The sequence below is a fragment of the Pongo pygmaeus genome, chromosome 19, assembly GCF_028885625.2.
Source record: "Pongo pygmaeus isolate AG05252 chromosome 19, NHGRI_mPonPyg2-v2.0_pri, whole genome shotgun sequence".
NCBI lineage: Eukaryota > Metazoa > Chordata > Mammalia > Primates > Hominidae > Pongo > Pongo pygmaeus.
Genome location: NC_072392.2, coordinates 94,244,973 through 94,380,078, shown reverse-complemented (window position 1 = coordinate 94,380,078; position 135,106 = coordinate 94,244,973). Strand labels below are relative to the sequence as shown.

Below are 135,106 nucleotides of genomic sequence, written 5' to 3'. Positions count from 1 at the left end.
TTGCCCCTCAGTGGGGTGGCTTTTTCGTAAAAAGATGTTCATTTACCTCTTTTTTTTTTTTTTCTTTTTTTGAGTCGTCTCGCTCTGTCGCCCATACTGGAGTGCAGTGGCGCGATCTCAGCTCACTGCAACCTGTGCGCCCCGCCCCACCGGGTTCAAGCGATTCTCTTGCCTCAGCCTCCCGAGTAGCTGGGACTACAGGCGCCCACCGCCATGCCCGGCTAATTTTTGTAGTTTTAGTGGAGATGGGGTTTCACCATGTTGGCCAGGCTGATCTCAAACTCCTGACCTCAAGTGATCCACCCACCTCAGCCTCCCAAAGTTCTGGGATTACAGGGGTGAGCCACCTCACCCAGCCCATTTACCTCGTATTTATTTCCGGGTTCAATGTAATCCCAACCAAAATATGTTTTGCACCATTTGACAGAACGTTGAAGACCTGACTCCCCATACCACTAAATACTTCAGTATGTATTTCCTTAAAACAAGGGCACTTCTGGGTTTTTTTGTTTGCTTGTTTGTTTTGTTTTGTTGCTGTTTTTGTTGTTGTTTTGAGATAGAGTCTCACTCTGTGCCCAGGCTGGAGTACAGTGGCGTGATCTCAGCTCACTGCAAGCTCTGCCTCCCGGGTTCACGCCATTCTCTTGCCTCAGGCTCCCGAGTAGCTGGGACTACAGGCGCCCGCCACCACGCCTGGCTAAGTTTTTGTATTTTTAGTAGAGACGGGGTTTCACCGTGTTATCCAGGATGGCCTCGATATCCTGACCTCGTGATTCACCCGCCTCGGCCTCCCAAAGTGCTGGGATTACAGGCGTGAGCCACTGCGCCCGACCTCTACAGATAATTTTTAAAATTAGCCAGGCATGGTGGTGTGCATCTGTGGTCCCAGCTACTCTCTACACAGGAGGCTGAGGCAGGAGAATCGCCTGAGCTGAGCCCAGGAGGTCAAGGCTTCAGTGAGCTCTGATTGCACCGCTACATTCTTGCATGGGTGGCAGAGTGACACCCTGTCTCAAAACAAAACAAAACAAAACAGGAAATTAACATTGGCCTGATAATCCCATGTAATCCACGGACCCCATTCAAACTTTGCAGATTGCCCCGTCACGCTCCTCCCTGTGCCAGCATCCCAATCCGAGATCACCGTTCATTCACTGTCCTATCTCTTTGGAGCCGTGTGGCTTTGAGCTCATAACTCAAGTTCCCTGGCAGGTTCCTCATCTCCTTTCATTCTAAACTGCAATCTTCACTTTTGGGGTAACCAGCCCCTACTGCACGTGACAGCCCCCGCCTGAACCACCTCTTCTTGTTTTGAGACAGTCTTGCTTTGTCTCTCAGGCTGGAGTGCAGTGGCACAAACCCGGCTCACTGCAACCTCCACCTCCCGGGTTCAAGCGATTCTCCTGCCTCAGCCTCCTGAGTAGCTGGGATAACAGGCGTGCACCACCATGCCTGAATAATTTTGTATTTTTAGTAGAAACGGGGTTTCACCATGTTAGCGAGGCTGGATCCCCAAGTGATCCGCCCGCCTCGGGCTCCCAAAGTGCTGGGATTACAGGAGTGAGCCACCACGCCCAGCTCCACCTCATTTTAAGTGTTGGGGGAAGCCTGTTCCCAAAGCACGGAGCCATCCTTCTGTCCCAGAATTTACAGCCTCTTCCCCATGCTGTCTTCCTGTGGTGTCCCCCAGCTAGGAATGTGATGGAGAGAGCGGGCAGGGCCGGCATGCGGGAGGACAGGCCAGGAGCTCAGACCTTGGACGGCTCCCCCTCCCTGCCCAGGGCACGTCCTGTTACATAGGACAGGCCACCTGGGGCCCAGTGACTCTCAGGTCTGGAAGGTCCCCAGGGATCCCCCTCAACCCTGCACTTTATGCTCCACTGGGACAAACTGGCCAGGCCCCCTGCAGAGCTGAGCTCCACCTGGGGCAGGAGTCAGGAATGGCTCTCCACCTCCTCCCCCGCCCCAGGACCCAGACTTGCTGGAAGAGGGTGAGCTGGAGGACAGGAAGGAAGGCGGGGCGGCGGAGGGTCAGGTGCAGCTCCCTCCTGGGCTGAGGCCCAAAGGTAAATAGGTGTAGGTGCGCTCCCGGCAGGGGGCAGTGGGCTGGTCCCTTAGGGCAGGCCTGGGCCTGTCGGGGGTGGGGATGTGGGAAGGGGCCGCCGAGCCGGCCTTGTTAACAATGGGGTAGGGGAGGAGCCCGGGCCCTGCTGACACATTCTTGTTTGATGAGGAGGAAAACACAGGTGACGGGGTGTGGGGAATGGGGGGGATGGGGGGCACCTCGGGCAGGGGAGGGGGCTTTAATGAGCCCCCGCATGCCAAAGGCTTGCTGACTGGTGTGAGCTGAGGAGAAGCTGAAGCACAGAAGGCCCTTAGGAGCTGCATTCTTCCCGGGGCACCTGTGTCTGCCCTACTCTATGGCCCCAGGTGAGCAGGTCAGAGCTTCCGGGCATGCTGGGGCTTGAACCTTCCCTGTCTGCGTCAGAAGTTGGCAGGGGCCAACTGGAAGGACATTGTCCCCCGGAAGCCAGCCAGCCTGAGCTGGCAGGGCAAGGAGAGGTGGGGGGACCGTAATGGAGGGGGCTGTCGGGGCTGAGGGTCTCCCTGCTGGCCCCTGATAGCCTCCCAGTACAGTCCTGAGCTGACTCCCACCAGCCCCTCATCTGCCCTTGGGCCGCACCACCCTGTTCTGAGGACAGAGAGGTCTGAGCCCCAGGACCCGCGCTCCCAGGAAAGTAGGAGTTCCAGGAATTGGAGAGGGTGTGCGCACCTCCATGAAGCCCACCCCGCCCACAGCCCCCAGGGCCCTTTGAAGCCAGAACCGCAGCGGGATTGCGGTGGGCAGGCCTCCCAATGCTGCTGTTTGCCCAGGGAATTAAGTTGAGGCGGGGCAGCTGCCCACAGCTCTCCCCTTGCCCAGCCACCCACAGGCTCCGTCTACAGCCCCGCACCCCTACCAGCTGCCCTGCCTCTCTTCCTGCCTAACCCTGGGCACCAAGCCCTGTCCCCATCCCCACTGAGCAACAGAGTGCCTTCAATTTCCTTCGAGTGAACTGTGTCCATGAGTTGGGCAGGGGACAAGGAGGGGTGGACTGGGATACAGACCCTACCTACTAAGCCCACAGGTCTGCAGACCCCTGTGGGAAGATGACCTGTCTTGCTGATTCCTACCTTTGAAGCATCACAGCCCCCAACGTGTTAAGTATTTTTTGAGTAAATGAATGAATAAATGTGCTGGCTGGCAGATCAACACAAGATAGAAAAGCAGCCGAGAAGCCAGAGAGTCAACACCCAGGGGTTCTCCAGTCCCTGGACTGGGAACATTCCCAAGGCCTCTGGAGGCAGTGGTTTGACCCAAGGGTGTGCAGAGGTAGAAGGCTTTCCAGCCCAGAGAGAACTTTGAGGAAAGCCCCATTGCCGCCCCGTTCTGGAATTGAGCGAGGGGGCAGGCTGTTGATCCTGTGGATTTGGGGGCCTCTCGTCTGGAAGTGAGAACAGAGGGAGGGGAGCGGAGAGTGAGGACCATCACTAGGAAACCAGGGGACCAGGGAGGAGGAGGCAAAGCCGAGAGGGAGCGGGAGGACGCCTTGGAACTCGGGCAGGGGGAGCCACTGCACTCACACACCTGTTCCCCACCCCCTGAAGGGAGCGCCCACAGTGCTGAGTGCCGCATGGCAGCCTGAGTGGGGGGCAGCGGAAGCCCGCACTGGCCCTGGAGGTCCCGGCGGCCTCCCATGGGGCTGTTTCTTTAGTGCAGTTGGTGGGGTGCAGAGAGAGTGAGAGCAAGCAGCAAACTCCAGCTCCAAGTGGGGAGAAAAAAGGAGAGGGTGTGGACAGGGGTGAGGGCAGACCCAAGCAGAGCTTTAAGATGGGAGGCCTGAAGGTGTTTGAAGGAAAGAAGGGGTACGGGTGACCCCGAGGGGTTGGCAGTGCTGAGAGAGCTCCTGGTGGGAGCAGAAGGAAGAGGGTCTCAGAGGAGGCAGGAAGGGTGAGCGCCGGCCCCTTTCTTGGAGAGGGAAGAGGAAGAGGATGGGGAAGGGGTGGGGCCTGCGCCAGGGTGAACCGGAGGGTGTGGGGAGCCCTGGCTAATGTGCGGAGCTACAGGGTGTAAGGGGCGGAAGGGTGGAGGAGCAGGTCTGGAGTAACTTGGAAGGGCACTCGGGAGCAAGGGGAGCAGAGAGGAGGGACAGGAGCCCCTGGAGGTCAGGGTAGCTGACCTGCACCCAGCTCAAAGGATGCAACTGGAGGCCAGAGATTCTCAGCTGCGGGAGAAGAAGGCCAGGGTCCCAGGTGCTTCTGGACACTGGTCAGTCACTCACCTGGTGACCTGGTTCCTTACACCTTCGAGCTGAGTCAGGGAGGGGCAACAAAGAAGGAATGAGACCCCATCTTGGGGAGCCTTTCTAACCCACCGAGCTGGGAAGCCCACAGCCTTACCCACGGGACTCACAGGCTCTGAGGCTAAAATGTTTGGGCATTGCAGCTTCAAGGCAGGAATCCTGTTCTCAGAGCTTTGCTCATGAGGTATGATTCCTTTTCCAAGCTGAGTCTCCTAGAACCCTCCTTCATTACCAGAAGCCTCTCAGGTACCCCTCAAACATGCTATGGGCACCTCAAACTCTCCGTATGCCTGGCTGGATTCCCCTTCTCCCTGTGTGGGCCTTCCTCACACTGCACCCCCACTCGGGACTGGCACCCCCAGCCAGCTGTCTCCCAGCCCACTGCCCTCTCTCCAGTATGTTCTCTACCTAACAGCCACTGGGCCTTTCTTTTTTCTTTTTCTATTCTTTTTTTTTTTTTTTTTTTTAATGGAGTCTTGCTCTGTCGCCCAGGCTGGAGTGCAGTGGCGTGATTTCGGCTCACTGCAACCTCCGCCTGCTGGGTTCAAGCGATTCTCTTGCCTCAGTCTCCTGAGTAGCTGGGATTACAGGTGTCCACCACCATGCCCGGCTAATGTTTTGTATTTTTAGTAGAGATGGGGTTTCGCCATGTTGGCCAGGCTGGTCTTGAACTCCTGACCTCAGGTGATCCACCCACCTCGGCCTCCCAAAGTGCTGGGATTACAAGCGTGAGCCACCGCACCCTGTCTCTTTTTCTGTTTCTTTTTTTTTTTTCTTTGAAACAGAGTCACTCTTGCCCAGGCTGGAGTGCAGTGACACAATCACAGATCACTGCAGCCTCGACTTCCTGGGTTCAAGTGATCCTCCCAGCTCAGCCTCCCGAGTAGCTGGGACTAGAGGTACATGTCACCACGCCTGGCTGTTTTTTTAATTTTTTGTGGAGATGGGGTCTCACCAGGTTGCCCAGGCTGGTTTCAAACTCCTGGGCTCAAGTGATCCTCCCGCCTCAGCTTCTGAAAGTGCTCAGATTACAGGTGTGAGCTACCACACCTGGCTTTTTTTTTTTTTTTTTAAGGAAAAATTTTTACATCATAACAGTACATGCACCTGGAATAAATATCAATCTTTTTTTTTTCTTTTTTGAGATGGAGTCTCGCTCTGTCGCCCAGGCTGGAGTGCAGTGGCGCGATCTCGGCTCACTGCAAGCTCCGCCTCCCGGGTTCGCACCATTCTCCTGTCTCAGCCTCCCGAGTAGCTGGGACTACAGGCGCTCGCCACCACGCCCAGCTAATTTTTTTATATTTTTAGTAGAGACGGGGTTTCACCGTGTTAGCCAGGATGGTCTCGATCTCCTGACCTCATGATCCGCCCTCCTTGGCCTCCCAAAGTGCTGGGATTACAGGCGTGAGCCACCACGCCCGGCCATAAATATCAATCTTAAAAAGACTTAGTATGTTAAAAAGTTTTAAAAAAACACAAAAGGTCACTAGCTCTTCCTTCGGGTCCTGCTCCTCTGGTAACCATAACCAACCACTTTCAGTTCTTTCACTGGTTCAAATAATCCCTGCTGTTTTCTCGTTTTTGCTTTTTTTTGTTTTTTTTTTTTTTTGTGACAGAGTCTCACTGTGTCGCCCAGACTGGAGTGCAGTGACATGGTCTTGGCTCACTGCAAACTTCACCTCCTGGATTCAAGCGATTCTCCTGCCTCAGCATCCCAAGTAGCTGGGATTACAGGTGTGCACCACCACACCTGGCTAAATTTTGTATTTTTGGTAGAGACGGGGTTTCACCACGTTGACCAGGCTGGTCTCGAACTCCTGACGACAAGTGATCTGCCCATCCCGGCCTCCCAAGGTGCTGGGATTACAGGCATGCGCCACCATGCCCAGCCTTATGCTTCTAATTAATACTACCAGCGCTGGATCTTCAATTTATTTGAATGTTATCCAATGGCTTCCTGCCATAGAAGGTAAGGATATGGTTCCATTCCCTCCTTTATCCTCCTATTTGGTCAGATTTTTGGTTAAACAGCCAGACACCATGTGATTGCCATGGCGTGGTGCATATTGCTCACTGCAAAGCCCAGCAGTGCACTCTGAGTATATGTCCTTTCATAAAGGATGCAGGAGTTAATGATTGCCTCATTTCTTGTCATTTTTTAGATTTTTTGTGCTCTTATAGCTAATTATTCACAAATGTTCCAAAAAGTCTTACAAATCCTTATCAGTGCCATTCTCTATGAATACTTTTTTAAAAATCCATAAATAGGCCGGGCGTGGTGGCTTACACCTGTAATCTCAGCACTTTGGGAGGCCGAGGCAGGTGGATCACCTGAGGTCAGGAGTTCAAGACCAGCCTGGCCAACACAGCGAAACCCTGTCTCTACTAAAAAATGCAAAAATCAGACGGGCATGGTGACGGGCACCTGTAATCCCAGCTACTCGGGAGGCTGAGGCAGGAGAATCACTTGAACCTGGGAGGTGGAGGTTTCAGCGAGCCGAGATTGCAACACGGCACTCCAGCCTGGGCGACAGGAGCAAGACTCCATCTCAAAAGAAAAATAAAGGCTGGGCACGGTGGCTTATGCCTGTAATCCGAGCACTTTGGGAGGCCAAGGTGGGTAGATCACTTGAGGTCAGGATTCCTTCCTTCCTTCCTTCCTCTTTTTTTTTTCTTTTGAGAAGGAGTCTCGCTCTGTCACCCACGCTGGAGTGCAATGGTGTGATCTTGGCTCACTGCAACCTCCACCTCCTGGGTTCAAGCGATTCTCTTGCCTCAGCCTCCCGAGAAGCTGCGACTACAGGCGCCCACCACCATGCCCAGCTAATTTTTAGTATTTTTAGTAGAGACAGGGTTTCACCGTGTTAGCCAGGATGGTCTTGATCTCCTGACCTCGTGATCTGCCCAGCTCGGCCTCCCAAAGTGCTGGGATTATAGGCGTGAGCTACTGCGCCCAGCCTCTTTTTTCTTTCTTTCTTGTTTTTCTTTCTTTCTTGTTTTTCTTTCTTTCTTTCACTTTGGAGCTACCTATCATAAGCTCTCACTTTCAAGTTGAAGGTTTTCCTCAAATGTCTAGTCATACTGGCTGTAAATTCATTTTTTAAATTGAAGTACTAAAAAGCTAACTACAAGGTCAGCAAGTAGAGGCAGTTGGTCAACTATTGGGCTTTACTGTAGGACAACCTAGCCTTTTTGCAGGAGGGCTCTAATGGTCAATACCAGCAGACCTTTCCTCCAAGGTCATGTTATTAGCTCAGAGAAAAATCTTCTAGTTTACCCCTACAGGGTTTGAGCCTGGTGTGATGGCTGCTGAGCCAGGAAGGGGTTTGGGGTTTTGTTTTTCAGGATGCAGACTTCTTTCACTTAATATCCTTGTTTTCACCCCAGTGTCTGATCCCTACCACCTACAAGTGCCTAGTGTCCCCTGGTTCAGGACCCGGTTCAATTGCTCCAGAAAATAAACCTCCAATCTCAGTGGGGTTGGAGCTGGGGAGGAACATTGTAGGGAGTGGGAAGACAGGGGGCTAGAGATCTGCTCAGTGCAAACACTTCAGCTTTGTGTTCTGACCTTTTGCAGAATCTGGGGGGAAAAATCATTCAACTTCCTTTTGGTATCCCCTTCTATATACCTGCACAGGAGCTGGCCCCTCCGCTCTCTCTGACACTTCATCTTCATGTGTTCTCAGCCTAGATTTGCTGAAAAATCTCTCATCAGATACTATCTCCCCTTCTGGTTTTTTTTTCCTTGTGGATTTATGTTTTTTTGTTTTTTATTTTTGAGATGGAGTCTCGCTCTGTCTCACCCAGGCTGGAGTGAGGAGGCGCGATCTCAGCTCACTGCAGCCTCTGCCTCCTGAGTTCAAGCGATTCTCCTGCCTCAGCCTCTCATGTAGCTAGACTACAGGCATGCGCCACCACATCTGGCTAATTTTTGTATTTTGGGTAGAGATGGGGTTTCGTCATGTTGGTCAGGCTGGTCTTGAACTCCGGACGTCGTGATCCACCCGCCTCGGCCTCCCAAAGTGCTGGAATCACAGGCGTGAGCCACCGCGCCCGGCCTATTTTGTTCTTATTGAGGTAAAATTCATGTACAATTAAATGAGCTGATCTTAAGTGTACTGTTCAAACCATTTTGACAAATATATATCAAAACACAGAAAATTTCCTCATGCCCCTTTCCAGGGGATCCCTGCCATCAACCCATCCCTAAGCAACCACTCATTTGATTTCTATTGCCATCAGTCAGTTTTGCCTGTTCTAGAATTTCCTATGAATGGCACCAGACAGTTTGTACTTTGTGTTCAGCTTCTTTCACTCAGCATGTTAGTTTTGGAATTTAACTATGTTGTTGCATGCATCAATAGTTTGTTCCTTTTCATGGCTGAGTAGTATTTCATCAGCTGATGGTAGCTGTTTGTTTATCCAGTCTCCTCTTGACGGATATCTGGGTTGTTTCCAATTTTGATCTATTGTGAATAAAGCTGCTATGAACAGTCTTGTACAAGGCTTTTTGTCATACAGCTTTGTTTAAAAAAAAAAATCCCTTTACTTTTCATTTGGATGGGGTTTCGGAAGTGAAGACATACATGTGTATAACATACCTGCCATGTCCAACAGGACTCCCCTGAGTTGATTCTTTTTTTTATTTTTTATTTTTGAGATGGAGTCTTGTTCTGTCGCCCAGGCTGGAGTGCAGTGGTGCAATCTCGACTCACTGCAACCTCCGCTTCCCAGGTTCAAGTGATTCTCCTGCCTCAGCCTCCCCAGTAGCTAGGGACTACAGGTGCCTGCCATCATGCCCAGCTAATTTTTGTATTTTTAGTAGAGACGAGACAGGGTTTCACCATGTTGCCTGGGTTGGTCTCGAACTCCTGATCTCAAGTGGTCTGCCCACCTCAGCCTCCCGAAGTGCTGGGATTAGAGGCACGAGCCACTGCACCCAGCCCCTGAGTTGATTCTTCAAAGAGATGGCCCAGGTATCCAGCAGGAGTGCAGGGAGGAAAAGAGTTTCAGGCAGAAGGAGGGGAGTGAGCAAAGGCATGGAGGTGGGACCCCCACCAGTGTGCCCAGGGGGCTGCTAGCCTCTCAGTGCTAGGGAAGATGAGGGGCCAGGGTGACCCTTTTCAAGTGCAGCTCTGGCCACATCACTCCTCAGCTAACAGTGCAATGAGTTCCCTCGCCTACAGGAGGAGCTTCAGGCCCCCTAAGCTCCATCAAGATCTGACTCCTGCTCATCCCTCATCTTCTCCCCTCCCCTCCCCTCCCCTCTGTGACCAGTCACACTAATGCACCACTCAGAATCACTATTTCCACTCTTCCTGTCCCAATCCCTGCCTTCTGCCTTGAGTGACCACCCTCCTGCTCTCCCGCTTCACCTGGGTAATGCCCTTCAGGACTTAGTTCCAGAGTCCCCAGTCCTGGTCTCCACCTGGGTTAGGTGTGGGCTCTGGGCCCCCACAGCATCCTCAACACACCCCACCTGCCGGAGCCCGGGACAGCAGGCGCATCGTATTGATGACCATACAATGGCCAGCGAGGTTGTCAGTCCCCTTCCCAAGTGGTTCTCTTGGCCCTCTCCGTGTCTAAGCAACCGTAGGAGATGTGAAGAGGTGGGAAGGAGGAAAATAAACCAGCCCGCAGGGTGCATGTCACCATGTCATTCCAAGCCCAGGTCTGAAAACTCAGGTGCGAGCCTTTTCTCTCAGTGCAGCTGGTGACACCTGCAGAGGGAGGCTCCTCCCTGCATCGCCATCCTGGCAGAACTTGTGCCAGCCTTTTTGGCCCTTCTGTTTGAGCAGGCAGTTGGTAACACACATCGGGATCCCCAGGCTGGTACCTGAACCAACATCAGCTCTGGCAATGCCACCTCTCTCACAGGAGAGTGGGCCTGGCTGGAGCAGAGTCGGGGCTGGGGGTCCCTGGACACTCGCTCTGCCCCTACCTGGCCAGAGTTCCAGAAAGCCCACATGCCATGGTTCACCCTTGACCCTGAGCCCTTTTAGCTGGTGGGTTTAGAACTCAGTTTGGGGGATGATGTCCACCACAATCCCTTTCCCTGCTTCACCCCTGCAGTCTGGTGAATGCCTCCAGGGCAGAGGACAAGTGCGGGGGGCCTCTGTTCCTGCCTGCCCAGTACTCGTGCCCCTCGCCTGCTGCCAGCACAGACTGCCCACCGTGGGTGGGGCTCCTGGGCAGAGGACAAGTGTGAGGGCCTCTGTTCCTGCCTGCCCAGGACCCGTGCCCCTCGCCTGCTGCCAGCACAGACTGCCCACTGTGGGGCTCCTGGCTGCTGGCTGGGGTTCAAGTTTGTTGGGGGAAGCACCTAGGCTGGGCCCAGAGCTCTGGGAGACACCACATCAGCTGGCTGGGCCTCTGGCAGACCCCAGCTCCAAGTCTGGTCCTGGGGAGCTGCAGGCCCAGATTCCTTGAGGGGTGCAGGTGGGAGGTGGGGTTTGTCTGTTTGCCCTTTTGTGGGAGGCAGGAGCAGCTGGTGTAGCCCTCAATGACAGCAGCAAGCACCTGTCATCTGCAGGAGGCCTCAGGAGCCTTCTAGTGTCACCTATAGCTGAAGAAAATGAGGCACAGAGAGGACACAGCTCTGAGGACGGTGGCACAGGTGAGGCTGGCTTCTCGTGGGCACTGCGTGCTGGGGGACCTGTGTGGATGTCTGCCACCTCTCCACTCACCACAGCAGCATCTATGTCTCGCCTGCTGGACTGGGAGCTCCGGGAGGGCAGTGTACAGTTCTCTGTGGCACCTGGCTGGAGTCAGGTATGGCACACGCTTGGTGCTCAGCAGAGCACAGTGGCATGGATAGGGGGTGGCAGGATGCACCCTAATTCTCACAATGACTTACTGGCAGAGCCAGATCCAAAAGCCAGAGTTTTCAGCTGGGCAGATAGTGGGGAACTATCAGAAAGGCAGCTCAGGAGGCTGGGCGTGGTGGCTCACGCCTGTAATCCCAGCACTTTGGGAGGCTGGGTGGGGGGGGATCACCTGAGGTCAGAAGTTCGAGATCAGCCTGACGAACACCGTGAACTCCCATCTCTACTAAAAATAAAAAAATTAACCGCGCATGGTAGTGCACACCTGTAGTCCCAGCTACTTGGGAGGCTGAGGTAGGAGAATCGCTTGAACCCAAGAGGTGGAGGTTGCAGTGAGTGCAGTGGCGCAATCTCAGCTCACTGCACTCCAGCCTGGGCTACAAGAGTGAAACCCCGAAAAAGAAAAAGAAGGAAGGAAGGAGGGAGGGAGAGAGGGAAAGAAAGTGAGAAAGAAAAGGGAGAGAGAGAAGAGAGAGAGAAAGAGAGAAGGAAGGAAGGAAGGAAAGAAGGAAGGAAGGAAGGAAAGAGAGAGAGAGAGAAAGAAAGGAAGGAAGGAAGGAAAGAGAGAGAGAGAGAAAGGAAGGAAGGCAAGCAAAGCAAGGCAACTCAGGCCTGTCCCGCCTGTCCCTCTGCCCTCAGGGGCCCAGGCCTCACCTCCAGCCCAGTCTCCTCCCCGGCCTTATTAAAAAGCCCTTATTGAAGAGGGAAGTGTGTGTGGTGTCTGGCCAGGTAATACACGCTGAGATATCTCTGCTCATTCATTCATTCATTTCAGGCAGACAGGAGGACCCTTCCGTGAGTGTGAACGACAGGCAAACCCACAGAGCAAGAGCACACTGGGGACTCCCTTCAGGGTCATCTCACTCAATCCCCTGCCTCAGGGCAGCTATCCAGTCAGGGAAAGAGGCCTCCTGGTTTCCCACCACAGGGGCAGGATCCATCGGTCCTCAGTTTGGGGTGGCGGGGGGAACGGTGGAAACCTGGCTCTCGGTCTGCTCCCGGGCAGGGCTTCCCTGTGCCCTCCCGCCCCCAGCCAGCAGCCTGTGTCTTCTAAGTTACTGCCCAAGGCACTGCACCCTCCTCATCTGCGGCCCCCAGGCCACTCCTGCCAGGCAGCCCACCCCTCCGAGGCTCCTCTCCAAACACAGTGCAACCTCAGCTGACGCCGGGGCCCCAGGGCCGCTCTGCCTCCACTCCCGCCACACTCAGTTGTCCTCTCCGACACCCCCGGCCCCCTCCCTACTTCCCAGCTTTCCTTCCATAAGGCCCGTCCCTGTCCTGAGGCCCCCTTCTCCCATCCTTCAAAATCCAGTCCATACGCCTGTGCCTCGGCCTCCTTGAAACGCCCCATAGCTGTGGCTGTTCCCCCAACCCAGGCCGCAGCCCTGTGCCTCTCCTGTGGCCTGGATGACCCAGGCCTGCAGCGCACCCCAAATTCCCAAATGTTTCCAAGAGCACCATCTTCTTATCCGGGCTCTCCTCTCTCTTCCCGCTTCCTGCCTCGCTGAGTTCGTGAACAAATGAACGAACCTGCCCGACGCAGGAAAGATCCCGCCTGGCGGGGGCCTGTGAGGGGCCCTTCCCTGGGGACAGCGCCACCCGCCTCCGTCCCGCTCCCCACCGCAGCCCGGCACGGAGAAAGCGCTGAGTCACGTTCCGGGCACGCGGCCCCAGGGAAGCCAGGCCTCAGGGGCGCGCCTGGGCCCGTGGGGGCTCCTGGGCCTGCTGGGGGAACGCCTGGGCCCGCGATGGGGGGCGCCAGCACTGGCACCCGCTGCCCAGCGCAGCCCCCGCAGCGTCCCCGGTTGCCTGGAGCCACGGGCCGGGCAGCAGCGGGTGCCAGAGGCTGACGCCACCGCGGCTTGCCAGCCGAACCCCCCTTCCGGACTGGTTCAGAGGAATGGGGGGTGGGGGCACCAGACGCCCCCAGCAGGCTGTCCCGACCCCTGGTTTCCTGCCCAACCCCCAGATCGGGTTCCCGGGGCCCTCTGGATGCCCCCTCGTTGTTTGCCTCCCCTCCATCTCCACGTTCCCTCCCTCTTCAGCGCCCCCTCCTGCCCCCGTTCTGTCCCCACCCATGCCCCTGGCCCCTGGGCCTCTCCCTTCCTCTGCACCCTGGACCTTCTCGGAGGTTCCAGCTGCCCGAGGGTGGTGGAGGCCAAGGGTGGTGTGGGGCGCCCCCTCGCGGCCCGGCCCGGGCTCTCCTCACCTCCCCGCCTGCTTAAGCCCTCCCCAAGCGCTGGGGGTTCAACCCCCGAGCACGGCGGGAGGAGGGCGCCTCCCTGCGGCACAGCCACGTCCACGAAGCCCCTCCCGGGGTTCTAGAAAGCGGAGGCCTCCGGTAATAGGGGCTAAGGCTGGGCCAGGGGTACAGGGGACAGGCCCTCCCAGCTCCTCCCTCCCCTGCCGAGCCAGGAGGGGTGAGGGAGAGGGGGAGAGGTGTGTGTGTGTGTGTGTGTGTGTGTGTGTGTGTGTGTGTGCGCGCGCGTGTCGCGCAGATAAGGGGCCATGGCCTAGGACAGCCAGGCAATGAGTGGCAAGCGCCTGATGGGTTGCTTTTCCTTCATTTTACAAGCCAGGAAGTCTTCCTGCGGTGGGGTTTGCAGAATCAGCAGAATCCCTCCTGGGGCCACCACGTTCCCGGCACCGTTCTGAGCCTTTGTAATGCTAATCTCCTGTAGTGAGTGCCTGGGGAGGGTTGGGGGGCTGTAATATTGTTGTCCTTGCGGAAGGAAAGACCGAGGTGCAGAGAGATGTCTAGAAGGTGCCAGAAGGTGACTATCCAGCCCTGGTATCACTGCCTGGTGATTTCGTTTCTTTGATCTTCATGAATGGCCTCACTGGGTGAGTCCAGGGGCCAGGAGGCTCAAGATGCTGTCAATGACTCAGGACTGTTTGGGGGCAGATAAGAGGAGGTGAGGGGTTCCACGGGTTCTGCATAAATTGATCAGAACTCAGAACACATTTCTATGCAGTGATCATTAGCTGCAGAAGCCGATTTTGTTCCTAACATATTCCAACTACTGCTGGAAAGGCCAGGGAAGAACTGGAGTGGGTACCGGCTAACATTTCTTGAGCACCTGCTAGGTACCAGGCCATGTCACTTAATTTACCTCAAATCCAAGGGGCCTTTGTGGTGTGTTATTCAGAAGCCACAGGGCTAATTAGGGGCAGGGCTGGGATCAGACAGGCTTGTCTGGCCTCACACCTGGGTTCTTTTTCCTCCAGTCTGCCATTCAGCTGTGATTTGGACAGAAATCAGCTGCCATGTGCAACATTCTCCCATGGGAACATGTGTCCGCAGTACCTATCTCAGGGCCCAAATCCTTCCTGCCCCACAGCCTTCTCCTGGGACCTGCCTTGGGTAAGATGAGAAATTGGGATGGGAGGTGTGGGGGCGGGGCAAGGTGTGCAGGTCTCTGGCCACAAGAGAAGCAGGAAGGGATAAAGATTCCTCCCAATGCATCTCCTGGCCTGGGTGTTTCTGCTGCCCACGAGTATGTTGCTGTGATTCTCAGGTCAGAGAGGCTCTCAGTTGCCTCAAAAGCTGCACCCTCGGCTGGGCATGGTGGCTCGCGCTTGTAATTCCGGCACTTTGGGAGGCCAAGGCAGGTAGATCACCTGAGGTCAGGAGTTCGAGACTAGCCTGACCAATATGGTGAAACCCTGTCTCCACTAAAAATACAAAAAAATTAGTCGGGCGTGGTGGCAGGTGCCTGTAGTCCCAGCTTCTCAGGAGGCTGAGACAGGAGAATTGCTTGAACCCAGCAGGCGGAGGTTGCAGTGAGCCAAGATCGTGCCACTGCACTCCAGCCTGGGCGACACAGTGAGACTCTGTCTCAAAAAAAAAAAAAAAAAAAAAAAAAAAAAAAAAAAAATGCTGCACCCCGACCTCCTTCACTTTGCCTTCCCTGGGACGTGAATGCCATCCCTTTGATCCTCCTTCCGCGCCCCTGCTCCTCCTCCTGGAGTTAGCCTTCATGCACTTGTTTATTTGTTCATCATAGATTTACTGGGTACCCTGAACACCCTCTGGGTCGGGCCAAGGCTAGGTGCTGGGGAGGCGCCCTTTAGAGGGCCCGCTGAGCCTTCTGGTCACGCATGACGATTCCATCAGCCCTGGCCCAGCACCCCTCTTGTTTGTGTCACTCAGCTGTGAAGACCTGTTGCCCGTGCTTGTCTTTGATCTGCCCCCAGCGGGGCTCCTGCTGGCTTAGCCTTTCCTCCCTCCAGCTCTGCCTGTGAGGTCCAGGGATCCTTCCGGGCAGTGGACCCTGCTCTGCTGGGCACCTCGCAGGCTCCGCAGGAAGTTCTGGCTTCCAGCACCCCCTCACCTTGCTCACACTTTGCCTCCACCCCTCAAGCAGGCATGATTCCTCAGTGATGCCCCAGACTCTATAAGGACCTGAATTCAAACCAGTTTGCTTAGGGGACATTCAATTTGTAGTTGTGAAAATGAATTTAAAGTTCACCTGAAAAAAAGAACAAAAGTAGACTATCCAGAAAGTTTTTTTGGGAGGGGGGAAAATAAAAAACCATCAAAGATATATCCCCCACCAAATATTAAATGAATAATTAAGTTAAAAAGCTTTTTTGCTTTAACTGGTTTGGTACTGTTGCTGAAATAAGCAAAAACACTTCAATGGAACAGAATACACCCAAGAAATAGATCCAGATATCTACATGGAAGAAACGGTATCCAGACTGTGAAAAAACTCAGATGGCTCAGTAATATAAACTTAAAAAAAAAAAAATTACGAGAAAAGAACACAGGTGTTTTATTTATCCCAAGCTAAGCTTTTTTTTTTTTTTTTTCCCTCAGACAGAGTCTCACTCTGTCTTCCCAGTTGGAGTGCAGTGGAATGATCTCGGTTCAAGCGATTCTCCTGCTTCAGCTTCCTGAGTAGCTGGGATTATAGGTGGGTGGCACCATGCCCAGCTAATTTTTGTATTTTTAGTAGAGACGGGGTTTCACCATGTTGGCCAGGCTGGTCTCAAACTCCTGACCTCAAGTGATCCACCCACCTCGGTCTCTCAAAGTGCTGGGATTACAGGTGTGAACCACTGCGCCCTTCCTGGGATAAGCTTTTCTAAGCAAGACACAAAACCAAAAGCTATAAAACGGAAAGTCTGAACGGCCAGGCGCAGTGGCTCACGCCTGTAATCCCAACACTTTGGGAGGCAGAGGCGGGCAGATCACCTGGGGTCAGGAGTTCAAGACCAGCCTGGCCAACATGGCGAAACCCCGTCTCTACTAAAAGTACAAAAATTAGCCGGGATGGTGGCGGGCATCTGTAATCCCAGCTACTCAGGAGGCTGAGGGAGGAGAAGCTTGAACGCAGGAGGTGGAGGTTGCAGCGAGCTGAGATCAGGCCACTGCACTCCAGCCTGGGCGACAACAGCAAGACTCCATCTCAAATAATAATAATTATAATAAAATTTAAAAATAGGAGGCCAGGCATGGTGGCTCATGCCTGTAATCCCGCACTTTGGGAGGCCGAGGCGGGCAGATGATGAGGTCAGGAAATCGAGACCATCCTGGCTAACACGGTGAAACCCTGTCTCTACTAAAAAATAGAAAAAATTAGCCGGGCGTGGTGGCAGGCACCTGTAGTCCCAGCTACTTGGGAGGCTGAGGCAGGAGAGTGGCGTGAACCCGGGAGGTGGAGCTTGCAGTGAGCCGAGATCGCGCCAGTGCACTCTAGCCTGGGACACAGAGTGAGACTCTGTCTCAAAAAATAAAAATAAAAATAAAAAAATAAAAAATAGTATACAAAGAATTCTGAAAATTTAGTAAGAAAATATGAACATCATTATATAAAACAGACAAAGGGCTGGGCATGGTGGCTCACGCCTATAATCCCAGCACTTTGGGAGGCTGAGGTGAAAGGATCTTTTGAGCCCAGGAGTTCTATACCAGCCTGGGCAACATGGTGAAACCCTGTCTCTATAAAAAAATACAAAAATTAGCCGGGCATGGTGGCACATGCCTGTAGTCCCAGATACTTGGGAGGCTGAGGTGGGAGGATGGTTTAAGCCTGGGAGGCGGAGGTTGCAGTGAGCCAAGATCGCACCACTGCACTCCTGCCTGGGCAACAGAGCTAGGCCCTGTCTCAAAAACAAGCAAACGAAAAAGGGCAAAGTGCATTAAACAGGCAGTTTTAACCTGAGATGTCATTTAAAAAAAAATTTTTTTTTTTTGAGACAGAATCTCACTCTGTCGCTCAGGCTGGAGTGCAGTGGCATGATTTTAGCTCACTGCAACCTCCTACCTGCTGGGTTCAAGCGATTCTCCACCTCAGCCTCCCGAGTAGCTGGAACTACAGGTGCAGGCCACCAGGCTCAGCTAATTTTTGTATTTTTAGTAGAGATGGAGTTTCACCATGCTGGCTGGGTTGGTCTCAAATCCCTGACCTCGTGATCCACTTGCCTCAGTTTCCCAAAGTGCTTGGATTACAGGCGTGAGCCACCACGCCTGGCCTAAAAATTTTTTTAATAGACTTTTTTTATTTCTTTGAGATAGGGCTTCACTCTGTCACCCAAGCTGGAGTGCAGTGGCACAGTCATAGCTCACTGCCACCTCCAACCCCTGGGCTCAAGCCATCCTCCTGCCTCATTCTCCTGAGTAGCTGGGACTACAGGCATATGCTACCATGCCTGGCTACTTTTTTATTTTTTGTAGAGATGGGGTCTCGCTATGTTGCCCAGGCTGGTCTCGAACTCCTGGCCTCAAGTGATCCTCCCACCTTGGCCTCCCAAAACTCTGAGATTACAGGTGTGAGTCATTGTGCCCAACAGACATTTTTTAGAGCAGCTTCAGGTTTACAGAAAAAAAAAATCATGCAGAAAGGATAGAGTTGTCATATATCTCCTCCTGCTCCCCGTCCCTCAGTTTCCACTATTATTAAGATCTAGCAAGGCTGGAAGTGGTGGCTTATGCCTGTAATCCCAGTGCTTTAGGAGGCTGAGGTGAGATGATTAATTGAGCCCAGGAGTTTGTGACCAGACTGGGCAATATAGCAAGACCCCATCGCTACAAAACAATTTAAAAATTAGCTGAGTGTGATGGCACACACTCGAGGTTGCAGTGAGCTATGATTGGGCCACTGAACTCCAGCCTGGGTGACAGAGCTAGACCCTGTCTCTAAATAAATAAATAACTTGAATTAGTGTGGTACATTTACCGCAACTGATGGACAAATTGATTGATACATTATTATTAACTAAAGCCCATAGTTTACTTTTTATTTCTAAAATTTTTTTTAAATTTTTGTGGGTACGTAGTAGGTATATATATTTATGAGTTACATGAGATATCTTGATACAGGCATAATCACATTAGGGTAAATGGAGTATCCATCACCTCAAGCACTTATCCTTTCTTTGTGTTACAAACAATCCAATTATACTCTTTTTTTCTTTTCTTCTTTTTTTTTTTTTTTTTTGAGACAGCATCTCGCTGTGTTGCCCAGGCTGGAGTGCAGTGGTGCCATCTCAGATGCTCACTGCGGCCTCCGCCTCCCAGGTTCAAGTGATTCTCCTGCCTCAGCCTCCCGAGTAGCTGGGACTACAGGCGCCTGCCACCATGCCTGGCTAATTTTTGTATTTTTTAGTAGAGACATGGTTTTGCCATGCTGGCCAGGCTGGTCTCGAACTCCTAGCCTCAAGTGATCCGCCTGCCTCAGCCTTTCAAAGTGCTGGGATTACAGGCGTGAGCCACCGCACCCAGCCCAATTATACTCTTTTAGTTATTTTAATTTTATTTATTTTATTTTTTGAGATGGAGTCTCGCTTTGTCACCCAGGCTGGAGTGCAGTGGAATGATCTCGGCTCACTGAAACCTCTGCCTCAGCCTCCTGAGTAGCTGGGATTACAGGTGCCCACCACCACGCCTGGCTAATTTTTGTATTTTTAGTAGAGACAGGGTTTCACCATGTTGGCCACGCTGGTCTCAAACTCCTGACTTCAGCTGATCTACCCTCCTCGGCCTCCCAAAGTGTTGGGATTACAGGTGTGAGCCACCATGCCCGGCCCATAGGTTTTTTTTTTTTTTTTTTTTTTTGAGATGGAGTTTCACTCTTTGCCCAGGCTGGAGTGCAGTGGCGCGATCTCGGCTCACTGCAAGCTCCACCTCCTGGGTTCACGCCATTCTCCTGCCTCAGCCTCCCAAGTAGCTGGGACTACAGGCGCCCGCCACCACGCCCAGCTAATTGTTTGTATTTTTAGTGGAGACGGGGTTTCACCGTGTTAGCCAGGATGGTCTCGATCTCCTGACCTCGTGATCCACCCGCCTCGGCCTCCCAAAGTGCTGGGATTACAGGCGTGAGCCACCGTGCCCGGCTGCCCATAGTTATTTTTAATGTACAATAAATTATTGTTGATTGCAGTCACCCTGTTGTGCTATCAAATACTAGATCTTATTCATTCTAGCTAACTATATTTTTGTGCACATTAACCATCCCCCCTTCTCCCTCTTTCCCCACCATTACTTTTCCCAGCCTCTGCTATCTCCATAAGTTCCATTCTTTTAAGTTTTAGCTCCCACAAATAAGTGAGAACACGTGAAGTTTTTCTTTCTGTGCCTGGCTTATTTCACATAACACAATGACCTCCCACTCCATCCAAGTTATTGCAAATGACAGGGTCTCATTCTTTTTTATGCATGACTAGTACTCCCAGGTGTATATGAACCACATTTTCTTTATCCATTTGTTTGTTGATGGACACTTAGTGTATTAGTCCATTTCATACCACTGTGAAGAAATACCCAAGACTGGGTAATTTATAAAGAAAAAGAGGTTTAATGGACTCAGTTTCACGTGGCTAGGGAGGCCTCACAATCATAGAGGAAGGCGAAGGAGGAGAAAAGGCACATCTTACATGGTGGCAGGCAAGGAAAGTGTGTACGGGGGAACTGCCCTTTATGAAACCATCAGATCTCATGAGACTTACTCACTATCATGAGAAGAGCACAGGAAAAACCTACCCCTAAAATAATTAGCCAGGCATGAAGGTGGGCACCTGCAATGCTGCTATTCAGGAGGCTGAGGCAGAGAATTACTTGAACCCAAGAGGCGGAGGTTGCAGTGAGCCGAGATCACGCCACTGAACTCCAGCCTGGGTGACAGAGTGAGATTCTGTCTCAAAAACAAAACAAAACAAAACAAAAACAGAAAAACCCGCCCCTGTGATTCAATTACCTCCCACTGGGTCCCTCCCATGACATATGGGGATTATGGGAGCTATAATTCATGATGAGATTTGAGTGGGGACGCAGGTTGCTTCCAATTCTTAGCTATTGTGAATAGTGCTGCAATAAACACGGGAGTATAGATATCTTTTCAATATACTGATTTCCTTTCTTTTGGGTATATACCTAGCAGTGGGATTGCTGGATCACCTGGTGGCTCTATTTTTAGTTTTTTGAGGAACCTCCATACTGTTCCATACGAGTTATACTAATTCACATTGCCACCAACAGTGTACGAGGGTTCCCTTTTCTCCACATCCTCGCCAGCGTTTGTTATACCCTGTCTTTTGGATAAAAGCCATTTTAACTGGGGTGACAAAATACCTCATTATAATTTTGATTTGCATCTCTGATGATCAATGACGTTGAGCACCTTTTCATATATCTGTTTGCCATTTGTATGTCTCGTTTTAAGAAATGTCTATTCAGATCTTTTGCCCATTTTTGATTGGATTATTAGATTTTTTTTCCCATAGAATTGTTTGAGCTCCTTAAATATTCCTGTTACTAAATCCCCTGTCAGATAGCTAATTGACAAATATTTCTCCCATTCTGTGAGTTGTCTCTTCACTTTGTTGATTGTTTCTTTAAAGTCCATAGTTTAAAATGGGGTTCATGTTTTGTGTTACATAGTTCTGTGTGTTTTGCCAATTGCATAATGTCAATATTCACAATTATAGTATCATATAGTGTGGTCCATTGCCCTAAAAATCCTCTGTGCTCCACCAGCTCATCCCTCCCTTCCTCCCTCTGTCTCCCTCCCCCAACCCCGCAAACCCTTGGCAATCATTGATCACATCAATGTCTCTATAGTTTTGCCTTTTCCAGAATGTCACATGGTTGAAATCATAAAGTATGTAGCCTTTTCGGATTGGCTTCTTCACTGATTAATATTCATTTGAGATTCCTTCATGGCTGTTTGTGGCTTGCTAGCTCATTTCCTATCTCTGAATAATATGTCTTTTTTTTTTCTTTTTTTTTTTGAGATGGAGTCTTGTTCTGTTACTCAGGCTGGAGTGCAATAGTGCAACCTCTATTCACTGCAACTTCTGTCTCCCAGGTTCAAGTGATTCTCCTGCCTCAGCCTCCCGAGTAGCTGGGATTACAGGCACGCACCACCACACCCAGATAATATTTGCATTTTTAGTAGAGATGGGGTTTCACCATGTTGGCCAGGCTGGTCTCAAACTCCTGACCTCAGGTGATCAACCCACCTCAGCCTCCCAAACTGCTGGGATTACAGGCGTGAGCCACCACCACACCTGGCTGCTTAATAGTATATCTTTTTTTTTTTTTTTTTGAGCCGGAGTCTTGCTTGTCACCTAGGTTGGAGTGCAGTGGCGCGACCTTGGCTCACTGCATCCTCTGCCTCCCAGGTTCAAGCAATTCTCCTGCCTCAGCCTCCCGACTAGCTGGGATTACAGGCGCCCACCACCACACCCAGCTAATTTTTGTGTTTTTAGTAGAGACGGGGTTTCACCATGTTGGCCAGGCTGGTCTCGAACTCCTGACCTTGTGATCCGCCCGCCTTGGCCTCCCAAAGTGCTGGGATTACAGGTGTGAGCCACCGCGCCTGGCCTAATAGTATATCTTATGTGAATGTACCTTAGTTTGCTTATCCCTTCACCTAGTAAAGGATGTCAATTGCTTCCAATTTTTGGCAGTGATGAATAAGGCTGCTATAAACATTCTTGTGTAGGTTTTTGTGTGGATGTAAATTTTCAACTCATTTGGATAAATAGCAAGCAACACGATTCCCGGATCATATGGTAAGAGTACGTTTAGCTTTCTAAAAACTGCCACGCTGTCTTCCAAAGTGGCTATAGCATTTTGCATTCCTACCAGTAATGAGCGAGAACTCCTGTTGCTCCACACTCTCGCCAGCATTTGTTCTCAGTGTTTTGGATTTTAGCCATTGTGATAGTCGTGTAGTGACATCTCATTGTTGTTTAAATTTGCAGTTCTCAGCTGAGCATGGTGGCTTGTTTTTGTAATCCCATCATTTTGCGAGGCCGAGGTGGACTTGAGACCAGGAGTTTGTGATCAGTATAGACAACAAAGCAAGACCCCGTCTCCATAAAAAAATTTTAAATTAACCAGGCGCGGTGGTGAGTTCTTGTAGTCCCAGCTACTTGGGAGGCTGGGGCACCCATAATCATGCAACTGCACTTCAGCCTGAGCCACAGAGCAAGATCTTGAATTAAAAAAAAAAAAAAAGGCCGGGCTCAGTGGCTCACACCTGTAATCCCAGCACTTTGGGAGGCCGAGGCAGGTGGATCACCTGAGGTCAGGAGTTCAAGACTAGCCTGACCAATGTGGCAAAACCCCATCTCTACTAAAAAAAACACAAAAATGAGCCGGGCATGGTGGTGGGCACCTGTAATCCCAATTACTTGGGAGGCTGAGGTGGGAGGCCAAGGCTGCAGTGAGCCATGATTGTACCACTGCACTCCAGCCTGGGTGACAGAGTGAGACCCTGTCTCAAAAAAAAAAACACAAAAAACCTGCAATTCCCTACTGACATCTGATGCTGAGCATCTTTTCATATGCTTGTTTGTCATCTGCATATCTTCTCTGGTGAGGTGTCTGTTCAGATCTTTTGTCTCTGTTTTAATCAGGTGTTTATTTTCCTATCATTGAATTTTTTCTTTCTCTTTTTAAAAATTTTTTGTAGAGGCTGGGCGCGGTGGCTCACACCTGTAATCCCAGAACTTTGGGAGGCCGAGGCGGGCAGATCACGAAGTCAGGAGATTGAGACCATCCTGGCTAACATGGTGAAATCCCGTCCTTACTAAAAATACAAAAAAAATAGCCGGGTGTGGTGGCGGGCGCCTGTTGTCCCAGCTACTCAGGAGGCTGAGGCAGGAGAATGGCATGAACCCAGGAGGTGGAGCTTGCAGTCAGCCGAGATCCCGCCAACGCTCTCCAGCCTGGGCGACAGAGTGAGACTCCGTCTCAAAAAAAAAAAAAAAAAAAAAAAAAATTTGTAGAGATGAGGGTCGGTCTCACTTTGCTGCCCAGGCTGGTCTCAAACTCTTGAGCTTAAGCAACACTCCTGCCTCAGCCTCATAAAGTGCTGGGATTACAGGTGTGAATCACCTCGCTGGGCTAATTTTTGTATTTTTTGTAGAGACAGGATCTCACTTTGTTGCCCAGCTGGTCTCGAACTCCTGAGCTCAAGCGATCTGCCTGCCTTGGCCTCCCAAAGTGCTGGGATTATAGGCATGAGCCACCATGCCCGGCTTATAGTGAACCTTAAAGTCAAGTATTGTCCGTCCATCCTTCAGCTTTGTTCTTCTCGTTTAATTTTGTGTTCCAGCATCCCACAGATTTCTTTTTCCTTTTTTTTTTTTTTTGAGACGGAGTTTCACCCTTGTTGCTCAGGCTGGAGTGCAATGGCACAATCTCGGCTCACCGCAACCTCTGCCTCCTGGGTTCAAGCGATTCTCCTGCCTCAGCCTCCCGAGTAGCTGGGATTACAGGCATGTGCCACCATGCCCGGCTACTTTTTGTATTTTTAGTACAGACGGGGTTTTAGTACAGATGGGGTTTCTTCATGTTGGTCAGGCTGGTCTCCTGACCATGCCCGGCTACTTTTTGTATTTTTAGTACAGACGGGGTTTTAGTACAGATGGGGTTTCCTCATGTTGGTCAGGCTGGTCTCGAACTCAGGTGATCTCCCCACCTCAATTCCCAAAGTGCTGGGATTACAGGCGTGAGCCACTGTGACCGGCCCCCACCCCCCCTTTTTTTTTTTTTTCAGTTGAGACAGAGTCTCACTCTGTCACCCAGGCTGGAGTGTAGTGATGCAATCTCGACTCACTGCTGCCTTCGCCTCCCAGGTTCAAACAATTCTCCCACCTCAGCCTCCCGAGTAGCTGGAATTACAGGTGTGAGCCACCACGCTCGACTAATTTTGTATTTTTAGTAGAGACAGGGTTTCACCATGTTGGCCAGGCTGGTCTCGAACTCCTGGTCTCAAGTGATCTGCCCACATCAGCCTCCCAAAGTGCTGGGATTATAGGCGTGAGCTACCGCGCCCGGCCTTATTTTATTTTTTTTAGACAAGGTCTTGCTCTGTTGCCCCAGGCTGCAGTGCAATGGCCCAATCACAGCACACTGCAGCCTCAACCTTCCAAGCTCAGGCAATCCTCCTGTCTCAGCCTCCTGAGTAGCTGAGACCACAGGCGTGTGCTACCATGCTGGGCTATTTTTTTTAATTATTTGTAGAGACAAAGTCTCCCTGTGTTGCTCAGGCTGCATCCCACAAATTTTGATAAGCTATATTTTCATTTTCTTTTAGTCCAAAATTAAACATGAAATGTAATTTTTCACCTATCAGATTGGCAAAAATGTCAGTTTGATAATACTGTGGGTTAAGGTATAGGGAAATAGGGCATATGTACATTGGTATTGGAAATATAGGCTAGTTCAACCATTTTGGAGGGCAATTTGTATATATCTATAAAAATTATCGGCCGGGTGCAGTGGCTCATGCCTGTAATCCCAACACTTTGGGAGGCCGAGGCAGACGGATCACCTGAGGTCGGGAGTTCGAGACCAGCCTGACCAACATGGAAAAACCCCATCTCTACTAAAAATACAAAATTAGCCGGGCGTGGTGGCTCATGCCTGTAATCCCAGCTACTCAGTAGGCTGAGGCAGGAGAATCGCTTGAACCCGGGAGGCAGAGGTTGTGGTGAGCGAAGATCTCGCCATTGCACTCCAGACTGGGCAACAACAGCGAAACTCCATCTTAAAAAAAAAAAAAAAAAAAAAATTATCTAGCCAGGCATGGGGGTGAGCACCTGTAATCCCAGGTACAGGAGGCTGAAGTGGGAAGATCACTTGAGCCCAGGAGATGAGACTAGCCTGGGCAGCATAGAGAGATTTTATCCTTAAAAGACTAATAATAATTAATTAAAAATAAATTTTAGGGCCAGGCGCGGTGGCTCACACCTGTAATCCCAGCACTTTGGGAGGCCGAGGCCGGTGGATCACCTGAGGTCAGGAGTTTGTGACCAGCCTAGCCAACCTAGTGAAGCCCCATCTCTACTAAAAATACAAAAAATTAGCTGGGCGTGGTGACGGGTGCCTGTAATCCCAGCTACTCGGGAGGCTGAGGCAGGAGAATCACTTGAACCTGGAGGCAGAGGTTGCAGTGAGCCGAGATCGTGCCATTGTACTCCAGCCTGGGTGACAAAGTGAAACCCCGTCTCAAAAAGAAAAAATTTTTAAATAAATAAAATTAAATAATAAATTATAAAGATATATACGTTTTGATTTAGCAATTCAACTCTTGGAATGCATCCGGCATATAGATGTCTATACAAGTTGGTCATGTACAGGACACATATATATGTATATTTTCTACCCCAAGGGGCAGAATTTTCAATAGTAAGAAACCTGGAAACAACTTAAGTGTCCATTAATAGATAACTGGTCCAATCTATTATATCCATTCCGTGAAATACTATACAAAGAATGGAGCCGCCCGCCTTGGCCTCCCAAAGTGCTGGGATTACAAGTGTGAGCCACCATGCCTGGACAGCATTTGATTTTATTATTGATTTTTTTTAGATGGAGTCTCACTCTGTCACCCAGGCTGGAGTGCAGTGGCGCGATCACGGCTCACTGCAACCTCCACCTCCCGGGTTCAAGCGATTCTCCTGTCCCGACTTCTCAAAGTGCTGGGATTACAGACATGAGCCACTGTGCCCAGCCAGAAGCAGATTTTTTTTTTTTTTTTTGAGACAGAGTCTTGCTCTGTCACCCAGGCTGGAGTACAGTGGCGTAATCTTGGCTCACTGCAACCTCTATCTTCCTTGTTCAAGCAATTCTCTGCCTCAGCCTCCCAAGTAGCTGGGATTACAGGTGCCCACCACCATGCCTGGCTAATTTTTGTATTTTTAGTAGAGACAGGGTTTCACCATATTGGCCAGGCTGGTCTTGAGCTTCTGACCTCGTGATCCACCCGCCTCAGCCTCCCAAAGTGCTGGGATTACAGGCGTGAGCCACCGCACCTGACTCAGAAGCATTTTAATAGAAAGGTGATTTATTTTTAGAAACTAGAAAAAAAGAATCCTCCATCTGTTCTACTTACCCTTTAGTATTTTGTGGTGTTTTCCTGAAGTCATTTTTTGCAATGCATCTGTTATATGTTAAATGGTTGTAATCTCGATATATACTATTATGACCTGCTTTTGTGGTTATGTCATAGCATATACATTTGCAATATGGTTACACGGTCAGGAAACATTAATTTGGAGGAGTTACATACATCTGATTCCTCAGACAGAGCATGAAGTCTAAAATTAGCAAGTTATATTTGTGGGGTAGGGAGGCCCTTCCTTCCTTCTGTCCTTTCCTACCTTCCTTCCTTCTTTCCTCCTTTCCTCCCTCTGGAAAGATCATCTCTGCGAGTGGGAAGTGGGGGTCCTGACTATGGCTGGCACCTTGGTGTTCTGCACAAGTTTGTGGATGTGAGACCTAAGATTTCTGAGACTGCAACTAAAGCACCACTTGTTCCTCTTGCTAAAGTAGCTTGTGTTGAGTATAGTAAGGAAATTATAGTTTTAGCTGAATCAATACCTATTTGTTGTCAACCCAAGGTTGATAATAGGTTGAGAATAATTTAAATTCATTTCTTCATTCTGTCTACTCTTAGTAAATACAGTTGTCTTGAATACAACATGCTTTTCACAATGAATTTTTTTGAAAATCAGATTGGCAGCTTTGCATAACAAACACCACTCCTGAGCTGCCCAGCATGGGGAGAAAGAAGAGACCGCCTGAGCCTCACCCTTTGCTGGCCAGCTGTGTTGACTTACTACAGCTGACTTCTCTGAGCCGGAGCTTCCCCATCTGCACAAGGGAGACGACAGCTGGGCCTGACTCCCAGGTTTATGATGAGGATTAGAGGAGCATTAGCAAGGGCAATGTTTGTAGTAGAGACAGGCAAACAGAAGACTCTCAGTACATGGTATTGTACTAATGGTATCTAACCCCATTAGACTCAGACACTGAAGGAAATGCAGTAAAGCACACACAGTTTATTGACAAAAATGCAATGACATTGTACAGATTTGAAAATATTAGCTTCCTCACGCGCATAAAGGATTCTCAAGACCTATGGAGCAAAAAAAAAAAAAAAAAAAAATGTTTTTTTTCTTGAGATGGAGTCTTGCTCTGTTGCCCAGGCTGGAGTTTAATGGCACCATCTCGGCTCATCGCAACCTTTGCCTCCTGGGTTCAAGCAATTCTCCTGCCTCAGCCTCTCGAATAGCTGGGATTACAGGTGCACACCACCACACCCAGCTAATTTTTGTATTTTTAGTAGAGATGGGGTTTCACTATGTTGGCCAGGCTGGTCTCGAACTCCTGACCTCGTGATCCACCCGCCTCAGCCTCCCAAAATGCTGGGATTACAGGCATGAGCCACCACACCTGGCCGGAGCAAAATATTATTATCAGTATTTTTATTAAGCATCTACTATGGGCCAGGAACTGTTTAGAGACTCAGGCCAGGCACGGTGGCTCACACCTATAATCCCAGCACTTTGGGAGGCCGAGACAGGCGGATCAACTGAGGTTGGGAGTTCAAGACTAGCCTGACCAACATGGAGAAACCCCATCTCTTCTAAAAATACAAAATTAGCCAGGGTGGTGGCGCATGCCTGTAATCTCAGCTACTCGGGAGGCTGAGGCAGGAGAATCGCTTGAACCCGGGAGGCAGAGGTTGCAGTGAGCCGAGATCGTGCCATTGCACTCCAGCCTGGGCAACAGAGCAAGACTCCGTCTCAAGAAAAAAAAAAAAAAGAGAGAGAGACTCAGGTTAAATGCTGGACCAGGCCCTCAACGGTAGTCCACCTGAGCCCAAAACACCCTCTCTACAGCGGCTCACTAGCCCCCCTATTCTATTCTGTGACACCTAACAGTTTAAACTTTCTCCTACTTAGCACTTTGGACTACACAAGGACCATGTCAGCGAAATCATCCTGGGTATTTCCTGACACAGGAATCTGCCTTTTATCTCCCCCACCTACAACAGGATTGAAATTGTCCTCTTGCCCAAGGGAAGGCTGCCCATCCCTCTCCAGGCTCTGTGCACCCATTTCCTCCTCTTCCTCCTCTTTGGGTGGCTATGGGTGGAGTGAGCGCTTGGGAACCCTAGAGCTTGGGTTCTTCCTTCTCTCCTTAGGCCGGGAGCAGCGGCCCACGCCTGTAATCTCAGGACTTTGGAAGGCCGAGGCGGGTGGATCACTTGAGGTCAGGTGTTCGAGACTAACCTGGGCAACATGGCGAAACCCTGTCTCTACTAATAATACAAAAAAATTAGCCGGGCGTGTTGGCAGCCGCCTGTAATCCCAGCTACTCGGGAGGCTGAGGCACGAGAATCACTTGAACCCGGGAGGCAGAGATTGCAATGAGCCGAGATCGTGCCACTTGCACTCCAACCTGGGCGACAGAGTGAGACTCCCTCTCAAAAGAAAAGAAAAGAAAAGAAAAGCTTGGTGTCCCCCCTCCCCGCCCCAAACCTTCTCATCTACCAGCACATGCCTCCTTGTCTATCTTCCGGATGTCTGGACACTGAGGCCACAGAAGGACTGAACCAAGCTGGTCGGCCATGTCCTTTCTCAAGGCTGGGGGCCAGAGGCAGGGTGGGCAGGGACGGGTTAGAGGAAGGAGTAACTCTAGGTTTTGCAGGAGCTGGGTCTGCAACCACAACATCCAGCCCCGCAGGGAAGTTGATCCAGGGGCGCCCCCCACCCCGTCCCCTGGAGCTGCAGTTGGAAGCTGGGTGGGTCTGGGCCTGCAGCTCCAGAGCAGCCCCGCCAGCCCACAGGATACGTTTCTGCGTAATGCAGGGTGGAAGGCGGAAACGAGTACACAAGCCCCTGGTTCATTACATGGACACACGTTAGGCGTCTACTGTGTCACCTGCTCCGTGCGGGGCTTTTTGGGGAACGCAAATTGGCCTTGGTGCCTGCCCACAGAATGCAACCTGGGGAAAGGAATTCGTCGCCTTCCCCAGCAGTCTTTATCAAAAGGGTCGGTCTTTCAACGAAAACAGCAAGTGAGCTGTAAGTGTCCTGCCAGTCGCGGGACATAAGGCCGATCGAAAACCTCTGCTGAGGCAAGGAACCCGCGTCGAGGTCCCTTGCGGCATCCGAATACACTTCTCTTCCCAGTCACACTCAGGAAGGCCATCGGTCCGTTCTTGGGCTCCGCGCAGGCGCACTTCAGCCCGCGACTCCCAACATGGCTCCGCCCAGGCGTCCCGGGGCGGGGCCAAGAGCGGAAGTGGGTGTGACGGGGACGGGGGCCCGGTGGGCCCGCGGAGGAAAGATATTGGGGAGTGGGAGCCGCGGGGTTCGGAGCGATGATTCCCCCCCAGGAGGCATCCGCCCGACGGCGGGAGATCGAGGACAAGCTGAAGCAGGTGGGCGTGGGCCTGGGGAGGTTGGGGAGGAGGTGAGGGAAAGGGGCCAACAGCGGGGCCTGATTGTCTACTCATGGAGGAGGCAGGGGTAGGAGGGAGCGCACCCAGCGAGGAGATGGGGTTGGGGGCTAGGCCGTGGGGTTGGGACGCAGTGGTCTCCTTTAGCTTCTGGTTTCTGGTGATGTCCTCCCCTTGCCTGCCCCCAGGAGGAGGAGACTCTGTCCTTCATCCGAGACAGCCTGGAGAAGAGCGACCAGCTCACTAAGAACATGGTGAGTCTCCCCGCAGCTGGGGGAGAGGGCAGGCCTCCGGACCCTGGGGGAGAGCCTTGCGACCTGGCAGTTCCGGTTCCTGCGGCCTGGAGTTCTGGAATGGGCAGCGACGGAGGCAGTGTGTGGGTTTATCTAGCAACAGTTTGGCATCTCTCCTGCCTAGCCCCCTCCCCATGTTCCGTACCCTCACTGAGGAGGCTGCACTTCCCACTGGCCTGGACCTGCTGCTTTCTGTCTAAGCTCGCCGTTCTTCCTTCTCTCCTTCTGCAAACAGTCAGTGAGTCTGACCAGTTGGGCTAGGTACTGGGCATATGTCATCATCAGTGGACCCTCTGCCCAGGAGGTTGGCACTTTGAGATTCCTGAGGGCAGAGAAGACTCAGCCTTCACTCCGGAGGACTTTAGGGAAAGAAAGAGCTCTGAAGTCAGGCAGATCTGGGATCTAGTCCTTGCCCTTCTGCTTAAATGTGCGGCTCCTGATAGGTAACTGGTGTCAGCGAATTCATCTGCTAAAACAGACTGTGCCAGCGTCCCAGTGTGTCTGCGAAGGCCATATGCGCTAATGCATGTGACTGCATCTTGCACAGTGCCTGGTATACAATAGGTACTCAATAAGTGAGTTTCCTTCTTTATTCCTAGGGAAGACTGGAAAAGCACAAAGTGAGTAAATACAAACTTGTATTTGCATTTAGTCGCAATAATAAAGTCCTAGTCCTTTTCAAAAATTTTAATTTTTAAATTATTTTTTTTTTAGAGACAGGGTCTGGCTGTGTTGTGCAGGCTAGAGTGCAGTGGCATGACTGTAGCTCACTGCAGTCTCTAACTCCTGGGCTCAGGCAGTCCTCCTGCCTCAGCTTCCTAGTAGCTGGGACTGTAGGCACACACCACCACGCCTTGCTAATTGTGTGTGTGTGTGTGTGTGTGTGTGTCTGTCTGTGTGTGTAGACAGGGTCTCACTGTGTTGTCCAGGCTTGTCTTGAACTCCTAGTCTCAAGCTAACCTCCCGCCTCAGCCTCCCAAATTCTGGGGATTACAGACATGAACCATCACGCCCAGCCTCTAGTCATTATTCAATGAGTTTCATCCTTAGAGAGGGTTTTGAACATACAGCAATGCATTTGAGGCTACTCTGTATGAAACTACTTCCAGTCCAGTTTAGGAATGCTTCAGAGAGAGCAGAAGTTGAGATTTGGCTTCAAAGGGTGGAAGGGAAGCCATCTTGGGCTGATTATTTTAAGAAGAATTAATTTGATGCTTGGTTTGCCTTCAAATAAAATTTCAACCAATTTGTCTTAGACCACCTACTATATGCCAGGCACATGATAGGTGCTGAAGATACAGTGGGGAACAGGTACACCCTGTTCCTTCACTTGTGGAGTTTATTGTCTAGAAAACCAGAGAAAAGGCAAGGAAATGCTGAAGGTGGGTGTGTAGAGCAGTGCTGGGACCACTGTGAGTCCCGAGATCAAGAGGCTTCCCTCCCGCAGGTGTCTATCTTATCATCCTTTGAGAGCCGCCTTATGAAGCTGGAGAACTCCATCATCCCTGTGCACAAGCAGACAGAGAATCTGCAGCGGCTGCAGGAGAATGTTGAGAAGACGCTGTCCTGCCTGGACCATGTCATCAGCTACTACCATGTGGCCAGTGACACTGAGAAGATCATCAGAGAGGGGTGAGTGAGTGAGGCCCAGAGGGTCAATTCCTAATGCCTCCTGGACCAACAGGAGGGTTGGTCTGTAATCCCAACAATTTGGGAGGCTGAGGCGGGAGGATCGCTTGAGACTAGGAGTTCAAGACCAGTCTGGACGACACAGTGAGACACCTTTTAAGCCCTAGGCCTTAAAAGGCAGTGGGGGGATAGAATATATTTGAGCCTGGAGTCCCCTGTATTAATTCTCTTCTTCCCAAATACTGTGTCCTTAGTCCTTCTTCATCCCCCATGCCCCAGCCTGACCTGGCTCTTTTCTTTCCCAGCCCCACAGGTAGGCTGGAAGAGTACCTGGGAAGCATGGCCAAGATTCAGAAGGCAGTGGAGTATTTCCAGGACAACAGCCCAGACAGCCCAGAACTCAACAAAGTGGTAAGGGGTCTGCAGAATAATCTGAGAAGCTTGGGGATATCAGTCTCTGCCCTGGTCTCATGAGGGACATGGAGCCAGCTTGAGGATGTATGCAGTAGAATACACAGAAGGATTATAGCACAGTACATCCTATAGGCATTAGGATCTCTGCTTCAAGAATTACACATTTTTTATTATTAAAAATCTTTATTATTAAACTTTTTAATGTATTATAAAAGTTAAATTATAAATTACATATAAAATATAAACTTAATGTTTGATTTGTTATTGTTGTTGTTGTTGTTGTTGTTGTTGTTTCCTGAGACAGAGTCTTGCTCTGTCACCCAGGCTGGAGTACAGTGCTCAGCTCACTGCAACCTCTGCCTCCCGGGTCCATGTGATTCTCCCACCTCAGCCTCCCAAGTAGCTGGGATTACAGGCACCCGCCACCGCACCTGGCTAATTTTTGTATTTTTAGTAGAGATGGGGTTTTGCCATGTTGGCCAGACTGGTCTCGAACTCCTGACCTCAGATGATCCCCTGCCTTGGCCTGGGATTACAGGCGTGAGCCATTGCACCCAGCCACGTTTGATTTTTATAAATGCATTTGTTGTTCCTTTATTTTGGTTAAAAATACATAATACAATTTTTTTTTTTTTTGAGTTGGAGTTTTGCCCTTGTTTCCCAAGCTGGAGTGCAATGGCATGATCTTGGCTCACTGCAACCTCTGCCTCCCAGGTTCAAGCGATTCCCCGGCATCAGCCTCCTGAGTAGCTGGGATTACAGGTGTGCACCACCACTCTCGGCTAATTTTTTTTTTTGTAGTTTTAGTAGAAATGAGGTTTCACCATGTTATCCAGTTTGGTCACAAACTCCTGACCTCAGGTGATCCGCCCGCCTCAGCTCCCAAGGTGCTGGGATTACAGGTGTGAGCCACCGCGCCTGGCCAAAATGTACTATTTTAACTCTAAGTAACAGTGACATTAAGTAGATTCACAATGTTGTGTAGCCATCACCATTATTATCTCCACAAATATGTTCATCTTCTCCAAGTGAAACTCCACTCCCATTAAACACTAACTTCCCATTCTCCCTTCCTCTGTCTTCTGGTAACCACCATTCCACTTTCTGTTTCTGTGAATCTACTCTAGGAACTTGAATCTATGTGATTTTTTTTGCATTATTATCTTAAGAGGCAGGGTCTGACTTTGTCATCTAGGCCAGACTGCAGTGGCACAACCATAGCTACTGCAGCCTCGAACTCCTGGGCTCAGGCAATCCTCCCACCTCAGCCTTCCAAGTAGCTGGGCCCACAGGCATGTGCCGCCATACCCAGCTAAGTTTCAAATTTTTTGTAGAGATGAGGAATCCTGTGTTGTTCAGGCTGGTCTCAAACTACTGTCCTCAGGTGATCCTCCCACCTTCGCCTCTCAAAGTGTTGGGAGGGATTGCGGGCATTACCCACTGTACCTGCCTTCATTATATTTTTGTGTTTAAGTTTTGGGGTCATTAGATCATCAGAGCAAGATGGTGACTTGGCCTCTGGAAATCACAAATCTATTATCTGTCTTTATGGATTTGCCTATTCTGAATTTCTAATATAAATGGTATCTTATAATACATGGCCTTTTGTGACTGGCCTCTTTCACTTAGCGTGATGCTTTCAAGATCAGTCCATGCTATAGCATGTATCAGTACTTCATTTCTTTTTCTTGCCATATGATATTCCTTTTTGTGGATAGACCACAGTTTCTTTTTTTGGTTTTTTGTTTTGTTTTGTTTTGTTTTTTGAGACGGAGTTATGCTCTTGTTGCCCAGGCTGGAGTACAATGGCGTAATCTTGGCTCACTGCAACCTCCGCCTCCTGGGTTCAAGGGATTCTCCTGTCCCAGCCTCCCGAGTACCTGGGATTATAGGTGCCTGCCACCACACCGAGCTAATTTTTTGTATTTTTAGTAGAGACGGAGTTTCACCATGTTGGCCAGGCTGGTCTTGAACTCCTGACCTCAGGTGATCCGCTTGCCTCGGCCTCCCAAAGTGCTGGGATTACAGGCGTAAGCCACCGTGCCCAGCCAGACCACATTTTCTTTAGCCATTTATCCTTTGATGGACACTTGGGTTGTTTCCAATTTTTGTCTCTTGTGAATAATGCTGCTATAAATCCTCTTATATATGTCATCGTGTGGACAGATTTATTCTCTTCTATGTTTGGGACACCTGTCTTTTATCAGATACGTGGTTTACAAATATTTTCTCTCATTCTGTGGGTTATCCTCACTTTGTTGGTGGTATCATTTGCAGCACAAAAGTTTTCAACTTGATATTGTTCAATTTATTTATTTATTTTCTTTTGCAAACCCCCAACTAACAAGAAGACAAATTAACGGTTCAGTGAGAAAATAATCAGCCAGTATTTTTTTTTTTTTTGAGACGGAGTCTCACTCTGTTACCCAGTCTGGAGTGCAGTGGCGCAATCTCAGCTCACTGCAAGCTCCGCCTCCTGGGTTCACACCTTTCTCCTGCCTCAGCCTCCCGAGTAGCTGGGACTACAGGCGCACGCCACCATGCCAGCTAATTTTTTTTTTTTTGTATTTTTAGTAGAGATGGAGTTTCACCGTGTTAGCCAGGATGGTCTCGATCTCCTGACCTCGTGATCTGCCCGCCTCGGCCTCCCAAAGTGCTGGGATTACAGGCATGAGCCACCGTGCCCGGCCAATCAGCCAGTATTTATTAAGCACCTACTTCTTGTAAAACCCTGGGTTTTACCTGTAAACACACATTTTGAGAGAACATGAAGTAAAGGAGTCACCAAGGCCGCTTCCCAATGTTTCCTCTTTGGGTTAAATGATATCAGGGCAGGCCAGGTGCAGTGGCTCACGCCTGTAATCCCAGCACTTTGGGAGGCTGAGGCGAGTGGATCACCTGAGGTCAGGAGATCAAGACCATCCTGGCCAACATGGTGAAACCCCGTCTCTACTAAAAATACAAAAATTATCTGTGCGTGGTGGCACGTGCCTGTAATCCCAGCTACTCGGGAGGCTGAGGCAGGAGAATTGCTTGAACCAGGAAGTCGGAGGTTGCAGTGAGCCAAGATTGTGTCACTGCACTCCAGCCTGGTGACAGAGCGAGACTCCCTCTCAAAAAAAAAAGATATCAGGGCAGAAAAGGGCGGAGGCCCTGAGTTAAGAAGACAGAGCTGGCACAGGCAGGGGAAGGCCAGGACTGGCAGAACACTGAAGTGGCAGGCACCCGCTTCCTTCTGTTGTCCCTGCAGAAACTGCTCTTTGAGCGTGGGAAGGAGGCCCTGGAGTCCGAATTCCGCAGCCTGATGACGCGGCACAGTAAGGTCGTCTCGCCCGTGCTCATCTTGGATCTGATCAGTGGTGATGATGATCTGGAGGCCCAGGAGGACGTGGCCCTGGAGCACCTGCCCGAGAGCGTGCTCCAGGATGTCATTCGCATCTCCCGCTGGCTGGTGGAATATGGCCGCAACCAAGGTAAGGGGTTCTGACTTGGCCACGTGGCACACCAGAGGCATAGGGAGTTTTCTCCCCTTTGTTCTCTTTTTTTTTTTTTTTTTTTGAGATGGAATCTTGCTCTGTTGCCCAGGCTGGAGGGCAATGGTGCAACTCGGCTTGCTGCAGCCTCTGCACACCCGGGTTCCAGCGATTCTCCTGCCTCAGCCTCCCGAGTAGCTGGGATTACTGGCACATGGCACCATGCCTGGCTAAGTTTTGTATTGTTAGTAGAGATGGGGTTTCACCATGTTGGCCAGGCTGGTCTTGAACTTCCGACCTCAGGTGATCTGCCCACCTCACCCTCCCAAAGTGCTGGGATTACAGATGTGAGCCACCACGCCTGGCCCCCATTATTCTTTAATCCACCTGTTATGGTTTTTTTGATAAAAGGATGTTTAACTGGAACCAATATAAGCAACCATTCTATGACTTATATATCAAGTTGTGAATCTAGGCAAATTCAAACTTTTCTTGTCTTGATTTTTATGTTCATTTGCCTTTTTTGATTAGTTGTAAAATTTTCAAAGCCGTGGGTGAAAAGTAAAAGTCCATCTCCCATTCCCTGATGCCTCCATTATATAACCCAAAGATGAGCACTATTAAGGTTTATTTATGCCAGGTGCTGTGGCTATGCCTGTAATCCTAACAGTTTGGGAGGCTGAGGTGGGTGGATCGCTTCAGCTCAGGAGTTTGAAACCTGGCCAATGTGGCAAAACCCTGTCTCTACAAAAAATAAAAAAAAATTAGCTGGGTGTGGTGACGCATGCCTGCAGAGCCAGCTACCTGGGAGGCTGAGGTAGGGGGAATGACTTGAGCCTGGGAGGTGGAGGTTGCAATGAGCTAAGATCACGCCACTGTACTCCAGCCTGGGTGACAGAGTGAGACTCTTGTCTCAAAAGAAAGAAAGAAGGCCAGTCGCGGTGGCTCACGCCTGTAATCCCAGCACTTTGGGAGGCCGAGGTGGGCAGATCACGTGAGATCAGAAGTTCAAGACCAGCCTGACCAACATAGAGAAACCCCATCTCTACTAAAAATACAAAATTAGCTGGGCGTGGTGGTGCATGCCTGTAATCCCAGCTATTACTGAGGCTGAGGCAAGAGAATCTCTTGAACCCGAGAGGTTACAGTGAGCTGAGAGTGCACTATTGCGCTCCAGCCTGGGCAACAAGAGCAAAACTCCGGCTCAAAAAGAAAGAAAGAAAGAAAGAAAATAAAAACTCCAATAGATATTCAGTGTTGCACTTTTTTTTTTTTTTTTTTTTTTTTGAGACAGAGTCTTGCTCTGTCACCCAGGCTGGAGTGCAGTGACGTGATATCGGCTCACCGCAACCTCTGCCTCCTGGGTTCAAGCAATTCTGCCTCAGCCTCCCAAGTAGCTGGGATTACAGGTGCCCGCCACCACGCCCAGCTAATTTTTGTATTTTTTGGTAGGGACAGGGTTTCACCATGTTGCCCGGGCTGGTTTTAAACTCCTGACCTCAGGTGATCCACCTGCCTCGGCCTCCGTAAGTTCTGGGATTGCAGGCATGAGCCACCTCGCCTGGCAATGTTGCACTTTTTAGCCCTCCAACTCTTCTTTTTGTTTGTGTGTACACATACCAAGTTGTCAGTGCGGGCTTGCCTTCCCCCAGAACTGTGTGGCGACAGGTCTCACAGCCGCGATGTATCTGATCACATGAACACATCGTGGCTCGTGAGCTGATGACAGCTCGGCACATTTTCAGAAGCTCCTTAGGATCGAGAGGGGGGCCCAGTGGACAGCCTCCAGACCTCTCAGCCCGTGCCTCTGTGTTTTGGTTCATTTCTTATGTTGGGGTTCCTTGTAAACTATTTGTTGGGAACTTCTGAAATCCACCATAGTTTTCATGTCCTTTTCCTCAGTCATGTGTGCAAGGAGCTCTTCCTGTTTTTCAGCATTGATGAATGGTACCAAAGAGGACATACCTGTGTGGATTGCTTTTTTCTTTGAGGAAGTTCTTGAGGGTTTATTCTCAAGGGTGCAGGGATTAGGTGTAAGTGTCTGAAGATACTTGTAACCTTCTTGTCACCACTAGCTCCTCTCCAAATAGATCGGGCCAATCGATGGACTCATCAACAGTTCCATGGCCATTTGTTCTTCATTAATTTTTGTTTTTGCTATCTGATAGGACTATCACAGTCCTCTAATTTTTTAAATTTATACTTTATTAATGGATAAAGATGTGTGTTTTTCATTCACTGACATTTGTTGTCTTTTTGCTTCTTATAGAGCTCATGTTCTTTGACCCCTTACCCAGTTGAATCTGGATATTAACTTTGTTTTTTTATTCTAAAAAAAGTACTATTTAAAACTTACAACTAGGGCTGGGCACGATGGTTCATGCCTGTAATCCCAGCTACTTGGGAGGCTGAGGCGGGAGAATTGCTTTAACCCGGGAGGCAGAGGTTGCAGTGAGCCAAGACTGTGCCATTGTATTCCAGCCTGGGTGACAAGAATGAAACTCTGTCTCAAAAAAAAAAAAAAAACTTACAACTAGGGCTGGGCATGGTGGCTCATGCCTGTAATCCCAGCACTTTGGGAGGCTGAGGCCGATGAATCATTTGAGGTCAGGAGTTCAAGACCAGCCTGGCCAACGTGGTGAAACCCCATCTCTACTAAAAATACAAAAGTTAGCTGGGCGGTAGTGGCGCATACCTGTAATCCCAGCTACTCAAGAGTCTGAGGCAAGATAATTGGTTGAGCCTGGGAGGCAGAGTTTGCAGTGAGCCAAGATCAAACCACTGCACTCCAGCCTGGGCGACAGGGTAAGACCTTGTCTCAAAAAAAAAACAACTTACAACTAATTACCGGTTCTGTCGGAGGGTGTTTTTCTCTTTTAAGACTGCCTGGCCAGGCATGGTGACTCACGCCTATAATCCCAGCACTCTGGGAGGCTGAAGTGGGCAGATTACTTGAGCCCAGGAGGTCGAGCCTGCAGTGAGCTGACATCGCGCCACTGCACTGCAGCCTGGGCAACAGAGCAAGACCCTATCTCAAAAAAAAAAAAAAAAAAAAAAAAGACTTTGAAAGACTTTGCCTGATTTGGGACAAGATATGGATGGCTTGTGACCAGAGCAGGGAGCAGATGCTAAGAAGGGTTGACAGGTAGACATGGTGGGTCTGCAAGGCAGAGACAGGGCCTGGCAGCCATACCTCTATCGCTCTGTGTCTCCTCAGATTTCATGAACGTCTACTACCAGATACGGTCCAGCCAGCTGGACCGCTCCATCAAAGGACTGAAGGAGCATTTCCATAAGAGCAGTTCTTCCTCTGGGGTTCCCTACTCCCCTGCTATCCCCAACAAGAGGAAAGACACACCTACTAAGAAGCCAGTCAAGCGGCCAGGTGAGCCCCCATCCTGGCCCATCTCTGCAACAGCCAGAGGCTGACTGGGACTGCACTGCTTTAGTCCAATCTAGCGTTTGCAGCATCAGACCCCTCCAGAGCTTGTCATCATGGTAACCCCAACTGTAGGTACACAGGACAGAAAGCAAGTGTCTACCCACCCAGTGAGGCCCCCCCCAGAGCAAGACTCTTCCTTCCAGCTAGCAGAGCCTGGGGGTTACACAGCTTCTTTGGAGTGGGGGAGTAACACAGGTGCTCAGTGAACCCCGCCTGAGGCAGAACCCCTGCCTAGGCCTCCTGCCTCACACACACATCGCCCTGTCAGAAGGCCAGGCACACTGCTGCAGCCAGGATGCTGGGATAGCAAGGGGATAGGTGCTCCAACCTTCACCTTCCAGAAAGGCAGGGTGACCTGAAGTGACATGTAGCTGAGAGCTGGATGGGGAGAATTTCACTTTCCCAGTTGATCTAGAAAGGAAAGAAACCCCAGAGCATCCTCTCAGAAGAACTTAAACTGGCTTTGGGCTCCAGTGCGAGTGAGTGACTTGTGGAAAGGGGCACCATGATGAGAGGCCAGGGCCGGTGGGTGTCGCTGTCCTGGGTGAACATCTTGTCATCTGTCTGTTCTTTCTCCCTGGCATCATGTCCCTTATAGTCTGTGCTCCAGGTAAACAGTGTCTCTGCCAGCCACAGCTTGGCAAGCCCGGCTGTGTCTGGCCACCGAGAGATGCTGCCCGCAGCTCGATGATGTGCTGGGATGTTCCGGGGTGGGGCTGCTGAGATTGCTCTGAAAGAGAAAGCTGGAGAAGCCGGGGCTGCTCCCACCCAGGCTGGCCCCCTGTCCAGCTGCTGCTGTGGGCACATGCCCTAGTTGTGGCCTGTGGCGCCTGATTATGACAACAAGCTTTGGGTAGAGCTTACTTACACCCTTGGTTTCTCCAGTCCCTGCCTGCCCGTGCGCCTCAGAGAGTGAGGTGTCTGCTCCACAAGAGTACCCGCTCCCCTGCAGGCCTTTGTTGAGGGTTTGGAGATACAGGCAGAGCAGGGGCTGCCCTCAGGGAGTAGAGCATTAGGGAGCTGGTGCCTGGGGCCTTCTCCCTCCAGTGTGGAAATCCTGCCCACCAGCCAAAACCTGCTGCAAATGGGGACTGCCAGCCCAGCCTGTGGGCGCAGCTGCCTGCACAGCGGATGGAGCAGCTTTGTGCCTTCTGTGTGGTGGGGAGTGGCTGTCTCTATGAGGCTGCGAGGATGCTTGGGCCCCAGCCAGTCTGTGCTTGCTTCCTCTTCTGCCTGGTTCCCTGACAGGTCCCCCAGAAGCCCCAGAGCCCTATTTGCACTGCCCTAAGAGTGCCCGCTGGCCATGCAGCCACCTGGCCTTTCAGGCAGGAGGGATCTGATCTCAGGTAGCTCACAGTGGACCACATCATCCATCCTTGGGCCAGAGACACAAGAGGAAAACTCCAGCTGTGGGGTTTCAGAGTTGTCAGGAACTGGTGGGCTCAGGACCGATGTCAGGCTCTAGGGAGTCAGGCTCTGGGGATGTCGGTTCCCACTTCTGAGGAGAGGGACAGGGAGGCCTCCCAGGTGGTGAAGCACCGACCTCAGCATCCCTGGAGGTAATTGGGAGCCTGACGGGTTTGGCGGCTGCTAGATCCGCATCCGCGACCCACATCCTGCCGGCGTGCACCTGCGTCTGTGTCTGCTCCTGGTGGGTTGTGGGGCAGGAATCAGATTCACTCATTAGTGAGCTGCACTCGCTGAAGGGGAGAGCGTGAGCAAGGCAGATGTGAGCCAGGCCTTGGTTATTAGGAGCTAATTATGGGCCAAGTGTGGCGGCTCACACTTGTAATCCTAGCACTTCGGGAGGCTGAGTCAGGCGGATCACCTGAGGTCAGGAGTTTGAGACCAGCCTGGCCAACATGGTGAAACCCTGTCTCTACTAAAAATAGAAAAAAAATTAGTTGGGTGTGGTGACGTACCCTATAATCCCAGCTACCCGGGAGGCTGAGGCAGGAGAATGGCTTGAACCCAGGAGGCAGAGGTTGCAGTAAGCCTAGGTCGTGCCACTGTACTCCAGCCTGGGCGACAGAGCGAGATTGTCTCAAAAACAACAACAACAACAACAACAACAACAACGAGCTAATTGTGGTGTCGTGCGGTGCGGTGCGGTGCAGGTGTAAGCAATGAGCCTCCAGACACTGCCCCTTTCTCCCTCAGCTTTCTGGGGAGCTGCCAGGACACAGCAGCCTCACTGTGCTCAGATAGACTGTGGGGGGTGGGGGGCATCCCAGGTGCCTTTCTGCCCCTATACGTTTGTGAACAAGGCAGCTGCACTTGTCTACTTGAGATGCGAGTTGATTTCCCGACATCTTCTGGCCCGAGATGTCTCATTCCCACAAAGGAGGCTGACCCAGGTGGCTGTGGGTGCTGCCATTTTGTTCTCATTGTTTTCACTTGTGATACTAACTATTGTTTTTTCCCCCATGCCAAGAGCATGTGCCCTCTCCTTCCGTGCACACCCTCCAGGCTCTCTGTGTGGTGGCTTCTTTTAACCCCTTCTTGACTTTTGGATTTTTTTCTTGTCGCTTTGGTGGTTTGGGGAACTCTGGTGTGGGGCTAGGCTGCCTCTGGGTCTCTGAGCCATCTGCCTTGGGCACAGCGCTCTCCAGAAGTTCAGTCGGGGTGGCTTCCTGCTGGCTGCTGTTTGGCGTACGTCCCAACACTGAGCATGCTTGGAGAACTCTGCCTGGAGTTTGGGGCTGGGCTGGGGGCCTGCTGGCTTCAGGGTGCCCCCAGGCTCTGCCACCCTGGTTGTGCCCTCTGGGTATGCGAGCTTTGTCACTGGCTCCTCCGACCTGAGTCCTCGCCTGTTCTGATTACAATGCCACTCCATATTTTTGACTTCTCCTGGTGGATCTTGGTCCATCTTCATTACCCTCTGTCCTTTCAGAAGTGAACTGAAATCCAGAACAAGGAGGGTCAGAGTAGAATCAAGGCTCCATTTGGAGAAGGAAATGATTCCTTTCCTTCATCCTTGTCCCCAGGGTCTCTGGAGGTCCCAGGGAAGGGCCTGCTCACTGTTGGGGGGCTGGGTGCGGGGCCTGGGGGGCAGGTGGAGGGCCGCTGCTGTTTTCTCTCACTCATTTCCCAGGTCTTATCTCCTCTCTGTGTGGCTCTGGTGACAGGGACGATCCGTAAGGCTCAGAACCTTCTGAAACAGTATTCCCAGCATGGTCTAGATGGGAAAAAGGGGGGCTCTAACCTCATTCCTCTGGAAGGTAATCACCCTGTGTTCCCCTCCTGTCCCCTTCCTCCTCCACTGTGTGTCCACGCACTTGGCAGGGCAGAGCCTCCCCCAGGAGGGCCTCGGGAGAAACCCTGAGGGGAGCAGGGTGGGAACGGCAGGTCCCTGATGCCACTCGGGCTTCAGCGGGCGCAGGGACAGTTTCGCAGCCCTCGGCCTGGTCCTCTCTGGCTGATGGCAGCTCTGCCCTCCCTGAGGCTTCCCTCCTCCCTTCCCTGTCTCTGTCCTTGTCTCCTGTGTGAACTCAGAGAAAGTTCTTTGTCTTGGGGCAGCCCTTTCACGCTCAGACCAGCAGTGGCAGGCCCCAGCTGGCCGAGGCCTCCCGGCCTTCCCATCTTTAGAAAGGGGAGTGTGTGCAGCAGGGGACAGGCAAACTGGGGCTTTCCCCAAATACAGCGAGGTGGGGAACCTCCCTGGGGCCAAGCATCAGCTCTTCAGCCCCTCCTTGGTCCTTCTCTGCTTTCCCTGGGCCTCCAGGCTTGGGGAAATGAGCAGTTAAGGACGGTCCTGGGTGCTCACTGAAGTCAGGCTTGAAACGGCTGTTCCCAAGGTGGCTTGAGGTAGAGGAGGGGCTCAGAGCCCTCTCCGATGCCCCCTTCCCCATCCCCATCTGACGTCCCCCTCCTGGAGATGAAGGGCTTCTTCCCTGTATCCCAAGGGGCGGCCTGCCTGGCCCCTGGATAAACGCTGCTTGTGTTTGTGCGGCCGACATCTCGCCAGGTCACGAGCATGATTTCCGAGTTAAGCACCTGTCCGAGGCCTTGAACGACAAGCACGGGCTGCTGGCCGGTGAGTACCGCAGCCTAGCCCGAGGGCAGCCACTGACACTGCCTTCGCAGTGGTCCCCGGATGGCCTGCTCCTGCCTGGCCCAGCGGGGCCCACTCTGCTCTGAGGATGGGCCAGGCCTATGTGCCTCTCTCTCCACTCTCTCTCTTTTGGGCCTAGGTCTCCTTGCCTCTCTCCAGATGGGAGCGCGTGCCTGTCTGTCAGGCCCGGGCCAAGGGGAGAAGCCGCTGCTCCTCGGAAAGCAGGCAGAGAGGGAAGGTGGCTCCCTTGAGGGCAGGGAGCCCTGACGTCTGCCTCCTGCAACAACTCAGAGCTCTGATCCCCTCGGAGCCCATCCCTTGGCACATAGGACCAGGCGGTTCTGCCGCTGGTTTTGTCTACAGGCGCCCCCGCTGTGGCCTCCAGTAATAGGGTCTGGCCTCCTCCTGGGGTAGCTGGCAACCCCTCCTCTCTGGGACTTACCAGCCTCTTAGATTTTGACCCCATGCCAGCCAGCCTCAGAAGCTGCAGCCAACCACCCTCTTAGATGTTCCAGAAGCCCTGGCTGGGCTGGTCACTTCCTTTGCAGGCCCCGCATTTGCCCACATGGATGACCCCAGTGCCAGCCTCCTTGAGGTGGCACAGCCACCTGCCCACCCTGGGCTGCCCTCTTTCAGGTACAACTCAGAATGCTCAGTCCTGGGGTCAAACTGCTTTATCCAGGACGCTGATTCAGGAATCTTCCCTCCTTATCCTTCCATCCGTCACTTTCCTGCCTCTGGTGTCTGATCCCACTATCTGCACAGAGCCGAGAATGAAGCCAGAACAAAGGCTGGGCTCAGCTCCTTTTGTTCCCCTCGAACCTGGCGGGGCCTGCTGGCTCCCTTGCAGCTTTCTGCCAGAACAGTCAGCCTCTTCCCCATCCGCTGCCAGTCTGGGGTACAGGCCAGGAGCTGGGGGGCCCACGCCGCCCCCAGCCAGGAGTGTGGCTGGCCCCAGACCGGCAGCTCAAGAGTTGTGCCATCCCCCAGGGAGAGATGACATGCTAGACGTGGAGACCGATGCCTACATCCACTGCGTCAGTGCCTTTGTCAAGCTGGCGCAGAGCGAGTACCAGCTGCTGGCCGACATCATCCCCGAGCACCACCAGAAGAAGACCTTCGACTCCCTGATACAGGTCCCGCCCCGCCCGGGAGGCTCTGCAGCCAGCCCCAGCAAGAGCTGTCACAACAGACTCTTGCAGCCCTCAACTCCAGCCACCACCACCACCTCGTGCCCTGGGGACCGGTCCTGGGTGGACGCTCACCACCTCCCCGTCACCCGTCTTCTTGCACACTGGCCCCCTACACACTGCAAGGATCCCCCACTAGCCCGGAACTAGCTCCCACCGCCCCACTCTTCCCTGAACTGTCTCCTTGCCCTGTCAGGATGCCCTGGATGGGCTGATGCTTGAAGGGGAGAACATCGTGTCCGCTGCCCGGAAGGCCATCGTGCGACACGACTTCTCCACGGTGCTCACCGTCTTCCCCATCCTGCGGCACCTCAAGCAGACCAAGCCTGAATTTGACCAGGTGCTCCAGGTATGTGGGCGAGGGGCCCTCAAAAACACCGCCAGGAGGCATCGTGCTGCCGGGTGTGGCCGTCCCATCCCTCCCTGGGAGAACCCCATTCTCCGTCCCACACTTCTGCTCTGAGGGTGCATGGAAGCAGCTTAGGAAGGGCCCTGGGTGAGTGAGATGCTCACAGAGCAACTGGAGATGAGCTGGGGGCTCCCTTGTGCTTCCTCAGGGCACGGCCGCCAGCACCAAGAACAAGCTGCCTGGCCTCATCACCTCCATGGAGACCATCGGTGCCAAAGCGCTGGAGGACTTCGCGGACAACATCAAGGTCCCTGCTGTCCTCCCCTTTCTCCCTCCCTCCCGGCCCAGCACCACAGTGACCTGGCCCTGGGGGACTCTTCAGAGCAGGCCTCCAAGAGGGCGCGTTGTCCCAGGGGTAGCCAGCTGCGCCGCTGGCCTGTCAGCACCCATGTGCCTTCCTTTCCTTCCTGGGGCCTCCAAGCCCCCTGAAGTGGGAAGGGCCTCTCCCGCTTGGTCCAGCCTGGCTCAGCCTTTGTGCCTGAGAGGTGTCCTAGCACCCGTCTGCCAGCAGGCGGCACCATGAGCAGGTGCACAGGGGCGTGGGGTGAGCTGGGGGCTGCTTCAGAGAACCAGAGGCTGTTTTTCCACAGAATGACCCGGACAAGGAGTACAACATGCCGAAGGACGGCACCGTGCACGAGCTCACCAGCAATGTGGGTGCTGCCTGAGGACACCAGGGAGGGGGAGGAAGGAGGGCCCAGGCCCAGGGCCAGGCAGAGTACTGGTGGAAGGGACCCAGCCTGGCCCAGAGCCACTCGCACCTTCGTGAGCAGTCCTGGGTGGCAGGATGGACAGTGACATGCTTAGTGTCTCTAGCAGACAGGGCCTTTCCTGGCAGGCTAGAGTGAAAATGAAGTTTCCAGCCACACTCTTCACTGGGCAGATCCCAGCCCTGGGCTGGCCCTGGGCACTCAGAGGGGTCGCTGTGGGAGGCCATCGGCTGGGCCTGCCACTTGCCCTTCTGCACCGTTTTCTTCCCACCCAGGCCATCCTCTTCCTGCAGCAGCTTTTGGACTTCCAGGAGACAGCAGGTGCCATGCTGGCCTCGCAAGGTACTGGTGCTTCCCAGTTGGGCCCCCTGCCCCACTCCCCTCCTTGCCTGGAGACATGGGGTTACAGGGCAGGGAGCAGTGAGGAGGTATCTCCAGTCTGTGGAGGGGTTGAGATGTGCTCTGCAGAGGGTCCCTGGGGCTGAGCATCAGGAGAGAGAGGTTTGCCTGCACCTTTCAAGACCAGACACTGGACCTCTGGCCCCTGCCTCAGCCCCTTTGACCGTCCTCACGCTGGATGCAGTGTCCTCACTCTGGGAGCGGTGCTGGCTGGTTGGAAGGTGTCCTTTCTGCCCCTGCCCCCCTCCCAAATCCTTCTCTCGTGTCTGCCTGCTCTCCTAATCAGGCTCGCTCAGCTGGCCTTCAGAGGGTAGCAAGTGTCTCAGGGCCCGCTGGGTGTGTTCCTGCTGGCCCTGCCCTGGGACTGGAGCTCAGGGGGTCGTCCTGTAGCAAGAGCACCTTTCTGGGTCATTCCAAGCACTGAGGTCCCTGGGCCCTCTCCTCCCGTCCCATTTTGGGGGCAAGGAGCCCGTGGGCAGCCTCCAACCTGCAGTTCTCCAGCTCTCTACTTTCCAGGGTGTTCCCTGGTTCTCAGAGGGTCCCGCCTGCTGTGTCTTGCTATCAGTGTTTTGGCTGTCGTGGGGAGAGGTCTGCTTGATTCGGGTTGACGTGCCGTTTCTAACCTGTTTTTTGCACTTTGCATCTTTCTCCCTCCTTTGTCTCTCCCTCTGTCCCCTCTGTGTGCACTGCCTTTCACTCCGTAGTTCTTGGGGACACATACAATATTCCTTTAGACCCCCGAGGTAAGCAGTGTGGTTCTGCAGCCCCCTCCTGTCCCTCTGAAGCTTGGTGGGTGAGGTTCCCTGGGGACTGACTCTCAGTACTTACTGGGGAGCCCGAGTCAGAGGGGACATGAGTTTTCTGGGGGTGCTCTCAACTCTCTCTGCTCCCTTCAGGGCCACTCTGTCTCTGAGCTTATCTGCAGCACCTATCCAGGCTAGAGCCCTGAATACACCCCCCAGGCTCGCCCGGCCTCCCTGCCTTGCTGTCCCCACTTGGCCTTCCACATGTGCAGGCTGCAGCTTCGTTTTTTCAGTAGGGTCTGGTAGAGGGGGATGTTCGAATGTAGGGGAGAAGGTGGAGAGGCTGTGGGGAGCCCGTTCTAAGACTCTGCTATTGGCAAAAGGAAAAAGGGGGCCTTGTAGAAATCACCCAGTGTGGGTGGGGGCAGGAGGGGACAGGGCGCTGGCATCTCACTCTTGTCCTGCCAGCTTTTCTGCTGACATGGGCCAGCTCCACCCCATCATAGAGGGCAGCTCTGGGTTCCAAAAAATCCAGGGCTGGTGCTTCCTGCAGCAGGGGCCACCCTGTGGCTTAGCAGGTGGCCGGTTCTGCCCGAGGAAGCCCGGGGCCTGTCTCAGTGTCCCCTCAGACTGCTGCATGGCCTGGGGGAAGGGCCGTTGAGGGTCTTGGCTGCTGCCACTGCAATAACAGGACTTCTCCTCTTACAGAGACCAGCTCTTCGGCCACCAGCTACAGTTCTGAGTTCAGCAAGCGGCTGCTAAGCACCTATATCTGTGAGTGTTCTCCCGGGCAGACGAGCAGCCCTGCTGCCTGCATGCCCTGCCTTTCCCTTCCTTCTGTCTATGCTCTCTGGCTATTCCCAGGGCCCTCTCCTAAGTGCCATCTGACCTTTGGAACCACAACCTGACCTCTAGTTCAGAGGCTGAGGGGAGTTGGGTTAAGGCCTCCTGAGGCAGGACGAGGAGCAATGGATAGGAGCGCATTCGCGGGTCCTGGGGTGGGGTCGTTTAGGTCAGACTGCCATGGTGGGTGTGGCCCCATTTTTCCCTGTGCAGGTAAAGTGCTGGGCAACCTGCAGTTGAACTTGCTGAGCAAGTCCAAGGTGTACGAGGACCCAGCTCTGAGCGCCATCTTCCTGCACAACAACTACAATTACATCCTCAAGTCCCTGGAGAAGTAAGTGGCCTGCGGGAGTGAGTCTGCGGCTCTCACCTTCCCCTCGGCTGTGCAGCCGTGCCAGCCCCTGCCCCACTGGGCTCCTTCTCTTGTGGACGAGAGGGGAGGGGGTGCTTCAGTCTCCTCCACGCCAGGACCCGGAAGGTGGGATGCCATTGAGCTTGTGGTGTTTGGGGTGCAACGGGAGGCCCTCCCGGCATTGCTGCAGCCTTTGTGCCTGAGGAGCCAATCCTGTCCTCCTCTCCTCTGTCCCCTACCCCGACCCAGGTCTGAACTGATCCAGCTGGTGGCAGTGACACAGAAGACTGCTGAGCGGTCCTACCGGGAGCACATTGAGCAGCAGATCCAGACCTACCAGCGCAGGTGAGAGGCTGGGCCCGCCCTGCTCCTGCATGGGCCCCCGGCCGTCTTAGCCCTCACCCCGCCCCTGTGCCACCACGCACTCTTCCTTCTCAGCACCTCAGGACACAGGGTTGGTCATGGGGAACTCCTGTCCTCTGGACCCTAATCCTCCACTTGGTTTCTAATCAAATTCACGGGGTGGAGAGAGAAGCCCCCCCTCTACCACTACCTGCTCCTAGGGGCCCACTATGGCCACTCTATTAGAGGGGAGTCTGCCAAGTGTCAAGGCTGAGAATGATTGAAGAGCTGGCTGTCAGAGATGTGGGGAATGTTTACCCTAGGAGGAAAGCAGGGTCGCGAGAGCACTTGAACTTGGCTGAGCCTTGCTCTGTGAGGATCCCGCTGCTTCTCTGGTCCTGTTTCTTCCTGCCTTTGTTTCTTGCGTTTGAATGTGTCCACCTCTTCCTTCTCGTTTCTCTGCCCTCCACTCCTTTCTTTCTCATCTGTTCCTCCATCTTAATATGCCACGATATTGATGTGAAGTATAGTTGATAGTATTTGTCCAATTTATTGAACACTCAAGTGTTTCCTTATGTTATCTCAAAAAGTGACCAGTTTAAAGATTTTCTCTTCCCAGGAAGAAAATCTGTTGTTTGCTTAGTTGTGACCCACATCCCTTCCTACCACCACCCGCCAAGTAGATCCAGAGATTTGGCAAACGAAACAAGCCAGGCCACTGAGGCAGGCCGCCCTCTGCCCTCATGCTTCTCTTTCTGTCTGGCAGCTGGTTAAAGGTGACCGATTACATCGCAGAGAAGACTCTACCTGTGTTCCAGCCGGGAGTCAAGGTGGGCTCAAGACCAGGGCTGGGAAGGGGTGTCTGGCAGACGGGATACTTTTTGTCATGTCTCTGGGAAAAAGTGGACAAGCATGCCTCTGGGATCAGAGAGCAAAGGATGCATGTGGCCATTGGGACACAGGAGACAGGCCCAGACCAAGGGTGTTTGGGGAAGAGTGGGGGCAGGCCGCTGTGCTCTGAAGTGAGCTTTCTCTGCCATCTCTCCTGGCTTCCTAGCTCCGGGATAAGGAGCGGCAGATTATCAAGGAGCGTTTTAAGGTGAGTCGGGGTCCTCTCCCATCCACTGCTTGCTGCTGCTGTTGAGGCAACACAGACCCAAAATGTTTGTCTCTGGGTGCCTTCCTTTTTCACCTTTTTGGTGGCCAGGGCTTCAATGATGGCCTCGAAGAACTGTGCAAGATCCAGAAGGCCTGGGCTATTCCAGACACAGAGCAGAGGGACAGGATTCGCCAGGCCCAGAAGACCATTGTCAAGGAGACCTACGGAGCCTTTCTACAGAAGTGAGCCCTTCATTCCCCTCCCAGCCTGTGCTGCCCACAGCCCCAGTGGGCCTCTTCAAGCTCCTCTTCCTCAAGGGAAAAAGGAGAAGGGTGGTGGATTTAGGCAGCAGATCCAGCGACCTGGGCTTTGGGGCGGGGCCAGACAGGGAATCACTCAGGGCCACCCCTTCCAAGACTATCAGGAGTGCCTTAGGCTGAGGGTGGAGCTGGAGAGGGGTCGGCCCTCCCTGTCCCCTGACCACAGTGCACCCTCAGGTTTGGCAGCGTGCCCTTCACCAAGAACCCGGAGAAGTACATCAAGTACGGGGTGGAGCAGGTGGGCGATATGATCGATCGCCTTTTCGACACCTCTGCCTGAGCCTGCTGCTTGCCCTGCCTGGTTCCACCAGACTGGCGTGTCATTGGACAGATAAACCAGTGTTAACTTGCCTCTGGGCTGGGTGAGCTTGAAGTCCTTTGGGACAGAGACCTGTCTCCACCACCCCATCCAGGAGCCGTGTCCCTGAGCCCTCTAGTCCTGGTTTCCGCTTTTTCCCCACAGCCTGTGTTCCCAGCTGAACCAGCACTCTCCCGGAAGCCTGGGGTCCCTTCACACCTTGGCTTTTATGACCCTGATGGCTTCTGAAACAGGAAAAGAGAGACGGAAGACAGAGGCCTGTGCCCACTGCTGCCCCATGTGTACCAAGAGCAGCAGGGCAGAACGGCCCTACCTCCAGCCTAGGTCAGAGGTGGGGACGGAGAACTCCCCTACAGCCCAGAGATGTGGTAGGGCTCAGAGAAGCAGCCAGAGCACCTGGAGGAAAGGCAGTCAGGATTGACCCCCTCTCTTAAAACACATTCCCGCCTGCCCACAGGCCTGAGGGTCTGGGACCTTTCCCTCCCGGGAGTCCCCTAGGTGGCTGGGGGAGGCAGGCTCACTGGCCATTTTCCCTAGAGTCCAGCACACTGCAGGAGGCATTCGGAGGAGGAGTTCCGCCCCACCCTCTGCATTCTTCCTCAGGCCTCTGTCTCTGGTCCCCAGCCTCAGTGCCTCTTGGCCCAGGGCCAAGCAGTTGTGGTTGCAGAAGGAGCAATTAGGCTGCCTGCCTGTGGACTGGGAGACGGGGACAGTGGGGAAAAGTTAAGGAGCAAAGTGGGGGTTGGAAGCAAAAAATAGGGCCCCACCTATTTAGGACGAGAATGAAGACTGACCTTTGAGGCACACTTGCACTGGAGATGGCTTTATTTCACACTCTGTGCTTGTGTGCTAGCAGAGGGAGGGCTCAGCGTGGCTTAATCCAGAGACCCTGTCATGGCCCTCCCCCAGCCATGGGAAAGCAAACTTCATCCTAATGTGTGCAGCCCAGGCCCTGCCCCTTTACAGTCTAGGCCGCCTGCCATGGGGTGCAGCCTCTCCAGGGGCTGCGTCAGACTTGCACGCTGCCCACATCCAGATTCCTGCAAAGACGAATTTGCTGCACAGCACCCCAACCACATACACGAGGAAGAAGATGCGGTCAGCAGTCTCAGGCCAGCTTCTCTGTGACCCCTTTACTCTTCTGGGGGGCTCTGTGGGGAGAGATACAGGGAAAGGAGCTGTTCTTCAAGGTCCCCCCAACATGAGCAGAAGAGCGAACCCCAGGGGTCATCAGCCTGTATCGCTTCCTTTCTTAGATCCTCAGCTGATGAAAATTTGGGTCTGGCCCATTTCAGGCCATCTTCAGTTGAAGAAACACCCTCTTAGGCTGTGCAAGGCGTGGGTTATCAGGGGATTGAGGTCACCTGGGACTTCAGGGAGGCTAAGCTTGCTTCCTGCCCCAGACCTGTTTCTTCTAAGGAGGACATGGTGGAGACCAGGGACAGGACAGCCAGCAGGGTGGATGCAAGGAGCCTCTACGCACGCCTGGACCCCGGCGCCCTCACCCCAGCCCTGGGTGTGCACCTAGGCCTCATTCCTTACCCCCCAGCCCCTGCCCACCTTCAGCAGGATGAGGCCCTGGGTTGCCGTGCTCTCGCTGTTCCCCTCTCGGGACTGGGCTGGGGCCACTCTTGGCCCCAAGGCTGCCCCAGGCCAGCAGCCCAGCCAGCAGCACAGTCTCTATGGTGCTGAGGAAGAGCAGCAGCAGCAGGATGGTGAAGTAGTAAACTGGGGGAGGCAGGGCACGGGGAGATGCTCAGGGGCCAGTCCCTGTGTCTCTGGTGCCCAGTGAGCTGAGCACCAGTGGGTGACCGGGGAGAAACAGGGCAGGCTGGGTAAGGGAGCAGGGCTTACTGAGCAGTGGGTTGCAGGAAGAGGAGCTGGGCAGGGCCTGCACCAGGGAGGAGTGGAAGACGAGGTAACCCAGCAGCAATGTCACCTTGTAGCCTATGCGCTCAATGGCCCAGAGGGGCAGCAACCCCCCGCACACGTCAGCCAACAGCAGTGCCTCTGCAGGCACCAAGAGAGCGATGATGGACTTGAGTGCCGTGTTCTTCAGGCTCAGCTGGAAGGGGAAAAGTCAGGGCCTTCCAGGGGGAGGAAGGAGGTAGGCATCGGCGGCATGGGGCCTGGCCTCTGGCCGTGCATCCTCACTCCCACCCGCCTCCAGCAGCCCTCTGTCGGCCTCCTCCCGAGTTGACTCACCATCACCTGGAAGCAGGGCACCAGCTGCTGGGGTGGGACTTGGGTCTTCAGATCATAAACTACGTATTCCCTCTTGACACTCACAATCTCGTTCACCACGTGGGCCTGGAACTCTAACTCCATCGCTGAGGGGTGGGAATGAGAACTATGAACCAGGAAGGAGAGATCCCAGCTGCCAAGTCTGGGGGTAGCAGACTGGAGCCCAGGGGTGATGGAGACTTTTGATGGCTTTTGGCAGGGACAGACTTGGAGACAAAACCGATCCATAGAAGGGCTTCCCAAACCTTGTTTAGCAACATCCCAAATTGTCTCCAGTTAAAGGAAGGCCTTTATCAGATTCATAGATGAGCTTTCATTGTAAAAATAAATGTACTTTGGACCACTTCATGATGGAGGGAGAAGTGGTCACAGGCTCGTCAGTCTATCGTCTCAAACCTGAAGCAGGATCCCCAGGGCTACCGCTGTGGTCTCTCATGGAGGGAAGGGTAGGACTTCTCTGCCAAGTTAGACGTCACCCGATGGGTTTATACAGGGTGGCTGCACCTTCAGGTGGTTTCCAGGAGTGAGGCCACAGCAACCTGAGCCTCTGGCCTTGCAAGGGGCCGAGCCACTGCAGTCAGGCCATGGCTGTGGAGGGCAGTTGCTCCGGGGAGGACAGAAGACTGATGTGCTCGGACCTCTAGGATTGCAGAGCTGCTGCAAATCTTTGAGTCTGTGACCCTAGAGAGGGGCCCTGAGGCTACCGCTGAGCATAGAGATGGGCTGCCACTCGAGTGGGGGGCGCAGTGGGAGAGCAGGTGCTGCCCCCCTAAGCCTGGGGTAGACTGCTAAACACAGACCTGGGAGTTCCCCTTCCGTCTGCCTTCGCCCCTTCCCCCACACCCAGCCCCTGCATCACAGACCTGGGAGTTCCCCTCCCCCACCTTCCTCCTCCCCTCCCCAACCCTGCAGCCCCTGCCCTGTCAGCACCCGTGTTGCTGAGAGCGTAGAAGCTGAGGCTGCAGTTGCTGTGGTCCCGGGGGAAGTGGAGGAGCTCAAAGTTGCAGTTGGTCTCCATGGTGAGGGCCAGGTTGAGCTTCACGTGGCCGTCCTGATCTACTCGGGCCTGTGGGCTCTGGTCCCTCCAGTCCACCCAGAGCCTGTGGGGAAAGGTACCTTCTTGGACGGGGCCGAGGGGAGACCCTGGCATCCCACCCCCAACCCCAGCTGCCATCAGAGTTCTGGCAGTGGGAGGGGAATTCGAGGCAGTGGAGGTGCACTGCTAGTCCAGCGGGGACCGCCAGGAGGGGCATATTCACTCAGACAGCCTCTAGGTTGTAGATGGGGAAAAGGAGGGCTATGCATGGCAGATTCCTGGGGCAGGAACTGTCTCACTTACGCCTCCAGGATGGTGAGCCTTGGTGTCCAGAGAGACTCCCAGGGCAGCGTGATGGCGTGCCGCGGGTGTGCGCTAGTGTTCCAGGCCAGGCGAGTGTCCAGCCAGGACTGGGGACACAAGGGCACCACTGAGGCTCCTGCTCTCCACATATCCATGTCCCTAAGCTCAGCATGTTGATGAAGGCTGGTACTTCTGAGCTGGACTCAGCTGGGCTTTCCCATCCCACCTCCCCAGGGATAGAAGCTCACCAGCCTAAGCAGCAGCATGGAGGACATTGTGTATCGCAGGATGTCCTGGGGGAAGGGCAATGTGTCACCTCAGGGTGAGCGCTGTGTTGAAAGAACGCGGCAGGAGACCCCAGCACTATCCAGGGCTGAGTCCTGTTCCCTGCCCAGCTCAGCACTTGGGGCCCTTGGCCTAGCGGCACTTACCACATTAAACACGTTGGAGACAAACACCTGCACATCCACGAGCAGGGGCGCACTCCCATTGTTCGGGATCTGGATGCCTTCCTGAACCTTCTTGGACAAGTTGATGTTGGAGAGGGATGGCCAGACTGAGAGATAAAAGTCAAGGTCACTCAGGTGCCCTGGGGCCCAAATCCCAAAGCTTATGACCTTGCCCTCCACCTACTGGCTGCTGTCCCTTGGAATCCCTGCCCGTGGACCAACGGCAAGGTAATGCTGAACCCCAGGAAGGTGAGATGGAGCAGGGGCCATAGGGCCATCATCAGCTGCACGGAGGGACTGGAGGGAGCAGCAGTGCCTAAGCTACAACCTCTATTCCAGTCACTTCTCTGGCAGCTGAGCAATTAGCCGGAGGCAGCTGCTCTGGGCAAGGACTCTGGGGCCGTGGACTTGGCAGCCCCTGCCCCAGTTCCGCAAACGCCCAAAGATAAAGCCCAGGACCCAGCCCCGCCCACACTGCACCTGCCTTGGTGTCCCTGTCCCGCTCCATTTCCACCACCTGGAACCTGTTGAGACGCTCAATGCCTGCCCAGGGGGACCTGGCAGGCATAGGACCTCTACCTCTCCCCGACTTTGTCCTTCCAATCAGGGCCCACGAGTGTCCCCTGCATTTCAGTGGCTGACACCAGCCTACCTAAGACCCAAACCCTTGGTCAGAGTGTTCTGTGCTTAACGATGTGAGATGGGGACAGCCTTGAGAGTCTCCCTGCTCTCCTTAAACACTGAAGTGATTTTGTGTAAAGAGCCTTGGCTCAAGAACCCTGGACATGGTGGTTCATGCCTGTAATCTCAGCACTTTGGGAGACCAAGGAGGGCAGATTGCTTGAGCCCAGGGGTTTGAGACCAGAGTAACATAGGGAGACTCTGTCTCTATCAAAAACACAAGAATTAGCTGGGTGTGGTGGCATGCACCTGTAGTCCCAGCTACTCAGGAGGCTGAAGCTGGATCACTTGAGCCTAGGAAGTGGAGGTTGCAGTGAGCCAAGATTGCAACACTGCACTCCAGTCTGAGCGACAGAGCGAGACTCTGCCTTCCACCCCACTCCCCCCCAACAACAACAACAAAAAAAGAACAAAAGAACTCTGGTCATCCCAGCACTTGGGGAAGCTGAGGTCAGGAGTTTGAGACCAGCCTGGCCAATATGGTGAAACCCCGTCTCTACTAAAAATACAGAAATTAGCCGTATTAGCGTCCATGGTGGTGGACGCCTGTAAGCTCAGCTACTCAGGAGGCTGAGGCAGGAGAATCACTTGAACCTGGGAGGCAGAGGTTGCGGTGAGCCAAGATTGTGCCATTGCATTCCAGCCTGGGCAACAAGAGCAAAACTCCATCTCAAAAGAAAAACAACAACAACCAAAACACACACACACACACACACACACACACACACACACACACACACACACACACACACACACACACAAGCAAATAAAAGCCTCTGGGAAGGGCGTTCTACCTGACAACAGGTAAAGGCCAACTCATGAGCCCTGGGACATTCTTGTCCTGAAGCGGATTCTCAGCTTGCCCCAGCCCAGCAGTGTTGTGCACCTGGAGCCCAACCTGCCAGGGAAAGACTTTCCTGGCCCCCCGGAGTGAAACAGCTGCTGGAGACTTGATCCTGGCCCAGACGTAGCCAGGGAAGGAAAAGCTAAGGCCAAAAATGGACGGGGACTGACTGGGCTGCCCAGACTCAAAGGGGCCCTGGGAGCTGAAAGCAGGCAAGGACAGACCTGTCACACACCAGAGCACAAATGCGGCTGGGAACACGCATCTGTGTCTGTCATCGACCGACTTTATCGAACGCCTTAAACAATCTGCCTGCCTCTGTCGCACGCTCCCCAGACTCAGATTTTTATGCGGATTGTAACCCGGCTGCCTGAGGTGTGGTCAGCCCTCTTTCCTGGTAGCTCTGCAAAGGGTCCCGCACTTATCCCTAGGGAGCCCCTCTGTGAAGCCCCAGAGGCTTCTTCCCACAGCGTCTCAAGACAATGAGAAACTCGAAACAGCGCTGTCACTGCATGTGAAATGGTTTGTGCGTTTTATTAACAGGCAAAGCTCTCCCCACGGTCCCCCAACAATGATCCCAACTCTGTGACATCCGAGCGCGCCCGCTAAGTGCTTTCAGGTCACATCAACCGTCAGGATGCTGTTGCCTGCCTTTGGGTCCTGCCAGGACGGGCCGGGACCGGGCTCGAGGGTGCATGTCTGGGAAGCGCCGGGGCAGGGACGAAGGGCCCCCGCCGCCTCGCTCACGTGCGACAGGTCGGTGGACTCGCGCTCCAGCACGCTGCCACTGTGGGTGCCCCGCGCGGCAGCGCACACACGGCCCGAGGCTCGGCGTGGGGCACGGCCCAGCAGGCCCGCGCAGATCGTGCGGAAGCCTTTGCGGAAGTGCTTGGAGACCAGCGCGTAAACGATGGGGTTGACGCAGGAGTTGGCATAGGAGACCAGGTGCGAGAGGATGCGAAGCGCATAAGTGGCGCGCGTGAGCGGGAAATGGCCGAACCACACGCAGAGGATGAGCGCGTGGTGGGGCATCCAGCAGAGGCAGAAGAGCGCGGCCACGATGAGGATCATGCGTGTCACCTTGCGCTTGGCGCGCCGGGCACCCGAGCCCGCGGCCACCGGGTCGACGGCGCGCCAGAGGTAGCGCAGGGTGCGCGCGTAGGTCAGGCCGAGAACCAGCACCGGAAGCAGGTAGCTGAAGACGAAGGTGCAGATGTCCATGGCGCGGCGGCGAGGGGCGCTCCACGCGGGATGGCACACGGTCAGGTTGGCCAGCTGCGATTGGCGGTAGTAGCTCAGGTAGGGCCCGGAGAAGAGCAGCGACAGCCCCCAGATGAGCCCGATGGCTGCCAGCGCGTTTCGAGGTGTGCGCAGCTCGCGGGAGTGCAGCGGGTAGCGGATGGCCAGATACCTGCGGTCAGACCGGGAAGGGAGACGTCGGCTGAGCGGGCGCATTCACGCTGGCGGGCCGCGACCCCTGCACCTCGGGCCCAACGCTGCTCTCGAGGAAGGTCCTTAACGCATGGTTACACCGCACACACAAGAGGTGGGGGTGAGGCTCGGCGTGAGGGCGGAGGTGGGGGCGTCCCAGCGTGTCCCAGACACTCAGCGGAGCCTGGAAATGGGGCGGGCCCGGCAGCAGGAAAGGTGTGCCTCCAAGCCATTCTCCCGCTGCCCCCGGGGACTGCAACCACAGTCTCCACCGAGAGGGCACCCCAAAGCCACAGAAGACTAAAGGTTGGAGAACCGGCTATGGGCTCCGGGAGGCTGTGACTACCCACTGGTGACGGTGCCGCGGGAGGGAGGGCGGAGGCGCCTGAGGCTCTAGCAGACAGCCTGGAGAAGACATGTTGGGCAAGGGACAGTTAATTTCTCAGGGGATTCCTGAGAGAATCCGAGCTTTGTGGATCCCACCAGCGAGCTCGGAACCAACGCACTTCGCGCTCAGTGGCTACAGGAGGTGTGGGGGCAGTCTGGCCTCGCCTCTCTGTTTTTCCAGAGGAGGGAGAGGGGAAATACCCGGATTTCCTCCCCAGGAACCATCCCAGTGTCCTTTCAAGCTCCACCTGAGTCCCGCGCTCTCCCGAATGTGCCTCTCTCGCTCTCCTCTGGCTGGGGAGGAAGAACCCCAGGGCACGCTCTTCTCCCGGCCCCTTACTTGTTTTGGGTTTTATTTTGTTTGGAGGCGAGGGGCAGAGTGGGCTGGGACTGAGCTAGGGACCTTTAGGCAGGCTCGCTGGGACTCCAGAGTGGATCCTCGCAAAGGACCCAAGATCCACAGCCTGGACCTGAGCCAGCTGCACCAACCAACCAAACCGTGGCTTGGAGGCGAGCGCAGTGGAGGCGCCTGAAGTTGGCTGCAGGAGACAGACGGTCACGTCACGCACCCGATCCCTGGCTGGCGACTCTGAGCGAGTTACTTAGGAACTCAACTCTTCTGTACATTGGGCACTTTGTCCTGTCCCACCCTCACGGGGGCATTAAGCTCAAGCGAGACGAACGCGCACAAACGCGTCGTACTGGGAAATGCTGCGCGTTGTCAGGCGCGGGCGGCGCTGGAGAGCCACATTCTCCAGGCTTCCAGGCCCCAGGACGCATCTAACCGAGGGACACCATGGTCCCCCATTCTTATTCCTTTTTTTCCTCCTCCGCACCCACTTGTCTTCCACAGCCTTCTTAGTGTCCTCTCCCACTCTGCGCGTCCCTTCTTGATCCCCGGTCCCGCCTCCCGCTCCATCCCTCGCGTGGATGCCCATCTCCCAGGGAGGCCAAGGCGCTGGCTCACCTGTCCAGGGAGACGGCGGCCAGCGTGAAGCTGCTGGCGTGCATGGTGAGGAAGATGAGGAAGTGCACCGCCTTGCACAGCAGCGAGCCGAACACCCAGCCGTCCAGGGTGTAGATGGTGGCCTGGAAGGGCACGCAGCACAGGATGAAACACAGGTCGGCCACGCCCAGGTTGAGGATGAACAGGTTGGTGGTGCTGACCGCCTGGCCGCCGCGCAGCAGCACCGCCAGCACCAGCGTGTTGCCTACGGTGCCCACGAGGAAGATGAGCGCGAAGAGCAGGGGCACGATGACCGCCTCGGGGTGCCAGCCTCCCCCGCCGCCCGCCTGGCTCGCGTTCTCGGCCCCTGGGCAGCCCGAGACGTTCATGGTGCCGCCGACCCCGAGGTTGCCCGGGCTCCTGCAGCCGTCTGGGTCTCCGCGAGCGGGAAGCTCCCGGGGCTGCGGCCGCTGCAACTCCTAGTTCGACTCTGCCGGGCTGAAGGCGAAGAGAGCCTTGCCGCATCTGGGGCGGGGATGGGGGTGCGCTGGGGTCAGGAGGAGGAGCAAGAGACAGGAGGGCGAGGTTGTCCCCAGCAGCGGCCAGCGGCGCTGGGGGAAGGGCTGCGGAGTGGTCCCGGCGCGCATTCCACGGCGCAGGCGGAGAGTGGCGCTTGTGCCTGCTACCGAGCTCCAGCCCCCGGATTCGGGTGTTCTGGGCTGACCAGGCGGACTGACTTCCCCGGCAGACGCCGGAGCGGTGGAGGGGTCGACCCCGGACCCTGCGTGTGCGCCGCGCCGCAGGGAGCACTGACCTCGGACTCCGCGCGCCTCGGCGCTTCCCTGCAGCCTGGCAGGCGCGCAGGACATCCCGGGACCGTCGAGGGGCGGAGGTGCCCTCAAAAGAGGACCCCTGGGAGATCGGGGGGAGGAGACGCGGGGCGGAGGCGGATGAGGGGCCCCGGAGTCTGGCTCTTTCGCCCAGGCTAGAGTGCAGTGGCGCGATCTCGGCTCACTGTAACCTCGGTCTCCCAGGTTCAAACGGTTCTCCTGCCTCGGCCTTCTGAGGAGCTGGGACTACAGGCGTCCACCACCATGCCTGGCTAGTTCTTTTGTATTTGTATTTGTATTTGTTGAGACAGAGTCTCACTCTGTCGCCCAGGCTGGAGTGTAGTGGCACGATATCGGCTCACTGCAACCTCCGCCTCCCAGGTTCAAGTGATCCTCCTGCCTCAGCCTCCCAAGTAGTTGGGATTACAGGCGTCCGCCACCACGCCTGGCTAATTTTTGTATCTTTAGTAGAAATGAGGTTTCACCATGTTGGCCAGGCTGGTCTCAAACTCCTGACCTCAAGTGATCCGCCCGCCTCGGCCTCCCAAAGTGCTGGGATTACAGGCGTAAACCACCGAGCCTGGCCACCTTTTTCCCTTCTCTTCCCCATTGAACGTTTTCCCTCAAATTCAATCCAATATATTGAGCATCTATTGTGTCAGGCTCTGTCTTTGGCTCCGTGCCTCAGTTTCCTCAGCTGTAACAAGGAAATGGTAACACTTCCTTCTAAAAGGGATCTGCTGAGAAAGGAATGAGATGTATGGGAGAGGCCTGAGCCCAGTTAGTTAAATCTGAATGCATCAGATCCTTATTCTTTTTCTCCTGACCTTATTCCGTATACCTTCAGGAAATTCAAAATAGAGTTCAGGGCCGGGCGTGGTGGCTCACGCCTGTAATCCCAGTGCTTTGGGAGGCCGAGGCGGGCGGATCACGAGGTCAGGAGATCGAGACCATCCTGGCTAACACGGTGAAACCCCGTCTCTACTAAAAATACAAAAAATTAGCGTAGTGGCGGACGCCTGTAGTCCCAGCTACTTGGGAGGGTGAGGCAGGAGAATGGTGTGAACCCGGGAGGCGGAGCTTGCAGTGAGTGCAGACCGCACCACTGCACTCCAGCCTGGGCGACAGAGTGAGACTCCGTCTCAAAAAAAAAAAAAGAAAAAAAAATAGTAGAGTTCCACACACAAGCAGCATTTCCCTGGATGGTGTTTAGGTTGCAATAAAACTTAAACATTTGTTTCTGCATCAAGCATTTGGGACAATGAATCATTACTATTTAAGTAGAACTTAAGCCTCACCGTCCGCTGGGTCTGAAAATCACCACCTTCTGTCTCTGCAGCTTCATATCTGCCTCACCTTCCCCTGTCCTGGTCCCTAGGGCCCAGTGTCAAGAATATTCTTTTTCCTCTTTTTTCCCCCAAGAAAAAAGCCTCTCAGGAGCCCAGCTACCCCCTCCTCTTGGTAAGGAAACCTTATTCACACCCCTGCCCTGCCTTCCTACCCATTGAACAGGAAGATGATAACAGTTTGTGTTTATGAGATGCTTACCATTTATTTATTCAACAAATATTTATTAAGCAGCTGCACCTTACTAGGCATTGTTCTGTGTCCTTAGGATATACTATACCAGTGAGCTCTACAAAGATCAAGGTCCTCCGTGAACTTTCTAGCAACAGAGACATACAATAAACATAACATATTAAGCTATTGCAAGTTGATAAGTACTTGCGGGAAAAGTAGTTTAGAGTAAGGGGATTTGGGAGTACCAGGGTGGTGGTGATGGTACAATTTAAAGGAGGATGGTCAGGCAGACCTCATTAAGTTGACATTTGAGCAAAGACTTGAAGGCGGTGATGGGCTAGCAAAGCAAATATGTAGGGGAAGAGCATTTCTTTTCTTTCTTTTCTTTTTTTTTTTTTTTGAGATGGAGTCTTACTCTATCACCCAGGTTGGAGTGCAGTGGTGCGATCTCAGCTCACTGCAACCTCCGCCTCTAGGGCTCAAGCAATTCTTCTGCCTCAGCCTCCCGAGTACCTGGGACTACAGGCATGCGCCACCACACCCAGCTAATTTTTTGTATTTTTAGTAGAGATGGGTTTTCACCATGTTGGCCAGGCTGTTTTCAAACTCCTGACCTCAGGTGACCCACCTGCCTTGTCCTCCCAAAGTGCTGGGATTACAGGCATGAGCCACTGTGCTCAGCCTCTTTCCTTTTTTTAGCGATGGAGCCTCCCTATGTTCCCCATGCTGGTCTCGAACTCCTGGGCTCAAGCGATCCTCCCACTTCAGCCTCCCAAAGTGCTGGGATTATAGACATGAGCCACCATGCCTGGCCAGAAACGCATTTCAGAGAGAGAGACCACAGCCAGTGCAAAGGCCATAAGGTAGGAGCGTGCCTGTGTTCCTGAGGCAGGGAAGATGGTATGACCTGAGTTGAACCAGCAAGGGGATTGGTAGGAGACATGAGCCACATAGCGTGTAGGGATTTTTTTCTCCCCCAATCTAAGGATTGTGGCATGTAGTCTCCATAAAATGAGGCAGCAGTGCATGGTTTTGACTAGAGGACTAACATAATCCCACTTTTTTTTGGTAACAGCTTTGTTGAAATATAATTCATATATCATGGCTGGGTGCAGTGGCTCACACCTGTAATCCCAACACTTTGGGAGGCCGAGGCAGGCGGATCACGAGGTCAGGAGTTCGAGACCAGCCTGGCCAATATGGTTAAACCCCATCTCTACCAAAAAATACAAAAAAAAAAAAAATTAGCCAAGCATGGTGGCACGCGCCTGTAGTCCCAGCTACTTGGGAGGCTGAGGCAGAAGAATTGCTTGAACTTGGGAGGTGGAGGTTGCAGTGAGCCGTGATCGCACCACTGCACTCCAGCCTGGGCGACAGAGTGAGACTCCATGTCAAAAAAAAGGAAAAAAGAAAAAAAATAAAAGAAAAAAGAAATATAATTCACATATCATACCATTTGCCCATTTAAAGTGTTCATTTGGCTTTTAGTATATTCACAGAGTTGTGTGACAGTTGCCACAATCACTTATAGAACATTTTCTTCCCCACCAAAAGAAACTCATACCCATTAGCCTTTATTCTTTCATTTAGCATGATGTTTTTCAAAGTTCATCCACATTGTAGTATAATCAGTACTTCACTCCTTTTTTTTTTTTTTTTTTTTGAGATGGAGTTTCACTGTTGTTGCCCAGGCTGTAGTGCAATGGCAGGATCTCGGCTCACCACAACCTCTGCCTCCCGGGTTCAAGTAATTCTTCTGCCTCAGCCTCCTGAGTAGCTGGGATTACAGGCATGCACACCACACTCAGCTAATTTTGTATTTTTAGTAGGGATGGGTTTTCTCCATGTTGGTCAGCCTGGTTTTGAACTCCCGACCTCAGGTGATCCACCTGCCTCGGCCTCCCAAAATGCTGGGATAACAGGCAAGAGCCACCGTGTCTGGCCACTTCACTCCTTTTTTATGGTCAAATAATATTCCATTGTATCATTATACCACATTCTATTTTTCCATTCACTTATCAATGAACATTTGGGAAACTTACTTTTTAAAAAAATTTATTTACTTATTTTTAGAGATAGGGTCTTGTTCTGTCACCCAGCCTGGAGTGCAGTGGCATGATCATAACTCACTGTAACCTCAAACTCCTGGGCTCAAGCAATCCTTCTATCTCAGTCTCTCAAGTCGCCACGACTACAGGTGGGTGCCACCACTCCTGGCTAATTTAATTTTGTGTGTGTGTGTGTGTGTGTGTGTGTGGAGACAGGGGTCTCACTATGTTGCCCAGGCTGGTCTTGAACTCCTGGCCTCAAGCAATCTTCAGCCTGGCCTCCCAAAGTGCTGTGATTACAGGTGTGATCCATCGCACTTGGCCAGACACTTACTTTTTTTTTTTTGAGACAGTCTGACTCCCTCACCCAGGCTGGAGTGCAGTGGCCCGATCTCAGCCCACTGCAACCTCCACCTCCTGAGTTTTAAGCGCTCAGCCTCCCGAGTAGCTGGGATTACTGGCGCCCACCAGCACACCTGGCTAATTTTTGTATTTTTGGTAGAGACGGGGTTTCACCGTGTTGGCCAGGCTGGTCTAGAACGCCTGACCTCTGAGACCGGAAGCGGTGGCTCACGCCTGTAATCCCAGCACTTTGGGAGGCCGAGGCAGGCGGATCACCTGAGGTCAGGCGTTCGAGACCAGCCTGGCCAACATGGTGAAACCCCGTCTCCACTAAAAATACAAAAATTAGCGGGACGTGGTGGCAGGCGCCTGTAATCCCAGCTACTCGGAGGCTGAGGCAGGAGAATGGCTTGAACCCAGGAGGCAGAGGTTGCAGTGAGCTGAGATCGCACCATTGCACTCCAGCTTGGGCAACAAGAGCGAAACTCTATCTAAAAAAAAAAAAAAAAAAATCCGTCATTTAATCTTCCTAACAACCACTTAAATTGGTTATCCCCATTTCATAGATGAAGGAACAGATTTACAGGGAGATTAAGTTACATGTCCCTGCCGCTAATGACGGAGCGGGGATTGGAATCCCAGGTCTCAGACTCTAGAAGGTGCAGAGCAAAAATTCATATTTTCCCATGTCTCAACACTTCTCCCTCTTTGGACTGACGGCCCCAAAGTGCAGGGGTCCACGGTCCCAAGCGGTCTGAGAAAGTTCCCCCGTTAGGACACCGTCTGCTGACTGCGCAGGGCGTCCTCCGGCTTGGCTTTCTTACGGCCAGCCTCAGAGGAAAGGGCAGGCAGAGGCGGGTCCCTTACGGACGGGGTGTCCCGTTCCGGTAGGGAGGACCCCATCTCTTGAGTCCCTGGGGATGCAGACACCCCGAAATCCAGTGTCTTTGGTCTCCTGCTTTCTGCTGGGCAGGACGTGAACCAGATCCCCAGTCCAGGATGCAGGACGTGGGGTCCACCTCCGGTTCTCCGCCCTTGGTGGGTGGGAGTTGGGACTACCCCTGAGATCTCAGCAGCCACGGTCTCACTGCGGCCTCAAGTCCCCACCTAGCCAGCCACAATTCCGGACCCGGAATGACAGGATCCCTCGCGCAGGCGCGCTCCAGCACATGGCGCCCTGCTGCAGCAAGGGCCCACAGTGGCGGAGTCCGCCGCTATCCCATCAGCCCGGCCAGGCAGGTCCAGCTCTCACCCGCCCAGGTCGTCCCGCCTCCCCTATCCCGTCTTGCTCTGCGGCGCAGGGGCAAGATGGCTGCTGAGAAGCAGGTCCCAGGCGGCGGCGGCGGCGGCGGCAGTGGCGGCGGCAGTGGCGGCGGCGGTAGCGGCGGTGGACGTGGTGCCGGAGGGGAAGAAAATAAAGAAAACGAACGCCCTTCGGCCGGATCGAAGGCAAACAAAGAATTTGGGGATAGCCTGAGTTTGGAGAGTATCCTAGAGTAATCGGGCCTAACTCGCAATGATTACGTGTCGAACTGGAGGGCTGGGGGCGGGAAAGGCGGCGGGTCCTGACAAGTCCTGGCAGGAGAGGCCGAGGGTTGCAGTTTCTCTCGCCCTTACTTTTTGGTGCTCAGAATTCCGGGGGGGTCTGTCTCTCAACTAGTCTTTCCTCGTGTCCCCCTCGCCCTCCTGGCTAGGTCCTTTTCTTCCAGTGGCACTGGGATATCAGGCAGGTTTCCCCTGGTGCCCCGCAGTTGTCCAGTTGGAGGGCTTGTGACCAGGTGACACCTTGAGCACCTTGCTTTGGCACCTCGAGCCACTGAACTAGGGAGAGGAAACTGCAGTGTTGACATTTGGCTTAATACTCTTGTCTGACTGTTGTCGTAGACTGAGTAGTAAAACCTACAGCTTGATACTTTGAAAGTGGAAGTAAAGATTGACTCAGAGGAAAAACTTGTTGCCCATTTTGATTGTAAGTTACCGTAGTTAATATCGATTGTGTCATTTTTTTCTGATCGGTCTGTAGGCATTTTATCTTGCTGACAGTCATTCATATAAGCTGGAGGAATCGGTTTCTAGTTTCCATCAGTGTGTATCTCAACCGAGAGCTTGTGGTACTAGTTTGTGACCTTTTGAAATGAATAACAAATGGAGAAAATGTAGGCGAGTTTCTGAAATAACACATTCAACTTGACATCTTAATGTGCTTAAAGTTCTCAGGGGTTTGGAGTTAAATTTTTTGAATTACTGGTAATAGTTCCAAGTAGACGTTAGCAAGCCCTGATTTTACTGAGACCTTTAATCTCTTTGTCCCTTTTTAGTAATTTAAAGAGTCCTTTTAGTGTTCACTATTTTAAAATATGTCTCTAGAGAAGTGTTGAGGAAACATGAAGAGAAAACTATACCTATATAGATGAAGGTCATTGCACTTTCTAAAGTTTAGTACATAATCTTAAATATTTTAAGATTATTAAAAGGAGAATTTGGTCAGTCGTTCTTCTTTTAAAAGAAACACCTTAATACTTTTATGCAAACTGTGGCCTAGCTTGGTTGACATGTGCTAATCATAGACTCTCTAAGCGTCACAGCTGTTAAGGAAAGTTAGATTTGGCAGGTGTTGGAGATTATGCAAATGGAGGTTTAGTACATGTCATTTATAACCTGAATCTGAATGAATAAAATGTGGGGTCCAGGTGTAAATTGGTGTGAAGCACCCCAATTATAGTCAGCATTTAGAATCCATCAGCTTAATTTAAACTGGGTTTTGGCAGTTTCCAGTGGCCAGTAGTGCCCTCCTTTTTCAGTTTGCAAGTAGTAACAGTTCAGGCAATCAGTTTTTCTGTAGGTTAGCCCTGTCCTGTGACAAGATAGATATCGAAAATGGTTACAAAAGATCTCACTAGTGTACTAAATATTTCACAAATTTGTGTGTGTGTGCGTGTGTGACTTGAGTCTCGCTCTGTCACCCAGGCTGGAGTGCAGTGGCGCTGTCTTGGCTCATTGCAACCTCTGCCTTCCAAGTTCAAGCGATTCTCCTGCCTCAGCCTCCTGAGTAGCTGGGATTACAGGCGCTTGCCATTGCACCCGGCTAATTTTTTGTGTTTTTAGTAGAGACAGGGTTTCACCATGCTGGCCAGGCTGGTCTTGAACTCCTGACCTCAGGTGATCCACCCGCCTCGGCCTCCCAAAGTGCTGGGATTACAGGCATGAGCCACCGTACCCGGCTATATTTCACAAATGTTTAATGTGTTGTGATTTGACACAGATACAGACTGATGGTACAGGTTTTGATTTGTTTGGATTCTTGCCATCGTAAGATTTTCCTTAATCTTGACTCTAGTTCTTCAGATTATTAAGGAATCCCAGCAGCAGCATGGTTTACGGCATGGAGATTTTCAGAGGTACAGGTTGGTATCACATACAATATGTTTGGAAATCATTGTGGGACTTGCTTTGCTTTTGTTAATATCCTGTTTACTCTGCTATATCAGAAAATATACTAGAAAGTCTAGAGCATTGTTTTTTTTTTTGTTTGTTTGCTTGCTTTGTTTTTTTTTTTTTTTTTTTTGAGACGGAGTCTTGCTCTGTCGCCAGGCTGGAGTGCAGTGGCGCAATGTTGGCTCACTGCAACCTCCGCCTCCTGGGTTCCAGCTATTCTCCTGCCTCAGCCTCCTGAGTAGCTGTTTTTTTGTTTTGTTTTTTTTTTGTTTTTTTTCAGATGGAGTCTCACTCTGTCACCCAGGCTGGAGTGCAGTGGTGCGATCCTGGCTCACTGCAGCCCCTGCCTCCCAGATTCAGATGATTCTCCTGCTTCTGCCTCCTGAGTACCTGGGATTACAGGCATGTGCCACCATGCCTGGCTAATTTTTGTATTTTTAGTAGAGATGGGGTTTCGCCATGTTGGCCAGGCTGGTCTCAAACTCCTGACCTCAGGTGATCCACCCACCTCAGCTTCCCAAAGTGTTGGAATTACAGGCATGAGCCACCGGTTCTGGCCTATTTCTTTTTTTTTTTTTTCTTTTTCTTTTAAATAATCTATACCCTGGTAGCTTTGATTGAGATGCTGAAGTAGTATTTATTTTATTTATTTTTGATACGGAGTCTCACTCTGTCGCCCAGGCTGGAGTATAGTGGCGCGATCTCGGCTCACTGCAACCTCCGCCTCCCGGGTTCAAGTGATTCTTCTGCCTCAGCCTCCTGAGTAGCTGGGACTGCAGGCACATGCCACCACGCCCGGCTAATTTTTAGTAGAGACAGGGTTTCACCATGTTGGCCAGGCTGGTCTTGAACTCCTGACCTCAGGTGATCCACCTGCCTCAGCCTCCCAAAGTGCTGGGATTACAGGTGTGAGCCAACGTGCCTGGCCTATTTATTTATTTTTATTTCATTTTATTTATTTACTTATTTTTTTGAGACAGAGTCTTGGTCTGTCACCCAGTCTGGAATGCAGTGGCACGATCTCTGTGTACTGCAACCTCCATCTTCCGAGTTCAAGCAGTTCTCCTGCCTCAGCCTCCCGAGTACCTGGGATTACAGGCATGCACCACCATGCCTGGCTAATTTTTGTATTTTTAGTAGAGATAGGGTTTCACCATGTTGGCCAGGCTGGTCTCAAACTCCTGACCTCAAGTGATCTGCCTGCCTCAGCCTCCCAAAGTGCTAGGATTACAGGCGTGGGCCACCACGCCCGGCCCCCTGAAGTAGTATTGAACTATCATTTTGTATTGTAAATTATGTGCTATATTACCTTGACTTAAAGGTTGGTGCAATTATATATTTATTTATTTATATAAAAAACTAGTCAAAATGTATGTATTGAACATCTGCATACTAGACACTGTGGTAAGGCATTGTGGAAAATTTAAAAATGAAATCCTAGCCTGGTGTGGTGGCACATGCTGTAGTGCCAGTTACTTGGGAGGATGAGGCCCGAGAATTGCTTAAGCCCTGGAATTCAAGCCCAGCCTGGGCAACAGCAACATAGTGAGACTCTGTCTCAAAAAATAATTCTCCCTGCACTAAAGGGATTTATATGAGTGGACAACTATGTGAGAACATAATTATAATGCCACACACTGTAATAGAAGGAAGAATAAAGAGCTACATGAGCATAGAGGAGGAGGCTTGGCATAGAGGTGACATTTGTAGTGCTTCTTGGCGATAACCTAATTGGCTTGCTTCCTCACTTTTCTTCAGACCTGCCTGCAGTTCTTTCTCCATATGTTTGGTGTCATCCTAGTCTTTCTCAGGATGCCCCTTTCCCTGCTTTCTTTACATTCGTTAGAATCCTCCTCATTCTTCTTCTTCTTCTTTTTTTTTCAGACGGAGTCTTGCTCTGTTGCCCAAGCTGGAGTGCAATGGCGTGTTCTCGGCTCACTGCAACCTCCACCTCCCGGGCTCAAGCAGTTCTCTGCCTCAGCCTCCCGAGTAGCTAGGATTATAGGCACCCACCCACTATGCCTGGCTAATTTTTTTTTTTTTTTTTTTTTTTTTGAGACGGAGTTTTGCTGTTGTTGCCCAGGCTGGAGTGCAATGGCGCAATCTCGGCTCACCGCAACACCCACCTCCCAGGTTTAAGTGATTGTCCTGCCTCATCCTCCCGAGTAGCTGGGATGACAGGCATGTGCCACCACAACTGGCTAATTTTGTATTTTTAGTAGCGACAGGGTTTCTGCATGTTGGTCAGGCTGGTCTCGAACTCTCGACATCAGGTGATCCGCCCGCCTCGGCCTCCCAAAGTGCTGGGATTACAGGTGTGAGCCATTGCACCCATCCCCTCATTCTTTCTAGGCCCCGCCATCAGTCCACTGCAGCCAAAGGTGCTAACAAGAGAATGATTACCCATGTCCATTCAACTTGACATTTGCCTTGTTTTCTTGGTTGCCATTTTCTCTGCATGATTCTCCTCAATTTTAATGTGGGTTCCTTGAACATGGGCACTGTGTCCTCCATCTCTTTGTGTTTCCTATAATACCAATCATATTGCCCTCCATGTTTTAGTTGTTCAATAAATGTTTAGGGCCGGGCATGGTGGCTCATGCCTGTAATCCCAGCACTTTGGAAGGCTGGGGTGGGCGGATTGCTGGAGTCCAAGGACTTCGAGACCAGCCTGGGTGACATAGTGAAACCCTGTCTCTACAAAAAGTACAAAAATTAGCCAAGTGTGGTGGTACACCTCTGTGGTCCCATCTACCCGGGAGGCTGAGGTGGGAAGATTGACTGAGCCTGGCTACAGTGAGCCAAGATCACACCACTGCACTCCAGCCTGGGTGACAGAGTGAGACTCTGTCTCAAAGAAAAGAAAAAAATGTTTGGAAGCTGATATGTGAAAATTCTAGTAACCATAAGTATAATACCCCAAACCATTGACCCTTGACTTTGCCTTATTGCAGAATTTATTATTCAAAATACTCTCAGCTTGGCTGAGTGAGTTTTGTCTGTGGTTTCTTACAGGGGCTACTGTTCCCGTAGACAAAGACGTCTTCGAAAAACACTCAACTTCAAGATGGGGAACAGACACAAATTCACAGGGAAGAAAGTGACTGAAGAGCTTCTGACTGATAATAGGTATTGACTGCTCCATGCTAGTTGCAAATTACATCTTGCTAATACATTTATTGAACAATGACATGTGCTAGACTTCATGCCAAACCTTTTAATTATCTCTGGTGACTCTTTGCAGCTCTGTGGGATGGGCATTGTTTACTATTCCTGTGTTCTAAGGCAAGGAAACTGAGGCTCAAAGAGGTTCATTAGGTTGTTCAAGAACTGCGTTGGGGCCAGGTGCGGTGGCTAACGCCTATAATCCCAGGATGTTGAGAGGCCAAGGCGGGTGGATCACCTGAGGTCAGGAGTTCAAGACCAGCCTGGCCAACATGGCAAAACCCCAACTCTACTAAAAATATAAAAATTAGCCAGCATGGTGGTGGGTGCCTGTAATCCCAGCTACTCAGGAGGCTGAGGCACAAGAATTACTTGAACCCGGGAGGCAGAGGTTGCAGTGAGCCAAGATCACACCATTGCACTTCAGCCTAGGCAACAAGAGTGACACTCCATCTCAAAAAAAAAAAAAAAAAGGAGGGGGTGGGATTCACTCTTTCAGCTTTGGAGCCCCCCTTCCTCTGTCTCTGTACAGGGAAGCTTTTTCCTTCTCCCTTCTTGCCTATTAAACTGCTTTTTAAAACCAAAAAAAAAAAACAAAAACCTGTTGGGATGGCAAATGTTGAAGTCAGTGATTAGAATCTAATTGATTATCAGGTAAGGTTTCTAGAATATAAATTTCAATGTCTGAAACTAGATGCATATATCAATATATCTTAATGAAATTGAGTGGTGTGTTTTTTTGTTTTTTTTTGTTTTTTTGAGATGGAGTCTCACTCTGTTGCCCGGGTTGGAGTGCAGTGACATGATCTCACCTCACTGCAACCTCCGCCTCCCGGGTTCAAGCTTCTCCTGCCTCAGCCTCCCGAGTAGCTAGGATTACAGGCACGTGACACCACGCCCAGCTGAGTTTTGTATTTTTAGTAGAGACAGTGTTTCACCATGTTGGCCAGGCTGGTCTTGAACTCCTGACCTCAGGTGATCCACCCGCCTCTTGCCTTCTAAAGTGCTGGGATTACAGATGTGAGCTACTGCGCCTGGCTGGTGTGTAAATTATTATAGAAGAGTCTTGTATTTCAGTGCTGAATACACCAGTGCTTGGCATTTGCTGAAGAATTTTTAGTCTGTCAAGCAACATGTAGTCAAGGCCTCCGGGTCTTCCTCACAGTTACGGGCCAAATTACGCTGCTGCCACCTTTTGTGTAAATGAAGTTTTATTGGAACCCAGCCACGCCCATTCACATAGGTATTGTTTAGAGCTGCTTTGTGCTACATCAGCAGAGTAGTTGTGACACACTAGATATAGAAGGAGAGGAGGCATGGTCCTTGAACCTCATTGACTTTCATCTTATTGAAAAATGTTGGTCAGTGCAAACCAGGGAATGCTACAGTAAAAGTGCCATGTTGTATATCATTTACTGTTCAGCATTCTGAAGCCTTGGAAAGGAGACTTGAGCTTGAAGGCTTTTGACAGGGAAGTCAGTAAGCCCACATGGAGGAGGCTTGACCTTGAAGGATTTGGGAGAGTGAAGAACATTCTGTGTTGGGGGAAGCAGCATGCCCTGGTATCCGTGCGTGCAGTCTAGGAACTGTAAAGCTCTGGACACTTGTTAGCTGCTACTCAGGCAGTGAAAAGGCTGTGAGCTTGGTGTGTACACTCAGAAAGCTAGAGCCTGGAGATCATAATAGGATGCAGCAGGATGTAGTGATTAAATCTCATGAGAACCAGTTGGGAGAAATCTGGACTCTCCCTTTTTTTTTTTTTTTTTTTTTGAGACAGGGTCTCACTGTCACCCAGGCTGGAGTGTAGCAGTGGGATCATAGCTTACTGCAGCCTTGAACTCCTCCTGTCTCACCCTCCTGAGTAGCTGGGACTATAGGCGTGTACCACCATGCCCAGCTAACTTTTCTCTTTTTTCTTTTGTAAAGAAGGGATCTTGCTGTGCTGACCAGGCTGGTTTCAAACTCCTGGCCTCAAGTGATCCTCCCACCTTGGCCTCCCAGTGTACTGGGATTACAGACATGAGCCACTACACCGAGCCTGGACTATCTTATGATAGCAAGATCCTTTACTCTGAAGAGACAAGGTTAAGCTGAAGTTTAAGACAGATTGATCAAGGCAGTAAAGAAAGATTCACCAGTATGATAATAAAGTAGTTAACGAACTTACTGAGCACTTAGTAAGTGCCAGGTTCTGGTCTAAATGTGTTATTTGTATTATTATATGGGAGAGTGGTGCGCAGAAAGGTTAATACTTTGCCCACAGTCACACAGCTAGTAAGCGGTGGCGCTGGGATTCTGTCCTGGGCTCTGGAGCCCTTGTTCATCACCACTTTAATATACTGCCTCTTTTTTTTTTTTTTTTTTTTTTTTGAGATGGAGTCTTGCCCTGTTGCCCAAACAAGAGTATAGTGGTGTGATCTCAGCTCACTGCAACCTCCGTCTCCTGGGTTCAAGAGATACTCCTGCCTCAGCCTCCCAAGTAGCTGGGATTACAGGCGCGTACCAACACACCCAGCTAATTTTTGTATTTTTAGTAGAGATGGAGTTTCACCATGTTGGCCAGGCTGATCTCGAACTCCCGACCTCAGGTGATACGCCTGGCTCGGCCTCCCAAAGTGCTGGGATTATAGGTGTGAACCACCGCACCCAGCCAATATACTGCCTCTTAAGGACTTTTCTAACTGGATTGAGATGAAGGAGGTGTTGATTCAAAGATGAGGCCAGATCGTGTGCCTAGACTGTGTCTGTTTGACAACATTCAGGAGGGGTAGGTCACGATTCTGGATTTACCGAGTTTGAGGTGGTAGAGGCTTTTCAAGGAGATGTGTCTAGTAGATGATGAGAAACCTGAGATTGAGCCCAGGTTGGGAATAGAGATACTGGTTTAGAGTCATGGCTGAGAATATCAGAAGAGTTGTTTTGAGAGCGGCAAAGGAGGGAAGAGTATAAAGAAAAGCCGAGAAGCCGAAGATTACGCCTCAGAGAATATCTGGGTCTGTTGATGGTCTTTATTGTCTCCCCACTTCTGTCTCTGGTCTAGATACTTGCTTCTGGTTCTGATGGATGCTGAAAGAGCCTGGAGCTACGCCATGCAGCTGAAACAGGAAGCCAACACTGAACCCCGAAAACGGTTTCACTTGTTATCTCGCCTACGCAAGGCCGTGAAGCATGCAGAGGAATTGGAACGCTTGTGTGAGAGCAATCGCGTGGATGCCAAGACCAAATTAGAGGCTCAGGTTAGTGCCTCAACATTCAGCTTGTTTATTGTGGAGATGAAAGACATTTTAAAAAGCTACAGTTAAACAGAACAGAGTTTCTTAGTGTTAGAAAGTGATAGGAGAGGAAAAAAACTTTCTGAACTTGCTTTTAAGAGAAGTTAGCGTGTTTTGCTTATCAGCTCTTGTTTTTTTTATCCTTTTTTTAAAATTGGGCAGTGCTTCATTCCATAAAATAGAATGAGTATTCTCAAGCTCTTGGTTTTTTATAACTAGCTGTAACTTTTTTTTTTTTTTTTTTTTTGGGACAGTCTTACTTTGTCGCCCAGGCTGGAGTACAGTGGTGCGATCTTGGCTCACTGCAACGTCCGCCTCTCAGGTTCAAGCAATTCTCCTGCCTCAGCCTCCTGAGTAGCTGGGATTACAGGCACGTGCCACCACACCTGGCTAATTTTTTTTATTTTTAGTAGAGACAGGGTTTCACTGTGTTGGCCAGGCTGGTCTCGAGTTCCTGACCTCGTGATCCGCCCACCTGCCTTGGCCTCCCAAAGTGCTGGGATTGCAAGGGTGAGCCACTGCACGTGGCCAACTAGCTGTAACTTTTTAAGAAAGGTCATGTTTTGATACATAGATGAAAGCTTACAATCTTGTACCTGGAAAGTTCACAAAGTAAGAACTTTTTTTGGAAGTGAGTTTTTTAAAAAAGAGATGGTAGATATTGCAAGGTTTTATTCAACTTCTGATGCTTATGTTATAGCTCAGAAAATGGCTGTTAAGTAAAATGCAGAAAACAAATTTCCTTCTTTTGAAGTTCTTTCCTGGGAAGTGAATGAATCATAATAAATTGCCTGTGTATCACATTTTATTGGTTAAATACGTATTTCTTTTTAAAAATCAACCTGTGATTAATATATCCATATTCTTAGGCCGGGCGCGGTGGCTCATGCCTGTAATCCCAGCACTTTGGGAGGCCGAGGTGGGCAGATCATGAGATCAGGAGATCGAGACCATCCTGGCTAACATGGTGAAACCCCGTCTCTACTAAAAATACAAAAAATTAGCTGGGCGTGGTGGCGGGCACCTGTAGTCCCAGCTACTCAGGAGGCTGAGGCAGGAGAATGGTGTGAACCCGGGAGGCGGAGCTTGCAGTGAGCTGAGATTGTGCCACTGCACTCCAGCCTGGGGGACAGAGCAAGACTCCATCTCAAAAATATATATATATGTTTGGGCTTTTTGTTTGTTTTTAGAAAGAGAGTCTCACTCTGTCCCAAGCTGGAGTGCACAGTCATGGCTCGCTGCAGCCATGAACTCCTGGGCTCATGCAGTTCTCCTGCCATGGCCTCCTGAGTAGTTGGGACTAGAGGTGCACACCACCACACCTGGCTAATTTTTTTTTTTTTTTTTTTTCTGAGACAGAGTCTCACTCTGTCGCCCAGGTTGGGATGCAGTGGTACAATCTCAGCCCATTGCAACCTCTGCCTCCCAGGTTCAAGCGATTCTTCTGCCTCAGCCTCCCAAGTAGCTGGGATTACAGGCGCCTGCCGCCATGTCCAGCTAATTTTTTTGTATTTTTATAGACAGGTTTTCGCCATGTTGGCCAGGCTGGTCCCCAACTCCTGACCTCAGGTGATCCGTTCACCTCAGCCTCCCAAAGTGTTGGGATTACAGGCATGAGCCACTGTGCCTGGCCACACCCGGGTAATTTTTTTTTAATTTTTGGTAGAGATGAGGTCTTGCTGTGTTGCCCAGGCTGATCTTGAACTCTTGAGCTCAAGCAACCCTCCTGCCTCGGCCTCCCAAATTGCTAGGATTACAGCTGTGAGCCCCCACGCCCAGCCCATATCCATGTTCTTTTTTTTTTCTTCTTTTTTAAAATTTATTTTTATTTTTAAATTTTTTTGTAGAGGCAAGGTCTTGCTATATTGCCCTGGCTTGTCTTGAACTGTGGGTTCAAGTGATCCTCCCACCTCAGCCTCCCAAAGTGCTGGGATTACAGGTGTGAGCCATTGTACCTGGCCCATATCCATATTCTTGATATCAAAGTTAGAAGCCAATAAAGGAAGATTGAGTGGGAGCACTGGTTTGCTGTTGAAGCAGTTCCTCCTCTTCCATCTCCTCACAGGCTTACACAGCTTACCTCTCAGGAATGCTACGTTTTGAACATCAAGAATGGAAAGCTGCCATTGAGGCTTTTAACAAATGCAAGTAAGTCCTATAGTCCAAAGGCTGTGGCCAGTTTTAATTATAGATAGTCAAATTTAAGCTGCAGATCAGATAATGGATTGTTTCTGTGAAAGTGAGGGTGACTTTTCTTTCCTATAAAAATGTTGATGACTCTTTCATCCTTAGAACATGCCAGTTATGGTAGTTGGTAGGAGAGCTTCAAAAGGCCATAATTTGTTTTTAGTCATTGTGTTCCCCATGAGTTTTTCTTATATACGGCTGATGTAAAACCTGGCTTTTCTTTTCTTGCAGAACTATCTATGAGAAGCTAGCCAGTGCTTTCACAGAGGAGCAGGCTGTGCTGTATAACCAACGTGTGGAAGAGATTTCACCCAACATCCGCTATTGTGCATATAATATTGGTGAGAGCAGGGATCAAGGCATTATACTCAACTTGAACATTGACAGATGGCCTACTGGGAGCTCATTTCAGAGAGCCTAGAGAGTTGATCTAACTTTGCCTCCATCATTGCCCTGAGTTTTGGTTGATGGCAAAAGCAGAACTGTTGAAGCCAGCCCTGCCCAAAATTATAGAAGACGGTTCTGCTTCTGTGTCTGTCCTGCTGTGCTGTGTACCCCCGAAGAGCAGTCTTGAATCTCCGGCTGAGTTCATTTTTTACTGTTTTAGAGCAGTTTTAGGTTCACAGCAAAACTGAGAGGAAGATACAGAGATCCATGTAACCCCACCTCCCCACATCCATAGCCTCTCCCATTAGCATCTTCCCCCACCAGAGTGGTGCATTTGTTACAATTGATGGCCCTTTATAGACACACCATAATCTCCCAAAGTCCATAGTTTACATCAGGGTTCACGCTTGATATTGTACATTCTATGGGTTTGGACAAATGTTTCATGACATGTATTTACCATTATATACCATATGGAGTATTTTCATTGCCCCAGTCAGTTTCATTCTTTATAAAAGACTTGTCTTCAGAGAACAGATCGTACTGCAGATTCACTGAAGTAGCATGTGAAGGGGGAAGAGCTCTTTAAGTCTGAGTTGAATCTAGTGATTCTCAAGAAAACAGACCAGACCCTTGAAGATTTTCCTGTCTTTCTCTCTCAGGGGACCAGTCAGCCATCAATGAACTCATGCAGATGAGATTGAGGTCTGGGGGCACTGAGGGTCTCTTGGCTGAAAAATTGGAGGTAATCTAGTATGTATATATTTGTGAAAAGTCTTTGGACAAAGTCCAGAAGGAGTAATTCATAATCCCCTAGGGATATTTGATATTAATATATGGATATTATATCTGTATTAGCAAATATCTACATTTGCTAAAAGTTTGAACAAAAAACTTTTTCTTTCTTTCTTTCTTTTCTTTTTTTTGAGATGGAGTCTCGTTCTGTCGCCCAGACTGGAGTGAGGTGGCGCGATCTTGGCTTACTGCAAGCTCCACCTCCCAGGTTCACACCATTCTCCTGCCTCAGCCTCCCGAGTAGCTGGGACTACAGGCACTCACCACCACGCCTGGCTAATTTTTTTGTATTTGTAGTACAGATGGGGTTTCACCGCGTTAGCCAGGATGGTCTCGATCTCCTGACCTCATGATCCTCCCGCCTCAGCCTCCCAAAGTGCTGGGATTACAGGCATGATCTGCTGCGCCCGGCCCAAAAATCTTTTTTCAATTAATGCTTGAAGTATTCTTTGTTTTTGTTTTTTTGTTTGTTTGTTTGTTTGTTTTTTGTTTTTTTTGAGACAGTCTTACTCTGTCGCTAAGGCTAACGGGCGGTGGCATGATCTCAGCTCACTGCAAGTGATCTGCCTGCCTCAGCCTCCCAGAGTTCTGGGATTACAGGCATGAGCCACTGTTCCCGGCCAAGTATTCAGTTGTTTAACCTCATTACATTTATTTTCTAAGCAAGTAATATAGAAAAAGCAAGAAATACAAAAGATCAGGGGAAAATATAAACCACATGGTTGCCATATTTATTTATTTATTTATTTATTTAGAGACGGAGTCTTGCTCTGTCTCCAGGCTGGAGTGCAATGGTGCAATCTCAGCTTACTGCAACCTCCACCTCCCAGGTTCAAGCGATTCCCCTGCCTCAGCCTCCCAAGTAGCTGGGATTACAGGTGCCCGCCACCATGCCTGGCTAATTTTTGTATTTTAGTAGAGACGGGGTTTCACCATGTTGGCCAGGATAGTCTCAATCTCCTAACCTCATGATCCACCTGCCTCTGCCTCCCAGAGTGCTGGGATTATAGGTGTGAGCCACTGCACCCGGCTTACTTATTATTTTTTTGAACAGCGTCTCTTTTGCCCAGGCCAGAGTGCAGTAGCTTGATCTTGACTCACTGCTGCCTTGACTTCCTGCTCTCAAGTGATCCTCCTGCCTCAGCCTCCTGAGTAGCTGGAACTACAGGTGAAGGTTACCGCTCCTAGCTAACTTTTTTTTTGTTTTTTGGTAGAGACAGAGTCGCGCTATGTTTCCCAGGCTGGTCTCATTCTTGAACTCCTGCGCTCAAGCAGTCTGTTTGCCTTAGCCTTCCAAAGTGCTGGGGTCACAGGGGATCACAGGCATGATCCACCTTACCCAGCCATACACCATCATCTTTTGATGGCTGCATGGTACTCCGTTGCATAGAAGTCTGTTTTATTTAACCATTCATTGTTCATTAAGTGGTAAATAGTATTACCATGACTATCCATGTCCTCAGATTTTGCGCACACTCTGGATTATTTCCTTAGGATAAATTCCTAAAACTGGAATTAAATGGTTTGGAAACTTGATACATACTGACAAATGTCTTTAAGTTTCTACTGATTTGCATTCCTGCTTGTAGTGTATACAGATATGCTTTTCTCCTTACATCCTTACCAAAACTTAGTGTTACTCTTTTTAACCTTCCGTTATGCCCTTTTAATATTTGAATTTCTATAACTAAAATATGTGATACCAGGGAGAAATTTAAAACAAATAGAAATTGGTGGCCAGCAGGGTGGTTCACACCTGTAATCCTGGCACTGTGGGAGGCTGAGGTGAAAGGATAACTTGAGCCCAGGAGTTCAAGACCAGCTGGGGCAACACAGTGAGACCCCACCTCTACAAAAAAAATTTTTTTCAGAGGCTGGGCACGGTGGCTCATGCCTGTAATCCCAGCACTTTGGGAGGCCAAGGTGAATGGATCACCTGAGGTCAGGAGTTCAAGACCAGTCTGACCAACATGGAGAAACCCCATCTCTACTAAAAATACAAAATTAGCTGAATGTGGTGGTGCATGCCTGTAATCCCAGCTACTTGGGAGGTGGAGGTTGCAGTAAGCTGAGCTCATGCCATTGCATTCCAGCCTGGGCAACAAGAGTGAACTCCATCTCAAAAAAAAAGAAAATTTTTTTTTTTTCTTAAATTAGCCAGGCATGGTGACACATAACTGTAGTCCTAGCTACTCGAGAGGCTGAGGCAAAAGGATCACTTGAGCCCAGGAGTTGGAGGTTGCACTAAGCTGTCACTGAGCCACTGCACTCCAGCCTGGGCAACAGAGCAAGACCCTGTCTATTAAAAAAATTAAAGAGGCCAGGCACAGTGTCTCATGCTTGTAATCCAGCACTTTGGGAGGCCGAGGCAAGTGAATCACTTGAGGCCAGGAGTTTGAGACCAGTCTGGCCAATGTGGCGAAACCCCATCTCTACTAAAAATACAAAAATCAGTTGGGCGTGGTGGCATGTGCCTGTAGTTATAGCTTCTCAGGAGGCTAAGGCACGAGAATTCCTTGAACCTGGGACAGAGAGGTTGCAGTGAGCCTAGATAGCGCCACTGCACTCCAGCCTGGGTGACAGAGCAAGACTGTCTCCAAAAAAATGAAAGAAATTGGTATATACTCTACTTTCTATGGGGTATAATATATTGGTTATACAAAGAGACAAATGATAGATTCCACTTATTTTCACCTCCATCACTCATATCTCCAGTTAAAGCTTTAACTTTTTTAAACTACTTTTTCAGGCTTTGATCACTCAGACTCGAGCCAAACAGGCAGCTACCATGAGTGAAGTGGAGTGGAGAGGGAGAACGGTTCCAGTGAAGATTGACAAAGTGCGCATTTTCTTATTGGGACTGGCTGATAACGAAGCAGCTATTGTCCAGGTGAGGAGGAAGAACTTACTATGCTGTCTTCTGTATGTGTCTGAAGGTTGTCCTGTGTGTTTAAGATGTAGTGGCTCGTTGGTATTCAGTTCTCACAAAACAAACTTTTAATGCTGTTTTGGATTTGGTAAGTATGGAGATGTGCCTTATTGAATAAAACTATTTTGAAAACTGAGTTTATAGAGGAATTCTTAATGTTTAGAGGGCAAAGAAATTGACAGCAACAGTCATCAACATAAAAATGGGAGGCATTAGAGGCTGGCTTAAAGTAAGGGGTCACATTTGGCCCAGCAGGTGGTGCAGCAGCTTAAATATTATGTCTCTGAAGTCTCTCTAACATGTTGTCGTAACCTCCTAGCCCTAAAGGGTTCACCTCTTAGTCCTGGGGCTTTGCAGGATAGCCTGGTTAAACCAGAATGTCTTGTTTTTTGTGCGGTGTACATGTAATATTCACGCAAAGCTGTATCACTTGATACTGCCTACTGACATAGTTACCTGTTTGTGGGTGCGAACAACCAAATGCATCCTAAAAGATAAGACATCCTGGTGACCTTTGTATGACATAGACAGTGATGGGGGCACTTTTTAGAGCTGCTTTTCCACGTGAGTTAAAGGACATCTTTAAAAAAAACAGGCTGCTGACAGTCTACTGCCTCATCAGGGAACAGTGGCATTTCCGAAGACCTCACAGTTATCTTTTGCATCCTGAATAATTTGTGTATGGGTTGGGGGGGTGGTGTTTTGTTAATGTGTTGAGGAATTGGCTTAAGCATCTAAATTTTTCAGCAACTTGCTCCAGAATGGCTACTATGGGTTGGAGGCAGCCTTCAACAGCTGAAGAGTTGATGTGTGTCCTTGTCTGTGTTTCGTATTGCCTGTCTCATATCCCTTTTATTTGCTTAAAGGATAGAAGACTAAAACAGTACTAGAAAGTTAATTTTTCCTTAAACTGAAAGGCTAAGGAACTTTTTTTGAGAACGTTCTATTGACACTGTTGTATGGTGCTACCTCCACTGGACAAGGGCTCCGGTAGCAACTATTTAGATTATGTGATTGGGTTAGTGCTTTGGTTTTAAAGTGATCAGTGCTGGAAGAAAGAAACTACTTCAGTCCTCAGTTCAGTGCCAGACAGCGGAGACAGTGAGGCAGGAATTCTGACTTGAAGAGGAGTTGGGGGAGAGAGATCCATAGGGGCAAGTTAAATGAGGGCTCTTTCAGAGTGGGGCTACAGACACGTACCAAATAAAGAACAGGAAAAGCTAGCATTTATTAAGTAATTTTGAAAAGTTACTGCTGGCACGGTGGCTCATGGCTATAATCCTAGTGCTTTGAGAGGCGGAGACAGGCAGATCACTTGAGCTCAGGAGTTAGAGACCAGCCTGGGCATCATGGTGAAACCCCATCTCTACAAAAAAAAAAATACCAAAAAATTTAGCTGGGCGTGGTGGCGTGCGCCTGTAGTCCCAGCTACTCGGAGGCTGAGGCAAGAGGATCACTTGAGCTTGGGAGCTTGAGGCTGCAGTGAGCTGAAATCACACCACTATGCTGCAGCCTGGGTAACTGTGCAACTCTGTCTCCAAAAAAAAAAGAAGAAAAAGGAAAAAAAAAGCTAATAACTTAAAGTTTAAATACACTTTTTTTTTTTTTTTTTTTTAAAGGCAGAGTCTCACTCTGTCACCCAGGCTGGAGTGCAGCGGTGCATTCTCTGCTCACTGCAAGCTCCGCCTCCCAGGTTCACGCCATTCTCCTGCCTCAGCCTCCAGAGTAGCTGGAACTACAGGCGCCCACCACCACACCCGGCTAATTTTTGTATTTTTAGTAGAGACGGGGTTTCACCATGTTAGCCAGGATGGTGTCAAACTCCTGACCTTGTGATCCGCCTGCCTCAGCCTCCCAAAGTGCTGGAATTACACGCGTCAGCCACTGCACTGGGCCCACATGATGTTTTAAGAAGATCAGCCTGGAAGGGGTGGGAGGGAGTGAGAGATAAAAGACTACACATTGGGTACAGTATACACTGCTTGGGTGACAGGTGCACCAGAGTCTCAGAAATCACCATAGAAGAACTTATCCATGTAACCAGAAACCACCTGTTCCCCCAAAACTATTGAAATTTAATTTAATTTAATTTTTAAAAGATCAGCCTAGGCCGGGTGCGGTGGCTCACGCCTGTAATTCCAGCACTTTGGGAGGCCAAGGCTGGTGGATCACCTGAGATCAGGAGTTCGAAACGAGACCAGCCTGGCCAACATGGTGAAACCCCATGTCTACTAAAAGTACAAAAAAAAAATTAGCAGGGCGTGGTGGTAGACATCTGTAATCCCAGCTACTCGGGAGGCTGAGGCAGGAGAATCACTTAAACCCGGGAGGCGGAGGTTGCAGTGAGCCGAGATCGCGCCATTGCACTCCAGCCTGGGGGATAGGAGCGGGACTTGACTCAAAAAAAAAAAAAAAAAAATCAGCCTATTGCCTCACTTTCCATATACCTTCATTGATATGACGTCATACTGAAAGGAAAGCACTGTTTCATTTTAATGTTTTTTATATTCGTGAGAGTTCTTATGTTTTTTTTTTCCCTTGTTGGAATTATACTAAGATACAGTTTTGTATCCTGTTTTTATTAACGTGTTGTGCAGTGGTGCGATCTCAGCTCACTGCAACCTCCATGTCCCGGGTTCAAGTGATTCTCCTGCCTCAGCCTCCCAAGTAGCTGGGATTACAGGTGCATACCACCGTGCCCAACTAATTTTTTGTATTTTTAGTAGGTCTCGAACTCCTGACCTCAGGCAATCCACCCGCCTCGGCCTCCCAAAGTGCTGGGATTACAGGCGTGAGCCACAGCGTCCAGCTCAGGCTCAGTGATTCTTATCCTCAAGTTATGGTTAATATTTTAATATTTGAGTGGAAGAGAGACCATTTATCTTTTTCTTAAAAAAATGTATATATGTATATTTATATATTTATGTATATTCTCAAGTGAGATTTGTTTCCTTCTTTACCAGATTTCCGTGTGTTTTTTTCCTAAGCCTCACTGGGCTGGGTAAGGTTTGATTCTTGTCCCCATAGTAGGGGTGTGGTTGGGAATGTGGTCAGACTTGCCTTGTGTGTCTCTTAGTCATACTACCACCTTCCAGCAATTTCCATAGACAAGTGAAAACAATCTGAGAATGTGCTTTTTAAAGCGGGAGGTCTGTACCTCAGGACACACTGCAGCTCAGTTTCCTCCATACCAGTCAGTTTTGAAACTGAGCCTGACGAGAGAACCTGAGACTGCAGAAAAGCCCATTCTGAAGGTTTCAAGTTTTGTAAAAGCTGACCTAGGATTGATTGATTCATTTGGACTAATCAGTAACATATTACTTCTGGGCTTAAGATTTCTCACTGTCATAGGCACACCTGGGAAAAGGTCTAGTCAGACCACAAATTTTTGTGCAGGGAGTTTGCCACTTATGTTTAAGAGCACGTTCTGGTTGGTCCAGTGGCTGGCGGAGAAGGTCGGTGTACAGGTGGCCAGGAATCCTGCCTCTGCGTGTTGAGGAGTTTCTTATTCCACTGTCCTTTCAGGAATCATCTTAGCCTCGAATATAGATTTATAGAATAAAAGTGTAAATAGCAAAATATATTGAAGGCTTCCTATTTGGAGACATTTTGCCCTGCCCAGGGAGAATCATGAGAGCTTCTCCTTCAGAGATTAGTGGTCTGAGTCATTGCAGTGTGGGCGTCATAAGAAAAACACAACTGACTTAAGTCCTGCCCTTCAAATCGACTTTTTCCTTCATTGCTTTTTAAGATGTTTGTAAAATTCCCAGTGGGAACTTAGAGCTTTGTGGGAGCAGTGGGGAGGTTTGCTGGTTTTAGCACCTCAATGCAGAGAGTTAGTTAAAGGGAGCAGAGGTGATACGTGGCAGTCAAGAGGTTTTAAACTTGAACTGTACCCTACCGACAGGAAAAGAGGCAAATCCTGTGTAGCTGGTGAGACGAAGTTCGCTCTTCTTGAACGCCCGTTGCTCCAACCACTTAACCCCACTTGTCTGAGGAGGGTGTTGGTGGCATGTTTGTTGGATTGCATGGAATTAAAACGGGCGCTGTAGCTCTTCCTTTCTGCTGAGAGTGTGGCTGTGGTATATGTGTGTTTCTTTTTCTTTTTCTTTTTTTTTTTTTTTTTTTGAGACAGGGTCTCACCCTGTCACCCAGGCCAGAGTGCAGTGGCACGACCTCAGCTCACTGCAACCTCCACCTCCTGGTCTCAGTTGGTCCTCCCACCTTTGCCTCCTGGAATAGCTGGGACCACAGGCATGCACCACCACACCTGGCTAATTTTTTTTGCATTTTTTGTAGACATGGGGTTTTGTCATGTTGCCCAGGCTGGTCTCAAACTCCTGGACTCAAGTGATCTGCCCACCTCTGCCTCCCAAAGTATTGGGATTACAGGCGTGAGCCGCTGCATCTGATGCCATGTGTGTTTCTTAAGTAGTGGTGCCAAGTCCATTCACATGTCTTTTTTTTTTTTTTTTTTTTTTAAGTTCTGGGATACATGTGCAGAACATGCAGGTTTGTTATATAGGTATACATGTGTGTGCCATGGTGGTTTGCTGCACCTATCAACCCATCATCTAGGGATTTTTTTTTTTTTTTTTTTTTTTTTTTTTGAGATGGAGTCTCTCTCTGTTGCCTAGGCTGGAGTGCAGTGGCGCGGTCTCGGCTCACTGAAAGCTCCGCCTCCCGCATTCACGCCATTCTTCTGCCTCAGCCTCCCTAGTAGCTGGGACTACAGGTGCCTGCCAGCATGCCCAGCTAATTTTTTTTTTTTTTTTTGAGACGGAGTCTCACTCTTTCTCCCAGGCCGGACTGCAGAGGCGCTATCTTGGCTCACTGCAAGCTCCACCACCCGGGTTCACGCCATTCTCCGGCCTCAGCCTCCCGAGTAGCTGGGACTACAGGCGCCTGCCACAGCGCCTGGCTAATTTTTTGTGTTTTTAGTAGAGACGGGGTTTCACCATGTTAGCCAGGATGGTCTCGATCTCCTGACCTTGTGATCCGCTCGCCTCGGCCTCCCAAAGTCCTGGGATTACAGGTGTGAGCCACCGCGCCCGGCCAATTTTTTGTATTTTTAGGAGAGACGGGGTTTCATCGTGTTAGCCAGGATGGTCTCGATCTCCTGACCTCGTGATCCTCCCACCTCAGCCTCCCAAAGTGCTGGGATTACAGGCGTGAGCCACCACGCCCAGCCCATCATCTAGGTTTTAAGCCCTGCGTGCATTAGGTATTTGTCCTAATACTCTCCCTCCCCTTGCCTCCCACCCCCTGCCATTCACATGTCTTACTCGAGTTTTTAAGCACTCTAGATTTGTGTATCTTATTCCAATTGCTGAGTATTATATGGCGACACCATTCCACAGATTTGTACTTTGAAAAATTAGGCCAGTAAGGTTGATGAAGTGATTCTAAAGAATCTTGCCAACCTGGGGTCGGCCAACGATATTCTATAAAGCATGTGCTCCAGTGCTGCACTGTCCAGTGCAGTAGCCACTCAACGCGTGGTTATTGAAATTTAAATTAATAAAACTTCCAGCCAGGTGCTGTGGCTCGTGCCTGTAACCCCAGCACTTTGGGAGGCCAAGGCAGGTGGATCACCTGAGGTCAGGAGTTCGAGACCAGCCTGGCCAACATGGTGAAATAGCCAGGCGTGGTGGCGGGCACCTGTAGTCCCAGCTACTCCGGAGGCTAAGGCAGGAGAATCTCATGAACCCAGGAGGCGGTGGTTACAGTGAGATGAGATCATGGCACTATACTCCAGCCTGGGCAACAGAGCAAGACTCTGTATCAAAAACATAAAATAATAAAAGATAAATTAATAAAACTTCCAAGTGCTCAGGTGTGCATTGGACAGTGCACGTAGAGGACATTGCCCGTGGCAGAGAGTTCTGTTGGATGGTGCTGTTCTGGTGGTTCCAGGAATGAATGGTGGCCGTGTTTGCTTTACTAGATTTATAGCATGAATGAGCCCCAGTTCGTTCCCAAGTTAGTGAACAACAGGAAAGTCAAGTAACTTATAAGTGGAAAAGTATGTTTGATTTATATTGGGTAAGTTACAAGGAAGATTTTTTTTTCACACTGGAGACTAAGAAAAGAGAAGAAACAGATTCTTAAGAGAACTTTTAAGAAAAGCTTTCTGAAGAAAAAAGGTTTTTCTTTAAGCCCCTGTCCCCCCAGCCATCTCTTAAAGGGGTGGGCAGTACTGGGTTTTCGTTTGAGCTTTCTTAGAGGTCAGTTGAATATTAAGACATTTTTTCAGATTGAGTGTTAATTTCTATGGGAAGTCAAATATCATAATGGAATGTTGATGTTTTAATTTCACAGTGGGTCTGCCAGTCACACAGGTTCATCTCCTTTCTGCCTTTTATCCATTTCTATCTGCTCGGTCAGATTCTTTGGGATGATAATGTGGCTTGGCAGGTATTCAGTTAGTGAATCACTTTCTCACTTACCCTAGCTGTGTAGCAGACAGGTGATGCCCAGTACTTGTGCAAAGACTGTCATCTCATGCGTGTCAACCTTGTCTGTCCTAAAAATTCTTCTCAGAGTAGTCATGTGGAATATCTGAGTGCAGCATGTCTGTGGCAAAAAGAACTTAGTGTGATATTTAGGAGAACTGTCTTTTTGGTGGGTATTGATTAGTCATTTTTATTATTTGCTTGTACCTAAAAGAAACAATCTTTGAGTTGGGTTACATTTGTAAAAGGTAATTGTGTTGGCATACAGTAGAGCTTGACGGTTTGTTCTGGAAGGAAAAGATAAAGAAAGTTCTGGTGTGCTGTGCTTCAGTGTAGAGTGCCCCACGTCCAGTCTGTAAGGCCCCTCAAGGGGTGCCAGGTCCTGAGCAGAGGGCGAAGCGCTGCAGGGAAGAAGCAGGAAGCTGTGCTGGGAAGAGACGTAAAGCCTTTGCTAATAAGATCAGTTATGCAGACAGCTTTTTCAGCATGTTTACTTTTAAAAATATAACTCCCCTTTCCATATGAATAATGACTAAGGCTATAAGAAACCATCATATGGTAGAGAACAGTAACAATTAAAATGATGTCTGATGTGGAGCGCGTGAGCGAGTGTGTGGTCGGGGGACTCCAAGTGCGATTTTGCTCTCCTCCCATTAGATGACTATGGTTTGCTCAAAGGAAAGTCTCTTACTTTGATCTGCCCTTGTTTAGGCTGAAAGCGAAGAAACTAAGGAGCGCCTGTTTGAATCAATGCTCAGCGAGTGTCGGGACGCCATCCAGGTGGTTCGGGAGGAGCTCAAGCCAGATCAGGTAGGACCCTCAGCCGAGGCCTGGCCCTTGCTCTGGGCGGAAGTCCAGGTCAGCTTGTGTCCCCTTCTCAGGTGGACCCCAGTGCTCTGAATGCACTGCTCTCTTGGCCACTGTTTCGTTTTTGTTTTTTTGAGGTGAGGTCGTCAGGGAGCAAACAAGGGCCTCTGGGCTCCATCACACTGAGAAATTAATTTCTCCCTCCCCTGTTCCTCCTAATGGTTTCCTGTATGGCCTGTGAAGCCTGTGGCCTCAAATTCTGTCTCCAGGTGGACTTGTCTAGTGCCTCCTTTTTCTGAAAACACTATCCCTGTGATTCATTCAGGCAGCTAGGCTGAAAACCTCACATCTATTTGTCTCTTTTGTCCCTGTCACCGAGCCCACTTTCTTCTCCCTTTGCGGGGCCTCTTGCCTATTGTTGATTCGCCTGTTTCTATTAGCCTTTTCTCTTGTGCCTAGGCAACCGCAAAGGTCTCCTAATTGCTTCTTCTGGCTTGGTCTCAGTTCCCTTCTCCAGGCCTTTCTTTCGCGAAGTACAAATGGAATCTTTCTAAATCTAGTTTCCCTGTCTAATTTTAAAAAGCCCAGTGATTTCCTCTAGGGAGTGAGCAATGGCCTCCAAACTTTTATGCTGATAAACCCCATAGGCAGCATTGAGCCTGCACCACTGATGCATTTATTTATGAATTATATACCTTATTATTTGACTAATTTGTCATATATAAACTGCATTAAAATAAGGGCTTTTTTGAATGAGATAAATAGAAATAGAAATTCTAATTTTCTTTTCATACCCAGACTCCCTGGGTTTTATGTGCCCTACTTAGAGACCACTGGCCTCTCAGTTCAGACTTGAGCTGGTGTACAAGCCTTCCCTAGTCTGTTCCCAGACTTGTACTTCACTGCATCCTTCTGAGTCCTCTGCCTCAAGCTGTTCCACTTACTGGCATCTCAGTAACGCCTTTCCCACCCCATGTGTTACACTGTTCTCATTCCCCTCCCTCCTCACACTTGGGTAGTCTTTCCTGCCTCTCTTCACCTGTCCAAACCCCATCTGTTTTCAAGGTCCAGCTCATAGCTTACCATTTCTGAAAAGCATATGCCTGCACCATCCTAGCCCACAGAGATCTCTGCAGTTTCGAAATATCTGACACTTGCAGCTATAAGTTTTGATAGTTAATTATTACCTCTTCAGAAAAACTTATTTTTATTGTGGTAAAAAACGTTAAACATAAAACCTTAACCATTTTTAAGTGTACGGTTCAGTGGTAATTAAATACATTCATAATGTACAACCATCACCACCAGTCCATCTCCAGAACTCTCTGCATTTTGTAAAACTGAAACGCTGAACCCATTAACTTCGTTAACAATAACTTCGTTGCCTAGCAACTATTTTTTTTCAGCATCTGCCACAAAGCCTTGAGTATAAACTTTGTTTTGAATCACTGCTTTCTCTAAGGAGTCGCCTGCTTCCTTGCCCCGTTAGGCTGCCTTTATGTATTGTGCTTCCCTTCATCGACTTAACAGAGGTGCCTACAGAGTCCCAGCCCCTGTCACTGTCATTCACCTTGAATGCATAGCAGTTGGGAGACACCTCATAGAATGTAAGGAATGTGATGCGGCAAAGGCGCATTCATTTCCTGTTGCTGCAATCGTATTACCACAAACTTAATGGTTTAAGATGATACAAATGTATTATCTTATGCTTCTAGAGGTCAGAAATCTAGTGGGTTCACAGGGCTGTGTTCCTTTAGAAACGCTAGGGGAATCCTTTTCCAGTATTCCCAAGAATGCATCTCCTGGCTTCTAGCGGCTCCCTGTAGTCCTTGGCGGGTGGCTCTCCGTTTGTGCTTCAAAGCGATCAGCTCCTCTCCCCTCTGCTTCCATTCCTTCATCTTCTCCATCTCTCACCCATCTGCCTCCCTCTTCTCAGGACCCTGGGATTACATTGGGCCCACCCAGATAATTCAGAGATCCTTAACTTAATCACATCTGTAGAGTCTCTTTTACCATATATGGTAACATCTTCACAGATTGCATGGAGGCTAGCATATAGACATCTCTGGGGTACATTATTCAGCCAGCCACAAAAGGCACACTCTGACAGCACAAGGGGTGGAACTGGGATCTGTGACACAGACCTTCACACAGAGCCGTGGACTGTGGAATGTCTGAATTTAATGCTTTGGGGTTAGGCACTGGGAGGAGTGGACAGGAAGTCTCATCTGGCCGTTACTCTCAGTTCTCTTATTTGAGGTCGGTTTTTAGATGCCAGTGGCATCTTGAGTGCCACTGTCGTTCTAGATTATGTCAAGTAGTAGATCTTTGATATTTGAGGACTCCTGTCTTAACTAGAGTCTGTGTCTATGTTCAGGGCACTTTGGAGACCCCACCATTCCATGAGGTGGTCAGAGCGACGGAGAGCATCAGTTGCTTTACTTTTTACCTTTTTCACTTTCTGCAGAAACAGAGAGATTATATCCTTGAAGGAGAGCCGGGGAAGGTGTCTAATCTTCAATACTTGCATAGGTAAGGGTTATTTTAATTTTTTTACTTTTTAATATTGTTAAAATATAATTTGAACAAACGAGTATATGTAATATTTATGTATATTTACATTTATAATTTCTTTTCTTTGTTTTTTTTTGAGACAGGTTCTAGCTCTGTCGCTCAGGCTGGAGTGCAGTGATGTGATCTCAGCTCACTGCAGCCTCAATGGCCTGGGCTCAATCAATCCTCTCACCTCAGCCTCCCACTGAGTAGCTGGGACTACAGGCATGCACCACTACACCCGGCTAATTTTTGTATTTGTTTTGTAGAGATGGGATTTTGCCACGTTACCCTGGCTGGTCTCAAACTCCTGGACTCAAGCAATCTACCCATCTCAGCCTCCCACAGTGCTGGGATTCCAGGCATGAACCACTGCACCTGGCTTACATTTATAATTTCTTAATGCATAAAAATGCTAATGCATGTATGTCCATTTTATCAAATGAGTATATATGCTACATTTACATTTTATTTTAATATGCCTAATTTAAGATTTTTACATAGCTTAACTAGAACACACCCAGGCATGATGGCTCACGCCTGTAATCCCAATACTTTGGGAGGCTGAGGCAAATGGATTGCTTGAGCCCAAGAGTTTGAATTAGCTGGGTGTGATGGTGCACACCTGTGGTCTCAGATACTCCAGAGGCTCAGGTGGGAGGATCCCCTGAGCCCAGGGAGGTCAAGGCTGCGGTCAGCCATGATCATGGTCATGTCACTGCATTCCAGCCTGAGACAGCCCTAACTCAAATTCTCAAAACAACAAAAACGAGAACACAACCAGTGTTTGAAGCTCCCTGCGGCCCTTGCCTCATTTCCTTCCACTCCTAGAGCTAACTGCTCTCCTTCCCAGTGCCAAACTCTGAAAGTTGGTCTCTGTGTTTTGAATGTGTTTAAAGTCCATTTCACATGAATTTCAACTCGAGTTTAACTCCATCTATAGTTTGTTTTTGTGTAAGGTAAGGATCTGCTTCACTTTCTTCCATAAAGATAGTAGGTTGTTCTGGTATGATTTATTGATGACTTCATCCTCTCCCCGCTGATCTGCAGCACCAGCCCTGCCAGACATGTGTCCCATTTTCTCCATGTGTGCTCTTTCTCTGGACTCTTCTGCTCCATTGATTTATTTGTCTGTACTTATACCAGCACAGTGCGTTATAACTTTGTGCCAATCTCAACATCTGATAGAGCAAGTTCTCCTCGCCAGGTTTGTCCTCGGGGGGTATCTTGACTATTCTTGTTCCTTTCCTCTTTCATCATATACATTTTAAAGTCACCTCATCCCAGCACTTTAGGTAGCCAAGGCAGGTGGATTACTTGAATTCAGGCATTCAAGACCAGCCTAGGTGAAACCCCATCTTTGCAAAAAAAAATTTTTTTTTTTTTTGGACTGAGTCTCGCTCTATTGCCCAGGCTGGAGTACAGTGGCGCAATCTCGGCTCACTGCAACTTCCGCCTCCCAGGTTCAAGCAATTCTTGTGTCTCAGCCTCCCTAGTAGCTGGGATTACAGGCACCCATCACCACGCCCAGCTAATTTTTTTTGTATTTTTAGTAAAGATGGGGTTTCACCATGTTGGCCAGGTTGGTCTTGAACTCCTGACCTCAAGTGATACGCCCGCCTCAGCCTCCCAAAGTGCTGGGATTACAGGTGTGAGCCACCGTGCCCAGCCAAAAAAAAATTTTTATTAGCCAGGCATGGTGGTGCATGCCTGTAAGTCCCAGCTACTTGGGAGGCTGAGGTGGGAGAATTGCTTGAGCCCACAAGGTCTAGGCTGCAGTGAGCCATGAACATGCTACTCCACTCCAGCCTGAACAACAGAGACCCTGTCTCAGAAATGAATAAATAAAGTAAAATCACCTTGTCAAGTTTCTTTTTTTTTTTTTGAAATGGAGTCTCGCTCTGTAGCCCACTCTGGAATGCAGGGCGTGATCTCAGCTCACTGCAACCTCAGCCTCCCAGGTCCCGGTTCAAGCAATTCTCCTGCCTCAGCCTCCCAAGTAGCTGGGATTACAGGCACACGCCACTATGCTCAGCTAATTTTTTTTGCATTTTTAGTAGAGATGGGGTTTCACCACGTTGGCCAGGCTGGTCTTGAACTCCTGAGCGTGTGATCCGCCTGCCTCGGCCTCCCAGAGCGCTGGGATTACAGGCGTGAGCCACCGCACCCAGCAAGTTTCATTTTTTAAACAGATGATTCATTTTGTTCTACAGAAGAGAGGAAGAGCGACTTTTTTCGGAATGTACAGGGAGAAGATTGTTAGTTGGGAAAACTCCACCTCCCATCTGATTCTCTTTTCCATCTGACCTTGAAATTTTGATTTCTTAGTCACTTAGTAATTTATATGGTGAGCCTGACAATATCCTTAGCCATTCCCCTGCCCCTCTCCATATTCGTATAAAAGCAAAACCACCAAAACTCCCTTCTTTACCCTTAAACTTGACCTTAGGAGTTTTATTTTATGTGAATGTCAAATTCACACAAAATGTCCTGCCAGAGGACTCAGCAAGAATGGCCCTTAGATGTTGTCTGTTTCAACAACCCGATGAGAAAGGTGAGGTTCCAGGAGGTTAAGTGATATGTTTGTAGTTAACTGCCACAAAGAATCAGGAGTTAATCTAACTTCCTAACCTTTGAAAAGACCCTTTGAAACATTCAACAAGGCTTAGGAAACTTTTGAAGCCCCTTGCCCATGGATTCATTTTCCCACCTTAAGATATAGCCGGTATCACACCATGGATTTCAGTTAGGTCAGAGGCCAGCTTTGCGGTAAACTGATGAATCAGGAATCAGGCTGCGTTTTTTTTTTTGAGACAGGATCTTGCTCTGTGTCCCAGGCTGGAGTGCAGTGGTGCAGTCATAGCTCACTGCAGCCTCAACCTTCTGGGCTCAAGCAGTCCGCCCACCTTAGCCTCCCAAGTAGCTGGAACTTCGTGTGCCACCATGCCCAACTAACTTTTTGTATTTTTTGTGGAGACAGACTTTCAGCATGTTCAGGCTGGCCTTGAACTCCTGGACTCAAGCAATCCGCCTGCCTTGGCCTCCCAAAGTGTTGGGATAACAGGCGTGAGCCCCAGGCCCGGCCCAGCTTTTGTATTTCAATAAAACTTGGGAAAGCTCTATCTAAATTCTCATATCATTTTGTGTATAATATTTCTTTGTTTTGAGTCTGGTTTCTGCAAAGCTTTTTAGGAAAATCCATCTCATGAACTTCTGTTTCTCAGAAGCATCCACTTTTAATTCGTTTAACACATTTCTATGGGATTTACCTCAGTATCTCTAAATAACTTGCAGATTTGGGATTTTATCATTTTGTACCTTTCCACTGTTAACCCTGTCTCACTCTTCCACTCTGCTTCTTCCTGCCTTGACCTTCTTGACTCCCACCTAACCTCATTGCTGACACCATCTAAGAGCTCCTTTGTGTTCGCTGAATGTTTTGTTTTGTTTTTGTTTTTTGAGACAGTTTCACTCTTGTCACCCAGGCTGGAGTGCAATGGCGTTGGCTCACTATAGCCTCCGCCTCCTGGGTTCAAGCAATTCTCCTGTCTCAGCCTCCTGAGTAGCTGGGATTACAGGCGTGCACCACCACGCCTGGCTAATTTTTGTATTTTTAGTAGAGACAGGGTTTCACCATGATGGCTAGGCTGGTCTTGAACTCCTGACCTCAGGTGATCCGCCCACCTCAGCCTCCCAAAGTGATGGGATTACAGGTGTGAGCCACCGCGCCTGGCTTTTTTTTTTTTTTTTTTTTTTTTTTTTGAGACTGAGTCTCGCTCTGTTGCCCAGGCTGGAATGCAGTGGCATGATTTTGGCTCACTGCGACCTCTGCCTCCCAGATTCAAGCCATTTTCTCCTGAATCAGCCTCCCTAGTAGCTGGGATTAGAGGCGCATGCCACCATGCCTGGCTAATTTTTGTATTTTTTTGTAGAGATGGGGTTTTGCCATGTTGGCCAGGCTGGCCTTGACCTGACCTCAAGTGATCCACCCCGCCCCCAGCCTCCCAAAGTGCTGGGATTATAGACATGAGCTGCTGTGCCCAACTGAATGTTATTTTTAAAGACACAATGTCTCATTCTAATTTCACAACTGCACAGCCTTCCCTTATCTTTCTGGGGTTATTAATAACCAGTTTTTGAAGTTCTTTTCCCTGCGAAGTGTGGTTTCTCCTAGTTGCTTATTTTTCCCTCTTGGTTCTGGCCTGTTCCTTCTTGGTAGAGGCTTTCCTTAATTAAATGTCTAGCCATCCTTGGTCATCCACTCCTGTTGAAGGGTGTGGCTTATCAGATGCAAGCTCTGCATACATGCATGAGGCTCATCTTGGTGTCTGGCTCTGCCCTTCCCCCAAGGACTCCAACTCCAGAATCTTGAAGGGTTTCTGTTGCGCTGTTCAGATCTCTGGGATATACCAGGCTGCTGTTGTTCTGGAAGCCAAGTAGAGAAGAGACCAGTGGATCAGTGCTCAGAACTTGACAGTCCCTGGATCTTATGCTCATTTTGGAGCCCCTGACCTCAGCTGTGCTGGTGTCCTCTGCCCACAGCATCTTTTGTATCCTCTCTAAGCTATGGCCTCCGGTCTTCTGCCGGAGTAGGATGGGGCTCTAGAGACAGAAGGGCTGCTTAAACAGAGTTTAAACAATTAACATGTTTTTAGCCCCAAATATTAAAAGGACTTGCCAGGTGGTACAGTTAAAATAGTCTCTGCAGTTTATGCACATGGTTAGTATGCATAACCACCCCAAGCAACTGTACCTTGGTGTTTTCTGAGCAGAGAAGGCCCTCAGATGAGGAGGAACAGCTGCAGTGGGAGGACACTGTCCTTGTAGTGTGAGCTAGTCAGGGAACTAGTCCTTGCTCCAGAAACTGGCTTGCTATCCATGGCCTATCTCTTTTTTCTTTTATTTGAGGCAAGGTCTCACTCTGTCACCCAGGCTGGAGTGCAGTGGCGCAATCTTGGCTCACTGCAACCTTTGCCTCCCAGGCTCAGGTGATCCTCCCAGCTCAGCCTCCTGAGTAGCTGGGACCAGAGGCGTGAGCGACCATGCCTGGCCTATTTATTTATTTATTTAGAGACGGAGTCTCACTCTGTCGCCTAGGCTGGAGTGCAGTGGTGCAATCTTGGCTCACTGCAAGCTCCGCCTCCCGGGTTCACACCATTCTTCTACCTCAGCCTCCCAAGTAGCTGGGACTACAGGCGCCCACCACCACGCCCAGCTAATTTTTTGTATTTTTAATAGAGACGGGGTTTCACTGTGTTGGCCAGGATGGTCTCAATCTCCTGACCTCGTGATCCGCCCGCCTCGGCCTCCCACAGTGCTGGGATTACTGGCGTGAGCCACCGTCCCTGGCCCCCCGTTTTTTTTTGTTTGTTTGTTTTTGTTTTTCAATTTTGAGAGTCCAGGTTTTGCTCTGTTACTGAGGCTGGAGTGCAGTGGTGTGATCGTAGCTCACTGCTGCCGTTGAGTACCCAGGCTCAGGTGATCTCCTGCCTCATGAGTTGCTGGGATCCCACTCTCTGTTTTTTGTTTTTTGTTTTTTTCTCCACTGTGTGGTTCTTGAAAAAGGATGCAGAAGGTATAAATCAAGCTAAAAATCAAATTTTGTGATAAGATCTCATACGGGTCCCTTGCAAACTTGCCACTGGATAGTAGCCAAATGGAGGGTCCCTTGAAACCCAAGCCAAATGGCCCTGCTGTGGCCACGCCTCCACCCGCCCCCCACTTCCTCTGGGTCAGCCCCAACTCGTAGTCCAGTCCTCCCAGTTCCTCCGCTTCTCTGAGTATAACTTGAGCTGACTTGTGGTGCATTCCAGCTACCTGACTTACATCAAGCTGTCAACGGCAATCAAGCGTAATGAGAACATGGCCAAAGGTCTGCAGAGGGCTTTGCTGCAGCAGCAGCCAGAGGATGACAGCAAGCGCTCACCCCGGCCCCAGGACCTTATCCGACTCTATGACATCATCTTACAGGTGACCCTTGAGGACCGGGAAGGCAAGGGCCTGTCGTTTTCCTTTGCCTGTGTCGGACACAAAATGACTTAACTTCGCATCATGGAAGGGCTGTGACAAGCAGGACCTATTAGTAGCTGGGAAAAGACAAAGATCTTACACCAGTTCCGCAGTCTGTGAGCCCCTACCTCTCAGACATGCTGATCTGTAGAGAGTAGTGACCCCAGATCATCACTGAGCACTTTACGAGTGTAAGACGCTCCCAGGTGCCATAGAGCATCTGAGACCTGAGTCCATGCCATCTCGGCCCCCAGGGAGTTTGTCAGTCAGTAGGACTGTGAGACACACACAGTCAAGGCATCTGAGTAGATGCTAAGCAAAAGCTCAGAGCTGGAACAGATCCCTTCCGGCTAAGATGGGCAAAGAAGTCTCTGAAGGTGGGTGAGCTGAGTTGAGTTGTAAAGGGCAAATATGTTTCCAAGATCAGAAGAGAATGGAGGTGACACCAGGTGTGGCTGCTGCCAGGTCACTTCACAGGCTTTTCCCCATTGTATTGACCTCGGGCTTTTTTTTTTCCTCACCCTTGTCCGTTCTTACAAGGTCTTCTGTCAAACATTCAACCTAAGATCTACTCTTCATGAATTTTCTTGTTGCATCTGTTGTACAGAATCTGGTGGAATTGCTCCAGCTTCCTGGTTTAGAGGAAGACAAAGCCTTCCAGAAAGAGATAGGCCTCAAGACTCTGGTGTTCAAAGCTTACAGGTAATGTCCCATGGGATGGGCAGAGTTTTCCTCTGCCTCCCAGGTTCTATAAGCATTGGGAGCATGACCCAGCCCACAGTAGAAGGGATCGTTGGCCTTGAGTATATGATTACCTTGCCTGTGATCAGAGGAAGGTCAGCCCAGCATGTTCAAGGAGACTTTCTAAAGGCTGTGGTCAGTAGTGGCCAGTGATGATGTCTGGCCTTTGGCCAGGTCGGAGGAGTGGAGCACACACGTTAAACTTGGCTTCCTCGCTGGGCGCGGTGGCTCACGCTTGTAATCCCAGAACTTTGGGAGGCAGAGGCAGGTGGATCACCTGAGGTCGGGAGTTCGAGACCAGCCTGACCAACATGGAGAAACTCCGTCTCTATTAAAAATACACAATTAGCCAGGCATGGTGGTGCATGCCTGTAAACCCAGCTAGTCAGGAGGCTGAGGCAGGAGAATAGCTTGAACCCGGGAGGCAGAGGTTGCAGTGAGCCAAGATCGCACCATTGCACTCCAGCCTGGGAGACGAGTGAAACTCCATCTCAAAAAAAAAAAAAAAACTTGTCTTCCTCTACTTTCCTCCTCCCTCCCAGGGGAAAAGGGGCACGCCTTGAAAGGGTGTTAATTAGCAGAACCAGTGTGGCCAGTTCAAGGAACTTGAACTTACTCGGAATAAAGCTAAACTCAGTTTCTTAAATGACTTGTGTCATTTGTAACTTGGAAGTGGGCTGAGGAGCACGACGGGGCCCAGCCGGGATGGAAGGCAGAGCCCCATGCATTCTCGCCCTCCCTCTCTGGCCCTCACACGCCAGTGTGCTCTGGCGCTCCAGCGTGCCCCGTCTTCACTCCGTGGCCCCTTCTGTCCTGTCAGGGACCCGCAGCTCAGGCTCTGCTGAGCCCAGGAGAGGAATTGGACTCAGGAAGAACCTTCTGTGAGTTTTGTTGTTGGAAAGCGATGAGCAGAGATGAATGATTGCGACTTGGGTGTGTGGGTGGGGGTGGGATTTCTGTTTGAGCCGGGCAGCGTTCTTCCTTCCTTCCTGTGTCTGGCCTCACCATGCTCCTTCTGGGCACTGTTCCTCCTCTGCAGAGTCAGTCAGTAAAAAACCGTGGCTCAGTGTTGGGCCTACCTGGGCATCTCTGATTGCTGGGAAGCATCTCTGCAGGGTAGCCTACAAATCTGAACACTTCCCATGAAGGGGGCTCCCATGTGGTGATCCCACGTTAAGAAACCTGTTTCTAAATGTGAAATTTCACCTAAACTGCAAGGAAAGCCTTGGTCTTGGCTAATTGCTGCTTTAGAATATTGTGGCTCTTTTCCCTCCCCATCAGGTGTTTTTTCATTGCTCAGTCCTATGTGCTGGTGAAGAAGTGGAGCGAAGCCCTTGTCCTGTATGATAGAGTCCTGAAATATGCAAATGAAGTAAATTCTGATGCTGGCGCCTTCAAGAACAGCCTAAAGGTGAGAGGTTGGCCTCTCCTTGTTTGCAAGCCCTGGCAGGTTATGGAGTTGGCTGTGGAGGAGCTGTGAGGGTACAACAGCTGGGCTCCACCTCGGGCTGGTCCTCCCTGGCTGCCCATGGGACCTGGTGTGGCCCTGACTGCCCAGGAGCTTCAGGCTGTGTCACTCATGGCTGTGCTCCAGCCCTGAGGAGGATTTAGATATGAAGAAGGGAAGGCGTTTTTCTGATTTCAAAGAAACAAAAACCTCCACAGGAAAACCTGAAGTACTGCTCTCAGACTTGCCTACACGTTGAAATCTCTTAGGAAGATTTTTTTCAAGGTAGATGTCTGGGTCGTACCCCCAGAGATTGTGGTTCTAATCAGTGTGAGGGATCTGAAGTGGACGTTGGGACTTTGAAAGGCCCCTTAGTGATTCTGACATGCAACAAAGTGAGAAGCACTGGTGAAGCTGTCCTGCAGGGCATGTGCAAGACCAGCAGCAGCGGTGAGGGCCTGGCTAGGAATGCAGCCTCTCAGCTCCCACCCAGAACCTTCTGCTTGTTTTTTTTCTTTCTTTCTTTCCTGAGACAGGGTCTCGCTCTGTCACCCAGGCTGGAAAGCAAGTGGCAGCATCATAGCTCACTGCATCCTTGAACTCCTGGGCTCAAGTGACCCTCCCACCTCAGCCTCCTGAGTAGCTGGGACTACAGGCATGAGCCACCATGCCAGGCCAATTTTTATTTTTTTGTAGAGATGGGGGTCTCACTATGTTGCCCAGGCTGGTCTTGAACTCCTGGCCTCAAGCAGTCCTCCTGCCTCTGCCTCCCAAAACCTTGAGATTGGAGGCACGAGCCACCATGCTGGCCAGTATCTGCATTTTAACAAGATCCCCAGGCTGTTTGGGGGTCCGTGAAAGCTAAGGAAATGCTTGATCTAAAGTACAGCCACAGGGCTGGATGCAGTGGCTCATGCCTGTAATCCCAGCAGTTTGGGAAGCTGAGGTGGGCAGATCACTTGAAGTAAGGAGTTTGAGACCAGCCTGGGCAACATGGCGAAACCCTGTCTCTACAAAAATAAAAAAAATTAGCCAGGTGTGGTGGTGTACACCTGTAATCCCAGCTACTTGAGAAGCTGAGGCAGGAGAATCACTTGAACCTGGGAGGCGGAGGTTGCAGTGAGCCAGGATCAAGCTACTGCACTCTAGCCTGAGTGACAGAGCAAGACTCCATCTCAAAATAAATAAATAAAGTGCAGCCATGGAAGGCTTGCTTTGCTTTACTTTTTTTTTTTTTTTCCTAAGATGGAGTCTCTGTCTCCCAGGCTAGAGTGCAGTGGCACAATCTCGGCTCACTGCAACCCCTGCCTCCCAGGTTCAAGCGATTCTCCTGTCTCAGCCTCCCCAGTAGCTGGGACTACAGGCATGTGCCACCAAGCCCGGCTAATTTTTGTATTTTTGGTAGAGACAGGGTTTCACCATGTTGGCCAGGCTGGTCTTGAACTCCTGACTTCAAATGATCAAGCCTCTTGATCCACTGACCTCAGCCTCCCAAAGTGCTAGGATTACAGGCGTGAGCCACCACGCCCGGCGCTTTACTGATTATTGAACGATAACTAGCTTCTTAAGCTTGTGGCCTGCTGTGATGATATAGAACTTGTTGCAACATCAGCTGGTCTAAGGAATCCATGTATATTTGACAAGTAGAGACCATTTAGAAAAGCAAGCGGGGCTGGGCGCCGTGGCTCACACCTGTAATCCTAGCACTGTGGGAGGCCGAGGCGGGCAGATCACGAGGTCAGGAGATCGAGACCATCCTGGCTAACATGGTGAAACCCCATCTCTACTAAAAATACAAAAAATTAGCCGGGCATGGTGGCAGGCGCCTGTGGTCCCAGCCACTCGGGAGGCTGAGGCAGGAGAATGGCGTGAACCTGGGAGGCACAGCTTGCAGTGAGCCAAGATCGCGCCACTGCACTCCAGCCTGGGCAGCGACAGAGCGAGACTCCGTCTCAAAAACAAACAAACAAACAAAAAACAAAAGCAAGCGAAGGTTCCTGTTGTTGATGGAGTCATGCCAGCGTAGGAGCTGCTGGATCCCGTGCAAGCTCAGAGGGGTAGAGAAGAAGCTCTCTGCCTTCAGAGAGCTTGTAGTTTTGTTGTAGCCACAGAGTGGCATGCAGGAGCCCACCTATGGATACAGAAGAAGTAAAAGAGACCCCAAGCAAAGGCCGAGCTAGGAAAGAGCAGAGGGATGTGGGCAGGTGGGGGTGATGGGCATGGCAGCGTCACCACCGTGGAATATCATCTTGGGATGCGGAGCAAACCAGTGTGGACCTGATTTCATGTGCTGAATTGTTTTGTGGGGGAAGTGTCAGAGAATGGAGGCATGAAGGATTCTGTGGCATCCAGACCTTCTCGGGTCATTCTCAATATGCCAAGCAAGAGACCAAGGCCAGGAAAATTCATCACCCTCGTTGAAGCAGTGGGATGTAATGACTAAGGGCTTATGCCCTTGAGCCAGATGGCCCAGCCCTTTACCCCAGCCCGCTGCCACTTGGGAGCATGGCTGGCACATTGCTTAACCTCTCCATGCTTCCATTTCCCCATCTGTAAAATGGGAGTGCAAACTGCCTCAGGATTAGTGAGAAGGTTAAGCTAGTGATTCTGTAACCTGCTTAGAACAATGCCTGGCACACTGTTTAGTGTATGATAAATTTATTAATATTAACATCATCTTTATTTCCAGGCATTATTACTTAAGCCGTGGCATAGCTTTTCCCATTTGAAACAGGCTAGTGTTTTGTTTTGTTTTGTTCTAATAGGGAGAACTGTTTAGAAAGTCTAAAGTCCTGTGAAAATACCAGTGGGGTCGCTTAACTCAGGTTAGCTTGGTGTGCTTCTCTGACCTGGCCCTGGCTCAGGAGTACATGTTTTCTGAATCTTACAGGACCTGCCTGACGTGCAAGAACTCATCACTCAAGTGCGGTCGGAGAAGTGCTCCCTGCAGGCTGCAGCCATCCTTGGTGAGCCCCCTGCCTGGCCTTTGTATCCCAAGACTTCCCTTCCTGCCACTCCCCTTCTCTGTCACACCCCACACTACTGTTTTAAGGTTGAAAGGGTTGTCTTGGTTCATCTGTAAGATGTTCCTGGCCTTTACTTGTGCCAGCTGGGCATCAGATCGTGTAGAAGCATTTCGAGATGCACTGTTACACTGGCCCTTCTCTCTGTTACTGTCCTCATGCAACTGTACTGGCTTCACTGGGCCGACGGCGTTGGATGTGGGATTGATCTGTTTATCTCCACCACTTCTCAGCAGGAGACAGGACTGGCTTCCCCACAGGCTGGCTCCTTTTGCTTTTGGGATGTAGGGGCCACCTGTGTGATAGGCCTTATTTGTGACTAGTGTGCTATTATAAATCCTTGTTCTTACTGAATCTCTGTGACACTTTCAGATGCAAACGACGCTCATCAAACAGAGACCTCCTCCTCCCAAGTCAAGGACAATAAGGTAAGTCTGGGCCATGGTTTTTGAGGAACACCAAGCAGGATTAGTCACAAACTAGGAATGCATGCTCATTGTAGAGCAGTGGACCCTAAATTTCTGAGGAAACCCCCCACCTCCCTCCCTTCTCTTACCCAACCTCAAAGCTTCTTGCATAAAGCTTCCTAGATGTCAGATCATCCCTGGGAAGAGGGTTGAGGAACCTGTTGCTGTGCAGAGTAGCACCCGTGGGTAAGAGCTCTAACTCGTAACATGGCCAACAGACCTGGACCCCAGTCCTAGCCTGCCACTCTCTTAGCCTCTCTGGGTTTCAGTGACTTTGACTACAAGGCAGGGATGTGGTAGCTCCTCCTGGTAGGAGGCTGTCGGGATTGAGTGAGATGGCCCCTGTAAAGCTCTGAACCAGGCAGTCGGCACTCAGGAATGTTCACCAAGGGTGTTCTGTGACCGATGCATACGTCTCTTTGATTTGACTTCCAGCCTCTGGTTGAACGGTTTGAGACATTCTGCCTGGACCCTTCCCTTGTCACCAAGCAAGCCAACCTCGTGCACTTCCCACCAGGCTTCCGGCCCGTCCCCTGCAAGCCTTTGTTCTTCGACCTGGCCCTCAACCACGTGGCTTTCCCACCCCTTGAGGACAAGTTGGAACAGAAGACCAAGAGTGGCCTCACTGGATACATCAAGGGCATCTTTGGATTCAGGAGCTAACCAGGCTCTTCCTCGGGGGCGGGGGAGATTCTGACTCTTAATCTGTATTGTGAGAAAATCCCAGCAAGTTCCATGATATTAAATCCAGGTCTGCATTGGCCCGGGGCAAGAGTTTAACATCTTCGGCCCTGCATTCCTACAGCTTGTGTCTGTACACATTCTTAAGCAGTGTGTTAGGAGAGCACCCTGTTGTCTTCTGGTAAATGTGTGCGGGGTCATCCTGTCTCCTGTACCTCCTGGGAGAGGGGCCACTGCTGTCTGGTGCCCTGTGAGCTGTGATTGATTGCCTTTGGTCAGTAATACGTTCAGGAGTCCACACCAGGCACAGATGGGGCCTTGAAACGCTTTGTCATGCTTCTTCAGTACCATGGATTTGAAATGAACTCATCCTTGCTGTGAGCATCCAGGATCCCTTGAGAAGTTTATCTATGACTATGAAACTGGCGATTTCACCCCAGAATTACGGTCAGCCTTATTCCCCTTCACCTCCCAGTGAACGCTAAGAAGTTTCAGACAAGCAGAGAGCTCTATTTTTAGAAGAAATATGTTACACTCAGAAATGATGAAACCAAATCTTATATTAAAAGGCAAAGATGATGGAGACTGTGCCCATTTCTTATGTGCCCTCCCTCATGCCCAGTCCCCGTTCTCTCCTCGGGAGCCTGGTTGTGTGAAGCCGGTGAGATCAAGTGTCACCTGACTTACTGGCAACTAGGTGAGGCTGATGCCAGATAACACGTTAGAGGCACTATTTTTCAGGACTTCCCAATGTGTAATTTTTAGATGCCATTACATTTTAATCCCTTCGTTACCCCCCGTTTTTTCTTAGTCATCCCTTTTCACTTCTATTATAACATCAATAATAGAAGTCACAAAAATAATGTAAGAAAGCAAGGAATAAAAGTGCTTTAAACATGTACCTGACACGATTCCCTTTGGAAATCAAAACTCACTTGTCACATAGGAAAGAAAATTCGCCACGAGAAATGTTGGCTTAGATGTTTTCTATTTTTGAGCAAACCCGGTGGCTTGAAAAGGCTGACTGGTTAAAAATCCAAGAGCATTGTTTGAGGATGGCATTGTAACCCCCCGAGGGTTCTTGCCCGCTGCCCAGATGGAGCTGATTCATGGAAACAGGAATTGCAATAGAGAGTTTAATTCACACACAGCCAGCTAAACAGGAGACTGGAGTTTATTACTCACATTGGTCTCCCTGAAAATTCAGAGACTGGGAATTTTAAGGATAATTTGGGGGGTAGGGGGTCAGGAAGTGGGGAGTGCTCATTGGTCAGGTTGGAGATGAAGTCATAGGGAGTTGGAGATGAAGTCATAGGAGGTTGGAGATGAAGTCATAGGGAGTTGGAGATGAAGTCATAGGAGGTTGGAGATGAAGTCATAGGGAGTTGGAGATGAAGTCATAGGGAGTTGGAGATGAAGTCATAGGGAGTTGGAGATGAAGTCATAGGAGGTTGGAGATGAAGTCATAGGGGGTTGGAGATGAAGTCAGGAGGTTGGAGATGAAGTCGGGGGTTGGAGATGAAGTCATAGGGAGTTGGAGATGAAGTCATAGAAGGTTGGAGGTGAAGTCATAGGGAGTTGGAGATGAAGTCATAGGGAGTTGGAGATGAAGTCATAGGGAGTTGGAGATGAAGTCATAGGAGGTTGGAGATGAAGTCATAGGGAGTTGGAGATGAAGTCATAGGAGGTTGGAGATGAAGTCATAGGGAGTTGGAGATGAAGTCATAGGAGGTTGGAGATGAAGTCATAGGGAGTTGGAGATGAAGTCATAGGAGGTTGGAGATGAAGTCATAGGAGGTTGGAGATGAAGTCATAGGGAGTTGGAGATGAAGTCATAGGAGGTTGGAGATGAAGTCATAGGGAGTTGGAGATGAAGTCATAGGAGGTTGGAGATGAAGTCATAGGAGGTTGGAGATGAAGTCATAGGGAGTTGGAGATGAAGTCATAGGAGGTTGGAGATGAAGTCATAGGGAGTTGGAGATGAAGTCATAGGGAGTTGGAGATGAAGTCATAGGGAGTTGGAGATGAAGTCATAGGGAGTTGGAGATGAAGTCATAGGGAGTTGGAGATGAAGTCATAGGGAGTTGGAGATGAAGTCAGGGAGTTGGAGATGAAGTCAGGGAGGTTGGAGATGAAGTCATAGGGAGTTGGAGATGAAGTCAGGGAGTTGGAGATGAAGTCATAGGGAATTGAAGCTGGCCTCTTGTGCTGAGTCGGTTTCCTGGGTGGGGGCCACAAGACCAGATGAGCCAGTTTGGATGGATGGTGCCAGCTGATCCATAAAGTGCAGGGTCTGAGAAATATCTCGAGCACCATTCTTAGGTTTTACAACAGCAATGTCATCCCTAGGAGCAACTGGGAAGGCTCAGAATCTTGGGCCTCTGGCTGCATGACTCCTAAAGCATAATTTCAATTCTTGTGGCTAATTTGTTAGTCCTACAAAGGCAGTCTGGTCCCCAGGCAAGAAGGGGGTTTGTTTCTGGAAAGTGCTGTTACCATCTTTGTTTCAAAGTTAAACAGTTAAACTGTAAGCTTCTCCCAAAGTTAGTTCGGCTTATTCCCAGGCATGAACAAGGACAGCTTGGAGGTTAGAAGCAAGATGGAGTGGGTTAGGCTAGACCTTTTTCACTCTAATAATCTCACCGTTAGAATTTTTGTAAAGGTGGTTTTAGAATGCCACTGTGGGCTTGGCTGTGCCTTTTGTTTTCCCAGTAAGTTGCAGGGAGGGAAAGCTAAGAGCTAGAAAGGATGGTGAGACACAAATCAGACTTCTCGTTAGAATTGTGTGGTGGCTTAGAACCTTGAGATGCTCGCAGAGAGGCCCTGATCCCCTGGGGTTTGTTTTGGGTTGGAGAGCCTCAGGAAGCTGGGTTTTTTTTTAATTGAAAGTTTCATCATCTATGCCATATAAATTTAGGACTATCCTCACCCCTCCTTCTGAAAATATAGCACAGATAGGCTGGACATAGTGGCTCACGCCTGTAATCCCAGCACTTTGGGAGGCCGAGGCAGGCAGATCACTTGAGGCCAGAAGTTCGAGATCAGCCTGGGCAACATGGCAAGACCTTGTCTCTACCAAAAAAACTTTTTTAAAAGAAAAATATGTATAGCACAGATGACTGGTCTCAGGTTGAGGTCCTGGGTTTTGATCAGGTCAGTGTCCCCGCGGGCTGAGGAACCACGATTTGGGGGTTAGGGGGTCTTCATCCATGTCCTCATCCTCCTCCCAGGGCCATGGGCCAAGATTCTGCACCTCCCTTGTCTCATCTCTGTGCTGACAGCTGCGCTGTCCTCCAGCTCCAAGAACCCAATTCCAGGCCCTGCTATGCAGCAGTCTCAGGCCTGCCTCAGGCCGTTGCCTGCAGCATCGTGAGGGGGACAGGCATGGGGAACCGCTCATCCTCCTGGAAGATGTCCCTTTGTCCTGCCCACAGCCCTCCCAGCCCCTCTAGAGTGCTGGCCTCAGTGGGGACCCAGGACCTATAAACTAGAGATGGAAGCGAATCCCAACTGCACCTTTTCCTTCTCAGGTTGCCTAATGCTTTGTCTCGCAGCCACACTACAAATTCCATTCCTCCCGGTGCTCCTGCCAGGCGCTCTGAGCAGCATTGGCTGTTAACGGCCAGTGATGCTGTTTAGTATTAAAAGCAGGTGTTTACATAGGAAGACAGATCTGGCAGGGCCAAGGTCTCCGGCAAGCTTGCACATCCCTTCACGTGGGATTCCTGGACATTAAGCAGGCTGTGTCGTGGGGGACAGAGCGCCAGATGCAGGACCCCCTCCTGTCCTCAGGCCCTGGGAAGCGGCTCTGCCTCTGATGGGAGCAGGTTTCAAGTCAGGCCCTCACTGCCCCTGGGCCCTGCAGGCTGTTCATTGGGGGTTTTCACAGAAAGACACTTCGGAGGCCACACAGTCCTGCCTTCCCACGGAGCAGGACATGCAGATGAGGCCCCGGGGGCCGCGAATGGGTCTGTTCCAAGTGGGTGTTCCCGTGTTGTGCTGGCTCCGGTCCCTCTTCCAGGATGGACTCTGGTGCTGTCAGCAAGCTCTGACCCTGGAGGAGGCTTCTATCTCCAACATCAAGAGAGGACCAAGAGAGCTCCATTCAGTCCCCTTATACTTTATTTATTTATTTATTTAGAGACAGAGTCTCACTCTGTCACCCAGGCTGGTGTGCAGTGGCACGATCTCAGCTCACTGTAGCCTCTGCCTCCCAGGTTCAAGCGATTCTCCTGCCTCAATCTCCCAAGTAGCTGGGACTACAAGTGTGTGCCATCATGCCCAGCTAATATTTGTATTTTTAGTAGAGGCAGAGTTTCACCGTGTTGGGTAGGCTGGTCTCGAACTCCTGGCCTCAAGTGATCCATCTGCCTCGACCTCCCAAAGTGCTGGGATTACAGGCGTGAGTCACCACGCCTGGCCCAGTCTCATACTTTTAAAGCCTGCCCTAGGTCTGTTGTGGCTGTGATCATGGTTTCTGTCCTTTTTTTTTTTTTTTTTTTTTGAGACGGAGTCTTGCTCTGTCGCCTAGGCTGGAGTGCAGTGGTGTAATCTCAGCTCACTCCACCTCCCAGGTTCAAGCAATTCTCCTGCCTCAGCCTCCCGAGTAGCTGGGATTACAGGTGGCCGCCACCACGCCCAGCTAATATTTGTATTTTTAGTAGAGATGGGGGTTTCACCATTTTGGCCAGGTTGGTCTCAAACTCCTGACCTCATGATCTACCTACCTCGGCCTCCCAAAATGCTGGGATTACAGGCATGAACCACCGCACCTGGCCTTTTTTTTTTTTTTTGAGATGGAGTCTGACACTGTCGCCCAGGCTGGAGTGCAGTGGCGTGATCTCGACTGACTGCAACCTCCCCCTCCCATTCAAGCGATTCTCCTGCCTCAGCCTTCCGAGTAGCTGGGATTACAGGCATGCACCACCACGCCTAGCTAATTTTTTGTATTTTTAGTAGAGATGGGGTTTTACTATGTTGGCCAGGTTGGTCTCAAATGCCTGACCTCGTGATCCACCCACCTCAGCCTCCCAAAGTGCTGGGATTACAGGCGTGAGCCACCACGCCCAGCCTATGTGATCATGGTTTCTATTCTCTGTTCCAGGGTCAGGAGCGCAAGGTGGCTGAGGATGGCACTGGCCTTCACTGCTGGGTCTCCTGGCCTGTTCCTCTCTTCCCGAATGTTGTTTGGATTTTTTCTCCTCTCTGGTTTTACATTAAATCAGTGAGAACTCTTGGATTCCCTCTTTGAAATGAAACGGTGCCGGGCTTGGTTCCGACCCCTTCCCCTGGTGGCAACCTGAGCCTGTCAACACGACCACAAGGTGACAGCCTGTGATGACAGGGCACCCTCAACCCACAGCGGCTCTGGGCCAGAGCCGGGACTTTCCTCCCAAAAGCCGAGGCAGAGGCTTCACCCGCTCTAGGAAAGGAAGGCCGACACCAGGGGCTTTGAGGGTGGGACTGTGCTCTGTTCACTGTCATCGCTGTGGCAGTGCTAATTTTTCACATACGAGGTGTCGTTAGTCACACACAAAAAAGCTAACCGATCACAGAATTCTAAACAGCACAATTCTGTCTGCAGCCTTGAAAAGCCTGGGACATTTAGAGGTCTAGGAAAATATCCAAAGATAGCAAAAATATGCATTGGTTCTAATTTTTTGTTTGAAGACACTTGTTGCTACAGAGGAGATGGAAAGCAGATTTAGTTGTAAAATTTATCGATGTTCCAAAGCAAAGAGAATAAATTGGAAATCGCCTGCATCCTGACAACACCAACTGGAAGAATCCAACCTGTTATTCTGTTAGATGTTAGAGACACTTGGGAGCAGGACCTGGGAGGGGCCATGGCTGGGGGCACCACCCAGGGCCAGCTGGGGTGGCAGGCTGTGCAGGTTGCACACACTAGATAGGCCCTGGCCTCTGGGTCCACCCTCTGCTCTGAGCACCATCTGGCAGAGTGAGGGGCTCTACAAGCATCCACTAGAGGTATTATTATTATTATTCCGAGATGAGGTTTCACTCTTGTTGCCCACACTGGAGTGCAATGGCGCGATCTCAACTTACTGCAACCTCTGCCTCCCGGGTTCAAGTGATTCTCCTGCCTCAGCCTCCTGAGTAGCTGGGATTACAGGCATGTGCCACCATGCCCGGCTAATTTTTGTATTTTTAGTAAAGACGAGGTTTCACCATGTTGGATAGGCTGGTCTCGAACTCCTGACCTTAGGTGATCTGCAGCCTCGGCCCCCCAAAGTGCTTCCCCAGGGATCTTCTGACCTAGCAATCCAGCTATGATGGGCAGGTACCTGGGCGAGTGAAAGCTGAGTAACGTCAGCTGCGGCTCATCTGTGGAATGGAGACAGGTGCGGCTGTGCAAAGGCCTCGCCAGGCAGTGCCTCCCATGCTGCCTAAGAAGAGGTATGAGGCAGAGAGAGCAGGTGCCCAGGGTCCTCCGAGCTCCTGGATCCCTGCCCCACACTTACTAGTCCATTGCCTCTGAGCACGCTCCAGCTCCTGTACAACAGGGGCGGCTGCGTCTCAAAGTTGCTGGGAGGAGACAGTGAGGAGGTTCCCCCAAAATGTTCTGAGCCCAGACCCCAAGACAGTGTGGGCTGCTGTACCCTGAGACGATGGGCACACATAGCTGAGAGAGCCTTCCACTCAGCCAGCCTGCATCCTTGTCTTGCCCTTCCTAGGAAGTCCTCCTAAGTCTATGCAATGCCATTCAGACAATAGTTTGGGTCTGACGAGCTGCTGTCTGTGCTGGGCGGTTTAACCTCCCCTTTCCAGCTTCCTGATAATAGAGACAAATCAGGCAGCTATGAGAACTGCTTGTTCCTTCGTTTTCGTGTTTGTCTGTTTTATAAACCTTTTTCTCCCTCTGACCAGTGAACAGTGCCAGATGACACCAGACCCCTGCTGCTGTGGTGCAGCCGGTGGGACATTTTCTCAAGCGGCAACACGGGTCATTATCTTGGCATGGACAGTTAGCTGGCTGCCTTCGTCACATCTGCACTTCTCCAAAATAGGGCTGCAGGTCCCCAGACCTAGCTAGTAAGGACAGCTATTATCTTAAAGGTGGCAGAGAAGCCCAGAGCCCTTGAGCCTACCAGTTCCTGAGTAAGACTGGCTGGGCTGCAGACTTCTGGAATGCAGGGATGGCTCGTGCACCAGGTGGCTGCAGGGGCTGGGGAGTGGGTTGCACCAGCACCAGTCCTACAGCTGAACTGGGGCTGGTGCTGTGGGTCTGCTTTCTCCCAAGGAAAGCGGATGGTTCAGAGGGAGGGACAGATACCCTAAGGCAGCCTTGGTTTTGAGGATTCCAGGGGCTCCCTCTATGTTCTCTTTCTTGCCATTTAGGATGCGGAATCCTGCCTGCTCTCTTAACACACACAAGATTTGGTTGTTTTCTGTTTTTTGGAGTTTTGGTAGTTGCTTCCTCTAAACCTTCCCCATAAAAGTCCCAAAAGGAATTACTAGCACCTGTTCCTCCCCACTCTTGTCTGGTTAGGCAAGCTGTGCCACCTTTTGCTTCTCTCTAGGCTGACCTTGGCATTTCAGTTCTTTTTATCGGACTTGCTAGGCAGACTCACAGCCAAAAGAGCCTCCTCCCGGTGGCCCTGCAGATTCCTGGGCCACAGCCTCTACCCCACAACCCTATACCTGCAGACAATGGAAGGAGGCTGGTCCCTTGAACCCCCAGTCCGCCAGACTGTGCTCCTCTAGGCCCAGCTGGAGGAGGGTGCCTCTGCTTTGCTCAGCGGGCCAAGAGAGTGAAGGGAAGAGGTCAGAAGAGGTCACTACTCAACTTCAGTCCAAGGGTCTGGCAGCGGAGCTTTTGTACAAACAGGGCAATTTCCTGAGACGGCAAAGCCTCGCCTTATCAGGAACACATGCGCGCCTGGTAGCTTACGGCTCCCGGGGCAAAGGAGGCAATTACCACCATCTGCCTCAGCAGAGAGAAGAATGCCTCCCCACAGGAGCCCCAGAGCTGGAGGAGAGAGTGGGCACCAGAGGGCTTAACTGCTGGCACACTTGCCAAGTGGCCACCCTGTGGCCGGGCTGCACATGTGCCCAGCTGTGTCTGGCAGTCTTGGAGCCGAGAGTCTCGCTGTTTTTGGTCTGATGAAGCCTCTTGCTCAGGTCCCAGGCCAGGTGAGCTGCCAGCTACCCACATCAGCATGGAGCTCCGGGCGCAAGGAGTGAGTAAGCTGCCGCACAGTCATGGCTGGCAGAGGGTTGAGCAGCCCCAGGGATCGTTTCATCTCTAACCTCTCAATCCACCAAGGAGCAAGCCAGGGCCAGGCGAGGGGAAGGACTCACCAGGCCCTTCAAAGTGGGGAGATGCTATCTTTGTATGCATGCCTTTAAAAAAATTTTTTTTTGGTTTTTTATTTTTCGAGCCGGAGTCTTGCTCTGTCATCCAGGCTGGAGTGCAGTTATGCAATCTTGGTTCACTGCAACTTCCACCTCCCGGGTTCAAGCAATTCTCCTGCCTCAGCCTCCTGAGTAGCTGGGATTACAGGTGCGCGCCACCAAGCCCAGCTAATTTTTGTATTCTTAGTAGAGACGAGGTTTCACCATGTTGGTCAGGCTGGTCTCGAGCTCTTGACCTCGTGATCCACTCACCTTGGCCTCCCAAAGGGATTATAAGCATGAGCCACCGTGCCCGGCCAAAACACATTTTTTTTTTTTTTTTTTTTTTTTTTTGGAGATGGAGTCTCACTTCTGTCATCCAGGCTGGAGTGCAGTGACTCAATCTCGGCTCACTGCAACCTCCCTCCACCTCCTGGTTTCAAGCGGTCCTCCTGCCTCAGCCTCCCGAGTAGCTGGGACTACAGGCACCCACCACAACGCCTGGCTAATTTTTTTGTTTTTGTAGTTTCAGTAGAGACGGGATTTTGGTGTTTTTTTTGTTTGTTTTTTTGTTTTGTTTTTTTTTGAGACGAAGTCTCACTCTGTCACCCACGTCACCCAGGCTGGAGTGTAGTGGCACAGTTTCAACTCACTGCAACCTCCACCTACTGGGTTCAAGCGATTCTAATGCCTCAGCCTCCCAGGTAGCTGGGATTACAGGCACCCACCACAATGCCTGGCTAATTTTTGTATTTTTAGTAGAAATGGGGTTTCACCATGTTGACCAGGCTGGTCTTGAACTCCTGACTTCAAGTGATCCGCCCTCCTCGGCCTCCCAAAGTGCTGAGATTACAAGCATGAGCTACTGCCCTGCCAAAAAAGTATATATATGTATATTTTTTATTTTTTTTGAGATGGAGTTTCGCTCTTGTTGCCCAGGCTGGAGTGCAATGGTGCGATCTCGGCTCACCACAACCTCCACCTCCTGGTTCAAGCGATTCTCCTGCCTCAGCCTCACAAGTAGCTGGGATTACAAGCATGTGCCACCACGCCCATGCCTGTTTTTGTTATTTTGTATTTTTAGTAGAGACAGGGTTTCTCCATGTTGGTCAGGCTGGTCTCAAACTCCTGACCTCAGGTGATCTGCCCGACTTAGCCTCCCAAAGTGCTGGGATTACAGGCATGAGCCACCCCACCTCGCCAAAAAAAAATTTTTTTAACTGCAAGCAAAGAGACATGGCAGAAGCCAGGGCTTAGGAGGGTTGAAGGTCGGGGCATCCTATCTAACTTCCAGGCCAGAGCTGTCTGAAGGAATCCTGATAAGCCCCAAATGCAAGCCTCATTTGTCACTTTAAATTTATCAGTAGCCACATTTTAAAGAGTAAAAAACAACAGGTCAAAATTTAAAATATGCCTGTAACCCCGGATCATGAGGTCAGGAGTTCGAGACCAGCCTGACCAACATGGTGAAACCTCGTCTCTACTAAAAATACAAAAATTAGCCGGGCGTGGTGGCGCATGCCTGTAGTCCCAGCTACTCAGGAGGCTGAGGTAGGAGAATCGCTTGAACCAGGGAGGTGGAGGTTGCAGTAGGCCGAGATTGTGCCATTGCACTCCAGCCTGGGCGACAGAGCAAGACTCTGTCCCAAAAAGAGAAAAAAAAACTAAAAATACATTTCATTTAATTCAACATATCCAAAATATTTCAATATGTAATCAATAGAAAAATTAATGAGATGCTTTACATTCTTTTTTTTTTCTTTTTTTTTTTTTTTTGAGATCAAGTTTCACTCTGTCTCCTAGGCTGGAGTGCAGTGACACAATCTCGGCTCACTGCAACCTCTGCCTCCAAGATTCAAGTGATTTTTCTGCCTCAGCCTCCCGAGTAGCTGGGACTACAGGCACGCGCCACTACGCCCAGCTAATTTTTGTATTTTTAGTAGAGATGAGGTTTCACCATGTTGGTCAGGCTGGTCTTGAACTCCTGACCTCGTGATCCGCCCACCTTGGCCTCCCAAAGTGCTGGGATTACGGGCATAAGCCACCGCAGCTGGCCGTTTTACATTCTTTTTCCATAGTACGTCTTTGAAATCTGGTGTGAATTTTGCACATATAACACATCTCGCTTCAGTCCGGGCACCTTCAAATGCACTACAGCCACACACAACAGGGCTTGTGGTTGCAGAAACGGACGCTGAGGGTCTTGATCCAGGCAGTCAGCCCCATTTTGACCTTTTAGATAAACGGCTCCTTTCTCTCCAAAGGGTGAGGCCAGAGGTGAAGCACAAAGACAGCCATGCCCCGCTCTGTGTCCCTGTCCTTTCTCCTGTTTTCTTCTGGGGCCAGGGTTGCTGCCATCGGACAGGAGCATCCCACGTGAGAGACCGCCTCAGGGCTCGGGGTGTTCCTGCCTGCAGCCTGGCAGCCCTTATCAGAGGAGCCGGGCCTGATTTGATCCGGCATGAGAAGATCACGCCAGGAAGCCAGCTCTTGTTTTTCTTGCAGTAAATCAGTTAGCCCTTAATCTCCGGGGCGTGTGAGGGCCCCCTGCAGTGCTCATTTCCTTCCTGGAGGGCTTCTGCAGAGAGGAGGAAGCCCGAGTGTTCCAGACCTCAGACTCGCTGCCCTCCGCCCAGGGCACCTCCCCCTGCACAGCTCAGGGGCCTCGCCTGGCTGCTCTCTGTCTGGAGTCTAGACACCTCTCCCCAGGGCCCCACTTCCAATGACTGCCACCTCCCAGGGAGGGGCCAAGCTCAAAGGTGAAGCAGCCGGGCTCGGCGGCTGACACCTGTAATCCCAGCACTTTGGGAGGCTGAGGTGGGCGAATCACCTGAGGTCAGGAGTTCGAGACCAGCCTGGCCAACATGGTGAAACCCCGTCTCTATTAAAAATACAAAAAATTAGTCGGGCGTGGTGGCGGGCGCCTGTAATCCCAGCTACTCGGGAGGCTGAGACAGCAGAATCGCTTGAACCTGGGAGGCAGGGGTTGCAGTGAGCCGAGATGGCGCCACTGCACTCCAGCCTGGGAGACAGAGCGAGACTCGGTCTCAAAAAAAAAAGAAAAGAAAAAGGTGAGTCAGGGAGGCCAGGGGTGAGGCTGGCGTTGGCCCCCGTAATCATTCACACAAACAGCTCCTTTCTGAAGACAATTGATTGCAGGCGTGCAATGAGTGGTTAGAAGACAAGTGTCACCAGGAATAAAGTGGGAGCAGCCTGGGGCAGAGGCTGAGTGGCCAGTCATCCCTGGTGCCATCTCACTCAAGACATGGGCCGGGAGCCGAGGACACTGGAGACCACTTTGTTTCCTCATTGCTGTCAGGGGCCGCCGCTGCCCTCCCCACCCCCACTGCCCCTGTCAGCTCCTCCACCTCTAGGAATGGGGGTCTCCTGCATCCCCTCTCCATGGCCGAGTTCAGGGGTTTCCCATGAGATTCAGCCAAAAAGGGTGCAAGCCTTTTCTATCCCATGGGGGCCTGAGGCCAGTATCAGGCGTCGGTCCCTGGTCTCCCCCGTCTGCTGGGACCTTTCTCTCCTGCCAGGCTATGCTTTGTCCTCAGCGAGACCTGCCAGGATGACCAGATGATGTCACCCAGTCAGCCTGTTCCATCCCCTGGCTCCCCCTCAAGCCCTCCTTCCACTAAAACCATAGGGGTTTCAGGAATGACCTGGAAAGCGACGCCACCTCCGCAGAAGGGGCCTGTTATGCTGGGCCAGTGAAATGAGTGCCTGGAAACGGGGGTGCCATCGCCCCTTTCTTGAAGATGCTCAGGGCCACCACAGAACGAAAAGGCAGCAACCCTGGTCCCCAGTGTGAGGAAAAGACCAATAAGCTGGCATCACTGTCTGCCACTCAATCTGACTTCATAAAAGCCACCAGGGGCCATTTCTGGGTGGGGGAAGAGGCAGGTAGGAAAAGCCAAGTGCATCGGGCTCCCGGGCCTCAGCCAGAGCCCAGGCTTAGTGGCACCTGAAGCCAGCCCTGGTGCTGCTGCACTGTGCACACTTTATAAAATGGGGCCGGGCGTGGTGGCTCATGCCTGTGATCCCAGCATTTTGGGAGGCCGAGGCGGGTGGATCACTTGAGGTCAGGAGTTCGAGACCAGCCTGGCCAACATGGTGAATCCCCTTCTCTGCTAAAAATACAAAAATTTTCTGGGCATGGTGACGGGCACCTGTAATCCCAGCTACTCGGGAGGCTGACGCAGGAGAATCACTTGAACCCGGGAGGCAGAGGTTGCAGTGAGCCGAGATCATGCCATTGCACTCCAGCCTGGGTGACAGAGTGAGACTTTGTCTCTTAAAAAAAAAAAAATGGACCTTGTGCCAGTTGTCTGGAGTGAACGTCCCCTGGCTGCCCCATCATGTCAGTGGAGAACAGAGAGCCAGGCTCTGGGCTGGCAGGACACCCCCTCCTCTCCTGGGGGATTGAGAGCTGTGGGTGGGGGCCTGCCTGGCAGCAGGGCCTCTGAGCTGGCTGGAGGTGTTTACTAATCCTGAGCTCCGGGGCGGGGGCCTCTCCGCCCAGCCTGCGTCTGCATGTGCACGTCTGTCTCCAGCCCAGTCTGTCCTGGCCCAGCTCCTTCCCTATCTGGGTGTGATCACTGCCGCGCTCCCCTGGGCATGTGGGTGTAACAAGTCCAAACCTTCTGTGGGAGTTGGGCAGGCTCGGCTCCGCCCTCAGGGCTGTGCCCGTTCCTCCCAGACTGGTTGTGCAGGAGCAGGCATGAGTGTGGCCGTTGTGGGTGCATGCGCGGCAGGCCTGGGACCCGGCCGCCTGCTGCCTCACCTGCAAGGAGGGGCCTCCCAGAAACTCCCTTCCCCAGTGCCCAGCCGCCCCACCTCGCCAGACTTAGCTGACCAGCCAGTGAGGACGCCCGCTGCCTCCCACCTGCCCTCCTGCCCTCCTTCGCCAGCCAAGCCCATCCTGAGCCAGCACCTGCCTTTACGACCATGTTCAAGGGGCTGAGCAAAGGCTCCCAGGGGAAGGGGTCCCCCAAGGGCTCCCCTGCCAAGGGGTCCCCCAAAGGCTCCCCCAGCAAGCACAGCCGGTGAGTGGGACTGGGGGATGGGGAGCCAGGGAACTGGGGTGGGGGTGGTGCCAGGCCCAGGTCCTTGAGCCACCTGGCGGCGGCGGCGGCCCAGAGCCCAGGACCAGCCCCGTGCTGGCATTTGGTGTCCCGAGGCCAAAGGGCCCAGGGGTGGACTCTCCCTGCCTTGGGAGCCGCAGGCCCAGGCCGAACTTCAGCCCTGGCGGGAGGCAGGGGATGGCCTGGGGCTCCCTACATCCTCTAAGGCGGCCTGTGGGCCACGGATTGAGGCCGCTTAGCGGGAGAAGTGCTGGACAGGAGCCTGCACCGAGGCCCTCCTCTGCCAGAGGCTGGGAGACAGGAGAGCCTGGCTGCCTGACTGCAGCTCTGCCCCAAGGCTCTACTTGGCTGGGATGACCCCTGGAGCCTCGGTACAGGGCATGAGGACTGAGGGTGCAGGGTGGGATCCCTGGGGTAGGGACGCAGGGGCTGTGCTGCCACCTGCCTAAGCCACAGCCCTCCCCAGAGTTCTCACCCAGGGCCTGGTTGTATTGAAGAGTTAGGGGTTCATGGCTGGGCACGGTGGCTCACGCCTATAATCCCTGAACTTCAGGAGGCCAATGCAGGAGGATTCCTTGAGCCCAGGAGCTCGAGACCAGCCTGGGCAACATAGGGAGATCTTGTTTCTGTAAAAAAATAAAAATAAAACATAGCCAGGCATGGTGGCTCGTGCCTATTGCTTGAGCCCAGGAGTTTGAGGCTGCAGTGAGCCATGATCACACCCCTGCGCTCCCGCCTGGGTGACAGACTGAGACTCTGTCTTTAAAAAAAAATAAAAAAAAATCGTGGCGCAACAACTCACGCCTGCAATCCTACCACTTTGGGAGGCCGAGGCGGGTGGATCAGTTGAGCCCAGGAGTTCGAGACCAGCCTGGGCAACATGACGAAATCCCGTCTCTACAAAAAATATACAAAAATTATCTGGATGTAGTGGTGCATGCCTGTAGTCAGAGCTACTTGGGAGGCTGAGGTGAGAGGATCACTTGAGCCCAGGAAGTCGAGGCTGCAGTGAGCCGTGATCACTCCATTGCCCTCTAGCCTGGGTGACAGAGCAAGACCCTGTCTGTTAAAACAAAACAAAATAGAGCTGGGGCTTCTTTTTCCAGTGGGTGTGGTGCAGGGGGCACTGGGCCTCCTTTGGACCACCCGGCTCTCTGGGGCCCAGCCTCATCTCTCTGTGGATGGACTGGGTGGTGCTCTTCCCACCCACTGGCTTCAGCTTGTCTGCAGAGGAGGCGGCAGCCCACCTGGGTCCAGGGTGTCGAGATAAGCTCAGGGATGAAAGGCTGGTGTGGGAGTGGGGGTGCCCATTACCCCGATAGGGATCAAGGCACCAGCAGACATGGAGGCTGGGCGTCTGGGTGGACGGGAAAGACAGTGGTTAAGACTCTCAGCTAACACTCTCGCTGAGTGACCTGTCCTCCCTGGGGCACCTGAGCCCCACCCAGGGTGGAGTGTGCAGCTCCCGGTGGGAGCAGCCATCCCAGGAGGTGGGACCTGAGCAGGAGCGCCCGGGGCCCAGCACCTGCAGCTCCCACTGTCCAGGCAGGCTCCCCAGCAGTGCACTCCTGGCCTGGGGCAGCTCGGTCCTCGGGGCCCTGTTGGCTCTCATCTCACGTGCGATCCACTCGTTTGACATGAACTTACTGAGCACTTACTGCATGCCAGGACTGTTCTAGGCACTGGAGATGTCTCTGTAGACAGAACCAACAGGCCCCTGCCTTTAAGGCACTAGCCCTCTAGTGGGATAGAAACTAACACGTGCTGGGTGCCGACCCTGCACCAGGCCTGCACTGGATGTTTCAGACGGATAAATTCAATTAATGCTCACAATAGCTCTAAGGCATAGATATTTTTATTAAAATCCCGCTTTACAAGTGAGGAACCTCAGGCACAGAGAGGTTGAGTAAGTTGCCCAAGGTCACACAGCATTAATGATGGAGAAAGATGAAACCAGGCTGTTTTGGCCACAGAGTTCTTCCAGACTGCTGTGCCTTCACCAGCACTGTCCCTTTGCCTGGGGGGGGCCCATCCTTTGACCGAGTTCAAGGCTTCCCCTGCCCCAGGATAATGATCCCCCATAAGGCACTGTGCTCATGAGGCTTGGACCAATATGCCCTCTCTTAGGTCTGCTTGACCTCGTGACCTCCACAGAGTGCGTGCATGCACACAGCAGGTGCTCTATGGAGGCCGCAGGGCGAATGCACAGAAAATGCCCTGGGGGGAAGCAAGGTTTCCCCTCCGTCCCTGACCATGTGACTCAGAGCAAGTCAGGGCCCAGTCTGGGCTTTGAACCCTCAACTCTGGAGAATGTTAGGGTGCCCAGCAGTCTCTTGCGCCTGCCCCCCCTCCCCGGCTCCGACAGTGTGAGGCTCCTCTAGACGGCTACTGAAGCCAGCACTCTGGCAAAGCTCCCCGGGGTGGAGGAGGTATAGGGGAACACAGGGCTGGAGTGGGAGGAGGTGGGGGTGGGGGACCTGCTGCTGCCTCCCTGCCCCAGCCAGCCCAACTGCCCCTCCCAGGGCCCAGCCAGGCTGGCTCAGGTACTAGTGGCTGAGCCGGTGATTCACTGGCTTGGGGAGGGAAGTGGCAGGTAGCTGGGTGGGGTCGGGAACTCACTGCCGGCACAGCTGGCTGAGGCTGGGACACCGAGGCCGCCTGCCCCCCAGCACCACACAGACCTGAGACCCTCACCTTTTGACCCCTCATGTGGCGGAGCAGTGCTAACACCCCCAACCAGGACTAGCTCACAGAGCCTCCTGCAGAGAGAGACCCCAAAGTCAGGGCAGTGAGCTAGGCTGTGGGGGCAGGATGGGGTGGAGGGAGGGCAGGGGACGCCACCTAGATGGGGCACAGAGGGGCCTCCTCCACTGAGCTGCCCACTATCCCCTCCACCCACCAGGGCTGCCACCCAGGAGCTGGCCCTGCTCATCTCCCGCATGCAAGCCAGCGCCGACCAGGTGGAGCGGGACATCCTGGAGACGCAGAAGAGGCTGCAGCAGGTGAGGCCCGGGCAGCAGCTGGCAGGGCGTGGGCAGGCTGGGTGGCATGGGAGGCCCATCATCAGGACTGGCACACCCTGAGTGCCCCCTGGTGATGGTGAAGATGGGACAGATGACCTTTGTCCTGCACCGCCTGTCCCCTAACACACAGTGGGAGAGAGGGCTCAGCTCCCTTCTTTTCTGGGCTCCCCTGTGTCCTTGTCACCTGCCCCACGGACGCCCTGGGCCTGACCCTGTGCCTGGTGTGGGCCTCGAGGTTGGCCAGCATAGCTGGGGTCCCAAAGGTGGGGCTCAGGCCCACAGTGATGGGCAGCAAGGGTGTGGGGGCTCTGGGCCCTGGCCAGTCTGCCCATCTCCTGCCCACAGGACCGGCTGAACAGTGAGCAGAGCCAGGCCCTGCAGCACCAGCAGGAGACGGGTCGCAGCCTGAAGGAGGCCGAGGTGCTGCTCAAGGACCTCTTCCTGGACGTGGACAAGGCCCGGCGGCTCAAGCACCCGCAGGCTGAGGAGATTGAGAAGGAGTGAGTGGGGCTGCAGCAGGGCTGGGGGTCCCTGGGGAAGACCCAGGCCCAGCCCTGACCTGCCGGCCACCTTCTTGACAGCATCAAGCAGCTGCACGAGCGGGTGACCCAGGAGTGTGCGGAGTACCGTGCCCTGTACGAGAAGATGGTGCTGCCCCCTGACGTGGGACCCAGGGTCGACTGGGCACGCGTGCTGGAGCAGAAACAGGTCAGGAGCTCAAAGTCACACACCAGTGTGATCAGAGGGCGATACGGAACTGCATTTAACCCAGGGCCTGACTGTAGGCTTGAACAGTCAGGGTGTAGGGGTGGCTCAGGGGTCTGGGCAGGGAGACAGCAGAGCAGACAGTGCAGTCAGGGAAGACTTCCTGCAGGAGGAGGCACATGAAGAGACCTCAGAGGGGTGAGAGGGCTCGGTTGGGTCAGGGTGAAGTAGTGAGGAGAGGACAATTCCAGAAAGAAGGAGCAAAGGCTTCTGCCAGGAGGAAGCCTGGGGTTCGACGGGAAGTGGGGATTTCTGGGCGGGTGGGCAGAGCCAGGTCATGGGGCATTCTGATCCCTGGTTGAGGAGTTGTGCTTTGATGCCACACAGAAGGGGTGTCATCATGACAGTAGAGGGACAGTGGGGAAGGGTCCGGCTGGAGCAGGGCGTTCTGAGGGCCCTAGAGCTTGGCTGGAGGTGTCCAGGCAGGAAGCACTGAGGCTGGCTCACGGACAAGGCAGGATGGAGCTGGAGACTTCTCAGAGGCTGAGCCCAGCGTCTGGGAACCAGTGGGACTCAGGGGCCACTGCAGAACGGCCTCGCCCCTGGGTGAGCTGCAGGGCGTGCACCCGGTCTGCTCCCAGGCTCGTCCACGCTCTGCCCAAATGACCAAGTCCACTTCTCCGGGTGGGAGGCATGTGGGGTTCTCTGGCTCCCCACCGCGGTCCTGTGGGGACTGAGCCACCGGCTCTCCTGCAGAAGCAGGTCTGCGCAGGCCAGTACGGGCCGGGCATGGCGGAGCTGGAGCAACAGATCGCCGAGCACAACATCCTGCAGAAGGAGATCGACGCCTATGGGCAGCAGCTGCGGAGTCTCGTGGGGCCGGTGGGTGAGCCGGGAGGATGTCACATCCGGAGCCAGCCCCAGCCCCTGTTTCTCCAGTCAGAGCCGGAGCTAGATCGGCTGGGCCCTGGCGATAGGGGTGGGTGGGGTATGGCTGGCCCAGATCTTAGAGGGCCGTCTCCCTGCACCCCACCTCTCACGGGCTTGTTTCTCCCCTTGGTCGAGGCAGGATGCAGCCACCATCCGGAGCCAATACCGAGACCTACTGGTGAGCAGGAGGGAGGGTCGGGCAGGGTGGCTGCGGGTGGGCCTGGGTGGCCGCCCGGACGCTGCCCGGGGCCAGTGTTCCTGAGCGCGGCCCAATGGCGCCTTTTGCCCCCCACTTTCTCTCTCCCCACCCTGCTGCTGGCGGCGGGTCCTGAGCACAGAAGGCGGCGTCGTGGCGCGGGCAGAGCCTGGGCAGCCTGTATACGCACCTGCAGGGCTGCACGCGGCAGCTGAGCGCCCTGGCGGAGCAGCAGCGCCGCATCCTGCAGCAGGACTGGAGCGACCTCATGGCCGACCCTGAGGGCGTGCGGCGGGAGTACGAGGTCGGCTGGCAGAGGTTGGGGCCAGGTAGGGGCGGCCAGGGCCATCCTGGTCCTCACCGCCGCTCCCCACCCGACTCGCCCCCAGCACTTCAAGCAGCACGAGCTGCTGAGCCAGGAGCAGAGCGTGAACCAGCTGGAGGACGACGGCGAGCGCATGGTGGAGCTGCGGCACCCCGCGGTGGGGCCCATCCAGGTGCGCTGGGGCAGGGCACCGGAGTGAGAAGGGACGTGGTGGGCGGGGAAGTGGGGGAGGTGGGGTGGACATGGAAGGGGGGGGCGGGGCGTGGTCCGAGGGCTCCGTGCTGCCCTACCCAGGCCCACCAGGAGGCCCTGAAGATGGAGTGGCAGAACTTCCTGAACCTGTGCATCTGCCAGGAGACCCAGCTGCAGCACGTGGAGGACTACCGCCGGGTGAGCCCTGGGGCGGGAGGCAGGGACGGCAGGGGCGGCAGGGGAGGCAGGGGCGGGAGGTCCCACAGCACCCCTGCCCACAGGAGAGGCACTGCACCTCTCAACTAGACAGAGCTGGCAGGGCGCGGTGGCTCACACCTGTAATCCCAGCACTTTGGGAGGCCGAGGCTGGAGGATCACTTGAGGTCAGGAGTTCGAGATCAGCCTGGCCAACATGGTGAAACCCTGTCTCTACTAAAGATACCAAAATTAGCCAGACGTGGTGGCGGGCGCCTGTAATCCCAGCTACTCAGGAGGCTGAGGCAGGAGAATCGCTTGAACCCAGGAGGCGGAGGTTGCAGTGAGCCGAGATTGGTCCACTGCACTCCAGCCTGGGTGACAGAGAGAGACTCCACCTCAAAAATAAAATAAAATAGAGCTGTGTGGTTGCCACTCGGTCCCAGAGGGAAAGAAAGGCATGGGCACATTCTCAACAGGGTGAAGCGGTTCCCAGGGGGGTGAAAATTGGTTCTTAATGGCAGAAAAATATCTTAACTCTTTTTATGCATGAAGTACAGAGCCACATACAGCACCTAAGCTGTATTCAACATATCAGTGATATTAAAATTTCATGGGGGCCAGGCGTGGTGGCTCACACCCGTAATTCCAGCACTTTGGGAGGCCGAGCCGGGAGAATTGCTTGACCCCAGTAGTTCCAGACCAGCCTGGGCAACATAGCGAGACCCTGTCTCTATACAAATAGATAAATCTCTATCAAAATAAATAAATAAAATTTTATGGGGATGAGGTGGGGGGAAATTAAATAAAATATTTCTTAAAAGGCTCTTTAGGAGAAAATAATGAAAAAAAAAAACGGTTGAGAAACCCTGATATAATATACAACTGAGATTTGGGGGCAGATAATGTTTCATACATTTTCCTATAGAACCACAAGACTGTGATCACACACTGACAAAAATTCCGTAAAAGCACCTGGAATGCTTCTTTAAAGCACAGCTTCTTCTCTGGGGCTGGGACAAGTGCAGCTCCAATACCCTCTGTCTCAGCAAGAAGGACTTCAGGTGCTGGAGGGAGGCAGGTGACGGTGCCCTTCATTTGTGCAGGAAGGACGAGGACCAAGTGTTTTATGACCCACTTAAAAAAAATAAGTTCAGTGCACGAATAAGACCCCATTTGCAAGAGCACACCAGTGATAAAAGGTCCTGCCGCCTGGGTAGGAAAAAGAAAGACCGACCAGAGTAGGGGAGAGTGACAGTTTAGGTTTATCTGGTTTAAGTTTAGCTGGTTTAGGTTTATCCGGTTTGTGTTTAGCTGGTTTAGGTTTAGCTGGTTTAGGTGTATCTGGTTTGTGTTTGGCTGGTTTAGGTTTAGCTGGTTTCGGTTTAGGTGGTTTGTGTTTAGCTGGTTTAGATTTAGCTGGTTTAAGTTTAGCTGGTTTAGGTTTACCTGGTTTAGGTTTTTCTGGTTTAGGTTTAGCTGATTTGTGTTTAGTTGGTTTAGGTTTAGCTGGCTTAGGGGTTACTGGTTTAGTTTAGCTGGTTCACATTTATCTGGTTTGTGTTTAGCTGGTTTGTATTTAGCTGGTTTAGGTTTAGCTGCTTTGTGTTTAGCTGGTTTAGGTTTACCTGGCTTAGGTTCAGCTGGTTTGTAGGGTCAGTGGGCAGCAGGTTGCCCCAGGCTCTGCCCTCAACCACCCGGTGAACTCAGTTCCAGGAAGAGGCGGACTCAGTCAGCCAGACCCTGGCGAAGCTCAACTCCAACTTGGATGCCAAGTCCAACCCTGCACCTGGGGGCCCCCCTGGCGCCCCCACAGAGCTGCTGCAACAGCTGGAGGTGAGACAACCCCACCAGGCCATCTGCACCCCACTTCTGGGAATTGGTCCTGTCCATCTTTCTGGGCCTCACCCCTTCTGCCTCGGTACCTAGTCTATCCCAAGCCCTGGCCTGTGTGCTGGCGGGGGATCTGCTCTAGCAGGAGGCTGGCCAGGTACCAGCAAGCTCCTCCCACCTCTGGACGTCAGTTTCCTCATTTGCAGTGGGACAAGGGCAGCCTGGGAGAGCTCTGAGGCCCGTCTCGCTTCTGCTCGGAGGCCTGGGTGATGCTGTGCCATCCCCCTCCCTGCAACTAGCAGATCCCAGGATCCTAGGCCCCCAGAGAGGGGCTCCTTTTACTTTGCTGACTTAGAGACCCCTGCCTTCATGAAGGCCAGCCTCTAGGCCTTTTGAAGGACGGGTATGGTGTGGCCAGCCTCCAATGCAGCCTGGCCTGAGTCCCCACTGCCTGGGCCCCCGGCAGGCAGAGGAAAAACAGCTGGCTGTCACCGAGAGGGCCACTGGGGACCTGCAGCGGCGAAGCCGGGATGTGGCCCCTCTGCCACAGCGAAGAAACCCGCCTCAGCAGCCCCTGCACGTGGACAGCATCTGCGACTGGGACTCAGGAGAAGTGCGAACTCCCCCACCTCACCCCTGCCACCATCCAGCCCCACCCAACCCATCCCCTACCCCTGCCCAAGCCCATCCCTGCTCCATCCCCAGCTGTCTCCTGCGCCCACTTTCACCCTACTCCTTCCCTTGACCCAGACCCTCCTCTCTCCAAGTCCTGTCCTGCCTCTTTTCTACCCCAGCGTCTCCCACCCTACTCTTGTCCCTGCTCCAGCTGCTGTCCCTATCTGTCTCTGTCCCCAGCCCCTACTCTGCCCTGGCCTTGGCCCCCTGCCCCTGAGCCCGCAGGAGCCGCTCCCTTTCTGTGCCCCCAGGTGCAGCTGCTGCGGGGTGAGCGGTATAAGCTGATAGATAACACTGACCTGTACACCTGGGTCGTGCAGGGCCCTGGTGGGGAGACCAAGCGTGCTCCCGCCGCCTGCTTCTGCATCCCAGCACCAGACCCTGATGCCGTGGCCAGGGCCTCCCGGTAGGTCTGTGTAGGGATACTCAGGGGCAGGCTGTGGGCAGAGCAGGCCAGCCCTGTGCTGTCCAAGCCCATGCCCCGGCAGACCCCTGCTCAAAGGCCAGCCTCCACCTGAAGCTGCGTCTACTGGGGCTGGGGAGGGAGAGAGGCAGAGTGAGGACCTCTTTCTCCAATCCCCTCTTCGTTCTAGGCTGGCCTCGGAGCTGCAGGCCCTGAAGCAGAAATTGGCCACAGTCCAGAGCCGCCTGAAGGCCAGTGCTGCAGAGTCTCTTCGGCCCAGCCAGCAGGGTACCCAGGGTGGCCCGGGGGAGGGGTGGCTGTGGGGCTAGAAAGAGTAGATTCCGACTTCCGGCTGGTCTGTGATGGGCAGGGGTCGCCTTGGGTTAGGGACCATCACTCTGGGGATTTCATCTCTGGGGTGGCCCTGCCCATCCCCTCCACCCTACCCCGATAGGACCCTCTGTGGGCACCTGGTGGGGGCACCCATCTGGCAGTCTGGAGATAGGCCCTGGGCCCTCACCGGCACCTCTGTCCCCAGCTCCATCTGGCTCGGCCCCGGCCAACCCACATGCCCAGAAGCTCCTGACACAGATGACCCGGCTGGATGGAGACCTGGGACAGATAGAGAGGCAGGTGCTGGCCTGGGCGCGGGCCCCGCTGAGCCGCACCACACCCCTGGAGGACCTGGAGGGCCGCATCCACAGCAATGAGGTAGGTGAGCGGCGGAAGGGGGCGGCTGGGATGAGAAGCGGCCCGGCCCTGGTGCTCACACTTGAGGGAGGTGAGGCAAGTGCAGGAGCAGTGGCTGGGACGGAGGTGGAGAAGGGTGTGGACAGACCCGGGCTCAGACAAGCTGGTTCCCCTCCTGGCTCCTCCACTGACCAGCTCTGGGATCTTAGACTACATAACTCTCTGGGCCTTGGTTTCCTCATCCCTGAAGCAGATGTAATAATGCCCAGCTCACCTGATCATTCAGGAAGGTTCCAGTAGGGCCCAATGTCAACAACCCCAGGAGGTATTCTGGCGAAGCTCCTGAAATAGCAAGGAAGCCTGGAGAATCTTAGGAAGAGATGTCCCCTGGCTGCAAGGGGGAGCCTACCTGGGGAGGTTGCAGCGTTGTGTAAACTCCTTACCCAAGAACAGCAAGCTCTCTGCCACGTGGACTCAACACTCCCAAAAGTGCTCAGAGTGAAACCCACACCGGGCCACAGCCAGGGTTATCCTTCCAAACCAGTTTCTTTTCTTTTCTTGAGACAAAGTCTCTCTGCATCACCCAGGCTGGAGTGCAGTGGCACGATCTCGGCTCACTGCAACTTCTGCCTCCCAGGTTCAAGCAATTCTCCTGCCTCAACCTCCGGAGTAGCTGGGATTACAGGCACACACCAACATGCCCAACTAATTTTTGTATTTTTAGTAGAGACGGGGTTTCACCATGTTGGCCAGGCTGATGTCAAACTCCTGACCTCAAGTGATCCACCCATCTCGGCCTCTCAGAGTGCTGGGATTACAGGCGTGAGCCACCGCACCTGGTCTGTTTTTTGTTTTTTGTTTTTTGTTTTTTGAGATGGGGTCTCACTTTGTCACCCAGGCTGGAATGCAGTGGTGTGCAGTGGTATAATCTCAGCTCACTGCAACCTCCACCTCCTAGACTTGAGTGATCCTCCCACCTCAGCCTCCCGAGTAGTTGGGACCACAGGTGCAACACTGAGCCCAGCTAATTTTTTTGGTAGAGATGGGGTTTTGCCATGTTGCCCAGGCTGGTCTCAAACTCCTGAGCTCAAGCGATCCTCCTGCCTCAGCCTCCCAAAGTGCTAGGATGACAGGCATGAGCCACTGCACTTGGCCATATTATTATTATTTTGAGACGGGGTCTTGCTTTGTTGCCCAGGCTGGAGGGCAGCGGCGTGATCAAGGCTCACTGTAGCCTCAACCTCCTGGTCTCAAACAATCCCCCTGTCTTCACCTCCTAAGAAGCTGGGTCCTTAGGTTTTGAAGTCATAGCATCTGCCACGTCAGTGGTGTTGGGGTCCAGGAGAAGCCCAGTTAGACTGGGCGGTGGGTGGTGCCTGGTGCAGAGTCAGCACTGCTCGGTGATGGACCAGGCAGATGAGTGAATAACTGATGAAAGAATGAGGGCAACAGTCCCTACTGGGCAGAGCCAGGGCTTTGGCTGGAGAGACAGGGCCGGGGGACCTGATGGTCTTGTGAGCAGGACAGTGACATGAAGATGACTGTAGGTAACTGTGTGCCTGGTGCTCGCTGCTGAGCTCAGGACACTGGCTCTTGTGTCATCCTCCCATCAATCATTCTTATTTATTTATTTTTGAGATGGAGTCTTGCTCTTGTCACCCAGGCTGGAGTGCAGCGGCATGATCTCAGCTTGCTGCAACCCCCACCTCCTGGGGTTCCAGCAATTCTCCTGCCTCAGCCTCCTGGGTAGCTGGGATTACACGTGCGCGCCGCTACGGGTGGCTAATTTTTGTATTTTTAGTAGAGACGGTTTCGCCATGTTGGCCAGGCTGGTCTCGAACTCCTGACCTCAAGCAACCCACCCGCCTGGGCCTCCCAAAGTGCTAGGAATACAGGTGTGAGCCACTGCGCCCGGCCCCTCCTATCAATCATTTTGTAGATGAGGAGACTGAGGGTCAGACAGGTTGATCTGCCCCAGGTCATCCACAGAGGAACGAGTGGGGCCAGGACTGAACGCAGTTCTCTGGCCTGAGCCCAAGCATGTACCCACCACACTCTACTGCCTCCATGGGCGCAGAGTTAGGGTATTCTGGTAGAAGTGTCGGGCGGAACCCACCTGCCCAGAGATCCCTGACCCCGCCCCTCTTCAGGGTACAGCCCAGCGCCTGCAGAGCCTGGGAACGGAGAAGAAGACAGCCCAGAAGGAGTGCGAGGCGTTTCTGTCTACGCGGCCCGTGGGCCCCGCTGCCCTGCAGCTGCCCGTAGCCCTCAACAGCGTGAAGAACAATTTCAGTGATGTGCAGGTTCTGTGCAGCCTCTACGGGGAGAAGTGAGTGCTCTGGGGACGGGGCAGCCAGGCAGGGCAGCAGGGTGCGGCCCAGGGAGCGTCTGAGCCTTGCCTCCTCTGCGGCAGAGCCAAGGCTGCCCTGGGTCTGGAGCGGCAGATCCAGGATGCGGACAGGGTCATCCGAGGCTTCGAGGCCACCCTGGTGCAGGAGGCCCCCATCCCTGCTGAACCGGGGGCTCTGCGGGAGAGGGTCAGCGAGCTGCAGGTAAGGGACCAGCCGGGGCCTCCTGGTGGCAGGGGGACCCAGCATTCAGGGGCGGGTGGGTGGACACGGCGTCTCCCCAGCCACGAGGGTGCACGGCTGCGTCCCCTCCTCCCGCAGCGCCAGCGGAGGGAGCTGCTGGAACAGCAGACCTGCGTGCTGCGGCTGCACCGCGCGCTGAAGGCCTCGGAGCACGCATGCGCCGCGCTGCAGAACAACTTCCAGGAGTTCTGCCAAGACCTGCCTCGCCAGCAGCGCCAGGTGCGAGCCCTCACGGACCGCTACCACGCCGCAGGGGACCAGCTGGACCTGCGGTGAGCGACTGGGTCCTCGGGGCACAGGGTGTGGGCTGGTGCAGAGCCAGGCATTGCTGTCTACAAGCTGTGTGATGCTGGGCTAGTGACTTCACTTCTCTGAAGCTGTTTCCTCACCTCTAAAATGGGATAACAAGCACTTACCTCCCAGGGTGGTGCCTGGTAGAGACGGTCCCATCTCTGAATTCCCAGGGTCAGGGAGTGGGGATCTGCACAGCAGGCCACTCGGGCCTCCTGACCTGCCCCCAGGAGGAGGCTCCCACCAGCCTCCCTGTGCACCTGCCCCTGTCCCCAGAGGGCAGGTCTTATCTCTGTTCTGGGCCTCGTCCTCCTGCAGGGAGAAGATGGTGCAGGATGCCGCCCTCACCTACCAGAAGTTCAAGAACTGCAAGGATAACCTGAGCTCCTGGCTGGAGCACCTGCCCCACAGCCAGGTGCGGCCCAGCGACGGCCCCAGCCAGATCGCCTACAAGCTGCAGGCGCAGGAGGTGAGGCTGGGGCAGGGACAGCTGCCTGTGCCCATGTGGCCCCCTAGTGGCCAAAGCTCAGAAGCGCTCTAAGGGGCTTCAAAGCCCAGGCCATGGAGGCCTTGGGCCCCTTCCCTGGCCTCCAGCTGAAATGCTCCTCTTTGCCCACAGACGGGGCCAGCCCATCTCTGTCTGGCCTGACTGGGGCAGTGGGATTTACAAGCTCAGGCCACAGAGCCCTGAGGGTTCCGGCCACTACTGCATCTTCCTCATACTCGTCAAGCCCCTGCCATGTACCAGGCAATGGGTTCACTGGGGTACAACCCTGCACCCTGGCAGCTCCCAGTCTGGTGGGGGAGGTCTGTGATGCCAATAAGCGTTGGTGGGAGAAGCCAGCGTGCTGTGGGTGCCCCCAGGCTGGGCACCCATGCGGGTCAGGGTCGGTGGTGTGGGAGGAAGCAAGGTTAGCCGGGGGAGGGATGAAATGTCCCATGCAGAGGGCATGGCATCAGAGGAAAGGAGGGGAACTCAGGGACAAGGGCGACCAGATGGGCAGACCACACAGGCCCTTCTGGCACAGGATCCAGGCTGCATTTTCTCCTGCGGCCCCCAGAAGCTGCTGGGGAGGGGATGCTTCCAGGCCAGTGTTTAGAAGCTGGCTCTGGCTGCCGAGTAGAGAAAGGCTAAGAGGGTGGGAATGAAGACATGGAGGCCCACGAGGAGCCAGGGTGGAAATCCAGGTGAGACAGAGTGGTGGCCTGGCCGGGGAAGGGACCATGGCACAGGGCGAGGTGGGCAGATCTGAGATGGAGATGGCAGAATTAGGTGGACTTGGTGACTGCTTGAAGGCAACAGTGAGTGAGATGGACGGGGCCCGGTGGTGCCCAGGGTTCTGTTGGGGACAACCGGGAAGAGGGGGCACCTCCACCTGAGGTGGGAGCACAGGGAACAGAGCATATTTGGGGAGGGAATGGGGCCGGCTGGGTCATGCTGAAATGAGGTGGCCAGGACAGCCGAGGGCAGCGGGGAGGTGGAGGCAGGCATATGGGAGGGAACTGGGGCTGGGGGTTCCCCTAGGAGCTCAAGAGCAAAGATGGGTCTGGGACTGCTGGAAAATGAGAATATCTGGGGAGAGAGTAGGGAGGTGACATTGGGAAGGGGGCCTGGGACAGAGATTCTCAGCCCTGGCTGCAAACTAGAATCTCCCAGAGAGCTTCTAAAACATCCCCAGGCCAGGACCCCTCCCCAGACCAAATAAGTTGGATTATTGTGGTCAGAGCATCAGTATATTAAGTTCCCAGGTGAATAAAAGTGGGCATCCCATGTTGAGAACTTTCCAATTGGAGCCATGGTTCTGGATGAGCTGTAGCAGCATCACCTGGGGACTTGTCAGAAATATGAATTCTCAGGCCGGGCGCGGTGGCTCACGCCTGTAATCCCAGCACTTTGGGAGGCCGAGGCGGGTGGATCACGAGGTCAGGAGATCGAGACCATCCTGGCTAACACAGTGAAACCCCATCTCTACTAAAAATACAAAAAATTAGCTGGGCACGGTGGTGGGCACCTGTAGTCCCAGCTACTCGGAGGCTTTGGCAGGAGAATGGTGTGAACCCGGGAGGCGGAGCTTGCAGTGAGCCGAGATAGCGCCACTGCACTCCATCCTGGGCGACAGAGCGAGACTCCATCTCAAAAAAAACCAAAAACAAACAAACAAAAAAGAATTCTCAGGGCCACCTGGACCTGCTGGATCTGATGTGCAGGTGGGCCCCGCATGCCTGCCTCCCACAGGCCCCAGCTGATGCTCGCAGATACTACTGTGCTAGAACGGAACTCTGAGGGGCACAAGGCCGAAGAAAGGTAGCTCATGCCTCTAATCCCAGCACTTTGGGAGGCTGAGGCTGGCAGATCACCTGAGGTCAGGAGTTCGAGTCCAGCCTGGCCAACATGGTGAAAACCCATCTCTACTAAAAATATAAAAATTAGCCTGGCATGGTGGCAGACACCTGTAATCCCAGCTACTCAGGAAGCTGAGGCATGAAAATCGCTTGAACCCAGGAGGCTGCTGTGAGCCGAGATCACGCACTCCAACCTGGGTGACAGAGCGAGACTCGATCTCAAAAAAAAAAAAAAAAAAAGAAAGAAAGGGATTCTGCCAAGGTGCCTCGGAGAGGAAGGAGGAAAAGCAGAGAGAATGATGTCAGGGAAAGGAGGGAGTTTGGCCCAGGTCTCCCTCCCTGCCCTTTCTTGTCCCTGGGAGGCAGCTCTGGCTGACTGTGGCCCTGGAGCCACTGGCTAGAGGAGAGTCAGGGTGAGTGGCATTTCCTGGCCCCCTGACTCTGGATTCTTCCCTGGCAGAGGCTGATGCAGGAGATCCAGAGCCGAGAGCGGGACAGGGCCACGGCATCCCGCCTCTCCCAGGCCCTGCAGGCAGCGCTCCAGGTAAGCAGCTTGCCTTTAGCGTGCCCCTCTCCATGCATCACCCTTGTCCCTCTTCCAGCCCTATCCCCCACACCCAGCCTCCCCCACTGGCTGCCAGCCTGCTGTCCTTTCCTCCCTGCTCAGGACTATGAGCTCCAGGCAGACACCTACCGCTGCTCTTTGGAGCCCACCCTGGGAGTGTCAGTCCCCAAGAGACCCCGAGTGGCTCCCCTGCAGGAGAGCATCCAGGCCCAGGTGAGATGGGACCTGGCGGGGATCAGTGGACGTTGGCACCAGCTCTGCAGGCTCCAAGGCAGGAGCTGACTCTGCCCTTCCCTTCTCCCTCTGCCCTCTCCCTCTCCCTCTGCCCTCTCCAGGAGAAGAACCTTGCAAAGGCCTATACTGAGGTTGCAGCAGCACAGCAGCAGCTGCTCCAGCAGCTGGAGTTTGCTAGAAAAATGCTGGAGAAGGTACATAGACAACACCTACACCTTTCCCACAACAGCCAAGAATAACCAGGAATGCCCACTCCATTCCCAAAATGCCAGGCTGTCACCCTGGTAGTTTCCCTTCCTCCTCTCCCTCCTGCCTGCAGCCCCTGGGCAGCTCTGGCTGCTGGAGAGGGGAGCGGATTCCGGCCACCCAGTTTTCTCTCCAGCAGCTCTTACAGGCTGGTGTCCATCCCAGGGTTAGGCCCTGGAGATGGCATTCAGTGTGGTCACAGCTTGGCTACTGGGCATCCTCCAATGGGACAGGACCTCTAACCCCAGAGAGCAGAGAAAATCCCCTAGAGCCTTTGGCCTCAGCCACCTGGCTCTCCACCCTCGGCCTACACACTACACACCCTCGAGCCAGAACTTCTCCAGGACTCCTGGTGACTTGCCAGCTTTTCTGTTACCCTCAGCCACAATTAGGGTCCCTGGATGGAAGGGGAAAGGGGAAAGGTTCTGGAGAGACAGGGAGAACCTGTCCTGTTTGCACTTTTTTTTTTTTTTTTTTTGAGATGGAGTCTTGCTCTATCACCAAAGTTGGAGTGCAGTGGCGCAATCTCAGCTCACTGCAACCTCTGCCTCCCCGGTTCAAGCGATTCTCCTGCCTCGGCCTCCTGAGTAACTGGGATTACAGGCATGCGTCACCACGCCCAGCTAATTTTTTGGATTTTTAGTAGAGACGGGGTTTCACTATGTTGATCAGGCTGGTCTCGAACTCCTGACCTCAGGTGATCCACCCACCTTGGCCTCCCAAAGTGTTGGGATTAAAGGCATCAGCCATCGCACCTGGCCCCTATTTGCGCTTTCTAATGCAAACCAGGCCTGCACACTGCCTTGGGTCCTAAAATCATTGCATTGACTGGGTCTTCTCAAAATCCTATATCCAAGCATCTTAGGTCTCCAGCTCCACCTCTGAGGACCCACTGGGGAGTCTCAGGAAACAGGGAGAGGTCTTTCATCTCAGGAAAAACATGAAGCTCCTATCTCCACCACCCACCCCCATGCTCTACCCTTCTTCCTCTCTGCAGAAGGAGCTCAGTGAAGACATCCGAAGGACCTATGATGCAAAGCAGGGCTCTGAGAGCCCTACCCAAGCAGGGAGAGAGTCAGAGGCCCTGAAGGCCCAGCTGGAAGAGGAGAGGAAGCGGGTAGCTCAGGTGCAGCATGAGCTGGAGGCGCAGAGGAGCCAACTGCTGCAGCTGAGGACCCAGCGGCCCTTGGAGAGGCTGGAGGAGACCGAAGTGGTGGAGTTCTACCGGGACCCCCAGCTGGAGGGCAGCCTGTCCAGGGTGAAGGCCCAGATGGAAGAGGAGGGCAAGCGGCGGGCTGGCCTGCAGGCAGACCTGGAAGTGGCAGCCCAGAAGGTCGTGCAGCTGGAAAGCAAGAGGAAGACCATGCAGCCTCATCTGCTGACCAAGGAGGTCACCCAGGTGGAGAGGGACCCTGGCCTGGACAGCCAGGCGGCCCAGCTCAGGATCCAGATCCAGCAGCTCCGCGGAGAGGATGCTGTCATCTCGGCCCGGCTGGAAGGGCTGAAGAAGGAGCTACTGGCCCTTGAGAAGAGGGAGGTGGACGTGAAGGAGAAGGTCATGGTGAAAGAGGTGGTCAAGGTGGAGAAGAATCTGGAAATGGTCAAGGCGGCCCAGGCTCTGAGGCTGCAGATGGAGGAGGATGCTGCGCGGAGGAAGCAGGCGGAGGAGGCTGTGGCCAAGCTACAGGCTCGTATACAAGACCTGGAGCGGGCTATCAGCTCAGTGGAGCCCAAGGTCATCGTAAAGGAGGTGAAGAAGGTGGAGCAGGACCCAGGGCTCCTCCAGGAGTCCTCCAGGCTGAGGAGCCTCCTCGAGGAGGAGAGGACCAAGAACGCGACCCTGGCCAGGGAGCTGAGTGACCTGCACAGCAAGTACAGCGTGGTGGAGAAGCAGAGGCCCAAAGTGCAGCTCCAGGAGCGAGTCCACGAGATCTTCCAGGTGGATCCGGAGACAGAGCAGGAGATCACTCGGCTCAAGGCCAAGCTGCTGGAGATGGCGGGCAGGAGGAGTGGTGTGGAGAAAGAGGTGGAGAAGCTGCTGCCCGACCTGGAGGTCCTGCGGGCCCAGAAGCCCACGGTGGAGTACAAGGAGGTGACCCAGGAGGTGGTGAGGCATGAGAGGAGCCCCGAGGTGCTGCGCGAGATCGACCGCCTGAAGGCTCAGCTCAACGAGCTCGTCAACAGCCACGGGCGCTCCCAGGAGCAGCTCATCCGCCTGCAGGGTGAGCGCGACGAGTGGAGGCGCGAGCGGGCCAAGGTGGAAACCAAGACGGTGAGCAAGGAGGTGGTGCGCCACGAGAAGGACCCGGTGCTGGAGAAAGAAGCAGAGCGGCTCCGCCAGGAGGTGCGGGAGGCGGCCCAGAAGAGGCGGGCCGCGGAGGACGCGGTGTACGAGCTGCAGAGCAAGCGCCTGCTGCTGGAGAGGAGGAAGCCCGAAGAGAAGGTGGTGGTGCAGGAGGTGGTGGTCACCCAGAAGGACCCGAAGCTGCGCGAGGAGCACAGCCGGCTGAGCCGGAGCCTGGATGAGGAGGTGGGCCGGCGGCGCCAGCTGGAGCTTGAGGTGCAGCAGCTGCGGGCCGGCGTGGAGGAGCAGGAGGGCCTGCTCAGCTTCCAGGAGGACCGCAGCAAGAAGCTGGCCGTGGAGAGGGAGCTGCGGCAGCTGACCTTGAGGATCCAGGAGCTCGAGAAGCGGCCTCCCACGGTGCAGGAGAAGATCATCATGGAGGAAGTGGTCAAGCTGGAGAAGGACCCGGACCTGGAGAAGTCCACGGAAGCCCTGCGGCGGGACCTGGACCAGGAGAAGACCCAGGTGACGGAGCTGCATCGGGAGTGCAAGAACCTGCAGGTCCAGATTGACGTCCTCCAGAAAGCCAAATCGCAGGAGAAGACCATCTACAAGGAAGTGATCCGGGTGCAGAAGGACCGCGTGCTGGAGGATGAGCGGGCCCGCGTGTGGGAGATGCTCAACAGGGAGCGCACGGCCCGGCAGGCCCGGGAGGAGGAGGCGCGGCGCCTGCGGGAGCGCATTGACCGGGCCGAGACGCTGGGGAGAACCTGGTCCCGGGAGGAGTCCGAGCTGCAGAGGGCCCGGGACCAGGCAGACCAGGAGCGTGGGCGGCTGCAGCAGGAGCTGCGGGTTCTGGAGAGGCAGAAGCAGCAGCAGACACTGCAGCTGCAGGAGTCGTCGAAGCTGCTCAGCCAGAAGACGGAGAGCGAGCGGCAGAAGGCGGCCCAGCGGGGCCAGGAGCTCTCACGGCTCGAGGCGGCCATCCTCCGCGAGAAGGACCAGATCTACGAGAAGGAGCGGACGCTCCGGGACCTCCACGCCAAGGTGAGCCGGGAGGAGCTCAGCCAGGAGACCCAGACGCGAGAGACCAACCTTTCCACCAAGATCTCCATCCTGGAACCCGAGACGGGGAAGGACATGTCCCCGTACGAGGCCTACAAGAGGGGCATCATCGACAGGGGCCAGTACTTGCAGCTCCAGGAGCTCGAGTGTGACTGGGAGGAGGTCACCACCTCGGGGCCCTGCGGGGAGGAGTCTGTGCTCCTGGACCGCAAGAGCGGGAAGCAGTACTCCATCGAGGCCGCCCTCCGCTGCCGGCGCATCTCTAAGGAGGAGTACCATCTGTACAAGGACGGCCACCTACCCATCTCAGAGTTTGCGCTGCTTGTGGCTGGGGAGACCAAGCCAAGCTCCTCACTGTCCATCGGCTCTATCATCTCCAAGTCCCCGCTCGCCTCCCCGGTCCCCCAGAGCACCAGTTTCTTCTCTCCCAGCTTCTCTCTCGGGCTCGGTGATGACAGCTTCCCTATCGCCGGGATCTATGACACAACCACAGACAACAAGTGCAGCATCAAGACGGCCGTGGCCAAGAACATGCTGGACCCCATCACTGGGCAGAAGCTACTGGAGGCCCAGGCAGCCACAGGGGGCATCGTGGACCTGCTCAGCCGTGAGCGCTACTCTGTGCACAAGGCAATGGAGAGGGGCCTGATCGAGAACACCTCCACGCAGAGGCTGCTCAACGCCCAGAAGGCCTTCACCGGCATCGAGGACCCCGTCACCAAGAAGAGGCTGTCGGTGGGCGAGGCCGTCCAGAAGGGCTGGATGCCCCGGGAGAGCGTGCTCCCACACCTGCAGGTGCAGCACCTGACCGGGGGGCTCATCGACCCCAAGAGGACAGGCCGCATCCCCATCCAGCAGGCCCTCCTCTCCGGGATGATCAGTGAAGAGCTGGCCCAGCTCCTGCAGGACGAGTCCAGCTACGAGAAGGATTTGACAGACCCCATCTCCAAGGAACGGCTGAGCTACAAGGAGGCCATGGGCCGCTGCCGCAAAGACCCCCTGAGCGGCCTGCTGCTCCTGCCAGCGGCACTGGAGGGGTACCGCTGCTACCGCTCCGCCTCCCCCACTGTCCTGCGCTCCCTTTGCTGACACAGGCCAAGCAGCCAGTGGGGAAGCACGTGTGTTGGGCCAGGTAGGATACGTACACCTCTTGCCTCAGAGCAGCCTCATCCCAGGCAGTGCGTCTCCCCTCTGTCCGACCACTGTTTTATTATTTTACTAACATGGTGATGGGCTCCCTCCCCTAACCTTGGTGCCTGATCCATCCCCAGACCAGGACAGCAGCCACTCAGTTCTTCCTCCACCTCCACCCAGTGATCCCAATAAACGAATTCTGTCTCCCCGTGCCACGTGGTGTCCCATTCATTCACATTTGAGAGTGCAGGACCCATGTGTCTGCGGGATGAGTGCAAGGACAGCGTTGCTCGAGTCCTTGCCTGGGCGGACGTGCTCAATTTGCCTGCCTGGGAAATAGGCATCCTTGGAGGGCTGTGCTTCCTTGAGTGCAGGGCAGGGATGCGGTGGCAGGTCATGGAAAGAGATTATGGCTTAAAAT

General features: G+C 52.2%; 5 protein-coding genes across 11 annotated transcripts; 3 read left to right on the top strand and 2 right to left on the bottom strand.

Annotated features, from left to right (window-relative positions):
* The first annotated feature begins 29,691 nt into the window (after nt 1-29,691).
* Nucleotides 29,692-49,940, top strand: EXOC7 (exocyst complex component 7). Of its 7 annotated transcripts, XM_054456712.2 has the most exons (21): nt 29,705-29,859; nt 30,066-30,131; nt 31,618-31,802; nt 32,105-32,210; nt 35,464-35,686; nt 38,904-39,071; nt 42,257-42,349; nt 43,096-43,164; nt 44,173-44,318; nt 44,569-44,721; nt 44,930-45,028; nt 45,372-45,434; nt 45,767-45,833; nt 46,595-46,633; nt 47,342-47,407; nt 47,690-47,810; nt 48,078-48,173; nt 48,937-49,000; nt 49,228-49,269; nt 49,378-49,511; nt 49,767-49,940. In XM_054456712.2, the coding sequence occupies exons 1-21, from the start codon at nt 29,800-29,802 to the stop codon at nt 49,867-49,869; spliced, it is 2,163 nt and encodes a 720-aa protein (XP_054312687.1). In that variant the 5' UTR covers nt 29,705-29,799; the 3' UTR covers nt 49,870-49,940. The 7 variants fall into 7 exon arrangements, with proteins under 7 accessions (XP_054312693.1, XP_054312688.1, XP_054312691.1 ...); XM_054456713.2 differs by lacking the exon at nt 46,595-46,633 and having other exon boundaries at nt 29,695-29,859; XM_054456715.2 differs by lacking the exon at nt 43,096-43,164.
* Nucleotides 49,941-50,715: 775 nt separating this feature from the next.
* ZACN (zinc activated ion channel) lies at nt 50,716-55,976 on the bottom strand. Its single transcript, XM_063655844.1, has 4 exons — nt 52,114-55,976; nt 51,763-51,973; nt 51,469-51,636; nt 50,716-51,059 (listed from the first exon to the last, which is right to left on the bottom strand). The coding sequence occupies exons 1-4, from the start codon at nt 52,378-52,380 to the stop codon at nt 50,869-50,871; spliced, it is 837 nt and encodes a 278-aa protein (XP_063511914.1). The 5' UTR covers nt 52,381-55,976; the 3' UTR covers nt 50,716-50,868.
* On the bottom strand, nt 55,972-59,091 carry GALR2 (galanin receptor 2). Its single transcript, XM_054456720.2, has 2 exons — nt 58,251-59,091; nt 55,972-56,876 (listed from the first exon to the last, which is right to left on the bottom strand). The coding sequence occupies exons 1-2, from the start codon at nt 58,616-58,618 to the stop codon at nt 56,081-56,083; spliced, it is 1,164 nt and encodes a 387-aa protein (XP_054312695.1). The 5' UTR covers nt 58,619-59,091; the 3' UTR covers nt 55,972-56,080.
* A 4,923-nt stretch (nt 59,092-64,014) lies between these two features.
* Nucleotides 64,015-101,906, top strand: SRP68 (signal recognition particle 68). Its single transcript, XM_054457471.2, has 16 exons — nt 64,015-64,456; nt 66,308-66,374; nt 69,421-69,534; nt 72,611-72,806; nt 74,908-74,990; nt 75,261-75,370; nt 76,079-76,161; nt 78,961-79,101; nt 86,307-86,405; nt 88,870-88,934; nt 94,769-94,925; nt 95,572-95,666; nt 96,987-97,116; nt 100,043-100,118; nt 100,548-100,603; nt 101,078-101,906. Exons 1-16 carry the CDS (start codon nt 64,105-64,107, stop codon nt 101,303-101,305), a joined length of 2,052 nt encoding a protein of 683 aa, XP_054313446.2. The 5' UTR covers nt 64,015-64,104; the 3' UTR covers nt 101,306-101,906.
* Nucleotides 101,907-114,379: 12,473 nt separating this feature from the next.
* On the top strand, nt 114,380-134,897 carry EVPL (envoplakin). The gene is made up of 22 exons (XM_054458289.2): nt 114,380-114,726; nt 117,668-117,767; nt 118,134-118,288; nt 118,370-118,496; nt 119,250-119,375; nt 119,563-119,601; nt 119,762-119,923; nt 120,009-120,116; nt 120,239-120,334; nt 122,042-122,167; nt 122,631-122,777; nt 123,091-123,245; nt 123,433-123,530; nt 123,781-123,953; nt 126,083-126,261; nt 126,346-126,484; nt 126,602-126,795; nt 127,133-127,283; nt 129,618-129,701; nt 129,825-129,935; nt 130,058-130,150; nt 131,200-134,897. The coding sequence occupies exons 1-22, from the start codon at nt 114,629-114,631 to the stop codon at nt 134,638-134,640; spliced, it is 6,102 nt and encodes a 2,033-aa protein (XP_054314264.2). The 5' UTR covers nt 114,380-114,628; the 3' UTR covers nt 134,641-134,897.
* Nucleotides 134,898-135,106: the final 209 nt, after the last annotated feature.

Excerpts from the sequence above, each read along its gene's own strand:
- GALR2 (XM_054456720.2), bottom strand. The coding sequence starts at position 58,618 with ATGAACGTCTCGGGCTGCCCAGGGGCCGAGAACGCGAGCCAGGCGGGC. Across the intron at positions 56,877-58,250 it reads GCCGCCGTCTCCCTGGACAG|GTATCTGGCCATCCGCTACC; the intron begins GTGAGCCAGCGC and ends GTCTGACCGCAG.
- SRP68 (XM_054457471.2), top strand. The coding sequence starts at position 64,105 with ATGACAGGATCCCTCGCGCAGGCGCGCTCCAGCACATGGCGCCCTGCT. Across the intron at positions 66,375-69,420 it reads GGAGATTTTCAGAGGTACAG|GGGCTACTGTTCCCGTAGAC; the intron begins GTTGGTATCACA and ends GGTTTCTTACAG. Across the intron at positions 74,991-75,260 it reads GAGGCTTTTAACAAATGCAA|AACTATCTATGAGAAGCTAG; the intron begins GTAAGTCCTATA and ends CTTTTCTTGCAG.
- EVPL (XM_054458289.2), top strand. The coding sequence starts at position 114,629 with ATGTTCAAGGGGCTGAGCAAAGGCTCCCAGGGGAAGGGGTCCCCCAAG. Across the intron at positions 119,602-119,761 it reads GCCAATACCGAGACCTACTG|AAGGCGGCGTCGTGGCGCGG; the intron begins GTGAGCAGGAGG and ends TCCTGAGCACAG. Across the intron at positions 129,702-129,824 it reads CCCTGCAGGCAGCGCTCCAG|GACTATGAGCTCCAGGCAGA; the intron begins GTAAGCAGCTTG and ends CTCCCTGCTCAG.
- EXOC7 (XM_063655843.1), top strand. The coding sequence starts at position 29,800 with ATGATTCCCCCCCAGGAGGCATCCGCCCGACGGCGGGAGATCGAGGAC. Across the intron at positions 29,860-30,065 it reads TCGAGGACAAGCTGAAGCAG|GAGGAGGAGACTCTGTCCTT; the intron begins GTGGGCGTGGGC and ends GCCTGCCCCCAG. Across the intron at positions 32,211-35,463 it reads GCCCAGAACTCAACAAAGTG|AAACTGCTCTTTGAGCGTGG; the intron begins GTAAGGGGTCTG and ends TTGTCCCTGCAG.
- ZACN (XM_063655844.1), bottom strand. The coding sequence starts at position 52,380 with ATGGATCGGTTTTGTCTCCAAGTCTGTCCCTGCCAAAAGCCATCAAAA. Across the intron at positions 51,637-51,762 it reads TTCCTGCAACCCACTGCTCA|TTTACTACTTCACCATCCTG; the intron begins GTAAGCCCTGCT and ends TGCCTCCCCCAG. Across the intron at positions 51,060-51,468 it reads AGGGCCTCATCCTGCTGAAG|AGCCCCCCAGAAGAGTAAAG; the intron begins GTGGGCAGGGGC and ends CTCTCCCCACAG.